The 144,179-nt window shown below is 40.9% G+C and overlaps 1 protein-coding gene across 2 annotated transcripts; it reads right to left on the reverse strand.

Annotated features, from left to right (window-relative positions):
- Positions 1-294: 294 nt before the first annotated feature.
- LOC126278153 (endoplasmic reticulum lectin 1) lies at positions 295-89,837 on the reverse strand. 2 transcript variants are annotated; one of them, XM_049978052.1, is made up of 10 exons: positions 89,462-89,837; positions 63,727-63,816; positions 46,568-46,651; positions 45,109-45,244; positions 40,862-41,120; positions 24,426-24,546; positions 15,675-15,728; positions 10,830-10,985; positions 2,654-2,893; positions 295-777 (listed from the first exon to the last, which is right to left on the reverse strand). In XM_049978052.1, the coding sequence occupies exons 1-10, from the start codon at positions 89,591-89,593 to the stop codon at positions 535-537; spliced, it is 1,515 nt and encodes a 504-aa protein (XP_049834009.1). In that variant the 5' UTR covers positions 89,594-89,837; the 3' UTR covers positions 295-534. The 2 variants fall into 2 exon arrangements, with proteins under 2 accessions (XP_049834009.1, XP_049834010.1); XM_049978053.1 differs by lacking the exon at positions 15,675-15,728 and having other exon boundaries at positions 89,462-89,740.
- Between the last annotated feature and the right edge of the window lie 54,342 nt (positions 89,838-144,179).

A 144,179-nucleotide genomic window follows, 5' to 3' on the forward strand; every position in this document is an offset into this window, starting at 1 on the left:
ACAACAGATAAGCACTAGGAACGTTGTTAAATTCACAGAATAGCTCTTACGAGGAGGAGATTGAGAAGAGAAGTTTCTTTTCATTGAATGTATTTCTTCATTATTACTTGCCTCATACTTACTGAACTGAAGATTCATAGCTATCATAACATGTAAATGAACTGATCCTTACTGAAACTGGAACAAGATGGTGTAAGTCATTTACATTTATAATTAATGTAAATGAACATGTGTATACAAGCAAGATGCACACTTTCTTTAAAGTTTTTGTAGCAGAAAATATAAAAAGCCAAGTATGATACACATGGACTTATAATATTCTGTTAATACTTTTCTTCTTTGTTTTATACACATATCAGAGACTTATAAGCTATTGAAAAATGTCACACAACCAGTTTTTACACAGAAGAATGACTAGTTTGTTGAAAATTCTGGACTGAATGGTCTTGGTATAACTGCCCAATTATTGCAATAATTCAAACAGTTTCTATCACAGTCTGAATATGGTCACAGCAGTAAGGAGAAACACTTGTGTTATTCATCTCCCTTAGGTTCCCCAGGCTCAGGCAGTTCGTCGTCATCTTCTGCTGACACAGTAACACCGTCTCCCGTATAGTCGAGAGGCAACTCAACTAAGCCATTCTCATCAACTTCGGAAAGAATGCTGCAGATCAGAGGAGACTCCACACCAAGCACGTACTCACAGGTCTTTGGCTCCAGTAAATACAGTGCAACAGCTCCCGGACTTGCACTGTTCTCTAAGCATTTTAGTTTTACCTACAACATAAATAATGTGTTTCAGTGTACAACAGCAATCTTAACATTGTTTGAATTTAGAGAAAAATAAATTCAATTTTATTGCAGGATGAGTTGCAATTGTGTACATTTCCTCACTAAACATAATTTCAACAACTTCTGCTGCAAACGTATTAACATGTTTCACAGTATTATTTTTAAAATGAGAGTCCATTTCAGATTTTTATCTAGAAGTCTGGAATCACGAAGTCTATTCATATATTACCAGTTTGAGAGATTACAGACAGTCCATCTTCAGAGCTTCACTTATAAAAGCAATTTGTAAATGTTCATTATTTAAACAAGTAATTCATTCATTCACTTGAGCTAAGCAGCCTAGATAAGTTGAAGTTCGTTTGACGTGTTGAGGTCTCTTACATCCAAAAAGTAGAAAGGTTACTTTGGAAAAGAGGGAGACAATTTTGTATGTAAAAACTATTTGAATAGACTTTACAATATCAGACAGAAAAATAGAAACCTATTATTGACACAGCAGTGCAGGTTGTGGGGGACAGTAGGTTATCATAGGTAGAGACCTGGATAATTTTTCGAGTTGGGAATGTTTTCTAAGGATAACTCTCATCTGCATAGTTCAAAAAAGGTAGTTGTGGAGGGAAGGATCCAAATGGCCCCCGTTGTGAAGCAGCCATTAAAATCAAGCATGTCACGTTCAGCTGCATTTATGCCGAAGAGTAGTGCACTTTGTTCTTGGTAGCTGTCTGGTGGCCATTCATTCTGGTGGACACCTGGTTGGTAGTAATACCAATATACAAAGCTATGCAAAGATTGCAGTGAGCTGGCAATGACATGTGGCTTTCACAGGTGGCTCTGCTCTTATGGGGTTGGGTGAGCTTGGAACAGGAATATGAAGTGCTGGGTGAATGGATTCGGCAGCTCTTGCATTTGCGTGTTCCACAGGGATATGAGTCCTATGGCAATAGACTGGAATTGGGAGTGTCATGGGAATGGACTAGGATGTTGCAGAGATTGAGTGGGCAGCAGAATATGACTTTAGCAAGGATGGAAGGAACTTTGGTAGGATGCCTCTCATTTCAAGACATTATGATACATAATCACAACCCTGGGTGAAGGTTATGATCAGTTGTTCCAGTCCGGGGTAGTATTGGATGATGTAGGGAGCGCTCCTTTGTAGCTGGTTCTCAAGGGCGCTGGGACGATTGGGAGTATGCGGGGATATGGCATGGGAAATCTGTTTGAGGATCAGATCTGAGGGTGATGCCTGTCTGTGAAGACCTTTGCGAGACCTTCAGCATATTGGGTAAGTTTCAGTCTGGCCAGATATAGCAGTCATATGTATACGAGGTGTACTTGCTCGTGGGAATGTGTGTGTATTTTCCTTTCTTTTCTGAAGAAAACTTCAGCTGAAAGCTTAGTGCATAATAATCTTTTCATTGTGCCTGTTTGCAATTCAATGTATCATCTTTAAGGTGAATAGCAATCAATCCTTTCTATGATTGCTGATATTTCAACCTAGACTTCCCACTACAACACATCAGTATGATTAACAGTAAGTAGCCCTCCACTGAATGGCACAAGTCTTCGCTTGTTCCGCAGGATGAGGGCTAATCTAAATGTTTCCTATGCCATTTACCAAATGCAAAAAGAATACTTAAAAAATCCATTGTAATCACTTCTTTTCATTAACTGATGTTCATCACACCTTTAACAGAGTTAAAGCGTAATTTTGAAACATTATTCACTATGAGGTGAAATAAAATTGACATCTTTCAAAGGAAAATCTCATAATTTACTAATTTAAGGAAAGTGTTGTGAAGCCCACAAACTCCACGAGTTACACTTCAGCTATAAAATCAAGCTGGAGACATGCATATCTCACCTCAGTTTGGCGGGCACGACCAGTTTTGTCACATACTGTTCCCCCAGTATACAAATGGGAAATATGTTTTCGCTGGCCAAGTGGTTTTGGTCTTTTGTGGGGGTTTCTGTACAACCAATTCACATGTGCTTCCTTGTTAAAGTATCCAAGGTTTACCACTGTTTTTGTACCATCTTTTTCTTCGTGAAACTGTTTCACACTTGCTCCATAGCAAAACTCATACTTCCACCAACCAGTACCCTGAAATGGTTTCATAAGACAAATGTATGTAATTTACAGTTATCATTAGTAATACGAAATTAAATTAACAATTATGTTACTGGAAATATACTGTTACAAGTCAAAACTCTCTTCTCAATTAAGACAGACACCAAAACTTAGAGAACGAAGGAAAGAACAAATGAATTTCATAACACAACCCTTTAAGTACTCCACAGGAATGCTCCCCCAGGTTTTGTAGAAGGAAAAACCTGAACAATTAAAATGAATTCTGTGATCCAGTAAATAGCACATAGCAAACATATTTATGCCAGCAGTAAATATCAGGGCAAGGAAAGCTTTTACTTACACAGTTTGTCACCTACCTCACGACACCTTACATTACTTCACAAACAGTTCAAAATATTAAAATGAGTTTTTCAGCAAATGGTAGTACACAAAGGAGCAAATATTTTCATGTCTTGTCCATTCCCTTTTCCTATCAATCAATATTCTGAAGCAAACAATGGAAAATCCAAGATGGAGTGTAACAATATTATGAAAAGGAAAGTTGCTACTCATCATATAGCAGAGATGCTGAGTCACAGATAGGCACACAAAAATGACTGTCACAAATAAAGCTTTCGACCAGTAAGGCCTTTGTCAAAAAATACACGACACACACACACACACACACACACACACACACACACACACACACACACACGACTGCAGTCTGCACACTAGATGGCTTCAGTTGCCTGAGACTGCAGTCGTGTGTGTGTGTGTGTTTCGGTGCCTTACTGGCTGAAAGCTTTATTTGTGACAGTCTTTTTGCTGTGCCTATCTGTGACTCGGCATCTCCACTATATGGTGAGTAGCAACTTCCCTTTTCATAATATTATGAAGCAGTTATGTAATTTTGAACTGAAATTAAACACTTTTTGAAAGTGTGTTACACCATGAAAAGAGAATACAGTGATATTGATATCAAATACCATTAAGAAAAGTATCTTGTTCCATACATTAGAACAACTGCTTCAGTATGTGGACTGACAAAAAAGTGAAGAGTATTAATCTACATCAAGATACACTACTTTCTTTGCGCACTATCAGGCTAAAAAATTTCAATATAAACTTATTATGAAATATTAGACGTGATATGAACTAGATAACCTACACTGCATAATTTAAGTCAGTGCTGTAAACATTATGAAAGTTCAAAAGGTCAACCAGATGGTCAATGTAACACACCGACCATCACAGATTTTAGGTGAAATTTTGTGTGATCATTCATACATTTTCCCTATGAACACTGGTAAAGTTTTACTTTCTCCATTCTAATACTTGCAGAGATTTATTCATTTGTCTGACTACACGATAATCATCTTATTTTTTGGGTCTATGGAACAAATTCATTTATCTAATATTGCAGCTACCAACAGCGGACACACAAATTTTCAACACAATATCTCCGCCAATATTTTCATGAAAGAAACAAAACCAGGCCATCAACTTGTACAACTTTATGTGCTCTCTTAAGTGGCATAATAAAAAGATTTCTTGAGAAGTTTAGCTTTTTATACCTCTGGACGTAGCAGTGGGATAAATCTAAAACTTTGCACTTATAATTTACCAACAAAAGATTTTAGAATATAAAATTTCATTCCCCTACTGCTTTCCAATAGTCTACAAACTAAGGACAAAGTTGATGACTTTCCTAAACATGCCAAAAATGGCTATTTTTGGCCAACTCTTAGGGAGGGGGAAAAAGAGAGACAGAGAGAGTTTTCTGCAAACGTTTTTAAACCACTTTCATTAGAAAGCCCATGTTCTAAACCAGCTAAACAACTGTATTTGGTTTTGCGATGCAAACATATAAGGCCCCAAAAAATAACAATGTGAAGCAGTCGGCTGAAAGAAGGATGCCAGATGGGGAGGGGGATTGTCGTTTCGCTTTCTATATCTCCAAAAGTAATGGTAGAATAAAACTGAAATTTTACACGTAATACCTTACCAATGTATGGTTTTAGTACATACAGTTTTATCCTCCTAGTGCTTTCCAATAGTCTACAAATTATGGGCAAAGTTAATGATTTTTCTAATAGTGCCAAAAATGGCTATTTTTGATCCACTTTAACAAAAAAGTCATCTGCAAACTCCTTTAAACCTTTTTCATTTGGAATATCATGTTCTAAACTACCCACATCACTATATTTGGTTTTGCAATGCATGCATAAAAAAAGGGGACAAAGTGGAGGTGCATTGAAAATGGGCCCATATTCTGTTGGTTTTTAAATTAAATCTGACATCTTTGATTATGTTCCACAATTGTTTGGTACTCTCTGTGGAAGATAATGCCAAAAGTTCTGGTGACTACAAAATGAGTTTGAGTCTGAAAAACTGCAAATAAGTAGTGTTTTTTGTATTTTTAAACATCTCTACAGCATTCAGCTCAACAGGACTCGTTATAAAAATTGAAATGGATTACGGAATTCAATAGAAATGATTTTAATCACCATTCTCTAAAATGTGTAACTGGTGCCTTTCTTACATGAAATTAGTCTGTTAAACAACCAGGAGTTTAACAGTACGATTGTACTTCAGCAGCTTTATAAAAATAAACAAACAGTAACTATTTAACTAATTTCATGTGGAAAATATCACAAGGTAAACATTACATAGAAAATCAAATATCAATAATTACTTTAGCAATCAGCTACACTTAGTTGTTTACTTCACTCTTGCGGAGCCTTATTCAAAGGATCTCCATTTTACTGTTGTGTTCTTCACAGCATAGTGAGTGGGTTCTTTTGACTGAGTGTAATTCTTATGTACTTCATAAGACCATGCGAGGCTTATAATCCGATAAATGTTTGTAATAATACTACTTGTGGTTATTATTTGCATAGCTATATACTTGTATTTTTGCTGACGGTTTTATTCTGGTGTTACACAACGTGCACAACTTCACTCAACTGCAATCTTAGCCAATAGTATTCTGCAATAATGTTTTTGTGATTAAGTAAAAATGGACACAGAAAGGAGCAGCTTGCCTTCCTGCTCAACTGGGCAAGGAGCTGAAGCATCAGGGGTCATGTAATTTTCCACAAAGTGGGAGGGCGGGTGGGGGGACGACGATTCTGGATTGAAATTGTCCACAGATTTTAGTGAGTGCAAACAAGTCCAAGTTTCTTAAGCAAAGCTAGACAATACATCCCAAGTTTGTCTACACCATGAAGCTCTCTTGGTGACTAAATGTGAGAGTTTACAAAAAGTGCTCTAATCCCTTGGGAAACAAAAGAGTCAGAATGTGAAGACACGAATTCGGACAGTTGATACTGAAACAGCACATAAGGCTTGTGCTCTGAAGAAGCAGCAGCTTGTACATAATATAAAACCAGGTCATTTGCAAGACTGCATTACATGAATATATCGATTGTTTTCATTGTTACAAATATTTGGAAGACATTTTATCAGCATCATCATTGCAGTCTGACGATGACTTTATACCAACTGAAGAGTTAAATACTATATTATTATCAGTTGGTATTTCACCTCTGAAACAAACTATAAGCACCCGAGATACGCCTCAGTACTTGAAGCAGAAAATTCAAAGGCCACAGAGTGTAAGTGAAAATCAAATTCCAAACGCTATGTGTGTAAATCAGTTAATTCAATAAGCCAGTAAAAGTACACAATGTGGAGGCTCTGCTGACTATGCACATTTGCTGATTGAATTGGAGGACAGGATGCAGAAATCTAATCATACAAAACAAACACAAATTTTAACCTTAGCTCCTGTAACGTGGACAATCAGAGAAACAGCAACATGTTTTGAAGTATCAGAAAGGACGGTAATGCATGCTTGAAAGCTGAAGGCAGAGAAGGGCATTCTATCACTTCCTGAAAATCAACAAGTAAACAATTACCAGCAGAAATCATTATAGCTTGCATGACATAAGACAGCGCTTCTGTGCATAGAGGCAGAGCAGCGAAGGGATGAGAACTGCGCATTCACGGCAGCAGGGGGCGGACAAACAAAGTCCATGTTGCCAAACTGCATTGCTGTGGACAACTGTCAGGCTCATTTGCCTATGGTACATCATATTATACATTCAAATCTCTGAGGGGAATAGTAAATTTTAAAACCAATTTCATTCAGTCGTCACGAGAGAAAGTGCTCCACAGATTTAATCCGAGTGACATCAGGGGGCGAGAACAGCTGATAGAGTTATATGAGGACGTGAAGTATAATTTTTCTCAACACGACAAGATCACTGAGACTGCTTGCAACAACTATCATTTATTGCGATGTCAACTGTATTGTAAGTAAAAATTTAATACACAACAGAATTAACTTCAAGCACAAACCGAAATCATTATATTTGCTTGACAACTGTTGCTACTCAATAGAATTTTTAAAAATGTGTAGAAGGATTGTGTGTGACTATCGTAAAAAGGGTCAGTAAGTTGTCATATTTTTCAAGGTTAACGGGCATTGTGAATGTAAACTAACTCGTTCGACATTACAGTGAGAAACTGGATTTATAATCCATTGAACAAGCAAACAATTAACCATCATCTGTGAATAACTCCAGGGAATGATGACTAATAACATCAAAAAAAGACTGATATCTTGACAAGTAACAGTTACTGTCATTTTAGGGCCTTATCCAATTCCTGCCTTGAAAATGACAGGGGTTTACATGTGTAAAATATCGGACTTTTGACGAATTTTGCCCAGCCACAATCCTCGCTTGTTATTAAATCATAAAATATGGTGGGAGAAGCTTAACTTCTCCTTGGGCAATATGTTGAACATTATAGCCTGCAAAATTCAAAGGATGCAAAGTCCTAGTCAGAAATGCTAGGAAGTTCTCATTATTATGTACACAACTGATATGTTGACAAACACATTTTTTAAACTACAAGTCCTTAACACTAAGAAATATTATTACTTTGTTCCAAAGTCTATATCGCAATACCACAGTCTCTTCTATTTGAATCTGTTCCCGAAAAACCTAATTGTAAATTTACGATGATACGTTCAGCACTTCCCTGTCAAATTGTTCTTTTCCTGAGTAGTGTGGCCAGTTTTCTCTACTGAACACCATGGTGGCATTTGTGGTTCATAGACGAAACTACCAAACCGAAAGAAACAACAAGGAACAACATTTGCAGGTCAAATATTCAACTGCGTCCTTGAAAATGTGATACAAGAATGGTGCAAACTGAAATCAGTCATCAAGATTGACCAACCAATTACTCTTGGCAGAGGAAAATTAACAGTAGCATTTGCAGGTGATCTAGTCATCTTAGCTCACGATGTTTCAACAGCCAAAAAACAGATTGAACTTCTGAAAGAAACTGCGCAAAAAGTCGGCCTGCAAGTGTCTTATGAAAAGACAGAATATATGACTTGCAACAACCAAGCACCAAAATTCATGGGGGCAAAATATGGCAAAATTAAATGAGTCCCACAAACGATTCAGGAAAATGGAATAGAAACAAAAGCCAACGAACTCAGATGCCAAAAGCTGGACACTGCTTATGGACTCAGTCAAAATATCTACAGTAAAAAAGTGTGTCTCCAAGCACACAAAACTACGGCATTACAATACGGCCATAATACCAGAATGTCTATATGGTTCAGAGACACTAACTTTAAACAGGAAAACAGACATATAAAACATCCAGAAAAAGGAACGGAAGATCATAAGAAAAATATTAGGCCCAAAACTTGTACATGAACAGTATTGGCTCAGAGGCAAACAGGAAATAAAACAATACTCTAATATTCACAGTGACATTAGAAAACACAGATTAAGGTTCTATGGACACATCATCAAAAGAATGAATCTGGACAGACATACAAAGCAAATAACTGAATTCTATGAAAACAGCAGTAAATCTAAAACAGACCCAATGAAATGGATTGGAGAAATTAAAACAGATCTGAAACTAGCAGGAATTACACCAGAGGATACCCAAGACAGGGAAATCTTCAGATCCAAAATTCACAAGTGGCAAGTTGACCAAGAGGAGAAACCAAAGATGAAGACTGGAACAATGTGGTCTCAAGAAAGAAAAGAAGTCCACAGCAAAAGAATGAAAGAAGTACGGGCACAAAGAAAGGCAAATGCATGCCACTAAGTACTTTACTTAGTTCTAATGGGCTCATTCACAATTAATAATAATAATAATAATAATAATAATAATAATAATAATGAAACAAGATGTCTCAGTCCAACTCACTGATAATGGTGGTGGTGTGTTGGGGCTTATGGGCGCTCAATGTCGAGGTCATCAGTGCCCTGACACACATTAAAAGGAACGAATGTGGACAGACCTAATAAAACTGAAGCACACACTCAAAGAAAGCAGGAAAAGAAGGAAAATGCTACATAAGAAAGTAAAACCTAAGGAAAGGGAAACATAGCAACAAGAATGCCACAGGAAATTGTCATTGGCTGGCCACTTACATAAAATATGGGCGAGCTTGTCACATTAATTAATTAATTAAAAATTAAAATCTTGTTAAAAACATTTGACATGGCACAGAACTTTAAAACTTTAACCGCATTCGCCCGAGTGTTGCCTAAAAGAGATGGCAGGTCTGCTGGCAAGTCAGCCGCGGCCCACTTGTCAGAAAATAAAACGCAATCCAATAAAATGTGGCGCACAGTGACCTGGATGCCGCAAGCATCACACATTGGAGGGTCCTCTTGCCGGAGCAGGAAGCCATGCGTCATACAGCTCTGGCCTATTTGAAGCCGAGTGAGGAGAACCTCGTCCTGTCAATGGGGCAGAAAGGAAGTACACCACACACTCGTTGTGGGCTTGACTATACGGAGCTTATTGTCAGTCACTTCCAGCCACTCATCCTCCCACCGACGCATGACTCGTAAGCTCAACAGCGAGGTGAGTGCGTGCAAGGGGATAGCACACTGAGATACTTGTGGATCAAGACACGCTTCCTTGGCTGCGAGATCTGCCCTTTCATTCCCAGCAATGCCGACATGCCCCAGAACCCAGCAGAAAGCTTCAACCTTCCCCAGTTGCTGTAGTCGGAGGAGGGCATCCTGGATGGTCTGGACTATTTTGTCTGCCGGATACAAACATTGTAATGAGTGAAGGGCACTGAGTGAATCGGAACAGACAAGAAATTTAGGAGAGGAAGAATGTCTCATCTGCTCCAGTGCACGCAAGATCGCAGACAATGATGATGATGTATATAAACTATTTTGACCACTTCTTGACACGCAGCAACACTGTTCAGAACAAAAAATGTAACGGTCTCTTTTCCTGTACTCTCCCAACTTTCCCTAATTCTCTGGAGGTACATGTCTGTAATCTTGCTACACGCTGAAATCCCTGAGCCACAGTACCATAGCACAGTGGTGAAGAAGAGAAAATAAAATGGGAAAGCCCATCTGCACTTCATCAATGGACTGCACTATGTTATTTTCGCTCCTCTACTGGTGCGCTACGGTACTGTGGCATGGGGATTTCAATGTGTAGCAGACTGCGAACGTCTACCTGCAAACAAATAATAATTAATTAAATAACTTTACTCTTTTTAGGTGATAGTTAAAACTTCATCACTACTACATCTACTGATAATGGATGGAGTTTATATTAGTAGTTTGTATCAGTTAGCTCTGAGGGACACTGATCAAAAGCTCAGCAACAATTTCAATATCATTTGTGTGTCTGTTGACGGTCTGTGCCTCAACAACACAGTGAGTGGGTTACCTTTACATTATCACTTACTGGTTCTCCACTCAGGACATTCCAGCATCACATCAAAACCATATGAATAATTTACACTGAAACAATTGGTAATTATCTTTCACTGCTTCATTATAGGATCATGGAAGTAAACAACCCCTACCAAGTTTCATAATTCAGTTTTAAAGCTACCTGTAACAAAACAGGTTTTTGATAAAATTTACTCTGAGAGAGTGGTACAAACCCCAGTAAGACAGTCCTTCCCTGCCAAAAAATTCATCACTGGTGACGTATCTCTAGACACTTGTGGTTCAGGAGGCTGTGGGCTTGCTGGTGCTTCCAGTTCGTCGATTGACATATCCATTGGATGTATTTCAACACGGACTCTTGTTTCTCCATCCTGTAAAACAACAACAATAACAAAGACACAATGAAAATCTGTTATGTAATGTGTGCTACACAAAGGACACGACTGTTATATGTGGGGGCACTGAATAACTCAAGAAAACCATGGCCACGACATTTTGCTATCTTCCACCTTTCGTATCATGGAAGATACAGCAGTCTTAAACAATAACTAAATAGGATATTGGTGAAGTAGCATAATAAGAACTTGCCCCCCTTCTAACAGCCGTGTACCGCAAGTCTGTAGAGGAACAGAAGGTTCCAAATTATTGGAAAAGAGCACAGGTAGTCCCAGTCTTCAAGAAGGGTCGTCGAGCAGATGCACAAAACTATAGACCTATATCTCTGACGTCAATCTGTTGTAGAATTTTAGAACATGTTTTTTGCTCGTGTATCATGTCGTTTCTGAAAACCCAGAATCTACTCTGTAGGAATTAACATGGGTTCCGGAAACAGTGATCGCGTGAGACCCAACTCGCTTTATTTGTTCATGAGACCCAGAAAATATTAGATACAGGCTCCCAGGTAGATGCTATTTTCCTTGACTTCCGGAAGGCGTTCGATACAGTTCCGCACTGTCACCTGATAAACAAAGTAAGAGCCTACACAATAACAGACCAGCTGTGTGGCTGGATTGAAGAGTTTTTAGCAAACAGAACACAGCATGTTGTTATCAATGGAGAGACGTCTACAGACATTAAAGTAACCTCTGGCGTGCCACAGGGGAGTGTTATGGGACCATTGCTTTTCACAATATATATAAATGACCTAGTAGATAGTGTCGGAAGTTCCATGCGGCTTTTCGCGGATGATGCTGTAGTATACAGAGAAGTTGCAGCATTAGAAAATTGTAGCGAAATGCAGGAAGATCTGCGGCGGATAGGCACTTGGTGCAGGGAGTGGCAACTGGCCCTTAACATAGATAAATGTAATGTATTGCGAATACATAGAAAGAAGGATCCTTTATTGTATGATTATATGATAGCGGAACAAACACTGGTAGCAGTTACTTCTGTAAAATATCTGGGAGTATGCGTGCTAAACGATTTGAAGTGGAATGATCATATTAAATTAATTGTTGGTAAGGCTGGTACCAGGTTGAGATTCATTGGGAGAGTCCTTAGAAAATGTAGTCCATCAACAAAGGAGGTGGCTTACAAAACACTCGTTCGACTTATACTTGAGTATTGTTCATCAGTGTGGGATCCGTACCAGATCGGGTTGACGGAGGAGATAGAGAAGATCCAAAGAAGAGCGGCGCATTTCGTCACAGGGTTATTTGGGAACCGTGATAGCGTTACGGAGATGTTTAACAAACTCAAGTGGCAGACTCTGCAAGAGAGGTGCTCTGCATCGCGGTGAGCTTGCTCGCCACGTTTCGAGAGGGTGCATTTCTGGATGAGGTATCGGATATATTCCTTCCCCCTACTTATACCTCCCAAGGAGATCACGAATGTAAAATTAGAGAGATTAGAGGGCGCACGGAGGCTTTCAGACAGTCGTTCTTCCCGCGAACCATACGCGACTGGAACAGGAAAGGGAGGTAATGACAGTGGCACATAAAGTGCCCTACGCCACACACAGTTGGGTGGCTTGCGGAGTATAAATGTAGATGTGGATGTAGAATGTCACTACATTTGTAATGTGTCTTTCGAATCGTACTCTCAAGCAAAGTTTGAGAGGAGAATGTTGATGACGATAAGCACTGAGATTGAGAGACTCGCATACCACCACTGGTCAAAATTTTCTTCTGTCTTCTTGTTGCTACCAGTGCCCCTACTGCTGTACCATTAATAATGTTTTTCTCGCTTCACTACCCCCCCCCCCCCCCCCAAGTATCACCCATTTCCACACTTCCAAACAAAGCTACATTTGAAAAAACTTTGTTTGATAGACCTATTATCGCATTTTATTCCTGTTGCAGACTCAGTATTTCAGTAAAGTCTTGGTAATCATTGAGCACAGAATAAGTATAATACTGAGTTACATTTGATATTCACAAAATGAAGTGGTTAAGTGAATGCGAGTAAAGGCAATAACTTTTGATGACCTGGCAATGAAAAATCAATATTCATCTGATAAAATAGTAACAAATGTGCCAAGTTCCCAGTAGAGACACAAACTCTTATGTGTTAAGCTATTTTTTATATGTTCTATGAAGTGTTCGTAGATTGGACCATATGCATACTTCAATCAATAGACCAATAGTGGAAAGATATTCACGGAAGTGAAACTTGTCAGAAAAAAAATGCAAGTACAGTATAAATACTGCACACAAAAATTAATATGTTCATATTTAATGTTAATTCTACAGATCCTAAGGGAAGTGGTCCTGAAGGACGTTCATATAATCTCACTTCAATAAATGAAAAATGAATAATAAATATTTTTCCTAGTGGCCCAGAAAAAGTCAACTGACTTTGTAGTTGCTAAAATATATTTTAAAAAACATCAAAAAGTAGAAAACAAGCAATGGAAAAACCTCAAAGGAATAACAACAGTATTATGAAATGGACAGATTGCTACTCACCATATAGAAGAGATGTTGAGTCGTGCACACATGCACAATAAAAACAATGCTAAAAATCTGAATCTTCAGCCGAAAGGCCTTCTTCTACAGTAGAAATACACATACATTCAAGCACAACTCACACATACATGACACATGACCACTGTCCCTGACCACTGAGGCCAGACTGTGAGCAACTGTGGGTGGTGAGGCTAAGGAAGAGGCTGGGGCTGGGAGGAGGAAGGATGGCACAGAAGGGGTGGGGAAGGGTGTAGTGCTGCTTGAGGCAGTATGCAGGGATAAGGTGGGGACAGGGTAGGGCTGCTAGGTGCAATGAGGAGGTTTTGAGGTGGGGGACAGAGAAGGAAGTGGAAAAGGAGGGAAGCAGAGGAGAGGAGAAACACTATTGGGTGCGTTGGTGGAACAGAAGGCTGTGTAATGCTGGAGTGGCAACAGAGAGGTGGGTGAAGGACAGGGGCTAGCCTCCCTGCCCCACTCTCCTCCTCACCCCCGTTACCCACACATTGAGTCTCCCGTCAAGCACAGTTGCTCACAGTCCAGCCTCAGTGACCAGAGACAGTGGTCATGTGTGTGTGTTTTGTGCTTGAATGAACATGTGCATGTGTTTTCTACTGTAGAAGGAGGTCTCCAGCCAAAAACTCAAATGTATAGTACTATTTTGGTTGAGCCTGTCTGTGACTCAGCATCTCCACTGTGTGTTTAGTAGCACTCTATCCTTTTTATAATACAGTTAAAAAATGAAAATGCTTCTCCAGCATACAAACAGTGTACTGCTCCTAAATAATTCAAACATATCGAAAACAAATAACTAACACAAGATAAATTTATCACCACAATTTTACCAATGTAATACCAAATAAAAGAACAAGGATATTACAGCACATTTACTGCACAGTAAAATCAAATTATCCAAATAGATGGCAGACAGCAGATGCAAAATTTCTAGAATCAGTGCAGCACCAAATAGCAAAAAATGCAAATAGAAACAAATTCATTACAAAGAAAGCAATGATGGAGTCCAATGTGAGCAACTAAATCAACAGAATACTCCTAACCAGATGGTAGATGCCTGAGAACAACACATTTACATTTTAATGGAATTAGATCTGTAGAACTTTATGGATAGTAAATGTTGACTAATCTACAAATAGATATTACTGAAAATTAGTTTCACTAGAGAAAAGTGCGAATCATAAATAAATGGACAGAACAAATGTGTGAGTTATCATTCACCAAACCTGGAATGGTAAACAATGAGAATCAGCCAGCTCTTAGGTCACAATAAGCAAAATAGCAATATTGGCATAAATGTAGTGAACAAAATTAATAACTGGGTACATTAACATCATTCCCGAATCTGAACAATGGAAAATTAATTAGTGTTGAGCTCTAAACAATGAGGCTGCTAAACAAAAGACAAGCTTGAAAATCAAAGTGCAGCAGATCTAACTCGGACCCAATGCAGCCATTTATTATAAAAAAACATAATACATAATTATAAGTTGTTCTGAGTCACAACTATTATATTACATCAAGTTTGACAATTTTAGACTTAGGGATAATGGATTTTATTGAATGAACTAACACAGTGTCTGCAACAACTGAAAGATAGCCACATAAATCCATTTTTAGAATACTTTACACGTTGCATGTGAGGCCTAGTCAACGAACTGTGTGTGTGTGTGTGTGTGTGTGTGTGTGTGTGTGTGTGTACAAAAAAGAGTGGAAGTGGGGCTAACTATAGTATCTGCAAGAACAGGGAGAGGGGAGTTGGGGTAGCAAAAAGAGATACATCAGCCTCCTCTCCCCTCCCTGGAAACTGGAGTACAGAGGCTTTATTCATAACAACATTTTCATACACTCGCAGAAGTTATTCCCTGTTATTAGCCAATAATATCATTACACTGGCTTAGTTCTTGTGGCACGTCTCGCATTCTGGCTGCCCCCCCCCCCCCCCCCCTCCGCAACCCCCACCCCCTAGATAAATTTCTGCAGACACTCGTAGGTTGATATGTATTACAGATATGTCCCAGGTCCACCACACAAAAATTGTAGGTTACTTGTGTATAAGCATATTTTATTTTTGAAAAGCAAAACATTTTTAAACCATCATAACAATCATTGAAAGTAAAAATAATTAACAAGAACACCAACCTGTCCTTCTCTGTCAAAGGAGAAAACTGCATAAAGTTGCTGCAGCTTTTCATCCTGTTAAAACAACGAAAATAATCACTAAAATAATAAAATAAATAAACAAAAAATCAAAAAAGTTGATGTAAGAAAGTGTCAAAATAAAATTAAAAACTTAATATAATGTAAATAAAATGAATGTTAACAATAACTGGGTTAACTTTATTATACTCTATCAAAAATTAGAGAGAGTTAGTTTGTGAAGTTAAAAAATGATGTCAATACAGCCGATGACAGAATTACTTCAGCTGTAATTCCAACAAGTCATGAAAACAAGGAAGTTTCTGTAAATTGTAAAATATGTCAGATATGCATCCAATTTCAGGAATGAACATCCTAACGTAAGGATTGGGGTTACAATAGGTCTTTTTGATAGGGGACTTTTTGCAAACTATGTTTTGAGTGTTACTTCTAATATGATGGGGTAATAAATAGTGGGCACTCTTCTTACAGAATTGATGACGTTGTCTTGAAAGACTTATCCATTGTATCTGGTTACGGGCACTTGCTTGGCACCATCCTATGCCAACCTATTCATGGGTCATCTAGAGGAAAACTTCCTAAACACCCAGAATCCTAAACACCTCACCTGGTTCAGATTCACTGCTGACATCTTTGCGATCTGGATCCAGGGTGAGGACACCCTGTCCACATTCCTCCAGAATCTCGACTACTTCTCCCCCATTTGCTTCGCTTGGTCTTACTCAACCCAACAAGCCCACCAACTATTTTTGACGAAGACCTTACTGGCCGAAAGTTTATTTGTGACAGTCTTTTTGTTGTGCCTAACTGTGACTCAACATCTTCGCTATTTGGTGAGTGGTAACTTTCCTTTTCATAATATTGTTACATTCCATCCTGGATTTTCCATTGTTTGATACAAACTAAGTGAAACAGACAATGGGGTAGCCTGGAGGACAACTGGATTTGTGAGTAGGTTATTGAACCACAGTGAAAAGAACTACCCTATGACTGAAAAGGAAACTCTTGGTATAGTTATTTGTTTGCAGGACATAGCCTATTGTGCACTCAGTGTCATCACACATAACTATTTTTAATACATAGCATTTTACTGAAAGTTGCATAACTGAAGGAGCTGTTCATATAACAATTTAACACCACGGGACTTGTAGTAACACGGTTCACGTTTCCGTCGCACTTCACATAGCGTAGACCGGGAGGGCACGGTCCGTGCTGCCTGAGTTGTTGTTCCGCTGGCAGAGGTTGCGGCCGAATTCTCGCGTGCCCTCTGGTGGACAGGACTCTACTTGCGACAACTACCGTCCGTGACACGCCGATGCCGACGTGCGCCTCCCGCGATCTTTCGGGTAGCTACTGCACTGCACTGCACTGCACTCCTCCTCCTCCTCCTCCTCCTCCTCCACCTCCTTCGGGGGAGGGGTGCAGCCACTGTGATCCACTGTGTTGGAAGGTGGAGCGTCATGATGCAGGAGCGATGACCTCCATGTCCATCGGAAGGCTGCAGTCGAGGGGATCGACCAACCCTCGAGCCGGAACCTTTGAATACAGCTGGAAGTGACCCAAACAAAGAGGTCCCCGTCGTTCCACCACCGGAGCCCGGGACAGGAAGGGAGACAAGCCGTCTAACTCCGGATCCTGGTCCACCTTGGGACGGGCGAGACCCAGTGGCAGGGACGATGGGGAAGGGACGACCACAGGTGAACCAGCCACCTGAGAAACTGGGCCTGCGAGGGGGGCCGGCTCGCACTAGGGCATCTCTAACAATGGCGATGCCGGTGCTGGAGCTACTGGAGGCTGCCAAGGCTGACAACCATCGCAGTGCGGCGGAGTCCCAGGGGGGAGGGCCGGTAGCGTCCCATGAGAAACCAACACACGTGCTGGCAGTGGGGAAGCCGGGGCCCGGGGGGTCGGAGGGTGGGAGCCCAAATGTGGACGTAGCTAATTTTGGTGACGATGTACCTCCTGGTCCCCCACCTGCAAGGTATAGAGCCGGCGGCCATTTCGGCACAGGACCACCGCCGGTATCCAACATGGACTGCGACCAAACCCACGTGCCCAGACCGACATACCCGGTGGAAAGCTGGGTACTCCGTTTTGCAAAGACTGGCAAGGACCAGGCCGGAGGAAGTGCAGCAGAGTCCTAGGTTGGCACCCGTGGAGGAGCTCTGCAGGGCTGCGTACTCCCATTGGTGAGGTCCGGTATGCCGTAAGGAAAAACATCAACGCCCCCTCTGCAGGAAATTCGTGCACACACTTTTTCCATCTGCGTCTCAAATGTGCACACCATGCGCTCGGCTTGCCCATTCAACTGTGGATGAAAGGAGGGAGAGCAAACGTGCCGAATACCGAAGCACCTACAAAAATCCTGGAAGGTCTGTGAAATAAACTGAGGTCCATTGTCCGAGACCAGGGTAACTGGCAGACCTCCCACAGAAAAAATTTTTGCTAGTGCCTGGATTGCAACTTCTGAAGTGGTTGAGGAGCAGCGAACCACATATGGGAATCGGGAATAAGCATCAATGACAATGAGCCAAAAGCCATTGAGAAACGTGCCCGCAATATCGATATGAACACGTTCCTGTGCCTGGGTTGCAGGCGGCCATGAAGAGAACACTGACGTGAGAGATGCCTGTTGGCTCGCACACTGGGAACAGGCGGCCACCAAGTGCTCAATTTCTTCGTCAATACTGGGCCAGTACACATGTCTGCAAGCCAAGGTTTTAGTACGGGAAACACCCCAGTGCCCCTCATGTAATAATGTGAGGACTTCCTTTTGCAAACTTGCAGGAACAACCATGTGAGGAGCTGTGTCATCGATAGCCAGAAGGAGAACTCCTTCCAAGATGGAGAGGTGGTCTCGTAGAACAAAATAATTACAAAGAGGGTCCGAGGCCCGGCCTGGAGGTCAGGATGACCACCCCTGCTGAATGAGGCGAACGACTTTCCGGAGATCCGGGTCAGCTGCCATTTCCCTGGCAACTCAAGAACTAGTGATCAGGGAGCCATCAACCGCCTAGGCGCGCTGTCCAGAACCGCGCGACTGCTGCGGTCGCAAGTTCAAATCCTGCCTCGGGCATGGATGCATGTGATGTCCTTAGGTTAGTTAGGTTTAAGTAGTTCTAAGTTCTACGGGACTGATGACCCATTTGAACCATCAACCGCTTGGCGGGACGCCACATCCAAATGAAAACACGTAATCTCCCCTCGATCAAACTTAGGATCTGGGCCCAACGGAAGACGGGAAAGAGCGTCTGCGTTGGCAAGCTGTCTGGTAGGGCAAAAATGAATGTCATAACGGTACTTAGAGAGGAACAAGGCCCAGCGCTGTAGTCTGTGGGCCGCCCTATCCGGAATCTGAAAGGCGGGGCCAAATAACGATATTAATGGCTTATGGTCAGTGATTAACTGAAACTTTGTGTCATACAAGAAAGGGTGAAACTTAGTAACAGCATAGACAATGGCCAAAGCCTCTTTTTCCACCTGGGAGTAAAGAGCCTGTGCGGGACTAAGAGTTTTAGACGCAAATGCCAGTGGCTGCTTGGAACCATCCACGTTGCGATGGGTCAAGACCACCCCCACCCCATACTGCAAAGCATCGGTAGCCAGGACCAACGGCTTATGGAGTCAAAACTAGCCAAACAAGGCGCTGACGAGAGAAGGCCCTTCAACGAGGTAAATGCTCACCCACATGCAGGCGACCAATCAAAAGGAACACCCTTGCACAGAAGGTGGTACAGGGGGGCAGGCGATGGTGGAAGCCCTGGGAATGAACTGGTGGTAATAGGCAATCTTGCCTAAAAAAGCTCATAACTCCTTCAGCGAAGCGAGCCGTGGAAGGTCGACGATACCTTAGACCAGACTTCCTAGCAGCTGGATGCCGTGCCGAGAGATGGTGTAGCCCACATACTCAGTGGACGGTTGGAAGAAATTTGACTTACACAGGTTGCAACGCAAGCCCATGGACCTGAATTTGAGAAAGAGGGTGCGAAGGTTGTGCAAGTGTTCATTCGTGCTGCGGCCTGTGACAATTATGTCGTCCAGGTAATTAATACAATGAGGGATAGTTGACGTGACTTGCTCAAGATAACGCTGGAATATCGCTGGTACACTGGATATTCCAAAAGCCAACCGCTGGTATTGGTAAAGGCCAAACAGAATGTTGATGACTGCCAGCCGTTTGGAGTCCTCATCAATTGGTATCTGAAGATAAGCCTCCGAAAGATCGATTTTCAAAAAATATTGGCCTCCTGCCACAGTGGAGAACAATTCATCAGCACGAGGCAAAGGATTGGGAATTAATGGTGGCCTTGAAATCGCCAAATAGACGTAATTTTCCCGAGAGTTTCCTGACAATAACGAGGGGCGAAGCCCACTCACTAGAAGAAATAGGAAGAACGACCCCGAGGGCTGTCAGCCGGTTGAGCTCTTTTACATGAGGACGGACATCCAGGGGGATCTGCCACGTGTGTAGAAAATGCGGGCGAGCAGACGCCTTCAATGTTAAGTGAGCTTCAAAGTCTGAGACATGCCCCATGCCCTCCTCAAAGATATCTGGGAAGTCAGAGATCAAAGATTCCAATGATCGATAGGGAATGTCTTTGGAGACCAACTGTATGGTTTCAGCGATAGAAAAACTGAAAGCTAGAAAGGCATCCAAGCCAAAAAGGTTAGCGGAGCTCGCATCACTGACAACAAAAGTAATAGGCCGAGTGATTGATTTGTAAGTCACGTCGGTAGTGAATTGATCCAGTAGGGGAATGAACTGTTTACCATAACCGCGTAGACACCGGTAAACTGGCGCCAACAGGGTCGCCCCAAGGATGGAGTAAGGTTGTGAATTCAACAAAGAAACTGCCGCGCCCGTATCTACTTGCAGTTGTAATCGGCGCGACCGAACAGACACCTCGATAAAGAGTGTGTGCTGATGCGTCAGGAGCCTGGCCCGATGAAACTTCCTGATTATCAATGTCCATGTCCTCTGCACCTGCTTCCTTCAATTCTTTTGAGACTGAGCGGCAAACTTTAGCAATGTGTCCTTTTTTATTACATTTGCGACAAACGGCCCAACGCTGGGGGCACTCTGACCGATCATGATGTATATAGCATGATGCACAGGACAGTAACAGGGGCTGGTGGATGGAACTCTGTTGACGCACCGTGTGGGAGCGGCCGTAACAGCCGGATTGCACCGCTCGCACATCGTCCAACCCAAATGCAGTGGACGCGGCCGTGCCGCACTGAACTGCCACGACGTCGCACCACGCTTCCAAACTGTTGACCTGCGGCGTGAGAGACTTCATACCATTGAGCAATGGACAGGACTTCCTCAAGGGAAGGATCTTCTAAATGCAGGGATCGTTGCCGGACCTCCCTATCAGGGGCCGAACGAACAACATGCGTGCGGCGGCAATAATATGAAGACAGCAATGAACACAATGCGTCAAAAGACAAGGACGAGTGTTCCTGCAACATTGCTAGCTGCCGCAAAACTTGGTACAGCAAGGGAGATATCAAAGACCAGAAAAGAGCACGACATACCTCCGCATCGGCAACATGAAATGCCTGGAAAGGTTGCTGAAGGCGATGTTCATATGCATCCCAATCCTCCGCCATCTTGTCATATGGGGGAAAGAGAGGAGGGAATGGTGCTGGACCAGACTGTGTGGAGAGCAACGCTGGAAGCACTTGTTTCATGGTAGCCATGAGCTCTGTCTGCTGCTCATCCAAAACCCTCACTAAAACCACCATGCCGTGGATAAGCTGCGAAACCGGAACAACAACGCAACACGCAAAAGAACAACCCTACCCGTTGCCAAATGTGTAGTAACACGGTTCACGTTTCCGTCGCACTTAACATAGCGTAGACCGGGAACTGTCTCCTAGACAGGCCCAATGTGAACAGACTGGGCACGGCCCGTGCTGTCTGAGTTGTTGTTGTTGTTCCGCCGGCACAGGTCGCGGCCGAATTCTCACGTGCCCTCTGGTGGACGGGACTCTACTTGCGGCAACTACCTTCCGTGACGCGCCGTGCCGATGTACGCCTCCCGCGATCTTTTGGGTGGCTACTGCAGGACTCGTGTGAAACTTTCACACTTTAAATAATGATAGTATCTGGAACAAGTGTAGTCACTGAGATAAGCATAGTTGTTGGAATGAAAACATCTTTAACAATGAGCCAAACAACGTGAAATAATAATCATGAATTTGTGATACATCTTTCTATAAACATTTCCATGTGTTCAAAAATGTGTTTTGCATTCTAGATGTTGGTCATCGTGGTTTCTGTGACACAACTTGATACATCTTTCTATAAACATTTCCACGTGTTCAAAAATGTGTTTTGTATTCTAGATGTTGGTCATGGTTCCTATGACACACGTAGATCAGAGGTTATAAGAAGGGACACGTAACTAGGCAAATATTTTCAACTATAGTGAACACGTTAGGCTATAGTAGTAACAGGTAAATTTTGATTCATGGCGACAATGACAAATATATTTATCATTTAAGAAAGTATATTCATTAGAAGGTCAACTTGTACAACAGGCAGAGTCTCTCTCGTATTTTAAAATTTTCCACAAATAGTTTTAGCGCAAAATTTCTTTGCAATGTCAGAAGCCAGTTAAAAAACCTTTCCAATGAAACCTCATTCATCCCTGTGTGATTAGAAAAAGGGATACTGACTTGAGGAAAAGTACACTGAAAAGCCAAAGAAACTGGTACATCTGCCTAATATCATGTAGGGCCCCCGCGAACACGCAGAAGTGTCGCAACATGACATAGCATGGACTCAACTAATGTCTGAAGTAGTGCTGGAGGGAAGTGACACCATGAATCCTGCAGGGCTGCCCAAAAAATCCGTAAGTAAGAGGGATGGAGATCTCTTCTCGAAAGCACATTGCAAGGCTTTCCAAATATGCTCAATAATGTTTATGTCTGGGGAATTTGGGGGCCAGCAGAAGTATTTAAACTCAGAAGAGCATTCCTGAAGCCACTCTGTAGCAATTCCCGACATGCGGGGTGTTGCATTGTCCTGCTGGAATAGTCCAAGCCCATCGGTATGCACAATGGACATGAATGGATGTGGGTGATCAGACAGAATGTTTATGCACGTGTCACCAGTCAGTCATATCTAGACATACCAGGGGTCCCATATCACTCCAACTGCACACCATTACAGAGACTCCACCAGCCTGAAGCTGACATGGATTCATGAGGTCATCTCCATACCCGTACATATCCATCCGCTTGATACAGTTTGAAATGAGACTCATCAGACCAGGCAACGTGCTTCCAATCATCATCAATCTAATGTCAGTGTTAACGCGCCAAGGCAAGGTGTAAAGTTTTGTGTAGTGCAGTCATCAATGGTACCTGAGGCCCTGCTCCAAAAACCCACATTGATGATGTTTCGTTGAATGGTTTGCATGATGACACCAATTGATGGCCCAGCATTGACACCTGCATCAAATTGCAAAAGGGTTGCACTTCTCTCACACTGAACGATTCTCTTCAGCTGTTGTTGGTCCCATTCTTGCAGGTTCTTTTTCCGAGCACAGCGATTTTGGACATTTGATGTTTTACCACATACCTAATGCTCATGGTACACTCATGAAATTTTTGTATGGGAAAATCCCCACTTCATCACTACCTCTGAGATGCTGTATCCCATCGCTCATCCGACTACAACACCATGTTCAAACCCACTTAAATCTTGATAACCTGCCATTGTAGCAGCAGTAACTGATCTAACAACTGTGCCAGACACTTGTTCAAAAATGGCTCTGAGCACCATGGGACTCAACTTCTAAGGTCATCAGTCCCCTAGAACTTAGAACTAGTTAAACCTAACTAACCTAAGGACATCACACACATCCATGCCTGAGGCAGGATTCGAATCTGCAACCGTAGCGGTCTCACAGTTCCAGACTGCAGCGCCTAGAACCGCACGGCCACTTCGGCCGGCCCAGACACTTGTTGTCTTATATATGCGTTGCCGGCCACAGTGCCGTATATTGCCTGTTTACATATCTCTGTATTTGAACACACATGCCTATACCAGTTTCTTTGGCGCTTCAGCTTATATACGACAATAATTCAACATGTACAGTGGGATGTGGACAAGGTGGAAATGAAAGATCTATGAGAATTGATAGATGAGATTCACTCAACTTTTTCCCTGAGGAGGGCTGAATATTAAAAGGACATTGAAGAGTCATGAATAATCCTAATATAAAGGTAAAATTTGCTATATGCAGGCATCTTATTCAACAAATTAGAATGTGGAGTCCTTTATTGGCATGTGTGCTATCTGCACCTGTTACGAACGCATATATTATTTCTCCAGGCAGCAAATGAAGAGGCATAACACACAAAGATACTAGAGGAAACCATTGTGCACAACATCGAGAATACCTATAACATCAAACCTGCAACTACCTCCTACCAACATGCTTCTTTCGACATGGTGTGATTCCAGTTAAATGAGCTACTACCAAAACATGCAATTCTGAAAGGGCACACAAGGCACAAGGGGGGGGGGGGGGGGGGGGGGGAGCGAAGTAAGCAAATTACTTGAAAAGTTGTGGCCTGCAGTGCTATAATTATGGTGAGTGCATGATTTAATGTGATCATGCATTTCTCTAATGAAAATATGGCACACTCATATTAGCAAACAAACAAACAAACACACAATCTAGTGTTTCATTAAGTGGGATTCTAGGTCAAACTTACTATAACTTTCTGGTGTCTAAATTTTATGCTCTCAGCTTCATGCATCATCAGGTCTTTAGGTTTGATGGGAGAACCTTCCACTGGGAGACAATTGATGACGTTTTCTCCAGAACGCTGTGGTCTGTAAGAAAGCAAAAGCGCATTTAGTAACTATATAACACAAATAATAAGCCTGTGTTTTTAAATGTCTATGGCCAGTTGCTAATAATTTTCGTTTCCCTCGTCCTCACAGAAGGTTGGTCCCCTTACACTGCAGTCTAATAATAACCTGCCTTTCCTCTCTAACCTTTCTAAAACTCACTCTCTTTCCTCTCTGAAAGCTAGGATATTCTTTTTGTTTTTTATGTGTGTGTATTGGCAACACAGAAATTTTGCCTCCTGATGGGAAGTACTGGGCTTGCAATCTGCCTCTGTAATTTTACAGTTCTCTGAAGTGGATTTTCTTTTGATTTAATTCAGTCACTAATCAATAAGGCAATGTTTTGCAACTTTGGAATGATTCTGATAACCTTGATTTTCAAGTGTCACTTAGAAGTTACATTACACATAGAAGCAAACATGCAACCATACTACAACTAAAATTACTAATTAAACTGTACAAGCTGCTTAACAACTCAAAAAAGGAAGAAGAAAAAGTTTTGATTATATAAACAACATTCAGACTGAAGTCTCACATTATTTTCATTTGTATTTATTGTTTTTATTTGTGAGCTTCATTTAAAAATAAGGATACAACAAAAATGAAATTGTTAATAATCATATAATTCTTGCATTTTGACACTATGTTTATTACTCACAAATTTGTCTTCATTGTTTAACCTAATGCTGATGTGTGAAATAATATTTGGCATCTATTTTCCATATGTCCACATCTTTGTTCTTCGATATGATGCTATAGAAACGGCTTACAACTAATTACTTTTCTTGTAACTGCTCCATAAATAATTCATGCATTTTCTCCAGTGAAGTCAAATATAGCGAAACACTTGTACCAGCCATCTCAATGTAGCTGCTGTCAGTTAATATTTTCTAGCCATCTGACCAGTATATTCACTTCATATTTCATTTTCTTACGAAATTTTACATTCTTAGAAGATGTTTCAGACAATTTTAAATTTGTACAATTGACTGAGGGGTACCACAAAAAAGAAATGTTTTCTTTTTCTTGCCTTGATAAAAAGGCGAGGTTGTCTATCGATGCTTCATCACTGTAGTTTCATATAGTGGTGCATTTGACATTCTTACTGATGTTGTCATCTCCCTTCTCAAATGGGTCAATGTCCCCCCAGGATTATACCCTTACTCTTCAATATTTCAGCCTTGAGCACAGATGTGAAAAATATTATTTGTTGTCACATTCCTCCCACCACTAAAGAATGATGCCATAAGCTTCATAACAATGTATCTGGAAAGGATTTGATTCCCTTGTCAAAGTTCATCATGTCTCAGATATGATCCATGGTTTACTGACCATGTACTGTGTAAATCTGCATCTGGCTTCAGCGAGAAAGTGCCGTTTGCCAGCCAGAAAGAAAGAAAGAAAGAAAGAAAAACCAAGAGTGGACAAAACTGCAATGAATGTACCTATGTCAGAAAGAAAAACATGCCACCTGTTGTTTCCAAGTTGTCTATGGAAACTTACATCTGCTTAGAGTTTTATATGTTTTAGCATTACGTCACCTGTAAAAATCATGTGCACACAAAAAATAATGTTCATTATGTAGAGAGATTTAATGGACCTTCTGAGTCCAAAATGACACTGTGTACAACTAATCCTAACATCATTTGGGAGCGAAGGCCAAGTGTGGAGGATGGGGTGGACAACAGAGGACCAATACCAACTTCTTCAAAATCTGATTGAAATATTCAAAGACGATACAAAACACTCAAGATCCTACACAGCATAACAAATAACCTTAGTGTTTGTTCCTAATGCCTCAAAGATATTATTCACAATCTCCTCCCTGATGACAATTACAAGACTGACTTCATAATTTTGCAGCTGGTTTTATGACTTCACTCAATGGCAAATGCAACAGACTGTCCAGGTGCAGCATGTTTTGCTGGAGCCCTCTAAGGTGACTAACATTAAACTATCTGCATTTTCTAGTACTCTAATGCTGGAAAATAATATTCCACACAAGTATTGTCAGATATCTAAACTGCAACATTTCAATGCAAAATTCTTATTAGATCTTCAGTTTATTGCTGTTGTTGTGATTTTCTACACAAATACTGATTTGATACAGCTCTCCATGCTTGTTGATACTGCACAAGCCTCTTCATATGTGCATAACGTCTGCAGTCTACATCCACTTAAATCTATTTACTGTAATCAGGGATTGGTCTCTCTACAATTTTTACCACCCCCTCCTCCAACTCCCTCGATTGCCAAATTGGCAGTTCTTCAACGTATCAGGAAGTATCCTATCAACCTATCCCTCATTTTAGCCAAATTGTGCCACAAATTTCTTTCTTTCCCCTCATTCGATCCAGTCCTGCATCTTCTCTAGCATTTTTCTGTAGGATCACTTTTCAGAAGTTTCGTTTCTCTTCTTGTCTGCACTGTTTATTGTCAACAATTTAATTCCATACACTCCTGCATTTCGATACATACGGTCAGAAAAGGTTCAATTTATATTCAACATTCACCAATTTTGCTTTTCAGAAAAGCTTTCTGTTCTACTGTCACTCAGCAATTGATGGACTTCGAAAAATATTATACGGCACTGAAAAAGGAAATAGCAAACACAAAACATACTGCACAGAATGAGTGGAAGGGGAGTAACCAGAAGTGAAACAGAGAGATTCATCAACTGATACTAAACGTGATGTGAAACCCCAAATAGCAGAACAGATTCACAGAACAATAATACCAAAAATAAAATTTGAAAATGATTCTACATTTCCTATGCCAATGAAAGGAAAACCACACAATATTGAATGAAAAATTCTTCCCACTCCATGGTGTACCTGGTACAGCAACCCCTGGGTAGTATTTCAAAAGAAAAACAGTTTTGGTTGCAGGGGAAACAATACTTTTATTCACATGGTTCATCCTTCTGGGGCATCATCAGAAAATTTGCATTCAACACATCTGTGGGGACTGCTGTGCATGCCTTACAAATGGGGGTCAGTTGAAAAGGTAAACTACACTTACAGGGTTTGAACCCATGTAGCACAATACGTACACTAAGCAATAACTAGTCACCCCACAAAACGAATGTTATGCATTTTGTATGAGAATTTGTAATTCTGATTGAAACAAGATACTGCTTAGTGTACAGATTATACTACATGATCTGAAAACCTCTAAGTGTGTTCCTACACCAGCACAGCTTTTCAGCTGATCCCTTTGTGTGTAAGGGGCACACAATGGTCTTCACATGCCAATAAAAGTATTGTTTCCCTTGTGACTGAGACTGTTTTTCTTTCAAAAACTTGGATGACCACACTGTCACTAAATATGGTAAGGTAAGTTTCTGGGAGAATGTAAATAATTGTATATATTTTAGACCTTGTACCTACACAAGGGCCTGTCCTTACTGACAGTGGAAATACAGAGAAAGGATTAGTGACCATGATCATCATCAAAGCAACAATAGTTACTAAAGTTAATAAATCCTCATCTACATACATACTCCAAAAGCCAATGTATGGTGCATGGCAGAGGGTACCTTGTACTTCTACTAGTCATTTCCTTGACTGTTCCATCTGCAAATAGAGCGAGGAAAAAATGACTGTCTGTAAGTCTCCATACAAGTCCTAATTTCTCTCATCTTATCTTCATGGTTCTTATGCGAAATGTATTTGGCAGCAATAGAATCATTCTGTAATTGACCTCAAATGCTAATTCTCTTAAATTTCCTCAACAGCAGCTCACAAATAGAACATCATCTTCCCTGCAGGAATTCCCATTTGAGTCCATGAAGCATTTCTGTAATACTCGTGTGCTGATCAAGCCTACTAGTAGCATATCTAGCAGCACATCCTTCCATCAACACGGCTAAAAGAGTTTTCATGCTGGTAAGAGCAGATAAGCTGTTGTTGGCATTACACTTAGATAATGGATGGGTATTGCCCGGTATGATCGAAGCATAGGAATTACGGGCAAAGTTTAAACTGATTGTAAATTGCCCTCTGGAGAAGTATGTATTGAGTTTGTTGATTAAGGATGAAAATATTCACGATGGCTTGATAACAAAATTCAGGAAATGCTGAGGAAACACAGGCTGTTCCATTCTCTATTCAATAAAGAACACAAAAATGATGACATGCAAAAGTTTGAAGAAATTTATGTATAAAAAGATTGATGCGCAAAAGCCTACAAAAACTAGCACCATCAAACTTTAGCGAAAGATCTTGTCAAAAACCTAAGAAAATTCTGGTTTGAAATAAATTCACAAAGAGGACTGAACACTTCTATTCAGTCATTCATCAACCTGTCTGGTGTGGCAATAGAAGACAGCAATCACAAAGATGAAGTTTTCAAAGTCATATTTAAAAAAAAATTATCATTCCTACGAGAGGATCATACAGATGTACCATCCGGATTTTGCAAAGCAAATTTATTCAAATTACCAACATTTAAAACTAAAAGCATTGTACTTACCAAAAGCAGAAACACCATAACTGTGGGAAGACAGCTTCTAAATAATTAGTAGGAATGACATCGTATAGATTCGTCGTTCCTTCTTGTTGGCAAATAAATCTTTCAACTCAGATGGAAAGGTTCAATTTTACACATGAATGACTTTTCATAGTATAGCATCCCTATGGAACTCAGTAATTCTTCTTTCATGGTGTTTCGTAGCAATGTTTTAATTTTCTTGAGCACGGGAACGCACCACTCAGATTCTGATGTCGAGACAGGAGTCATGGTTAGCAGTTTCAAAACTTTAAATAGTCTTGTTGACTGTGTCATGAAGTTCATCCTCTAGAATCACCGAAAGAAATGCAACTGCTCTCAACTCAGGGCTAGCATAGAAGACTTGAAGCTCACTCTTCAATCTCCGCCACCCCCCCCCCCCCCCCCCCCCCCCCCCAGAAATGTATATGTGTCTTTAATTTCAAAGTATTTGTCAGAAAAATCTGTGATGTATTTGTCCGACTGATTTACATCAAGCAAGTTGGCTGCAACGAAGCGTCCAGTGAACTGAAAACATAATTTTATTTCAGAAAGGACAACATCGCACACTTTCAAAGAATCTCGTTTTTTTCCCCCTGTCAAGAATTCATGGCTTCTTGGCAGGCATTGTTTTATTATTTTCAAACTCATCTCGTTAAGGATGGAGTCAATGTCATCTCCGATGTTTTGCATTACCGCTTCAATGTTCTTGTTGACTTGCATTGCTGTGGTCGGTTCGGTTATCTCCTTCTGAAGGTGATAAAAAGTATGTCTGCATGAGGCAGTATCTTATAGAAAAATGATAGCCAGAAAATGAATTCATTATCTTGCAGTCTTTGTTTGTATGAACCAGCTTTTTCAATAGTAGGAGATAGTTTTATGCTCTCACTTGTTTCAGTGATTTCCATAACAGTAATACGATTTTTTTCCTGTTTTCAAAAACACCTTTTACTGCTCACGAATGATAATTCCATCGCATCACACACACGGGCAAAGCTTATTTGAATAATTGATTTCTTGGCGAGTTAGGGGTAAAAAAGAAGTAGAAGAATTACCTGAAAGGAGTGAAAAAAAGATGCAAGCTTTGCAATTAACAGAGGCTGCTGTGGACATTATAACAGTGGATGTAGTTTGCATTTGGATATTTGTCTTTAATTTCTGATCCCCGTACGACTTTCCACTCTTAACGTTTGCACCATCGTAACTCTGAGCTATTAGTTATGCTCGATCATCGCCAATTAATGGTTCAGTTTCTTTCAGAATACTTTCAGCTACTGTATGAGCATTCTGACTTGCTGGATTAACAAAGTTCCAAAATCTTTCAGCAGATTTTCCCTCGACAACATAATGCAAAACAATAACCAACTGAAATCTGCAAGACATCTGTGATTTCAATCACAATTATTGCAACATAATTAGCATGTTTTATTTCTTTACGACCTTCATCATGGTACGCTTCCAATGTAAATTGCAGTAGTTTGTTCTGCAATGCCTTTGAACACTGATGCTTGAATGAGATAAACTTAAGCTCTTTACCCTGTTCTGCACCGAACTGAATTAGCTTGCGAAAAAAACCCTTATTTTGAGAGGCACCAGATTCATCGTGGCCCCTGAGAGCCAGCTCCAAAGCACCACAAACCGAATATAGTTTATAATTACATTCAATATATATCTATTCTTTTCTACAAGTTGAAACGTAACAGTCTAATTAAAACCCATTTAAAAACATAAATTTTAACCATAAACAGGAATTTCTGACATAGAGCTATATGGAAATATGTACCTGTGGAAAAGTTACAAAGAAAATAATTATGGAATCTTAATTACACTAAAGTGTAGAAGCTCTGTAAATGAAGGGAAAATTTTCCATGAAAGGAACCTCCAGTAATTAATAAAATACGAAAATTGATTGTTGTAAATTCGTATTCGAGAAGTTATACTCGAATAAAATAACAGACATGTACTAATATTGTAGGGTACTAGCTGTTCTGGAGCAAACATACATTCATATAAGTATTTTCAGTTTTTATATGTCAATTTTAATTGTTACAAAATGGAAAATCCAGGATGGAATGTAACAATACGAGAGAAAGAAAGTTGCTACTCACAATGTAGCGGATATGCCGAGCCAGGATAGGCACAATAAAAATTATTGTGTCTGTTGCAGCTCAGCAATTTTAATTGTTAATCAATCAAAAAATGATTCTAAACACTGCCGAGGACTGTTCGGGATTGTTACGAAAGTATAAATAGTTACAGCCATGTTGGCAAAGTGAATCAGTACTTTGTGTGTATTTGGACAGAAAACATGTAACTTGTTGGGCATAATTCATTTAATTATTGTAAGTGTGATACAACTTATTTCAGATTTGTCAAGATGCTTTTATTTATACTTTGAGACTGTAATAAATATTCAGACAAAACACTATACTGGATTAATGCTTTAAATAACTTTATAGTTATTTTTTTACAGTAGCTGTTTTCCTGGACTTTTGCTGCGACAGATTGCCAGCTACGATGAGTAAATTAATGCATAGTAAAGTTTTGTGAGTTGGAGGAGCTGGGATGCAGTGTAATTGTGTAAACTAATTTAGTATTTTGTTTCAGAGTTAATTCACTTGCTGAAATATTATTCCATTTTTTCGAAAACTGGACAACGAAGCCAGTGAATAACACTACAAAGAACTTAATTATACTTATGTGAAAACACAACTTGGAGTACTAACTGTAAGTACAAAAAGTTATTTGGATTTTTTTTCCATCTGCATTGTCATTATGGAGGATAACAGGGAGGTTAACAACAATAGGGAAGTTGACGATAATGGTGAGGTTAATGGAAACATGCAAACTAGGGTAGATATTACTGATAATAATGTAGTTAATTGAGACAATGAAATTGGAGAGGATAGTGATCACAGTAGTGTATGTTAACCCTTTCGTGGATTAGAATCAAATGTATCAGCCTTAGAGGGGTTAGTTCAGTTAATGGAAGAACAATGAACAGAAAATTTTTGTGGATTCAATCGATAAAAAATTAGACAACCATGGAACACAAATTCGTGAGACAAAGGAGAGTTTAGATAGATGCTGGGAATACCAAAAATGTGTTGACTATAGAAGGGGAAACTGTTAAAACAGGAATACCAAAAATTTGAAGAGGGGGCTAGATTCCATGGAAAATTTAGAAAAAGTTGCTACTGTTGAAGTGTTACAATTGAAAAAGCTCAACAAAGATTTCGTAAAGAAATTCACACAAACAGACCAAAATACACAAAATTTTACTAAAATCGCAAATGAGAATTTCGCAGAATTATAGAAGATGTAGGCACTTGCTTAGGTGAAATTTCGAGCTTCAAATCTAAATTTCAAGAAACTGAAGATTCCGTTGCTGTGAAATCTTTCTGTAGTTACAGTCCATTGTGGAACAACATTAACATAAAAACATTTTCAGGGGAGGGCAATATACATCTAGTTGATTTCATGTACCACATAAAAGACAACTTCAATGATAAAATGAGCATAATTTGAAAATTAAATTTTTTTAAAAAGTTTTTGAATGGGGAGGCTTTGTCATGGGCGAACCAGTCAATCAAACCCAAAATGTCGTTTAATGAGGTAGAACAAGTTTTCATGAACAAATTCTGGTCAGAAACTAAACAAGCCAGAATTAAGTCAGAATTTTTGAATGGGCCAAATTTCAAACTGGGTAGTGGACGCATGAAAATCTTTCATGAACAACTTTGGTGCATCTTGATAAACCACTGAACGAGATGATCCAGATAGATGCATTAAAATGTAGATTGCTGAACAGGGTACAGCGGAGCTGATGATACAATTGAACAATTTCTTGGATATAAAGATAAATTGGACTTAGCATGGGAGAGAAAAGACAGATGAAATGACAGACCTGATGATAGCATGAATAACAAAAACAGAGCTTTCAATGATCATTTTAATAGTAGGTTCAGAAATGACGACAGAAGAAATGGGGAGAGCAATGATAGGCAGAGGCCAGAGAACAGGAATTTCGAACCAAGAAATAGGCAGTGGGGGCAAAATCAGGGAAACAATAGTAACAATTTTGAAAATAGAAGAAATGGTCTGGTAAACTAAGACCTGCCTCTTTCGGAGTCTGGCGAAATGGGGCAAATAGACATGGGAATTACAATCAGGCACATTGTAGTAATTTTAGAAGGGGAAGGAGCAGAACAAATAGGAAATACCAAAATTTTGTACCCAGAATACAACCTGAAGTGAATAGAATGAAGTTTGATAGGGAATTTTGGGATTTTTTTTTTCTTCTGGAAACAAAGCTGAACAAAAACGTAAAAAATCTGAATTTGAATTAGAAGAAAAAACTTCGACAAATTTCTTTTACAGTAGTAATGCAGTGGTAGTTGTTGATAGTGATGAGAACAGATCTGATGAGTATGGTTTAGTGAGAACATTGAGTGACTGTGAAATGATTGAAAAAGCTGATACTAGTGCTGCATGTGTGGAAGCTGATGTTCATGTGCTTGGCAATGGAAATGAGAATGACAGAGCAATTTCAGATGATATTGCAGTAGATAATAGACAGGAAAATGAGGATGTGGTAGAAGAGAGTAGTCACAGTGTTGAGGTTGTTGAAGAAGTGTGTGAAGAGAGAAATGAGTTTGGCATTGAAAATAATTATTAAGTGTGATGATAATGCTTCTGATGAGAATGTTTCAGATGATGATGATGATGATGATGATGATATGTTACTTACAGAATTAGATGGGATGGTATATGTAGAGGTTAAAGTTGATGATTTGATGCTGAATGATTCTGGAAATTCTGGTGTGTGTTCGAGTAATGAGTTAGATACCAGTAGAGCAGTGCCTGATAGATTAATGTTACCAGTTGATGTTAGTGATGTTGTGTCTGAATGTGTTTGTGAAAATGGAAAAGAAGATCTAATTAGTGATAGAGTACTAAGTGTAGTCAATGACTATAGTAGCAAATGTCAATATGGTGATCAAAAAGCAAGGTCTCAAATGAAATTTGTCAAAGTGTGCACTTAGATGATAATATTGCTATGAAAAATTCGGGACAGTCTCCTGATAGTAATATGATTAGTGAACGTGTACAAGCAGTGGAGGAAGGGAATGTGTGTGTTGAAATCAGTAGCTTGCAGATAGATTTGAGGGACCTCTGCAAAAACAATTACAGTACCCAGTTACTGAAAGTACCACAAAACCAAATAAACAACCAGCAAATAGTAAACTTGTATTGAAGAATGTATACTCTATGCCACACAGACGTTTGTACACCTTGTTAAGACATGTTATGAATATTCTGACCCAATAATAATAAAAACAATAATTGAAAGAAAATCACAACTCCACTGCTTTTTGCATTTGCAAACACTGAGAAGTGAGAAATTGGATAACTTAAGACATTTGACACTAATACTGTAAAATATTTTTTGTAGTTTATATTCATATTTCTTTTGTGTGTGAATATTTGCATATTTTTTCCTATATTTTGTCTATTCATAGAGTTGGAGTTGAAAAGGGTATATTTGAACATTTGTGTATACTTTTACCTGGCATAGATTGGGGGTGGTTTGATTTTTGTGTAGGACCATTTGAATTTGTTGTAATTTGGACTTAGGAATGTGACACAGCTGAAATTGTGCAGACAACCTTAATCACCCATTTAGCATCATGACATTTGTTCTTTGATATTTGACACACCATTGGAAATTTATTTGTTGTTGTTGAAGGTGTGTTCTTCATTTATGCTGTGTTCTGCTATGGATTATTTTTCTGTGTGACCTAGTCGCACACATCTGATATGTTCTTCGCAGCTTTTAGATATACAGCGCTGTGTTTGCCCAATGTATTGTTTACCGCATTTGCATGGTATGCTGTATACTCCTGGTGTGTAGAGGTTCATTGCGCTTTTGGCAGAATGTAGGAGCTCCCTCGTCTTTGGTGGTGATTGGAGAATGGTTTTGATATTGTATTTGCCCAGAAGTCGTGCAATTTTGGCGAAGAGCAGGCCCACGTACGGAAGGAAAGCGAGTCGTTTGTCTTCATCATCATCATCATCATCATCATCATCTTCTTCTTCTTCTTCTTCTTCTGGGGTTCTCACTGCTTCCTCATTCCTTTTGAGCACCCTGTTGATCTGCCTTTCACCGCAGCCATTTTGGTGGAAGACTTCCCTCACGTGCTGCAACTCGGGTGGTAGGCTGTCTTTGTCGCAGATGGTGGGGAGTGGCGGACAGTGCCACCATACTATACCTCCCCCTCCCTTCCCCAGCCTCCTCCTCACCCAGTCACCACTCCCATCATGCACTGGTGCTGCAGTTCATAGTGTGGTCTCAGCTCTCTCAGACTGCATATGTGTGTGCAAGTTGCGTTTATGCGATTTTGTATATATGCATGTGTGTATGTGAGTCTACTGCTGACAAAGGCCTTAATGGCTGAAAGCTGTAACTGTGTGAATCTTTAAATAACTTTATATTTATTTTTTTACGGTAGCTATTTTCCAGGACTTTTACTGCGACAGATTGCCAGCTACGATGAGTAAATTAACACATAGTAACGTTTTAATGTTTGTTGTGGCTATCAACTGTTTGTCTATATTGTGAATCTAATTTCTGCTGAATATTGGTTTTGCCTAGAAATGAAAGACTAAGCATTCAAGTGTCACTTTGACATTTCATGTACTTTCATTTTGGACCATGTATGCCCAACATCAGTTACTCCAGTCTTATGCCAATGAACATCTCCCCCAAATAACACACAAGGAAAACAAAAGACAGCATTACTTTCTTCACATCCACAAATCCATTTCTTTTTTGGTAAATTTCTGGACTGAATTTAAGGCATCAATTTTTTTGTTTGCTACTACAGATCCAGATTTGGGAGTGGCCTACCTAGTGTTTTTTATCTGAGGGTCCTGTCACTAAGTGGCGTTTTTAATCACTCATTTACTTTGTTCATGTTTACTATTTTCACATTCAACAGAATTTTCCCTTACACATAACACTGTGCCGAGAGCTATGTATGGTCAATCACATGGCCTGACAATAACTGCAACGTGTTTGTTCAGAACTGTATCATACGAATGTAATGAGTATAAACAGAAATACTACACCGTTGTTTGGAAAACAGATGCTCAACAGGTGGTGAATATGTTAGTTTTTTTGTTCTATAGCAATAGCCTTGCTGTTGTGAAATATACCAATATTGAAATAATGCCTCTTAGTTTCAAAATATAAGGCCATACTTACATTCAAATTACATATAGCTATTTATAATGAGATTTAAGTGTATTATTTCTGTATTCAATTTAATTAAGCATTAATTAGCGTTTAGGGAAGCATTAGCATTAACTTGCTGAAAGATTGTAAACCTGGATTACAAGAAATTTGCGCCCCGATGTATTCTAACATGTTTGCTAGATGGCACATCATGCTTCTATAGGTCCTGCATTTTACTGCTCTCTGGCGGAAAGAACGTGAAGCTCTGAGTCAGACTAACTATGGCTCTACCTCCGCGATAAGAAGCATGTAGAAACCAACAGCTGAGCCTTTCTCACAGCCCTTATGAGGGCAGACGGTGCCAATCTGTAGTTGGTTCCAAGCTTCAGAAAACTACTGCGAGAGCATCAAAAAATACATACTCTGAAACAATGTTTTATGCGCAGTTCATATAGATTTTGCTTTCTTTCTTTCTTTTTTACACAAGTGCTGTCTTGGCACAGCAGCACTACCTCAGAAGCCATCCCTGGTTGCACATATTTTCGACATAATTTTTTTAACAGTAGGAAATTTGCCTGTCTTGTACATATTTAACGCAACTCACCTTGGAACATGGTTGTCAAAATCATCTAAATCCGTGACAGGTTTCTCACGATTGTGATGTTTTCCTAGTGATCTGAATACTGGGCTTCCACTTGTCTGGACAGATAAATTACCTTCTCTGCCAATCCAATGAACACTTCTCAAGCTGATGCCACTCGCTTCTGCTGTGCTTTCCTAAGAGCTGGCAACATCTGTGATAGGTCCACCGTTTTCTGTTTCATGCATGAAGAAAGTGTGTATCCCCTAAATTATGTCCCTCACTTCCTGATGGGGAATTTTTGCTTACCACCATCAGCCATGACAAATTGTAACAAACTGAATAAAAATTCACCGAATAACCGTCACAAACATGTTTAACACTCGCACTGCCCATGACATTCACAGTAGAGTACTAAGATAACTACTGAATGTTTATTGGGTGTTGGAGGATGATGTCATGTCAGATGCACAGAACGAGCCTAAACTCGGATCCAACTATAGTGGTGCACTGCTCAACACAATTATGCCAATTAAATATCTACGAACAATGTTGCAAAACCATATGAAATGCAACAAGTATGTAAGGCCTGTAGTAGGGAAGCTCAATGAACAACATCAGTTTATTGGAGAATTGTAGGGCTGTGTAGGTCATCTATAAAGGGGATCGCGTACAGAACATCAGAGTGAATCCATTCTTGAGCACTGCTCGAGGGTTTGGGATTCCCACCTGGTTGGATTGAAGAACACTTCCAACTGATTCAGAAAATGCTGCCAGATTTGCTACCGGTAGGATGGGCCAATATGCAAGTATTATGGAGATGCTTCGAGAACTCGAGCAGAGGACGCTGAATGGAAGACAATGCTTTTTCATGAAATACTGTTGAGAAAATTTAGAGAACCTGCATTTACGGCTGACTACTGAATCATGTAAAGACCACTAAGACAAGGTAAGAGAAATTAGGGCTCATAGAAAGGCAAACTGAGGTGTTACTGGATGGAGAAGTGATGGCTAGGGTCTCGTAAACCGACATACGGCAGGGAGAGTGGTGTGCTGACCACATGCCCCTCCATGTCTGCATCCAGTGGCGCCTGTGGGATGACACGGTGGCCGGTCGGTACCACTGGGCCTTCCAAGACCTGTTTTGAAGGAGTTTAGTATCTGCGAGTGGAAGAGGATAGGGAATGACTAGTAGTGGTACAAGGTACCCTTTGCCACACACCATACGTTGGCTTGTGGAGTATGTATGTAGATGTAGAACACACACACTTGTGTAGCTACATTGTGCAATGTGTGTTTAGCCGATGAAATGTAGAACTGTGTGTGTGTGTGTGTGTGTGTGTGTGTGTGTGTGTGTACTCTAGTTTGTTAAAAGGTTTGTCTGAACGGTAGCAAAGTTTTCATTCTTTTTTGTGTGCCTGTCTATGACTCAGCGCTTCCATTATTTGGTGTGTTGCCTCCTTTAATCCTAAATTATTTACACACTGACATTAAAGACAGAGCTCAGGAGGGTAGAGATGCATTAAAAAATTGTGCATGGTATTGTTGTAGCAATCATCCCAACCTTTGCCTGGAATAATTCTGCAAAATGTCGGGAAAGTGAAGAAGAGATCGGCTACGCATGAATCTAAGCTTCAGTCTTTATCTTAACTACTGCACCACCCTTTTTATCACATCAACTAGAATTCTGAATCAAATCCATTGGAGAACTACCACTACATGGCGACCCTAAAGTTAAATTACAATAAAACTGTCGTGTGTCACATTTACGGTGATAAATAGTCCAGGGTGCAATATACGTTTTCTCATATGTGAGAACGAATCACTACTCATCAAATAAAAAAGTTGCTACTAAGCAATGGACAGGAAAGTGGTGGTGTCAGTAGGCAAAAGTGTATGCGAATGTAAGGGTCGTGTGTGTGTGTGTGTGTGTGTGTGTGTGTGTGTGTGTGTGTGTGTGTTTTAGCTCTGGAAGCTAAACTATCTTCCATCATTAATATGCCCACAGTTAAGAGGGCTCTTCTATCATGTGGTTAGTCATATATCCTTGTATCCAGTTTGGAAGCTAAGCCAAAACCACATTTGCTATCATCTAGAAAGAAGAGTTTGTCAGGTATCATATTTTTCACAAAAGAAAGATGCCAACTCATTGTTTCCAGATATATGTATTCAACGTGAATAAGTTATTTTACATGCAAGAGGTGAAAGCAAGAAATGATGAGAAAATTATTTATTTTGTTTTATCTTTCGTAACTCAAAGTTTGGAAATTAAAATCTTGTTTCTTTCCTGATGGTACCAACAACAACCTACAATTGAGCAAAGAGGAACAGCAGCTTGAGTGAATAAGAGCACTCAACCTGGCCATTAGAAAGTCGTAGCAGTGCCACTAAGGCAAGAAAAACATCTGTGGTACACCAAACTTTTTCTTCTCATGAAAAGATCACTATGCTATGCTAAAGAATAAGAAATGATGTAGTCACCAATAAAACATAAAATGACAGCCATCTCGGAATGTAATAACTTATGAAAAACTAAAATACCTGTGAAACAGTATTTTTATTAATAGTAAAGAATTTCATATTCTGCATTTCTGAATCTACATTATAAACAACAGAAAGTGTTCTGTTTGCCATTCCAAGAAAAACTGTTTTGATTGCACTGCACTGTCATTATGAACAACATTTAAGTAATATACTAGTATACACACAGAAATCATACCAATCACAATAAGTCTTATGCCTCGTGACAGAAGCGGTACAAAACATAATTCACTATTTCTTTAACAGTCGAGATGAATCATACTCCTCAAATTATTCTAACAGGCAAAACTGCTTATAAGAGCCAACCAGTTGAATACACAACTGTGAATAGGAGCATATGTAAGAAGCAATCAAGAAGTAGCAAACCAAGATACACAGCCCTGCTTGTACAGTAACGGATACATTGTGTGACAAGCCAAAACATTACAAACTTCTCGATCGAGTATACTGTTGTCAGTTACACAGACACTATCAAGTCATATATTATGTTGATATAAGAATATTGTGATTTATAGTGTAGAAAATGCACGTGCTTATGTAACAGATTAGAAAGACTACTGATAGATATCTAAAGCCTGATAAATTGCTGGGACAAGTCACTCTGAGAGATGAAAGGAATGAGATGATTATGATGTGTGTTCTAACTGAATATAGTAAAACAGGTTGTGCAAGCACAAAGAAAAGATGTACTCACTTTGGTACCAATACAGCCACACTGAGGGGCAGTACAAAATTGGTCTTCTTGGGATTGGGTGGGAGGAGGGGGATGGGTAACTGAAATGGACAATGGGTCAGTCTTACTGGAGATAATATTAAGTACGCGAGTAACCTGCATTAGTTTGTTTCATGATGAAGGATAGATAACATATTTCACAGCACCATCAGAAATGTTCAATCAGTATTTCTGAAGGGAACACACAGTTTTGCAGTAATATTTGCATAAATTGGATGTAGAGCTCTGTGGACCAACAGCTCAACAACAGAACCTGAAACTTGTAGCTAGTACATTTTCCAGTATCAGTCTCACTGACCATTTGCCACACCTCTATCCTGGCCATTGATCTTATTTTTTTCTCCTATTTAAACAAGAGAAAAATGAGTTACAAGGGCTGGGGGGATGGGGAAGGAAAAACAGCAGGAGGAAAAAGGAATCAACATACTAAGTGAGGTTTAAGAATAAGGCAATAAACAGAGGACTGAACCTGTGGAAATGCAAGTGATGGAGAAGGAAACTGTATATCAATCTGAACCTAACCTACTTCAAGATCAGAATCATTTTGTGACCCAACAGCACACTCAATGAAAGTTGTTACAAGTAAGGAGAGTTTGTAAACATCAGACACACAACTGTTACGGCATAAGAGTGTGCTCATTATTCTAATAACACATTCCTATTGTAATATCTATAGTGCTTATCAATTACAGAACATAGAACTAATATCACAACTTACCTATAACCAGGGTGCTTGCACAGCAAAGGTGACAACACTATAACTTCGTATTCACATGTAGAAATCTCCTTCAAAGAAGTAATTTCATGTTTTGGATGGGCAAAACAAACATACAAAACTCTTGTCGTCCTTGGCTTCTGATTGAGATCACAAATGGTTCCATCCGTCATATTGATTTCCAAGTACGGCATGTTGACTCCCTCAATTCTCTTTGTTGGAATGGGTTGCTTCTCTTTAGCTTGTTTTTCCAGTTCATCAACTACAGAACACATGAACCAACATGGCAAACAATACTTTTAGACAAACTACTGACATATTGGTGTAAAGAACCATGCTATTAATCCCCAAACAAAATAAACTAAACTATACTTTTACTGCAAAAAGTCATAGCATTCAGTAGAAACGTTCCTTTTCCATAAAGCATTAATAAATGAAAAACTTAACGTAGTAAATAATTCTATGGTATGCAGAGATTTCTTCTTTGATGCTTCACTTTGCCTGTTATTGGAGAAGATGGGGTGGGTTGAGGTGGGAGACACTTCTGCCATTTAATGGAGATACTACAATAGATATTTCTTTACTTCTCGTTGCCTTTTGTTCCATTACTGATGATATATAAAAATTTCTTACTGGCACCAGTGTGCAGCACTATACTCACCTGTGACCATTTTTTTGAAGTAGAGGCAAATGGCACAGTAAATATGAGGGGCTGTGCTTCGGTAAACACCTACGATATTCATATACCGACCTTCGGTACATGAACGTTACCACAGCAATTGATGAGGTGCACGCCACTACAGGTGCATGTCCAAGTGATCCACATGTTGGGCACATTTCTTTACCTCCATAAGCTATTATTGAATGTCCAGATATTTGAGAACCACAGCAATAATTCGGTTACATGTCACAGACCTGTACTGTGAAATGGGTAAATCCCACTCCTAAGTATTCAGGTAATCTTGGACTGTTGAAGCTAAGAATTAAAGATGCTATTTTATTCCGATTCTCAGTTTACTTGTTTCATGATGCTGTGTCAAGCTGATACCCCTACTTCCCACAGCTCACTCAGCTCTGATGCTGGGATATTGTACATCAGGTCTTTGCCTGTTACAATATGTTTGCCAAAACTGAGTGTGCTGTGTGATTCTACTGCAATTGGGTATTCTTGTTAACATATTGTTCTGACAAGCACAATTATCAATTTCACTACTGTACACCAAACATTTCATGGGTTGCCTGGCTGAACACATGTTCTGTTAAGCAGTTCGACTTTTCCATAGAAAAGCCAATTATGTGCGAAACTGCTCAAGAACTCACTCACTTCAACCCCCCCCCCCCGTCCTTTCTTTAAGGATAATTATACTTTTTCCTTTTTGCCATCATTATTGCATGATTTATAATCTATGAAAGAACTAAAATAAATATGAATAACTGACCTTGAAAGCTTGGTCTTCTTTGATGTGTGTCACCGTTTAAGGTATATCAAACACAAATGCGCCAGTACAATTTTAAATAATGGCTTAAATGGCTGGTCTTCTGAGCCCAAAGTTTTTCTAAGTGGTTCTGAGCCCAAAGTTTTTCTAAGTGGCTGGTCCTCAAGTGTTAAGTTTTGAGTGAGAGTCAAATGTCCTGTGATTTAAGGACTTCATCACACATTCTCACACATAACGTAATTGATCTTGCCTAAAAGAAAATTTACTCTGCAATTCTTGTTGAGACCAGTTAGAAATGTAAACAGCTGTGACATAACGCTCACTAAAAGCACTCTGTTTTCCATAGTATTGCACAGTTTTTATCCTAAAGCCTTTGCCACATTTTGCTTTCGGCACATGCTCGTACGTATGCAGTGTATTTTGTTGTAAATTATACTTTTTCTCTGCAACTAAAGTTTTATTTTGGTATTATTCTCTATTTACGTTTTATTGTCGCAGTACTATTCTCCAGTAGTGGGTTAAAGTAAACTCATTCTTACCAGTCCCAATTATAAAAATTTTACTGAAAACTAAAACAATGACAAATCCCAGGAATTCTAAAAAAAAAAACTGTTGAGTTTTTCTCAGCCTTTTTCCGGATAGAAAAATTCACACATTTTCCCAGATTTTCCAATTGTCCTGGAGCCTATACACCATGTTCAACAGTCATCCATCCTATTGGCATGCAGTCCATCTTGAAGTAGATGTTGTGTTTAAACTAAAGATTTATATGTCAGTCACGATTTGGGCAATTATGGAAGGATGCCCCTTCCCTAAGACACACACAATGTTTCATTGTCCTGCCTAATTCTGGCCACTGAACATCCCTACAATCAGTTATAGAGAACTGGGTCACTCACCAGTCCTCAGCTCCAGGTCCCCACTCACTAGTCCTCAGCTCCAGGTCCCCGGGTTCATCAGGCCTATATTCGTCCACTGAGGGGGGTACATAGATAGTGGTGGCACTAATAGTAGTAGTTTTAATCATGGGTGGATCACATCTTCTACGATACTGGACATATGATGGATTAAAACCAATAAACATGTTTTATATATACAGATATTTACATGCTTTGAGGTCTAGTTTGACAAAGATGAGATCAGTAGTCGCTGCGGCCTTATAGCAAAAACCATACCAGTATTTTTCTAAATTATTTGAGGGAAACCTTGGAAAAGTTCTGTTGGAAGGTGGATGTATGAAGAGCTCTATCAGAGCAGATGGGCAGCGATTCAAGCCATCGTCCTCCTGAATACATGGCCAGTCTCTTAACAGTAGTACAACCTCGTTTGACGAGGACAGTTAGACTTGCACAAAGAAAATTGAAGTTGTACTACACAATCGGGAAGCCCTTTTTTCTTCAACCATGTGTTCATAAAAGAATGTTGAATCCCCTGGTGGACATCCAAGTATGTAAAAGGAACTTAAGAATATGAACAGATATCGGCATCAGTGAAGGAAAAGGAAAAGATGTCAATAAAGGAGGAAAAACTGAACATAACAGCAAAAAGGTATTTGGTATATGACAAAACTATGGTCAGGTATGCACGAAGAAGAGGACAGTACATATACAAGAGATCACTATTAACTTAACACCGCTGTGAAACGAAGAAGTATACCAAACGAAACAGTGTACACTGGAGACATAAGCAAGGAGACAGCTTTTCAAATACATTCATAGCCACTATAGTAGGTAAGAAGCAACAGAGGCAAGGTAAAGCATATAGGGCATAAAAAACTAAATGGATCTAGGTTAATACACAAATGAAAAATAATAGTGGACAAATGGATTAGAGTTAATGGAAAACAATGGCAAGATTAAAAAATATAAAAAATTTCAATAGTAAACTAACAACAATGTAGAAAAAGATAGATTGCAACTTATCATAAATATGACACGTTAAGTTGCTGACACTTACACATAAGCCTTCGGTCACAAACTTCGCAAGAAAAAGAAATAGAAACACACACCACTCACTCATTCATTCAAGCAAGTACACTTAATCCATATATGACTACCCACTCCAGCAGCTCAGACCAGAATGCAATTGTCATGCGGAATGGAAGCAGCACTCTGAAGGAGGCAAGGAAAGGATAACAGGGCACAGGTGGGAGGAGGGAGGAGCACTGTCTGGCAGAGTGTGTAGGGACTACACTGCCAACAGACACAATGTCAGGGGATTGTGGGACATGGTGGTTGGGAAAATGAAGTGAAAAAGAAGAGAAGCAGGGAACAAAAGGTGGATGCATTGGCAGAGGGTGGTGCACAAAGAAGGTGGGAGAAGAAAAGAGGAGAAGGTAATAGGAAGAGGGGGTGGAAACTACTGGGCGGAGAATGCGGGGACAGAATGTTATGGGAGTGGGACGATGTGTTGCAAGGATCGCTCATCTGCGCAGTTAAGAAAAGCTGGTGGTGGAGGGGGAGGATCCAGATGGCTTGGATAGTGAAGCAGCCATTGAAATCAAGCATGTTATGTTCAGCTGCATGTTGTGGCAAAGCATGATCTACTTTGCTCTTGGTCACAGTCTGGCAGTCGCTGTTCATCCTGGTGGAAAGCTGGTTGGTAGTCATAACTAAGATCCCATACAGCAAATGACAAACTGAATGATGATGAAGATGAAGAAGGAATATTTGGGTACTCCCCAGATTTATCTTAATAAAATCTTACAACCAGAGTGAAAAAAGGTATCATATACATGAAAGTCAATACATTGTTTTGGAATCTGTGTGTCTACACAAAATGGTAATGCTAAATAAACATCCCAGTTTCACTTACACAACTTGTGGTACTGTGCCATATTCCATCGACCTAGGTAAAATTCTTGATGTTTCACTCTCTTTCCTTCACGTTCTTCATGGAATTGACGGATGTATCTGCCATGACACAGCTCGTAAGTCCAGTATGATTCAAGCTTAAATAAAAAGCACATAAATAATATACTCATAGGGGAGTGCTTAAAAAATACGAAAGTATAATAGTAAAAAAATCAAAAGCAGGAATGAGAATAAAGAACAAAATGAAAGTAACAGATTGTATTCAATATGCAATCAACACTTTACCACCTTGCTGTAGCCTTGCTGGCAGGTGCCACTGTGTCTGATTGCTGCATATAGATTATCTAATTTGCAAGACACACACATCATATAATAAGTAAATCAGCAAAAATAATGCATTGTTAATCAAATCAGGGTGCATTCAATTTTATAAGCCAGCCCAACAATGTGTTGATACTTTAGTAACATTTTCATAAAATTTCAATGTTGTGTACTGTATGAATCACAGGTAATATAATCTTAATTCCTCTTAATCAATTAAAATAAACTGTCGTATTTTCACAAACATTTTACAGACAGTTTAAGTACCCTGGTGTATTAACTACTTCTGGACAGGATAAATAACACCTAGCCAATTATTGAATTATTGTGCCAGACAGTAGCAAATACTTTATAATACACAATTTTTAGTACTGGCACCGCCATGCGCAAAAGCATAATATTTGTATTCCAAGAGAACGGGGGACATCACATTCTAGGTGATGCATTTATGAGCTCGCATTAGGTTTCTCATGCATTTTGACTTTTTCAGTTTATTTCACATGCTAAGAAGCAATAAAATAGTGAATGCACAATATCACTGCTGTAAAAATAAACTCAGTAACTGTCAAACTCCACTAATGAAAACTTCTAGCAGATTAAAACTGTGTGTTGGAGTAGGCCTCGAACCTGGACCCTTGCCAGGAAGTTTCAAAACAGAGTATAGTCTACTATAGAGTGACAAATGCATTCTGGAAACAATCCCCTAGGCTTTGGCTATGTCATTTCTCTGCAATATCCTTTCTTCAATGAGTGTTAGTCCCACAAGTTGTGCAGGAGAACTTCTATGAAGTTCAGAAAGTAGTAGAGTGGTACTGGCAGAAGTAAGGCTGAGAGAGTGGGATAAAGAAGAGGGTTCTGAGTTTGAGTCCCAATCCAGTACATTGTTTTTACCTGCCACAAAAGTTTCAAAACAGCACACACTCCACTGGACAGTGAAAAGCTCTAGGTAATATTTGGAATCTGCTATCACCAGTTAGTGACAACAAAGATCTTGTGATTTATCTTCAGAGGTGATGCTACTAAATCAGACTTTACCTGCATGTTCTGTCAATATTTCCAGCTCACTTTAATACATTGCATTCACAATCAAATTCTCAATTCTAAATACATTTATTTTGTGATAATAAACTGTTGCTTACCCGATGCGAGCACGGTGCAGACGGTGGAAACACTGCTGACAGTAATTCAAGTGGATTTTGCCCATCATATGTTTCTACAGAGTCCTGTAAAAAAATAATAAGAGCTGCTGCACTGGTGACTAAAAATATACTTTTAACTCATTCTGAAAGCTGGATAAAATAATGGAATCAGTGTAATCCATGAAAGTGAATTAGAAGCCAGAAGTAAAAAACACAGCTCACAGCACCTGTCATGTTGCAGATAAAGTCTCAATCTCATCATTCGCTACTTCTTGTAGGTGTAATGGTTCATCACAAATGGCATCATTTAGTGTTGATGTTGTGTTCACATAACATTTTGTCATATCCTATCAGTTGGAACAGTAGCCTGCTTCTTTTATTTTATTTATTTAAAATGTAAGGAAAAGATAGATTGCTACTTACCATTATGATAACATGTTAAGTGCTGCCAGGGATGACGGTCATGTGTGTTTGAGGTGTGCTTGTTTGTGTGACCAAATGTGTGTGTGTTTTTTTCTGATGAAGGTTGTATCTGGAAGCTAATGTGTAAGTGTCTTTTAACTGTGCCTGTCTGCAACTTAACACGTCATGTTTATGTTAGGTAGCAATCTATCTTTTCCTTACATTGTAAGTAAAGTAAATAAAATAAAATTAAAAAAGTAAAAGCAGACTATTCACCAACTAAAAGACAGGACATGACAAAACTTCAAATGAACACACCGTCAACACTAAATGATGCCATTTGTGATGGACCATTACACCTACAAGAGGAACATACCAATATGATGGTAATTTCATCTGCAACATGACAGTTGCTGTGAGCTATGTTGTTATGTGTTATAGCTATCTTCACCATAACCAGCTCACAGCTCCTGAAGAGGAATAGGTCAGCTGCTGAAATACAGTGCAGAAAAATGGAATCAACAACTAAGAAGGCACACCATTAGCTGATCACAACAAGAAAACCAGAGAGATGACGCAAAAATATCTTTTGGGCAGAGCTTTAAACCATATAATAAACAAAAGTACGCAACATGAGAAGATTTGGAAGACAAACTACAGAAGAGTCTCTCTCTCTCTCTCTCTCTCTCTCTCTCTCTCTCTCTCTCTCTCTCCCCCCACTCAAAGCCAGTATACCAGTGTGGAGGTAAAGAAATCCAACTCTCCATTATTAATAATTATGGAAAGGATAGATTGCTACTCATCGTGAAGATGACATGTTGAGTCTGGCATGAACAGCCACAGATAGCAGTTGTATGTGTCTGCAGTGTGCTTGCTTTCGTGAATGTGTGAGTGTTTTTCTTTTCTGCTGAATACTCTGCCAAAAGCTTAATGTGCAATAGTCTTTTCGTTGTGCCTGTCAGCAACTCAACATGTCATCTTCACTGTGAGTAGCAATCCATCCCTTCAATATTTGTTGCTGTTCCAATGTGGACTTTACACTGTTTGATTCTTCATTATTAATGAGAGTCAATGTTCAGCACTTCCATTTAAAACTTAATTTCTCATGTATTTTAGGGCAAACCCCCCCTGTGTTCCTTCATCTGAATCATGGTGCATCTCAGTGGCCACCAATAGTGGTGCGAGGGAGGAGCAAACATAGGGAAAATTGTGGATCACAGACCATGGACAGTGTGTTTCTGCTCATTTATTGTTTAGACAGGAAAAGAGAAAGCACACGTAGAGCTGCACTACTGTAGCTAAGAGCATGACAAATGATGATCACTGTATAATATTGATAAGTTTGTTGTCAACAGAAGAATAAATCTGAAACCATATCCAACACAAATGCTAAAATTTGTCTGATGTAATTAGTTTTGGTGACATATTAAAAGTGCCAAAGTGTCACAAAAAACTGCTTAAGTATCAAAGCTAAACATATAATCCTTGTGCACTGAACCTGCTTCTATCCACCCCTCTGTGAGACAGCTTACAAATATATTTCTAAAGATTTCTTCCTATACCATAATGGTGCATCTAGCAATTGTCATGTTGGAAAACCACAGCATTACTTACTAATACAGCACTTAACATTTCGGACACTTCCTTCCACATAATTCAGGCTTTCCAACATACATGCAACAGGAAAACATGCCATTCAAGGTGTTCTGACTATAAACAGAGAAGTAAATGATCACACTAAATATAAAAAGAAACAGTTACCTCACACACCACAAATGAGGAAGCAGAAACTATTTCTGTGGTACTGAATATTGGCCTCAACTGTGATCTCCAACCAAATAATAAGACTGCTGATACTATGACATATAAAAATGTCTGTTCTAAAACTGGACCAAAGCAATCACACTGTAGATCAGAAGTAGACTATCAGCTACTTCCTTTCTTTTCTCTCTTTTTTGGTGTTTTTGATCCCTTTAACACTGGATCTAAATTCTTTTCTTCCACAGGTCAACCACACACCAGACATCGAATTGCTTAGATTTTATACCTGTGTTAAGATGAATGCATTATGATTCAATTTTCTGTGTGTGTTTGTACTGCCCTCGCATATCCCAGAGCATACACTAAATTAGCTCTTCAAAACCTTATCACTCTGGCACAGATACCTGTTAACTACCTCCACTCCCTCTGGAAAATACCTCTTTTCTACAAACCCAAATTCCTCTACAACTGAAAACCTTATTCTCTAATAACTATGCCGACACACAAAATGCCACTTTAAAAAGGTGCCTAACATTCCAACCTCATACTCTCTTCTTCAAATAGCAGTATCCACCAAGAAACACAGCATCACATTCAACCTCTGCATTGACCTCTCAGAGTTGCCAAACCCTAGCTTGATGACCTGCTGCAGCCCCAGACTCACATTATGGGAGCCACACAGACCCTGAACACGTTTCCCCAAAAGAACTCTCAGTCCCATAGATGAGTCGGTTCTTTCCAGAGATCAATTTTAACCCTACATAAAATTCAATTATGGCCTAACTGTTGAAGATCCACTTTTATTTGGCTTGTTCACATAATGGAAACATTTTCTAAATATTTTCCCAAGAGAACAGACTTAGACCAATGCCTACAACGAACCCTGCCTCACTCAGTTTGCACCTCTAAGTAACTGTGACCCTCTGCAAATCATCATCTTCCCTGGAGACAAAGGCTCCACAATTGTTTTCATAAAGAGGCTTCCAGTCAGCTGTTGGGAAAGTTTGCCTACAAGCTCTGCTTCAATCATCCTGTTCAAAAGACCAGGATGACCTCCAATTTCTTCTCAAATTCCTAAAAGCTATGTTCCAAGTCTGTTTCCTTCTTTATTCCCATCATCCTCCAAATTCGCACTTTCTACATATTATTTAGATCCCCAGCCCAGCAACCCAACACACCACATCATGGCTGGTTACTGTGAGTGCTCCACTGACAGAATCTCTACAGAACTGGAATCAGAGATCTAATGATGAAACACTATCTAAACGTGAACACAAGCCATCTACAGAAATTCTCTCTAGCCCTCAGACTACTTGAACCCCTCATTCACACCACTAATATATATATATATATATATATATATATATATATATATATATAAATAAAACAGAAAGAAACTTCCACATGGGAAAAATATATTAAAAATAAAGATTCCAAGACTTACCAAGCGGGAAGGCGCCGGCAGACAGGCACATGAACAAAACACACAAACACACACACAGAATTACAAGCTTTCGCAACTGGCAGTTGCTTCGTCAGGAAGGAAGGAAGGAGAGGGAAAAATGAAAGGGTGTGGGTTTTAAGGGAGAGGGTAAGGAGTCATTCCAATCCCGGGAGCGGAAAGACTTCCCTTAGGGGAAAAAAAAGGACAGGTATACACTCGCACACACACACACACATATCCATCCGCACATACACAGTGTATGTGCGGATGGATATGTGTGTGTGTGTGTGCGAGTGTATACCTGTCCTTTTTTTTCCCCTAAGGGAAGTCTTTCCGCTCCCGGGATTGGAATGACTCCTTACCCTCTCCCTTAAAACCCACACCCTTTCATTTTTCCCTCTCCTTCCTTCCTTCCTGACGAAGCAACTGCCAGTTGCGAAAGCTTGTAATTCTGTGTGTGTGTTTGTGTGTTTTGTTCATGTGCCTGTCTGCCGGCGCTTTCCCGCTTGGTATATATATATATATATCCCCAAGACTTACCAAGGGGGCAAGCGCCGGTAGACAGGCACAATAAAATAACACACAAACACACACACAAAATTTCTAGCTTTCGCAACCAACGGCTGCTTCTTCAGGAAAGAGGGAAGGAGAGGGAAAGACGAAAGGATGTGGGTTTTAAGGGAGAGGGTAAGGAGTCATTCCAATCCCAGGAGCGGAAAGACTTACCTTAGGGGGAAAAAGGATAGGTATATACTCGCGCGCCCACACACACACACACACACACACACACACACACACACACACACACACACATCCATCCATACAAATACAGGCACAAGCAGACATATTTAAAGGCCAACCGTCGGTTGCGAAAGCTAGAAATTCTGTGTGTGTGTTTTATTTAGTGTGCCTGTCTACCGGCGCTTTCCCGCTTGGTAAGTCTTGGAATCTTTGTTTTTAATATATTTTTCCCATGTGGAAGTTTCTTTCTATATCTGGTTCAACCCGGTTCATTGGATTACAGATGGTAACTTCCATCTCACTAATCACTCAATCACTCTACCAAAACCTCTGTTTACATTAGACCTATTAGTCACCAATATTTGCACTTTGACATATGCCGCCGATACCATGATACCACAGTAAAGAGTCCTATGTACAGCCTGGCCATCAGTAGACATCATGTATGCAATGACAAATAGTTTCTCATCCAATATGTTGCAGGCCTTGCTGAATCTGTCCTTCCCAACTCGTCAAAAAAGAGATTTTCCATATCTTATCTTTGTAAAACATCTAATACCTCAAGGGAATTTACTGACCAACCACAAAGGAGAGACCCTCCCTCCGTCACTCAATACATGACCTGGAATAACTGAAACATGTTTTCTGGAAGGATTTTGACTACTACTCATCACCTCCTAAAATGAGGAACATTCTTCCCGTGTCTTTCTCTCTACAATGTAACAGTCTTGTACTACTCTCAGGGCTGCCAACTACTGTTGTTTTAGTAATAGTTGCTGTTGTTGTGGTGTTCTGCAGTCCAAAGACTGGTTTGATGCAGCTCTTCATGCTACTCTATCATGTGCAAGCCTCTTCATACCTGAGTAACTACTGCACCCTACATCCTTCTGAATCTGCTTAGTGTATTCATCTCTTGGTCTCCTTCTACAATTTTATCCTCCATGCTTCCTAATACTAAACTGGTGATCCCTTGATGCCTCATATCATGTCCAACCTACTGATCTCTTCTTCTAGTCAAGTTGTGCCACAAATTCCTCTTCTCCCCAATTCTATTTAGTACCTCTTCATTAGTTACATGATCTACCCATCTAATCTTTAGCATTCTTTTGTGCCGCCACATTTCAAAAGCTTCTATTCTCTTCTTACCTACACTGTTTATCATCCATGTTTCTCTTCCATACATGGCTACACTCCATACAAATACTTTCACAAAAGACTTCCTGACACTTAAATCTATACTTGATTTAACAAATTTCACTTCTTCAGAAATGCCAGTCTACATTTTATATCCTCTCTACTTCTACCACTATCAGTTATTTTGCTGCCCAAATAGCAAAACTCATCTACTATTTTAAATGTCTAATTTCCTAATCTACACTCATTTTCATAAATTAAGGATAATTGCAGAATGTGGTGCCACACAACTTGGCACTACGCAAAACTGGCACTAATAGCACAGGCACATAGGGAACGCACACGACACAGATCTGCAAGTCCACGGTATTGGTGATAAGCTGAGAAAACCATCCCAAAACACATGTGCTACAAAACGCCACTGTTTCCTGTGCATGAACCCCGACAGCAATATGGAATATGATCACCATGCACACGTACACAGCTCGCACAGTGGGTTGGCATACTCTGAATCAGGTGGTCGAGCAGCTGCTGGGGTATAGCCTCCCATTCTTGCACCAGCACCTGTCGGAGCTCCTGAAGTGTCTTAGGGGTTTGAAGACGTGCAGCGATATGTCAACCAAGAGCATCCCAGATGTGCTCGATGGGGTTTAGGTCTGGGGAACAGACAGGCCACTCCATTCGCCTAATATCTTCCGTACGCCTCTACGATGGCAGATCGGTGGGGCCGTGCTTTATCGTCCATTTGTCCACCAGGGGGAAAGTGGGACTCACTGCACCCCTGAAAAGGCGGACATACTGGTGCAAAAGATGCCCCGATACACCTGATGTGTTACAGTTCCTCTGTCAAAGACATGTAGGGTGTACGTGCACCAATCATAATCCCACCCCATACCATCAAACCACGACCTCCATACTGGTCTCTTTCAAGGACATTAAGGGGTTGGTATCTGGTTCCTGGTTCATGCCAGATGAAAACCCAGCGAGAATCACTGTTCAGACTATATCTGGACTCGTCCGTGAACATAACCTGGGACCACTGTTCCAATGACCATGTACTGTGTTCTTGACACCAGGCTTCAAGGGTTCTCCTGTGACCAGGGGTCAGTGGAATGCACTTTGCAGGTCTCCAGGCGAATAAACCATGTCTGTTCAGTCACCTGTAGACTGTGTGTCTAGAGACAATTGTTCCAGTGGCTGTAGTAAGGTCCCAAGCAAGGCTACCTGCAGTACTCCCTGGCCGTCTGTGGGCACTGATGGTGAAATATCATTCTTCTTATGGTGTTGTACACTGTGGACGTCCCGTACTGTAGTGCCTGGACATGTTTCCTGTCTGCTGGAATTGTTGCCATAATCCTGAGATCACACTTTGTGGCACACGGAGGGCCCGTGCTATGACCTGCAGTGTTTGACCAGCCTCCAGTCACCCTAGTATTCTACCCCTCATAACGTCAACAATATGTGTTCTTTAAGCCATTTTCAACACACAGTCACCATTAGCACGTCTGAAAACGACACAGTCACCATTAGCATGTCTGAAAACATCTGCACACTTACTTGCTGCACCGTACTCTGACATGCACCAACAAACCTCTGTATATGTGGACTGCTGCCAGAACCACTGTGCATCGCATGGTCATACCCCGAGGTGATTTAAACCCGCAAACCGCCCACCAGAGCATTGTTTCACCACGTATCAGCATTATCCTTAATATATGAGCATAAGTGTAATTCCCTCAGCATCACCTGATTTAATGTGACTACATTCCATTATCCTCGTTTTGCTTTTGTGGATGTTCATCTTATATCCACCTTCCAAGACATTGTTCATTCCGTTCAACTGCTCTTCCAAGTCCTTCCAAGTCCTTTGTTGTCTCTGACAGAATTTTACAATGTCATCGGCAAACCTTAAGGTTTATATTTCTTCTCCCTGAATTTTAATTCCAACTTAAAAATTTTCTTTTGATTCCTTTACTGCTCAATGCAGATTGAAATCATCAGGGATAGGCTACAACCCTGTCTTACTCCCTTCCCTTTCATGCCCCTCAACTCTTACAACTTCCATCTGGTTTCTGTACAAATTGTAAATAGCCACCTTCAGAATTTGAAAGAGAGTATTTCAATCAACTTTGCCAAAAGCTTTCTCTAAGTCTACAAATGTTAAAAATGAAGGTCTGTCTTTCCTTAACCTATTCTCTAAGGTAAGTTGTAGGGTCAGTATCATCTCATGTTTTCCTATATTTCTATGGAATCCAAACTGATCTTCCCGAGGTCAGAATCTACCAGTTTTTCTATTTGTCTGTAAAGAATTGTTAATATTTTGCAACTGTGACTAATTTAACTAATAGTTCTTTGTAATTGGAATTAATGTATTCTTCTTGAAGTCTGAGGGTATTTCACCTGTCTCATACATCTTGCTCACCAGATGGAAGAGTTTGTCACGGCTGGCTCTCCCAAGGCAATCAGTATTCTAATGGATTCTTGTTTACTCCCAAGGCCTTGTTTTGACTTAGGTCTTTCAATGCTCTGTCAAATTCTTCACACAGTATCACATCTCCCATCTCATCTTCATCTACATACTCTTCCATTTCCATAATATTGCCCTTAAGTATATCGCCCTTGCATAGACCCTCGATATACTCCATTCACCTATCTACTCTCCCTTCTTTGCTTAGGACTGGTTTCCCATCTGAGCTCTTGATATTCGTACAGGTGGTTCTCTTTTCTCCAAAGGCCTCTTTAATTTTCCTGTAGGCAGTATCTATCTTACTCCTAGTGATATATTCTACACCCTTACATATGTCCTCTAGCCATCCCTGCTCAGCCATTTTGCACTTCCTGTCGATCTCATTTTTGAGACGTTTGTATTCCTTTTCGCCTGCTTCATTTACTGCTTTTTTTTTATTTTCTCCTTTCGCCAATTAAATTCAATACCTCTTGAGTTACCCAAGAATTTCTACTATCCCTCATCTTTTTACATACTGACAACAATTGTTTCCTTAAATAAAGTGTAATGACATTCTCAGTTACTGGATTTTTGCAGTAAATCTATTTCATCTCTTACTTGCTGGCATTCAATTTAGGTTAAAAACATATGCGTTTCTTAAATGTGAGAATATTTTCTCTACTGTAGTTTAAATGGAACTGTTACTCTGGGTTGTTATGGGGACACTCCACACCAAGTGGACCAGTGTGTCAAACCTGACCATGTTCAGTCTGAATGAAATTTTAAACAGAGGTTTCTTATAGAAAATATATATAAAAAAGGGCTCAAACTTCGAGCTCAAGGTAAAAATAGCACTAGTAGAAGTTGCACTCTGAGGGCTCCACGCAAACTTGATACGTAGATAACAATAACAATAATAATAATTTTGTGTGGCTCAATGGTGTGATGGAAGTCATTCTATTGGACACCACCAACAACTTTTGTGTTCCTAATTTACCTCCATTATCCAACTGGGGAAAGGGGACCCACCATTTTAAGTGGAAGCTGAACCATGGGTTGTTTGTGGTGACTCCTCAAATCATTCTTATCATTGAGAGGTGAAGGCTAGGTTAATACAAAGACTGAAAAATCTGTGGTCTGGCCGAGACTCAGTTGCGTGACCTCTCAGTTTACACGCATGTGCTTTCCTACTAGACCACCAGGTCCGTCATGTACCTACAGTATTACATAGGTGATATGTAGGCTTTGATGGAGTGAGTTCGTATCAAAATATGTAACATATACGGCTGTATCTTTTAATTCCATTAACTAAGAAGCTTAAATTATATTCTCTACAAAGTGACTGTAGACCTTAGTAGTTGATATAAAGTTCAACTTGATACCTCTAGCGATTCCTGAGAAAAAGGAGTCTCAACAGACAGACAGGCAACAAATGACAAAAAGATATTTTTTTAATGTGATGTAATTACAAATTAACTATGTTTAGAATTTTTTCCTTTGCTTGTACTACGAATCTTTGCTTCTCATCAAATTTCATGATTGTAGGTCAATGGGAAGTACCCTATAGGTTCTGATGAATGAGTTTGAGAGTATTGAAAAACAAGTTTGTGACATAAATGGCCATCTCTTTTGATTTTATTGACTTACACGCTTAAAATTTCCACTCCGCTAAGGGGCCATAGAACTTAGTATGTGACATAAATTTCAGCTTGATACATCTACCCATTTCTGATAAAAAGGGGCTTAACAATCAGATAGACAGACTACAAAGTGGTCCTATAAGGGTTCCAATTTTACGATTAATTACAGAACCCTATTAAAAAAAGCCATGGGTTTCTTTTTTCTGTCCACACCACTCCTTCCCCATCGACATCATGTGCAGCCTTCTTCCTCCACTACCCCCAACCATGATGTGCCCCCCCCCCCCCCTCTCTCTCTCTCTCTCTCTCTCTCTCCCTCTCCCTCCCTCCCTCCCCCCCTCCTTGTTCGTCACTTCCCACTTCTCCTCCCCTCTCCCTACCTCTTATATGCTCTATCCTTGGAACTTCTTGCGACTTGCTGTGCAGCTGCTGGAGTCATTGGTGGAAAGATCCACTTCCACACTAACCCGCTGTTCCCTCTTTACCTCATATGCCCTTCCCTATCTCCACCCCGCTTCCATCTGCCCAGGAAACTGCTACTGATAAACCACAGTCAGTATCGCCATGGTCACAGGTGTTGGCATTTGGGTTTCTGCATGGTCGTATGCCTGACTGTGTGTTGAAAGCTAATATAAATACTGTTTTCTGTTGTGTGTTTCTATGCACCACACCTCAATCAGCTATAGGTGATTGGTTAACTTTCCTTAATTTTACATATAAACTCCACTTTCAGAAAAAGCTGATATTAATTTCCAGGCTATGATAGACTGTCTTTTTTTTTATTAAATACGTAAGCCTTAAGTAAGTAATTGGTTTGTATTTTTCTAATGACTCTTGCAGACAATAGTTTCAAGGGAACCCAACTATTTGTCTGTTTCTCCGTCTATATTCTATACAACTTCATATCTAGATGCTATTACCTTCCAGGCAATTAATAAAAGTAAAAATTAGCCAATTTAATTAAAAAGAAAGTTTAGTGTTTAATAGCCCTTGATGCCATGAACAGCAGGCCAATATTAGATTCCATAATGGGAAGTAGCGAACTGATGGCAAATAACTGCAGTAACTTTCCTGTTCATCCAAATATAAATCCGATGTGCACAACACTGTGTCACTTCACTTGGTCCCACTTTATTTCAGCAGTAACACCCTGTTGCAGGCTTTGGCTCTTGACCTGCACAGACCAGCGATTGCTATATGAAATGCCTCACAGTGTAAACCACTTCATGGTCCCGGTACATGTCAAGAATCAACAGGAAGTGACAGCAGAGAGCTGTGGGGTTAACTGAGTCCTTAGGACCATGTGAAAGGTCCTGGCGAAACTTCAGCCTAGGCATACACCATGGAGGAATCATACAGAGGCATACAGGCATTCATTTTTCCCTCCTTCTGTTTGGGAGTGGAACAGGGGGAGAAGATGCTAGTTGCGGTACGAGGTACCCTCTGCCGCGCACCGTATGGTGGATTGCGGAGTATGTATGCAGATGTAGATGTAGATATGTACTTGAATGGACCTCAATTTTAGGTGGTAAAGGCAAGAACTCCAATTCAGACAGAAGAGATCGGATGCGAACCACAATCTTAAGCCCTGACCTGGGCCTTCAACACGGGAGATGAACTGCTGTGGATGGGAAAAGGAGACGGCAATTCAGATGGTGGTGATGGTGGTGGTGGTGGTGGTGGTGGTTAGTGTTTAACGTCCCGTCGACAACAAGGTAATTAGAGACAGAGCGCAAGCTCGGGTTAGGGAAGGATTGGGAAGGAAATCGGCCATGCCCTTTCAAAGGAACCATCCCAGCATTTGCCTGAAGCGATTTAGGGAAATCACGGAAAACCTAAATCAGGATGGCCGGAGAGGGGATTGAACTGTCGTCCTCCCGAATGCGAGTCCAGTGTGCTAACCACTGCGCAATTCAGATGCTCAGGAAATCTATGAAAGTGTGCAACGTAACTGGCGAGCAGTTGTGCACACCTGACCTTCAATGTAGGGACTCCGGCCTCCACCAGGATGCTGGTCATCAGACTCGTCCTAAAAGCTCCTGTTGCCAGTCTAACACCACAGTGGTGCTCTGGGTCGAGTAAACGCAATGCTGAGGGCGCCGCCAAACCATAACTCTCATAGTCAAGGCGGTATTGAACAAGGGCTCTGTAGAGCTGCAGCAGCGTAGAGTAATCTGCACCCCAGTTGGTGTTGCTCAGGCAGTGGAGGGCATTTAGGTGCTGCCAACACTTCCACTTCAGCTGAGGAAGCCACGTCAATTGGGTGTCAAAAACTAGTCCTAAGTATTGATATGTCTCCACTACAGTGAGTGGATCATCATTAAGATAAAATTTTGGTTCTGACTGGTATGATGCAGACAGAAGAGCATGACGCACAACTTAACAGTTGAAAATTGGAAGCTGTTTGATGGCTCCCTGTAGGTGCCACTTGCCAACACCAGTACTGGAGATGCAGTACGAATTGCAAAAGTCGTCTTTATACAGAGTAGGTGAGACCGACGAACCTACAGCTGCTGCTAGACTGTTAATGGCCACTAAAAATAGAGATACACTCAATACAGAGCCCTGCGACACCCCATTCTCCTGGATATGGGGGAAACTATGGGAGGTACCAACTTGGACACAGAAAGTACATAGTGATAGGAAATTTTGGATAAAAATAGGGAGCAGGCCCTGGAGGCCCCACTCATATAATGTGGCAAGGATATGATGCCGTCAGGTCGTGTCTTAAGCTTTTTGTAAATCAAAAAAGACGGCAACCAGGTGTTGGTGTCTGGAAAAGGCTGTTCGGATGCCAGACTTGAGGGAAACTAGATTATCAATGATAGAGCGACCCTGGCAGAAACCACCCTGGCATGGAGCCAGTAGGCCACATGACTCCAGCACCCAACACAACCGCTGACTTACCATATGTTCTTAAAGCTAACAATGAACATTGGTGATGGGCCGATAGCTACCCACATCAAACAGGTTTTTACTGGATTTGGGCACTGGAATGATGGTGCTCTCCTTCTGGAAAGAAGCCACTGCACCAGATCCAGTTGAAGGTGACAAGGAGATGTCGCTTGTAGTCCGACAAGAGATGTTTGACCATCTGACTGTGGATCTGATCTGGCCCAGGAGCTGTGTCGGGGCAATGTGCAAGGTCACTGAGGAGCTCCCACTCTGTAAATGGAGCATTATAGGGTTCACTGTGATGTTCAGTGAACGAGAGGGCTTTCCTTTCCATTGGTTGTTTGAGGGTGTGAAATGCTGGGGGGATAATTCTTTGATGCAGAGGCAAGAGCAGAGTGCTCAGTAAAGTGCTCGGCAATTGTGTTTGCGTCAGTAGATAACATGCCATTGATGTAAATGCCAGTAACACTTGTCGGTGTTTGGTGCCCACAAACACATCTGATCTTCGTCCAGACTTGGGAAGGTGACGTATGGCACCCAATGGTCGAGATGTACCTCTCCCAACACACCTGTTTCCATCTTTTTATAAGCTGGTGAATGCAAGCACGGAGCCATTTAAAAGCTATCAGGTGTTCTGGGGAAGGGTGCCAGTTATGTTCCTGCAGAGCTCGCTGACACTCTTTAATGACCTCAGCAATTTCCCGCAACTGCCAAGGTACAGATTTTCGCCGGGGGCTTCCTAAAGAACAAGTGATTGTGTTTTCTGCGGCAGAAATGATCGTTCTAGTGACCTGCTCAACTACCACATCAATGCTACCATGTGGGAGAGATTTAAGGGTGACAGCAGAGGTGAAAGCTTCCCAGTCTGCCTTGTTTTCCCATCTTGGTAGACGTCTGCAGGAATGGTGCTAGGGGAGTGACAGGAAGATGTGTAAGTGAGCTGTCCAGTGGACACTTGGGAGAGGTCAGGGGCTGCAGAGGGATAACTCAATGGCCGAGTAAGTGCCTTGAGGTCAAGTTGAGACAGTAAAGTTTTGACGTCTCTACCTCAGCCAGTCAGCACAGCGCCACCCTACAAGGAGTTATGGGTGTTCAACTCTCCCAAAAGTAGGAAAGGCTCAGGGAGTTTATGAATGAGTGGAGCCCATGCATTCAGGGGTACTGCACCATCTGGAGGAATACATACATTCCAGATAGTTATTTCCTGTGTTGCCCATATCCTGACAGTCACAGCTTCAAGAGGGATTTGAAGGGGCACAGGTTCACTGCATACCGAGTTCAGGAAATAGACACCAACTCCACGAGACACACTATTATAGTCGCTACTGCTCTTGTAATATCCCCTATAGCTGCAAAGGGTAGGTATCCACATTGCCGGGAACCAGGTTTCCTAGAGGGCAATGCAGAAAGCAGGTGTAAATCCATAGCTCAGCCAGGTGGTGGAAAAGAACCGCAGCAATTCCACTGGAGGATGACGTTGTTGTGAGGCTGGGAAGGCACGTCGCATGCAAGGAGGCAGGTTACTCCTCAGGGTCACCAGCTGCCACCAATTGAGTATTTGTATCCATCCTGTTGTGGATGAGGCATCAGTGAGACCCAGGTCCTCAGGGGATGCTGAGAGCTCCACCTCATCCGCAGGTGCAGAATTGGTGTGGAATTTTGGGGCCACCGGAGGGTTCCTTATCTTAGCAGACTTCTTTGTTTGCTTACCCTCTCAATTCTCTTTAGGCGCTTGCAGGGAGGACTTCTCTCAAGTAGCTTCAGGCAAGGAGGAAGACTGTGAAGCTCTTCCTTCAGCAGTTTTTGGCTCCTTTAGCCACTGGCGAGTGTACGCTGTAGCATTAGTGGAGCCCTTTGGAGGTGCCGAAGGGAGCTGTTGCTTATACGACTGGGGGGAGAGGACTGATGTCCCCTGTGTTTGGGGGGCCTTGCTCCCAAAGTAGGTACTCTGGGAGCTACAGAAGGAGATTTTTCCCCTACAACCAAGGAGGCAAATGTATTCTGGAGGCCCCAGAGACCCACTGTTCATGGCACAGAGTGTGTTACAACTGGTACTTGTGATGTTGATGGTAATGTAGCTGCCGCATATGTGGACGTCAACCGAATGGAGTGTAATGGTTCAAATTTACGGTTAGCCTCTTGGTAAGTCAACTGGTCCAGGGTCTTGTACTCAATGATTTTACGATCCTTTTGGAGTACTGTGCAGTCTGGCGAGCAGGGACAGTGCTGCTGTCCGCAGCTGATACAAAAAGTTGGAGGAGGCGCACAGAAAGTATGTGAATGCAGTAGACATCCGCAGTCTCGACATGTGGCATTGCAAGTGCAGCGGGAAGACATGTGCCCAAATTTCCAGCACTTAATCACCACATAGGGAGAGACATGTATGGTTTAACGTCACAGTGATAAACCATCACTCCGACCTTTTCAGGCAATGAACCATATTCAAAGGTCAAGATGAAGGCACTGGTAGCAACTCTGTTGTCTTTGGGTCCCCTGTAAACATGCCAGATGAAATGAACACCCCCGCCATTCTAGATTGGCATGGAGCTCATCGTCAGACTGCAAGAGAAGGTTGTGATGGAAAATAATGCCCTGGACCATGTTGAGCCTTTTATGGCGAGTGATGGAAACAGGAATATCATCCAGCCAGTCACAAGCGAGTAATGCCCAAGATTGAGCTGGGGATGCTGCCTGAATCAAGACTGCACCACTTCATCTTGGACAACGCTGTCAATTCCCCAAACTTATCCTCAAGACGTTCAGCAAAAATTGAGGCTTCATAGGTAGAAAGCAATCCCCATACATTCTGTTACTGACTAAATACCAAGGCGAATAAGGCTCTCTTCTTTCTGTAGGCTTATGTTCCTCCCATGGTGTAGCGAGGGAGGGAAATGATTTAGGGTCATATCTGTCAGCATTGTACTCAATCTTGCCCTTCTTAGAGACTGCTGGTGCCATGTGGTCACCACCAAGAGATGACTTCGTCTCCTTCATTGCGAGTCATCCGCCCTGATGCCACCCACTCCGATTCGGGGCTCTCCTCACAGGTGCCACTCAGCCACAGCACAGGCCACCTGGCATGATGGCCACTGCTGGGAGTCCTGATGCCTCAGGAAGACAGGCATCTACTCCTTAACATACATGGGGGTTTACAGCTCAGGAATCAGGAATGAAATCCCTGTGTAGTCAGGGGGCTACCACTAAATGGGTACATGACAGCCCCACCACATCGGACTGGCTACCACGCTGGATATTGGGCGCAGAGAACTCCAATACTGTCATGGTGGTGAAAGAGGACAGGAGACAACAGAAGAAGATGACATACCCTGGAAATTGTCCTTGTCCTATTAGTTGAAATGCAGGTGGAGATGCAAAACCATGACAAGAGGTTCAGGAGACCGAATCTATGGGCACTATGGATAACTCATGCACCACGTAAGGCGTCCTTCCTCATATGGCCCGCACTTCTGTAGAATTTATAAAGTGGAGGATCAAACCATAAAATGGGACCTGAACTTACAGAAACTGTGAGACTCCTTTTAGTCGCCTCTTATGACGGGCAGGGATACCTCAGGCCTATTCTAACCCCCAGACCTGCAGGGGGAAAGCTCTGTATTTCCCTGTCTCAATTTCTCTTTCACAAACTTTTTCAAATGGCTACTAAACTGATCAAGCACAAGAAGAGAACTCTTCTTCAATAAAGCACTCTGTTAATCCATAATTTCATACCACCAGGTGGTATTACAGAAAATTTTGGAATTGTTTTGTGCTTGAAAATGATCACTGAATTAAGTTTAGTACCACCAGCCACATTGAAAGAACAACTCTGTAGTGGATTTTTTCATGTCCAATTGTTTTTATAGTTACAGTTTTAGCACCTTTCATGGCAACAGTTCTGTTACTCGGCACATGCAATGTCAGAGAAGTTTTGTCCATATCCGCTATTTGGATTAGTTCCACACTGCTTTTCTTTCGATGTTGAACAATAAAATGATGGAAAGATAATATATGCTCTTCATACTGTTGTGGCATTTTCCGAGATATTTTGGTTTTGGCTTGCATGCTAAGACCATGACGCTTCGTAAACCTATAGCACCAACCAACTCCAGCCTTAAAAATTTGTTAAGTTCCACGGTAGCACTAGTTTACGAGCATGTATTTGAATCATTTTTGAATTAATTCCAATGCTATTTTGATGGTCTCAGTTCACTCTTCCATCTCCATGCCCCGTCTCAGTCACCACCAACCATCCTAGCCAATACCACTACTTGTGCCAGGAAGCCTGTAGTTCCGTAAGATAATAGTAAGTCCATGTGCATCTGGGGGAAAAGGAGGCAGAGCGGATTATAAACTATAAAGGAGAACTGTTACCACAATCTCAGCAGTAGAGCACACTTTCCTTTGCGCCATCTCCTGCTCAGCATCTTACATGTGGGTGAATAGCAGTCTGTCACTAAATATGCTTAATGTACTGTCAACAACTAATCATACAATATTATAGCCTATATTTTACTTATTAGTTATTGTTTCCATAATTGTCTATTCATGTGGTTTTTCATTCGTTCTAACATTTCAGGTACCCAGTTTAATTAATCATAAATTTTACTTTCTTTTCAGCAACGTTAAAAGCAACTGTTTTGCACTGATACAACAGTCAAGTAAAGTGTGTACTTATATCGTGCACATATTTCGTTACCTTTTCTTCCTCCTGAGATGACGGCAACAGGCATTTGTATCGCTCATTGTTTGCTGATGTGACAAAAAGGGGTTCAGCATCACCTATTTCCTAAAAAGAAAATACTGTATTAATAATTTTCTTATATCAAAACCAAACATCAGGATATATTAAAATTAAAAATTGGTATAAGGCACCTCAACTACCTAAATTAGCTGTGGTTACCATGAGCACCTGCTTTATTCAAGCTACAGAAAATCACAGTGTTGTAGAATTATGAAAGAGCACGATTGCCACTACCTTTAAATATTTCTAAAAACAAAATAAAATTGATTAGTATCATTCTGGTATTCTTTAACTATATTTTGGTCCTACTTTCTCCTCTTTACCATGCATACCTCTTAATGTCTTTCATTTCTCATAATGATTACAACTTCTGTCTTCTTTTTCTTTCGTCTACTTCATCAGCTTTTCTCCCATTGCTCAACATTTTAATCTCACACATTTACGAGGTTCAGACTTAAAGTTTTATGAGAGTAATGCAGACCTCCATGTTTTCTGCAAAATTTTCTACAGGTAATGGTCTATTCCAGGGATGAAGACCTTGTTGTGATGTCTAAATCTGGTGGATCATTATTTACTTAATGAAGTCTGAAGATGAAAAACATAGCAACCAGAAATGATAGCAGTTTAAGAAGACTAAAAAAAGGGGGAAAAGGGCAAACAGGGTGTAACATCAGCATGGAAACAACCCCAGCAGGAATGATCCCAGGGATAGTACCCTACCAGTTTTCACAGCACACCCTCTACAACCAGTCTACACTGATAGCAATGCATGATAAGCTACAACAGAGCTAAATAGTGGCAACATTTATTCTGTTTAAAATTTGGTGAGAAATGTTAAGACTTCCTCACAAACCATGGTCACTGCCAAGGTAGAGTGGCTTGCATGCCTCAATGACACATGTAGCCATACAGTAGGTGAAACACAACAGGGAGGGGAGGAGGGGGGGAGGTACCTGCGGAGAGTCAGACAAAAATATCATTTCTGAAGTGGGCATCAGTCTTTTCAATACTTGCAGGGGCTACAGTCTGGATAATTAACTGATCTGGGCTTGTAACATCAGACAATATGGCATTGCTGTGCTGGTACTGCGAATGACTAAACGAATGAGGGAACAGCTGTTATATTTCCAGATGACATGTAGCTCTACTGTATGGTTAAATACTGATGGCATCCTCTTGGGTAAAATATTTCAGGCGTAAAATATTTCCCCATTCAAATCTTTGGGCAGGAACTACATGGGAGAATTTCATCATTAGGGAAAACAAAACTTGCATAGCACGGATTCGTAGATCGTATAATTGGTAGCAGGTTATAAAATTTAAAAAGGGAAATCAATAGGTTGGAGTTATAATGGGAATTAGTGAAGATCAGTGGATTGATGAACAGGGCTTGTGGTCAGGCGAATACACAGTTATAATTACAAAATCAAATATGGGTAATGCAGGTGTAGGTCTAATAATGAATAAGAAAATAAAAATGAGGGTAAGCTACTATGATCAGAATAGTGAATGCATTATGATAGCCAGGACAGGCACAAAGCCAACACCCACCACAAAAGTAGGAATGTGTGTGCCAACTAGCTCCACAGAAGAAGAAGAGATGATGATAATATATGATGGTATAAAAAAAAAAATTATTCAAATAGGTAACATACCGGGAAATTTAATTGAGGTGGGGGAATGAAATTCAAGAGTAGGAAATGGAAAAGAAGGAAAACTAGTAGGAAAAAATGGACCGGGTGAAAGGAATGAAAAAGGAAGTCAACTGGTTGTTTTGCACAGAGCATAATTTAAAAATCATTAACATTTGGTTTAAGAATCATGAAATAAGGTTGTATACTTGGAAGAGACCTAGAGACATTGGAAGGTTTTAGTTTGATTATATAATGGTTGTACAGAGATTCTGGAACCAGATTTTAAACTATAAGACACATCCAGGGGGGAGATGTGGACTCTGACCATAATTTATTCATTATGAACTGTATATTAAGACTGAAGACATTGCAAAAAGGTAGGAAATTAAGGAGGTGGGTCCCGCATAAGTCAAAAGAACCAGAGTTTGTTGAGAATTTCAAGGGGCATATTAGGCAGTGATTGACTGAAAAAAAGGGGAAAGAATAGAATAGAAGACAAATGAATAGCTTTGAGAGATGAAACAAGCGAAGGTAGCAGAGGACCAAATAGATAGAAATCCTTGGATATCACATGATACATTGAATTTAATTGATGAAAGGAGGCAACATAAAAATACAGCAAGTGAAACATACAAACAGGAATACAGACATCTAAAATCTGAAATTGATAGAAAATGCAAAATTGCTTAGCAGGAATGGCAAGCTGACAGGCCTTTGATGAAAGGAGAAGCAGATATGTGAATATCAAAATCTCAGATGGAAAACAAGTAATAAGCAAGGGAATGAAAGCTGGAAGGTAGACGGAATATATAAAGTGGCTATACAAGAGAAGGTATTATTGCAGAAGGTGAAGTGGAAGGAGATGAAGTTGATGTGGAAGATATGACGCTGTGAAGAATTTGACAGAGCACTGAAACACCTACAGTCGAAACTACGGCCCTGGAGTAGATGACACCCCCTTAGCACTACAGATATCCCTGGGAGAGCCACTCACGACAAAAGTATTCCACTTGTGTGCAACATGTACGAGACAGGTAAGCTATTCTCAGACTTCAAGAAGAAAGTAATAATTCCAATTCCAAAGAAAGCAGGTGTTAACAGGTGAGAATATTTGAAAACATTGTTCTTGTGAAACACAACTAGCTCTTTATACATAAAAACTGTTGAGTGCTATTGATGAGGGATTTTAAATTGATTCCATATTTCTAGATTTCCAAAAGGCTAAGTTTAAACAAACCTCCTGGAGTAGATGACACCCCCTCAGCACTAAAGATATCTCTGGGAGAGCCAGTCATGACAAAAGTATCCACCCATGTGCAAAATGTACAAGACAGACAAAACATCCTCAGACTTAAAAAAAAGGTAATAATTCCAATTCCAAAGATAGCAGGTGCTGCAGGTGTGAATATTTGCAAACACTGTTTTTGTGAAATCAACTAGCTCTTTGCACTCATGAATGAGTACTACTGACAATTAATTTCAAATTGATTCCATATTTCTAGATTTCCAAAAGGCTTTTGATTTGTACCACACAAGCGAACTTACGGAGTATTGTCTCAGTTATGTGACTGGATTCATGATTTCCTTTCAGAGAGGTCCATTTGTAGTAATTGACAGAAAGTCATCGAGTAAAACATAAGTGATTTCTGGCATTCCCAAATGTAGTCTTATAGGCATTCTGCTGTTCCTTATCTATATAAATGATTTAGGAGACAATCCGGGCAGCCATCTTAGGTTGTTTGTGGATGATGCTTTTGCCTGTCATCTAGTAAACTCATCAGACGATCAAAACAAATTGCAAAGTGACTTAGGAAAGATATCTGAATGGTGAAAAATTGGCAATTGACCCTAAATAATGAAAAGTGTGAGGTCATTCACATGACTGCTAAAAGGATTCTACTGAACTTTGATTCCATGATAAATCAGTCAAATATAAAGGTCACAAATTCAGTTGAAAGCCTAGGAATTACTATCATGAAAAATTTAAATTGGAAAGAACACACAGAAAACTTAAAAATGTAACAGATCTACTAAAGAGACCACCTACAGTATGCTTGTCCGTCCTCTTTCGGTGTACTGCTGTGCAGTCTGGGATCCTTACCAGATAAGGTTAACGGAGTACATTGAGAAAGTTCAAAGACGAGCAGCATACTTTCTATTATCGTGGGATAGGGGAGAGAGTGTCACTGACATGATCCAGGATTTAGGGTGAACAACGTTAATAACAAAGGCATTTTTTATCACTGCAGAATTTTCTCATGAAAATTCAATCACCAACTTTCTCCACTGAACGCAAAAATATTTTACTGATGCCGACCTATGTAGTGAGAAACGATCATTGCAATAAAATAAGGAATGTCAGAGTTCACACTGAATGATATAGGTGTTCATTTTTTCTGCGTGCTGTTCAAGATTGGAATAAGAGATAATTATTGTGAAGGTGGTTTGATGAACCCTCTGCTAGGCACCTAAGTGTGATTTGCAGAGTAGACGTAGATTTAAATGTATTACCCAACTATGATTACAACAGGCCATGGTCGCAAAATGCTGACACAAATTTTTTACAGAAGAACGGAAAAAACTAGTAGTAGCTAACCTCAGGGAAGATCAGATTGGATGCTGGAGAAATGTAAAAGCATGTGACGCAATACTTATCTTAAGGCAAACCTAAATTTATAGCTGGAATACATTCTTTCGGGATTCTGAAGGTAGCAGGGGTAAAAATACACACAGAAATAGCTTATGTACAACTTGTACAGAAACCACATGGCAGTTATACGAATCGAACGGCATGAAAGGGGGCCACTGGTTGAGGAGGAGTTGAGTCAGGGTAGCAGACTATCCTCAATATTATCCAATCAGCACAATGTGCAAATAGTAAAGGAAACAAAAAATCAAAATGGAGAAAGAATTAATGTTCAGATGGCAGCAATAAAAACTTTGAGGTTTGCTGACAACACTGTAATTCTGTCAATAGAGTTGAATTAAAGCAATCGATGCTTAGGGAATTAGATTAGAAAATGAGGCACTGAAAGTAGCGGTCAGGTTTTACTGTTTGGGCAGTACAAGGACTAATGAAGGCTGACATAGGGTGGATATAAATGTTGACTGGCAATGGCAAGAATAGCGTTTCTCAAGAACAGAAATTTATTAACACTGAATGTCAATTTAGGTGATAAGAAGTCTTTTCATATGGTATTTGTCTGCAACTTAGTTTTGTACAGGAAGAAAACATGGATGATAAGCAGTTCAGAAAAGTACTCCTGAAGACTAGATGGGTAGGTTGCATAACGAATGAGAAAGAGTGAATAGAACTAGAGAGAAAAGTAGTTTGTGGCATAACTTGACTAAAAGAAGAGATCGGTTGATGGGGCACATCCTGATACATTAGTAAATCAATTTACTACTGGAGGCGAGTGTGTGGGATAAGAATCATATAGGGAGATCAAGAGATGAATACAGAAAGTGGGTTCAAATTGAAGTAGGTTGCAATAGTTATTCGGAGATGAAGAAACTTACACAGATACAGTAGTGAGAGCTGCATCAAATCATTCATCGGACTGAAGACCACAACAATAGTAACTAAATGATTTGCCAGGTTAAAAAATTACAAATGTATGTTACATTTGTCAATACTTGATGTGACTGAAAATTAACTAGATGTCCCTCATGATCAGTGCTGCACTGACATGTGCTGCCTCCATGTCCAACCCTGAAACCAATACGGAATTGTACATGGTATTGGACATTGCTGCAATATCTGCTTTCTCTTGAGAATTTATTATTTGGTCAGCATCTACCTCATAGCATCTGAGCATCAGGATGTAGGGAAACGTCCAAGTTCAGAACAATGAGAGGAGCACACTTACTGAATGGTGACTTAAAGTGGCCCATACTTTGTGCTACCTTTAATCACCCTCAGCGTACTGGGTGTTGTGGTAGCCTGTCATTACATACTCCCATACTTTCCAAATTTGATACTCCAACAGTGATCAAAGGTCAGTGTCCAATACTCCAAGTATTTCCTTAGCCGATTTTTTATAGTCATTTCCTGGTACAGCATTGTTGCTCAGTGTCTAGATGAATATGGTGGTGGTTATGGCACAACAGGAGCCAGTCATGTGCACTCATGAAATTAAAGTTATGCGACTGCTTACTACACTACAGTTGCATATGTGAAATACCAGTTTTTGGTTGTGTCACTGCAGTGGTGCCACTTTCTACTGTATCACTAAAAGTTAAAGTTGCTTCTACACAGTGGAGCTATTAGCTTTCCCCTACCACTAAATAGTAACATTTGACTGCTTCATTGTGACTGTATTTCAAAACACCGGCATTCTCCCCCAATTTTTTTAAAATAATTTCTCCTGTGGTATGTTTGATTTCAGTACATTTTCATTTTCTTACTGAAGAAATATAAAAACAATTGGTCATTAGTTATAGTTTTGCAGTTTTTCAAAATATATGAATAGCAACCTTGCTTATGGAACGAAACAAGCTTCTGGTATATATATTGCAGTTGGAGAAACTGAACACTGCTGGAACTAATGGACTGCCTGTGGGAAATAGCCACTGAGTGTGAAGCGATAGTTGTAAAGGCAAAAATTATAAGTTTTGAAAGGCCTACATTAGCGAATAAAATAAAAATTTAAAATCATGGAATTGTAGTGTATCTGCAAATGATATTTAAAAGTCATATGTCAGTTTGTTTTCCACAGCAGACAGCATTTACCTCTTTGAGTGTTGTTCATTTTACAGATTTGTTTGTTGCCCCCATTTTATTCTTGCATTAAATCCACTTTCAGATCCAAATTTGGCTTTCCTTTTCCTTGTATTTAATGCCTATCCCAATTATAATACCTTAACTTGCACAACAACATTAATACCCGCCTGAATCATCTCAGCTGATGCAACTATATAGAATTTGTGGTGATCCAAGTCAATGGTAGTTCATGGTGCCATTGCAGTTCACTACAAGCTGTGGAATTATTTTAGTTGCATAAGCGAAGAAATCAGAGATCAAAATTTTCTACTAGGGGCAACTCTGATCTACCACTCGTAGGCAGAAAATGGAGTCATTGCGCACCAGGAAGCATTTACCTATTATTGGCATGAAATGAAGTACCACAAGCCATTAAGTGCAGTGAATACGCTCCATACATTTGGAATGCGCTGTTCATGACCCACAACACCTGTGTGATTCCATCTTCAATCATACAGGTCATGTCAACTCATGGCCATGAATTTCTCAGGCAAAAATATATATTAGACCTCTATATCAAAAGTTTTAAGAAATAAAATATTTTCATTTTATCTTAATTTTTGTAAATGGCACAGTCCTTTGAAAAATGTGTACTTTGTAAATAGCTCTTAAAACAGGTAAAGAACAAACAAAATATAACTAATAAACCAAAAGTACTGGAGACCTGGCACATGCTTTGCATTAAAGCTTCCTCTCAGTGTGCTGAAATTTGGTTGACATCCGCACACTTGTGGATTTCCTTTAACTTACAAATTTAGACAAAAATATGAAATTTAAGTTAATTTTTCCACTTAATTTTTTTTTTTTTTTTTTTTTTTTTTGTGTAATTTGGAAGGTTACAGAACACTATCTTTTCCGTCATATTACCAGATGCTACTGATGTAATCATAAACAGTATCTTCTCTGATACAGCTATCTGTATTATGTAAATATTTATAACTAAAAATGTAAAAAAATATTTTTTTTGAGTTTTTACAAGTTATTTGCTTGAAAACCCCCCATAAAAAAACTTTTGAGAATCACACAAATATTGTTTGGTTAATACATTAGTAGTCAGTGCAAACACAATGGGCAATATTTTTCTGTATATGGTGTTAAAATATTTTTCAACATTCTGCATATTTCATATAACTGAATTTCTAGTGTAAAATATGCATGTTGGCAACACTGTTTCCAGTGCTCTTCTGTTTATAACAATTGAGTGAGAACTTGCACATTAACCATTCTGCATAGAGTTTTGTGTGTAGTTTGAAGTTTTTGTTGGATACAATGTCAGTGAGGAAACACAGTAATGAAAGAGTTTGGTGTGTGGACTATGTAAAAAAGACACAAGAAAGTGGTGTTTAAGGAAAGTTGTTGCAAATCTGTCAGGGCTATTGCAGAAATATCTCTATCCTCAAGTAATGGTATTAGCATCATGTCCATTGCACAGGAATTGGTACCCATAGTACAAGAAGAACTTTCGTGACAATTCACATGATCATTCACCCCACCCGAATGTGAAACTGAAGAAAACAATGCAGATGTTTATATTCCTGGGTGTGAAGTTCTAGATATGTTGTTGTTGTTGTTTGGTCTTCAGTCCTGAGACTGGTTTGATGCAGCTCTCCATGCTACTCTATCCTGTGCAAGCTTCTTCATTTCCCAGTAACTACTGCAACCTACATCCTTCTGAATCTGCTTAGTGTAGTCATCTCTTGGTCTCCCTCTACAATTTTTACCCTTAACGCTGCCCTCCAATACTAAATTGGTGATCCCTTGATGCCTCAGAACATGTCCTACCAACCGATCCCTTCTTCCAGTCAAGTTGTGCCACAAACTTCTCCTGTCCCCAATCCTATTCAATACCTCCTCATTAGTTTTGTGATCTACCCATCTAATCTTCAGCATTCTTCTCTAGCACCACATTTCGAAAGCTTCAATTCTCTTTTTGTCCAAACTGCTATATCCCCCTTAAATGTCCTGGAAAGGTAAGAAGCACTAGAAGAAAACAGTACATAAAAAGAAAAGTGGAAGAAATTGAAAGAAGTTTTACACAAGCAACATCTTCAAAACTTTGTGAAGTGTATAGCGTAGATGCACTTGGTGCAGACCCTGAAGATAGTGATATGTGCACAAAATGTGATGAGTGGTTTCAAAACCTAAATACTGCTATCTCAGCAGAATCTATACTGAGAAGGTACAGTTACTGATGCTGATACCAGGTAGCTACTCTAGGCAGCAAACACAATACATACCCACTTCCTCACATTATTTGATTTCAAAAGCTGATAAAATAAAAAATGAGTAAGGTATTTGGGCATGCCCAGATTATTACTGTGGGCATTCATTGCAAGATGATACGCTTAGTGTTGCTCTGGAATTTTACCTAAGTGATGACAAAGATAGCAGCAGACAAATTCCTAACGAGGCTGATGTTATCTCTGTTAGTGAAAATGCTGAAAAAGTTAAAAAGATATATGACAAGATCAACAAGAGAATCATATCTCCCATTGCAAAAGTAGAACCTGAATTTAAAAATTGGTCTCAGAGAATTATTCTCCTTGTGACCAAAATAGGCAAAATACCAGCCAGTGAAAGAAGTTTGCACATGTATTTACTGCACTAATTTGAAACTTATTTGTTTCGCCATAAGCAGTGTCACAGGAAAGAAGTACACAGAAATGCTTTTGTGTACATATCAAGAGCCGCACGATAAATGTTGGTTGCAGGAGTGTGCAATATGGTGCTGAAGTGATGACTGTTGAAGCATTACACCTTCAGGATACTGAAAATGACATAACCTATGTATGGTGGGAGGGAGGAAAATTGGTGAAGAAGACAGCAGAGCCAGAGAAGTTTGTAATGATGGAATAGCTCACTATCATATGCAGAGGATTCAGAGAAAGGCCATAGCAGAAGTAAAATCAGCCACATCCCAGAATACTGACACATTAGTTATTCAATTCAACTTAGCTGAGAACTGGTCTGTTGCTTTGCAGAATGAAATTCTAAGTTATCACTGGCACAGATCACGAGTATCTACATTCACATGTGTTACTCACTTCCTTGGAACAACACACTGGTTTGCTATGTCAGTGATGATCTCATTCATTACAGTGCACATGCATGCTACACTGTTGGCATGATAATTGATGACATAGCATCTAGAGGCTATGAATTTCCTAAACATATATATGTGACTGATGGTGCAGCATCTCATTTTAAAAATTGCTTTCAACTTTATGAGCTTGGTCAACACTGTACTACAGCAATTACGAAAAACATTTGATATTTTCAGCAACAGGTCATGGAAAAAGTGCACATGATGGGTAGGAGGTCTCTGTAAACGTCTTGTAACAAGATTTAATCTCCAGCATGAAGCTGTTGATGCTATGAGAGATGCTACTGTATTTGTACACACCATATCAACATTAGTAACAAATATGAAACTATTAATCCTACATTACAGTACATTAAGGGAATTCCATTTAAAAGACATAGAAGAATGGTCTGCTATGAAGCTTGCAGTAAGAATTCAATCAAGTCACTACTGGGTTGCAACGAGGAGTGGCACATACACTGCAAGAATGGTTCTCCACAAAATGCAGTGATCACAGTATACATTAAAAGACTTTGTAGTGAGCCACTTCTTTTCTTGTATATGTAACAATCTGTGGTTGATGGAACAGATAATAAGTGTCTCTCACAAGCTGCAAGATATAACCATCTCTTTTATGACACCTCATGGCCCTGCTAATGCTTTCAAATGGCCATCATCAAAAGGTCAGTGCGCAGTTCCCATTTCCCAAGTACTGCTTGGCTATACAAGTTCAATGAGAAGCAGAGGGGGAAAAAAAAAAAACTAACTCTTTTCAACAAAGCAGTATTGATTGTTACATTGTAGGCTATTTTAATTCATGGAAAGTCATGAAGAAGTAAAATCATGACAGAAGACAATAATAATTTGTGAATAATATTGTAAAAAGGAAAATGGGCATGAACAGTCTATATGTCATTTTTGTTATAAAATGCTTCACAAAACAATGTTGTAAAGTACCGTATGTACTTTGATTTTGAAATGCCAGTTTTGTATGACATTTATTTAGAATCAGTGATCACTTTGAATATTTATTTTCATCTTTTGTACAGACAAGTATTGCCCACTCAGATTGTACATTCACTAAGTACAATGAGCAACTCGTGTGCCATGAAATTTTTAGAACATTTAGGATGGGAGTTTTGGAGATAATAATTTCTAAATAACCATAAAATTTCAGATTCTTTCACCTTTATGTACAAATATTTTGACAGTTTAAGAAGTTCATGCATTAATGTCATAGCTGACAGTTAGCAGCCCTTCCACTTCAACATTTTTGACTATTCATATTTTCAAAACATAAATTTGAAATCCGCAAAAAGTTACAAATTTTTGTAGTTCATTTAAAAAAAATAAATAAATGAAAAAAGTTCAGAGGAGTGCATGTATTAATCACGTCTCATAGTATTCAAAAAAAGTATTTATTGAAAATAAATCCAGATCTCTATAACTTTTGGTTTCTTTACTACAATTTTTGAATTTGCCCTTTCGTTACAATGTTCTCACAAATACTCTCATTCAGAAAGGTCTGTAGCATTTTACAAAATTTTAAGAAAATCAAAATATTGTAGTTTTGGAGAAGTATCATGTGGAACTTCCAAAATTTTTTTCAGCAAATTTTGAAATAGCGATGTGACACATTCACTCTTGACCTGTACGATTTGAGATGAAATCACCCACCTTCAACCCACATACACAAAGGTACAGTGTACACAGTCATTAACTCTGAATCCATAGATGGCTCTATCATTTGGGTATTCATGGAGAACTGAGCGCAGCAAAACAGGTGTCAAAGAATAGTGGGCTCTTGCGTCTTCCTTAGAGCGACATAACAGACTCACACATGTCGCAGACTATGTTTTACACCATGGGGAAAAGACAATCTATATGCAGTTAAGTAGAGAGAGATGGAAGTCCAATATAGGCTGCCACAGAAACCCCACTCAAGTAGCACAGGTGGGATACGTTACGCCAGGTAGTGTCGTAAGTCCTTTGTAGATTTAAGAACACAGCAATCGTGTGCGCAGAGCATAAAGGCATCTGAGATGTGGATTCTAGATGTATTGGATGTCAGTAATATCACACGCTGTTTTGACAATGGGGGAGATGTTCCATGTTTCTAGCTATCAAAAGCCATTAGTTGACCACTCTTTCAAATAATTTACATACGCCTTTCATTAAGATGATTTGTCTGTTGTTTTTCAAGTTATGTGATCCTTTCCTTATATGAGCACAGGGATGACAAAACTCTAGCAAAATGAGGTGGGAAAATCTATATCTCACCAGGTACAATCAAAAATCATAAGTGTTTCTTCTCTACTGTGATTGCTAAGGTGTTTCAGCATTTGCATTTGGATTTCTGGGGATGTTTGTTCAGAGGCTCCCATTCTTTAAACGGAAACTATATGGTTCCAGGAACTTTGTGTGAAAAATAAGCTGTTTTATACATATAAGTAGAACATTATATAATGGAAATGGAAATTCCGGACCTTTCCCTTATTTTGCGTATTAGTATAACATTATTTGGTCACTTGTGTTTGTGACTATATACTGTTTTTGTAGTTTTCACAAATGTGTTAATTTCTTATTGCCAGGCCAACCAAACTAAGTTTTGGCTTTGATTTCTGATGTAAAGATGCTGTGGCATGTGAAATCGTATATGGGCCATGTACTTTAAAGTCAACATCTACACTCAGCAAACCTTTGTGAAGTGCACAGCAGAGGATATGTCCCATTGTAGCAGTTATTAGCATTTATTCCTGCTCCACTCACATATGATGTCCATGATTGTTTAAGTGCCTCTGTGTGAGGTGTAATTAACTAATTTTGTCCTCACGATCACCATGTGAGCAAATAAGTAGGGGGTTGTTGTATATTCCTAGAGTCATTATTTAAATCATGGTCTTGAAATTTTGTAAGTAGGCTTTCTCAAGATAATTTACGTCTATCTTCAAGAGACTGCCAGTTCGCTTTCTTCGGCATCTCTGTGACACTCTCTCAAGGGTCAAACAAACATGTAACCATTAGTGCTCCCCTTCTCTGTATATGTTCAATATCTAGTATTAGTAGTCCTATTTGGTATGGGTCCCACACATTTGAGCAATATACTGGGATGGATCACACAAGTGATTTGTAAATAATCTCCTTTGTAGACTGATTGCACTTCCCCAGTATTCTACCAATAAACCAGTCTGTCACCTGCTTTACCCATAACTGAGCCTATGTGCTCATTCCATTTCATATCCCTACAAAGTGTTACATCCAGGCTAGTTTTGGAGTTGGCTAATTCCAACAGTAACTCATTGATATTATAGCCATAGGGTACTATGTTTTTTTAATTTTGGTCGCCACACAAGATAAGGATTTTTGAAGCAAATCTGTTGCTCTTTTAGAATAAATTTCAATGCCAGAAAAGTTATTTGGGAAGTTGTTATTTGCATAAGGATGCTTTGTGTGCCAGCTGTGTGATGTACCCAGTCATAAATTCTGAAATCAATATGTTGATGAAAGAGCTGTGCGACATGTCAAGCATCATAACTTCCTGCTTGAGTGTGATATTCAATGTCAATAAGGGTACAACCAATGGTTTATGTAATGTTGTTGTGAGGAAGATTCATGACAATCGATTCGGGGGGGGGGGGGGGGGGGGGGGGGGGGGGAAGCTGGTTTGAAAAATCTACAGACAATCCTCAAAACCTTTTATTTGAGTTATTACTTTTTCTTTCACTCAGCTGTGCGGTTTTGCACCCATGAGCATGGAGTCAGTGATCATTTCATTAATGATTACTTGGGAAGGGGAATATTTAAGTTTTTAAATATTTCGTACTCCTTATCATTTATTTTGAAAAGAGTGCTTTCTATTTTTTAACTTAATTCTAGTTTTTAAGGTGTTTAGTGTAGCAAAATGGATCTTGGTTGGAAGGAGGTGGATTTTTTGTGTGGGTGGGGAGTGGGAGAGAGTGTTTATGTTGGAGTAGTAGTCTGGGAGATGCTACGTGGAGTGGGTATTTTACTTTGTCATTTTAATAACATCATAACCAAGTGTTGTTTGGTTTACATACTGAATGTTGTTTAAATTTTTGGTTTTTGGCTTCCACTAGCTAAGAGTTTTTGCATGATGGTTTCATTTGATCAGTATGTAAGTTAATGAGATGACATGTATATGCCAGATTGAAGTGACATAAAAATTTTATGAAGGTCGAGATTTGAGCCCAGGTCTCCTGCTCTCTAAGCAGATATGCTAACCACTTTGCACCATGGCACAGTAGCTTTGCACTACTGCATGAAATACCCTAGAATGCCTCCCTCCTCAATCTAAATTCTCATTCACACTTCAATCCACTTGACATTCCCCCTAACTCGAACAATATTGCAGAGACTCTCTAACTTTAATGTACTAGCACCTCAGCATCAAACGAAACATGGGATCCTGCCTGAAACCCAAACACAGGTGCTTTAAGGATACAGGGTACTTATAAATGGTGGAAAATCAAATTTTTTATGACTTTATTAAATTCTGTAGTCTTTCCTGATTACATCGATACATACATTATAAGGTTTCAAATGAAAAATGACCTATATATACCAAATTTTTAAGTTACGGTCACATATGCTGCCACGCCCTCTTTATTTCTGTTACAGAAATAAGTATTATTTTGAAAAGAGCTGTAAACTTTCTGCTTCCAGTGATTATACATATGATACATTGTGTATGTTGGTAACAGTGCAGGTTTCTAGTGTCTGTAAATGATTATCTTTGCCAGTATTTACTTTTGTTTCACTGAATTAGTATGTTCACATGTTACTGAATGTTTGTTGCCCAAGTGCTACATATATTTGTGGAAGTACATATCCTTTAGTGTGCAATAAATATGAACTATGCCATGCATCAAGAAATTCAATGAAAGGAAATTCTGTGGTAACCAGTTCACAAACAAAGCAAGCCATCCTGTTGAAAGTAACCTATGTATCAGTTCTTCAGGGAACAAACTCCCACATGGCACGCCTCCTCGTGATTCACACTTTTGTGCTAAGATTGACGCTGTTTGTAGTGGATTTGTTGTTGTTGAAGTGGGCATCTTACCTTCTTTAATAGAGGAAGTGGCGAAATATAAATACTGTGATTGTGTAGGCTGCCTGGAAATAACTGAACAACAAAGTAGCAGGAAGGGTTTAGCATCAAAATTAGTTGTCCTGTGTAGATCCTGCAATAAATCTACCTCAAAAATGACTTCGAGCATTGTGGATAATTCATATGACGTGAATCTGAAGTTAGTGAATGCAATGTGTGCAATAGGAAAAGGAAGAAGGGCTGCTCAAATGTTTTGTAGTTTGATGGACCTTCCTCCTCCTCCCAGTAGGTTCAGCGAGTACATAAAAATACTTTCAGGTGCCTTGACAGTTACATCTAAAGCATTTATGAAACATGCAGTAGAAGAAACTAAATATTAGTGGAACCAGGGACATTGCTGTTTTAGTTGATGGTACTGTCGAGGACATCGTTCTTTGAATGGTGTTTAAGTGCTACTTCTCTGGAGAATGGAAAAGCTGTTGATGTTGAGTGCTTATCTAAGTACTGCCACATCTGCTATGGTAACACTGAAGGGCATATTGAACATTAGTAATCTAAGAATTATGATGGTTACAGTGGAGGTATGGAGTGTGATGGAGCTCTAAAAATATAACGTTTATAATGTTAGATATACGAAGTACCTAGGCGATGAGGACTCTAAATTAATGAGTACAATGTTTATGGTGATACCTTGGTAACAAAACTGGAGTGTTGTGGACATGTGCAAAAGAGGATGGGTGCTAGATTGAGGAAGCTACAAAGATAAACGAAAGGAAAGTTGCTATCCTTACGAAAATCTCTGCCTGGTTGAGGCAGATTGACAGAAACTGAAATAGACCTCCTTCAGAGTCATTATGAACTGGCCATTAGATAAAATGTACCTCTGAATGATGTTACAGCAATGAGGAAAGCTGTATGGGCCACCTACTTTCAAAAGTTATCGACAGATGACCATCCTGTTCAAAGACTTTGCCTTAAAGGAGCAGATTCTTGGTGTGGTTACCCAAAAGCAAAAGAAAGTAGTCAAATATACCATCATAAGCATTCCCTTCCTGAGCCTGTTATGAAGGAAATAAAACCAACTTTTAGAGACCAGAGTGACCCTGTTTTGCTTAGTAAATGTCTTCATGGAGCACTCAGAATACAAATGAAAGTTTCAACCATTGCATATGGGAAATATTACTCAAGAATATTTATGTAAGACTAAATACATTAAAAGTTGGTGTACTAGATGCAGTGATATGTTTCAATGATGGAGTGATAAGAAGGTTGGAAGTCCTGAGAAATTTAGGCATAAAATGTGGCTCTAATATGGAAAATCATTTGCTTGCGTGTGACAGACGAGTGCATGAAGCTGAAAGATTCGCTCTCCAAGTTACCAAAGAAGCAATATGTGCTAAAAGGAATGCCAAGAGGAAGCTTGAAGATGAGGAAATGCTGCAGGATAAAACTATGCTTCAGGAATGTCCTGCGGCACAGTTTAATTGGACTCATATCTTCATTTGCAATTTCCTGCAAGTTGTATTTTTAAGAATTCAGTTACAAATATTCCCTAAAGTTAATAAAGCAGTGCTCTAACTTTTTTTCTGTAAATTGCAATGGTCCATAATTCTGCAGTAGACCTAAGCTTTATTGCAGAATCAATTAAATTATAAAAAACATTTTTATTAGGAAAAAATTACAAAAATTAAAATGTAAGATGTGATATTTTTTATCCTTTTAATATACATAATAGGTGGAATTAAATAACTCTAGTTCCTCAGCCATTATGTCATGCATATCTGGTAAAAATGTGGTCTCCTTCAAATGTATAACATTGGATTAAATGGTACCTCAATTTGAGGAAGCATTTTGGGAAAAAATGCAACAATTTCTTTGTAATTATTTTCAATAACCATAAGCAGGTTCAAAAATATTCAAAATACTTCCAATTCGTTTAGAAAGTGTGCTGCATTACTTTATATCAACAAAAAATCTGTAAAACATATTGTCTACATTATAAACAGTACTGAAAGAAATGTGTTGATTTTTACATAATATTGAGCCAGAAAAATATCGCATATTCCTAATCAAATTAAATGGTCCCAGAGATCTTTTCAAGTACCAAACATCTGCGGTCTATATAGCAGACTGAAGCAACAAATGAAAATTTGTACCACGGCCAGGAACAAGGCACTGGCGCAAATTTTCATTCACCACTTTGGTTTGCAGATATACCTCATAGCAATTTGAGACCTTGGAACCACATAATTTCATCTGATTAAAGCACCTATCCCTGGGTTTCAGGTAGGAGCCCCTGCTTTGTTTGACTCTGAGATACTATTCCAATACAGCTGGAGAAACTCTGCAATGTTGTTCCCCCAACTGGAACAACATGTGGACTAAGGAACGATGGGGAATTTGGATCGAAGAGGGAAGTATGCTTACGGTATTCTGAGCAGTTGTGCAAAACCACTGTGACAGGGCATGTAGTGGTTTGCGCATCTGTCTAATGAGCAGGAGACCTAAGTTCAAATCCTTGCAAACATAGATGTAAATGTAAACTGTTAAGAAATGGACACCAGATCAGAAAGTGGTGCATCATCAATCAAGGGTTGAGAGCAGTAGGCACAGAACGGGGCAGGCTCACCTCTTAGTAATCAATAATAGGGTTATGGCTATTAGTCCAGTCAAAATGCAGAAATACCTTGCAAAAGTTGGGTAGAAGAGTTTATTTTTTCAACTCGTTCATATGGTTGGAAATATTAGAAAACCAAATTTTGCCAACAAATTTTTGCTTGGGAAAACTTTCTGCAGTCAAAAAACTTGGAAAATTTCGGCCTTTTTTCCGTATTTTCAAAATATCTCAGCTTCATTTGCTCCTATCGCTTTAACGTCTGTTTTCTATTTTAAAGAGCACAAAATTCTCTATAAATTTGATTCTTGCCATTTTTTTCTACTCACAATATCTAAGGTGCTACAGCGCCTAAAAAAATACCAATTTTTCAAATTTTGAGCATAGGGGCAAGATACCTTATTTTTGAACACTATTTTTTCAGTTTCTGTTTGTGTAGTATAAATACATCATGTTATATGTCGGAATTTACCACCTCACTTTCAAGTATTCAATTTCTCTGTATGCAACATGAGTATTGCTGGGCACCCAACTATTGTGATTCTTACATCACCGCCTGAAGTTCACTATGGCCCACCTCAGCCATGGTATTTGTAAAACTATAAATATAAAAATACATCATTAAGAGACACACACATACACACAAAATAAATTGTCTCAGGAAACTGAACTATTATTAGATGCAATAGGCAACCTAATTAGGTAGGTAATTATTCTAGTGTATAAAAGCCATACAGTTACCATTAAAAATAAGTAGCTTTATTACAATTAAAATGCATTGTCAGTTACTAAAAAATGTTGACAGTTCTGGGTGTGTAATACTTGTAATATCGCACATTAGTGCACTTGAGACAGATATGAGCATCACTTCCAACGTTTTGATGGGCCAGGTTCCTCAGTGTCACCAGAAATACCTTGAGTTGCGGATTCAGGGTCTGCACCTAGAATTGATCCCAGGTTGACCTCTTCTTTAAACAGCGAGTCAGCCTCAGCAAGTTCATTGATTTCGTCAGCGGTTTCCTCAACATCCTCCATAACATCATCTTCACTGTCTTCATATAAAAATTTTGGCACGTTTCCACAGTTGACCCCAATAAATTTCTTGCAAATTGGAGAACATTTCAAAAACGCTTTTCTGCAGGAGCACACACTGCCACAGTTCAGCTTGCATGAGCATGAAACAATGTGAAGAAGTGGTTCAGGTGCTGGATCTTGGTTCATTATAACGGGTATTGGACCGTGGTCACTGTGATTCCAGCCCCATTTCTCAGGAGGTTTCCAGTTTACCATCCAACTTTGGACTTGTTAGTAAGTCCGCAACGAATGATGTTGTGCAGCATCTAGTGTAGGTGGCAACCGTGCAAGATTCAGTTTGCTTTTTGTGGCATACTTGGCGAATAGCTGGTACCGCAAATGGTATAGTGTGTGGGAAATGCTGACACCTCCACTAGGCAATGCGATAGTAACCTGTTCTGTTGCCGTTATTATTTCTTCACGGGTAGCATATGGTTTATTGAACGTGCAAAGCGCTGAGATTAGGTGTTCATTTTTCGCAACAATATTGCAGCACTTAATTTTTCCCTGACCAAAAAAAGCTAAAGGTGTGGGTGAACATAATATATTTACTGTCAAACTTGTAAGATGCAGTGAAAATCACTTGTCTTCTACATTTCCTCTTCCTGGCTGTAAGAAAAATAAGTTTTCAATGCCTTGCCCCAAACCAGTCTTGAGCACAAGCAGGTCATCTTCTCCTACAATGCCTAACACTTCCAAAATCTTTGGTTCTTGAAATCACAGATGTTACAATCATAACGTCAGCATCTTCTTGTGCCTGGTGCACTTCAACGCTACACTGCAGAAATTCCTTTTTAACAAGTGTGATCAAATGCATCTTGTTTCGTTCGTTGTACAAGAACTTAGCCTGAGGGACTTGGTTCACCATCTCTGATTCAACCACAACGTGAACCGAAGAATGTTTTTTGGAACTACGAATCCTCTCAGCATACCCAGGATACCCATCAAATACAATAGCAAGTTGAGATCCAAATTGACGTTGCAGGTAAGAAACATAGCTTTGGGCAACTGACTTGAAGCAAACATTTTGAGTCCAAGTCACTTTGTGGATAAGGTACCCTCCAACAAAATTTCGTTTGGCATATGGCAGTCTTAACTGCTTGATTAAAAAGTCATCAGAATTTCCTTTAGCACATAAGAAGCATTTCTCTTTGAACTTGAACTGACCTTTTTCCTGCGACCGATGTAGCACGCCTGATGGTTCCTGAGGATATCGAAGGCTAGCTGCTATCATTCTCTCATTAATGTACTTCTTATACCATGTTTCATGCACCATCACTTCACTGAGCATTTTTAAAAACCGAGTGTGAGCAGACTCCCTGCGTTTAGCACTACAATCGATAAGTGTGCTCAGTCCTTTCTTTTTCACATTGCATCCACCACTCACCACAGTTTTTTTTACAAATGAAACACAAATTCATGTCAGACATACTCATCTTCAGCACCACAACATATACTGAATGGAAGTGACTCCAAACTCTAGGACCCTTATTGTTGTGTGCTAATAGCTGTCAGCACGCTGTGAACAATCACTAGAGATAATTGCCTTCCACCCGCCAAAGAATAAATATGCTTTTGTCCGCTAAAGAATACTTCCTACTTACTTTTTCTTATAACTGATCATTAACGTCAACTGTAGAAAATGTATGGCACCTGCATGCAATCGTATTACATATTGTAACACAAATAAACTTCACGCAATCCGACGTGAATGTGTTCGTAGTTACTGAATATGATGCTGTTTGTCTTGGCCGCGCGCAGCAGAGTGAGTTGGTAAATTCCAATTAATAACATGATGAGTAATATGTTTATACCACACAAATAGAAACTGAAATAACAGTGTTAAAAAATTAGGTAATTTGCCACTTTGCTCGAAATTTGAAAAATTGGTATTTTTTCACGCGCTGTAGTGCCTTAGATATTGGGAGTAGAAAAAAAATGGTAAAAATCAAATTTGTAGAGAATTTTGTGTTCTTTAAAACAGAAAATAGACATCAAAGCGATAGGAGCAAATAAAACTGAGATACTTTGAAAAAACTGAAAAAAGTCCGTAATTTTCTAAGTTTTTTGACTGCGGAAAGTTTTCCCAAGAGAAATTTTGTTGGCAAAACTTTGTTTTCTAACCTTTCCACAATATGAATGAGATAAAAAAAACTTCTACCCCACCTTTGCAAGGTACAGCCTTTTTTTCCGACAGTTTCACTGGACTGTATGGCAAATAAGACTACGCTGAGCGCAGAACCCTCAGGCACACCATTCTCTTGAATAAAAGTGTTCACCAGAGCTGAGCCCATATGTTTCTTAAAAACATGATATTTAAAAAAATTCTAAGACAGAAATGGGCAGGTGAACCTAGAATCCCCACTCATACATAATACAGAGGATACCCATCTTCCAGCATGTCGTACGCCTCCTCCAAATCAAGAAACATGGACACAGTCTGAAGCTTCTGCAAAAAAACTGTTCACAATATGAGTTGATAAGATGACGAGAAGATCAACTGCTGAGCGCTGCTTATGGAATCCACACTGGACATTAGTGAGGAGATTCCTAGATGCAAGCCACTACACCAGCCGAACATTAATCACACATTCCATCATCTTGTAGATGCTGCTGAAGAGGGAAATTGGGCAGAAGCTGGAAGGAAGGCTTTTGTCATTACTAGACTTAGGTATGTGAATGATAATGGTCTCACACTAGTGACTGGGAAATGTGCCATCTGTACTGCATAAAAGGTATAAAACAAGGTGCTGAATGAAACATGTCTACCTGTCAGGAGAGCAATGTGTGAAGCCTTCAATGACTAACATAGCAGAATGTTGTCAAATGGTCTTTGAAAGAACCCACAGAACCTTTGGTCATATGCGAAGGCTGTTAGCGGCACCTAAGTTAGTGTCCAGTACCTAGTGAATGAGACAGGAACTGAAATTGAAGGTAGCAAAGCAAAAGCTGAAATGCCTAACTCCATTTTCAAATGTTCCTTTCCAAAGGAAAATCCAGGAGAATTGCACCAATTTAATCCTCATGCCACTGAAAAGATGAACAAAATAAATACTAGTGTCAGTGATGTTGAGAAACTGCTGAAGTTGTTAAAACTGAGCAAAGCCCCAGGGCCTAATGCAATCCCTCACCCAAAAAACCATGTCCAGTTCTTGGAAGTGATCCACAATAATACCATCCCATATCCCCAACATCGATTTACTGGGGAATCTTAGAACATATTCTGAGCTCAAATGCAATTGAGGTATCTTGAACAGAATAGCCTCCTCAATGCCAACCAATACATACTGGAACATCTGGATCATGGCAATTAGGTCAGTGTAGTATTTCTTGACTTCTGGAAAGTATTTGACACAGTACCGTTCCTATGCTTCTTGTCAAATGTATCATCATATGCGTTACCATGTGAAATTTGTAACTAGACTGAGGACTCTTTGGCAGAGAGGATGCAGTACGTTATCTTGGATGGAGAGTCATTGTCAGACGTAGCAGTAACTTTGCCAGGTGTGTCCCAGGGAAACATGTCTGGACCCTTGCTGTTCATGTTGTATATTAATGACCTTGTAGATAACATTAATGTAACATCAAGCTGTTTGGAGATGATGCACTTTATATAATGAAATACTATCTGACAGAAGCTGCATAGATATTCAGACAGATCTTGATAAGATTTAAAAGTGATGTAAAGATTGACACCTTGCTTTAAATGTTCATAAATGTAAAACTGAGCACTTCACAAAAAAAAAAAAAAAAAACAACATAGTATCCTATGACTATAATATCAGTTAGGCCTACTCAGTTGTAGGTAAAGCCGGTGGTAGACTTTCGTTTATTGGTAGAACACCGAGGAAGTGCAATCAGTCTATTAAGGAGTTTGCTTACAAATCAATTGTGTGACCGGTTCTAGAATATTGCTCAAGTGTGTCGGACCCATATCAAATAGTGCTAACAGGGGGTATTGAATGTACACAGAGGAGGTCAGCACAAAGGGTCACAGGTTTGTGTAATCTGTGGGAGTGTGTCACAGAGATACTGAAGGAACTGAACTGCAGACTTGAAGAGAGATTTAAACTATCCTGAGAAAGTCTATTAACAAAGTTTAATAATGACTCAAGGAATATACTAAAATCGCCTATGTATCGCTCACATATCGATCGTGAGGATAAGATTATAATAATTACTGCATGCACAGAGGCATTCAACCAGTCATTCTTCCTGCACTCCATACACGAATGGAAAGGGAAGAAAGCCTAATAACTGGTACAATGGACCACACCATCTACCATGCAGGTCATGTGGTTTGCAAAGTATAGATGTTGATATAAGTAATTATTCTTTTCTGCAGTATGACAACTGTGTCCATGTTTTATGCCTTTGATCCCAAGAAAAGAAACCCATATCTAAGAACTGAGTGAACATAGTAATATAATGGGACCGAAAGACATTAGCTGTTACATACTGATATATAACACTTTCCCCCTCCTCCTTCTGTGTGTCTCCATAGTGAAACTGTTTGTGTTGTGTTTTTGAATAAGAGATGGCAATGAGTATTAATGTCACTTTAACGCATACTGGAAAGCATCTGAAAATTACACTATGACTGGCTGACACACCAGATGAAATGTCATTAGTCTGGAATGGAAAACCCAACTACTTCTGTCTGATAACAAAGTATTGCCAGCAAACACTCTATGTTTTGGTGTTACGGGATATTCCATTTAAAGTAGGACACACAATATTTAAAAGTTTAAAATTTGGTACTTTTAATATATATAAAAGGCTGGACTTTTTACTGTATGACAACAATGGTTTGTGGGCCATTATTACTTTCCCTCCATAATTTGTAGCCATTTTTATAATGCTGTAGGGCCTATGTCTTTCATGTGATAAGAGTGTGAATTATTGGAGATTTTGGACCTTCATTTCAACTAAGTGGCAGGTACGAATTAGCATATCATTATTTATATTACTGTTACATACCCGGAGGTATTGTGTAAAGAGTATAACACTGAAGTAGGTAAATAATAGGCTGGGGTAAACAATATAATACAACAGCATGAACTTTCATGTGACATGAGTCACTTACACGTAATTAAGTGTTTATACCAAGACAGATATTAGAGATAACTTTATATTGTTCAGTAATTTACTTCTTAGTGTGAATGTGTAACTAGTATCACTACTAAAAATTTCCCAATTTTTACTAATATTGTAAAAACAGAAAATTAAATTTGTACCATGAGTCACACAATCTGAGTCACAGCTGTATTATTTTAAGATTAGAAGAAGAGGATGCCCTTAGCAGCAGCAGAAAGACGGAGTAGGAGGAGGGAAACACTAAAGAGTGAAGAAATATATGACGAATTTAAGAAGCAGCCTCTGGAAGAAGCTCTAAGAAGCCAGCAGAAAGAGAAACAAAAGTTTCTACAATTGAGTCATCATAAACAAGGACTGTTATTTGAAGAAAGAAGAGCTAAAAATAGGGAAAGAGCTAGAAAACACAGGCAACATAAGATGCAAGAGCAGCAACCTAGTAAAGCAAGTTTGTCACTGTATAAGTCACATCGTGCTCTGGATGAAGCCATGGCTCGAGTACTGCAATTGCTCACATTAGCAAGGTACTGTTAACTATACCTGAAAATGTGAAGGCAGTTTCAATCTGGTCAGATGGATCTGCCTCACAATTTAAAAACAAATATATTACTGGTACTGTGCCTCAATTTCAATCATGTCATAATGTGGAACTCTATTGGAACTTATTTGCTACATTCCATCGTAAAGGAGCCATAGATAGATGAAACTGGTGCAGTTGCAGAACGACTAGTGGGGAATGCTGTATCTACCTGAAATTCATAGAAGGTGATCCATCAACTTTCGCGCAGGTAGCTACAAGTACCACAACTATACAGGTTTTTCATGTGTCTATTGGTGAAATTCAAGGAATCAATGTGAAACTTAATCTGGCTCAAATGTTGTCTTCAGCACCATCAGTACCGAACATAAAAAGCATTCACTGCTTTCACTACTAGAAAGGAGTTCTACAAACATATCTGCTGTCTCCAAAGAATTCTGCTGCTGCAGATCACCGTACTGACAAAGGTAGCTATAGAAACTGTGAAAATTGTAGACTGGTACAAAGTAGAATATGACTGTAAACTCAATGCTGGAGAAGTGTGTGCAGTTTTTGGAAATTCTTACTTAATGAGTGCAGTAGTGTGTGCTGGTCACTATTGGAAATTGTCGGTAAAGTGTGATGAAATTATAAGGAAAATTAATGCAATTAATGTAGTCAGTGCAAAAGAATATTTTCAGTTCTCTGAACTTTAATTGAATTTATTGTTCATTTTCCCAGTTGTCATGCTCTTATAATTTTTCATACTGTATGCTCTTATAATTTTTCATACTGTTTGAAAAGTGAAATGTTAACGTTAAATTTATCTTATTTGGCACATACTGCCACATTTTTATTTCTCTGCCTGTAGGAAAAAAGTTTTTCCAACAAGAAGTAACATTGAGTCACGTGCCTTTTTCAATATATTACAATATTTCACAAGGTATAAATATTTTTAGAAATCTGCAACTGTTATTTGAACACCAACCTAATATGAATTTTCTGTGATAAAAACCAGATCCATCCATAGCTTGAGGACATTTTTGACCTGAAATGCACATTACCAATAGGACGTCTCAAATTTGTAACACAAGTCAAAACATAAATTACATTCTTGTTCTTTAATTTTAATGCTCCTTCCTGCTTAAGTAACACTTTAAGATCTTTGCCTGAATAACACAATTTGTAATGATGATTTACAAAAGAAAGTATGGGTTTATAGATTAATAACAAGTCAATATAATAAAACATTGATTTCAAAATGTAACGTGAGTCACCATGGAATCTCCCTTACGGAAAAAGTTTAAGTGGATTGATATTATCTATTTGTCACTTGCGACTGGTTTCCATTACAATAAAAACTGGCTACCTTCACATGCCATGACGGTGTTTTCACCTACAACACTGAAATGTATTACCGTCTACATATTCCCCTGTCGTATTCGTATATTACGGCAGCGCGAAAACATAAAAAAGGACAAAGCGCTAAGGCAATCCTCTAATGTCCGTTCTATACTTAGAAAATCACTTCTTAAGGATGAACCGCGGAGTGTAGATAATTCTTTAATATGACACTGTGGAATGTTAATTCTAACAGGAAGAGTCAGTTTCTGAGCGTTAGTAGGATATCAAAATTACATGAGGATTTCTAATTTCGTTGTCTACTGACGAGCAATGATAAGAAATGTACATAAATGCTCTCTCACAATTTTTTTCTGTTAAAACAACAAATCACGTTGTGTGCTACACTGTTAAATAAACGTGTTTCAACTGAAAATATACTCGACGAATAAAAAGAAAAGAAAATATAAGCATGTGTGTCATGATGTGGGTTGTATTACTTACCAATAGTTCAGTTTCGTCGTTTCCCGGCCAATTTATTCTGTAAAAAATGGAATCATCAAAGCCACTTTCAGCACATCCATAGTCTGAGGCGAGGAGATACAAAAGACATATCATTAAATGCCAAGAAATCATTTTGACAAATTCATAATTTCACAGCTCGCCTCGACAGCTGACTACACAGTTTACAAATCTACCGATACTTCACGTCACATAACTATGTTTTCACAACACGTCCCACCAATAAAACAGCAACACGTCAGAGATTATCAGTGACAAAGAAGCTTCTGGGCATTGGACACGTTTTGTATCGCTTTGTTTTCTAAAACAAGTGAGAAGTTGGTCATGCATCCCTTCACCATCGCTTTCGGAGCCCAGTAGAGTTTTCAGATGCATTGGGATATTTTCTACTTCTAAATTTTCAGTAAGACGTTAACTTAAAAACAGGTTTGAGGTGATGCCTAAGCGCGGGGTCAATTTCTAGTTGTTTTAAAGAAAGCGCTCACTTCAGAGATTTGAGGTAGCTGAAAATATGTTGCCCGCTCGAGGTGCCTCGTCTTTTGCGAGGGTTTGCTAGTCAGTTGAGAGCTCCAAAGCTAGGTAAGTGTTGGAGCCCCTTAGGGGAACTGCAGGAGGGAAGTCAACTTGGAATGTCATATACTGGAAGGGGAGAGAGGGAAGCGGGGCAGGTGTCTCATAGGAGAACTTGGTATAGCCGACTACAAATCGTGGTATAAATGTCAACTGCCAGCTGGATTCAGAGTCCATCTTCAGCTCCTACAGGAACCTGGCTCAACTAGTGGTGATTACTAACCTCGCACACAGCATCGTTCCCAGAATCTATAGCGATCATCTGCCATGGAGCTGGGAAGAGAGCTTAAGCCAGAGGCTCGACCGATTCTGTGATGACATTGATTATAGACTTCCCAAACTCCACTATCAAGTTAAGAGTATAGAACGCCCTTTAATAGGTGAAGGGTGAGGCGCGCACTGACAATCCAACAGAATTAGGTTTCAGAGAGGGTGGGACATTCCATTGCAGACATAAGACAGAAAATATTACTATCTAATTAGTTAACTACAGGAATATTCATGGAAAGGTCCCAGAAGTAGTCTCACTTATAAACAGAAATAGTCCACATATCGTATAGGGATGGAAAGCTGGATGAAACCAGATGTTTAAGAAACGACGTTTTTAAATCTGACTGAAATATGTGCTGCAAAACCGTGTGGGCGATGTTGTGGAGATTTCAGTTCAAGAGCGTAAAGAAATGTTAACAAAGAGGAAACACGCTCCTGTATATTAGATGCAAAAACAGATTCCTCACAGAAATCATTTGAGGGCATCAAATACGCTAATAACAGAGCTATCACCAGGGAAAAAAATGATGCATGAAAATTTCGAACTATGTTTCATTCTCTATACATAAATCAGAAACACTCATATGCAACAAGCAAAACAAGTAATGCCACCTTTAGTTAAGTTACAAGTAACACTGAGGCATCTACTAACTAAAGACACTCTTGCCTCCATAGTAGTATGCTAGCTACATACCTAAAAGCATAACTTCTAAGTTTTTGTGAGAAATACTGGCTGCTATTTGCAACACAACTAAGGTACATCTGAAAGTAAGACTTCCCTCAACAGTTTTGCTTTGTTTTTATTCTTGGCCAGTGTTCTCAGAGGTCATCGGTACTGTAAATATAATTATTGTTGTACTTAATATTGTAACCAAGTCCGCCTCGATAGCTGCATGGTAGCTCAGCGTGTTTGGTCAGAGGGTTAGTTGCTCTCTGTAATAAAAAAAACTGGGTGAACGGATCAGTGATGAATTTGAATGGATGTCATGTGATGACCGTCCCAAACAAATGCAATGAGCCACAACGAACAAAAATGAGAATTAAAAAATAAATATACAAATAAAAAATAAAAAAGTGGTCAGTACAATGGAATTCCATGCTAAGGGGCCTGGGTTCGATTCCCGGCGGGGTTGGAGATTTTCTCTGACTAGGGTCTGCGTGTTGTGCTGTCCTCCTCCTCATCATCATCATCTCATCCCCATCAACACGCAAGTCGCTGAAGTGGCGTCAACTGAAAAGACTTGCACCTGGCAACCAGTCTACCTAACGGGAGGCCCTAGGCACACGACATTTTATTTCATTTTTTCACTATAACCAAACTTTGTACCTTTGTGCAGAACATGTCATTATTCAGTGATTATGGCGAGAAGTACACTATTGTTTTTGTACCTGATTTTAACTCTTTCAGGACACAAATAAATTTTATTTTTCACTTTAGCCTTACACTTACAGTGAGATACTACAGAAAATATGTATTCCACTTATTCCAAATACCTTTAAAATATTGACAGCTCTGCAGTAATGTGACCCTCAGCAAGTCCATGCTCTGGGTTGCAAAACTTCTACGGTACATTGTGTTTCTGCTAAGGATATTGTGTTACTTGATATCCATCTCCAAGTGGGTGGGAGAGCAGATTCCTTCCCTCCTCCTCTGCAATCTCGAGTACAGAGATTTTATCCATTACAAAACTATCACACACTTCTAGAAGAGATTTCTCGTTATTCCGCTAAGCCTTTCGTTTACCCAATTGCATTACAGGCCTAATCACAGCTTCTCGAAACTGACCAATTCGTTTATACCAGAAATTGCAATTTTGGAATTTTAGATCCTTTCTCCACCCTTCCCCTCCCACCCTGGATAAATTTCTGCAGATGTTCATGTGTTCCTTTAATCTTGTTCGGTTAAAGATAATTGTTAAACACTAGAATGAACTTCCTATCACAAAGATTAAGAACATTCACTATTTCACAAAATTTTTTTGTATATAGTTGAAAGTGTAGCTAATTTTTTTGGGATTATGCTAACCATCCATTTACACAAGCAAACAATTCAGGACATCAGTTGTTGAATGGTCGAATGCAGAATAAGAGTGGATCTGGCTAGCAGCAGTTGCTTAGGCACTTGATTGGTGGTTGGGAGAAGTTGCATGAGGCCTTGTTCTTCTGCAGGTGTAACTCAGACATCTACCGTAACCTGAAGTTTCCTCCAAAATAACCGTTTTTCTGAGCACTTCAATAACACCTTTTTTTGCTTAAACTAATTTTAAATTTTATCAAATAACATCTTTTGTAAGGGGACATATCTCCCAGGCCATGTGACAGTTATGCAAATGGTGATTATTATCAACACAAGAAGGAAAAGAGAGAGAACAAGACATGTGTGCCAATTATTCATGTGGCGCCTTTTCTAACAAAGAGTCTGGCTGTGTATCAAAAATGGTAGTGTAGGGATTTTACTCCCACTAGTTGATGAATGCCATTCATTGGGAAATGTCCGGAAAGGTGGGCTGTGAGCTTCAGGACCCTATTCTGCACCTATTACAGGCTTTTCACAAAGTATTTTGTAGCGTAAATCCACAATGTAGTGGCGTACTCCGCACAGGCTGAACTACTGCGAGGTATATGTTGAAATTAAGCTGTAAAGAGAGCCTAGATGATGATGATGATGATGTTTGGTTTACTGGGTGTTCAACGGCGTGGTCATCAGTGCTCATACAGAGTCCTAATTTTTACACACTCCAATTTTTTTCACAGTCCAATCATGCCACTGTCATGAATGATGATGATGATGATGAAATGATGAGGACAACACAAACACCCAGTCTCCGGGCAGAGAAAATCCCCAACCCAGCTGGGAATCGAACACGGGACCCTGTGATCCAGAGGCGGCAATGCTAGCCACTACACCATGAGCTGTGTACGAGACAGACTAGACCTCAGGTTGAGGAGCACATACAGAAATTCGGAATCTACCTGTGCTTTTCCTCTCATGCAGTCGATGTGGGTCTCCCTTGTCAGGTGCTAGTCCAGAGTGAAGCCCAGGAAGCATATTGTCTTCACCCAGGAGACTAGAGGCCACCTGCAAATTTTTATGGTTTGAATCTTGGCGCCATTTAACAGCAGGTGCGGCATTGTCACCCACACAGTGAAAGTGCCACTTGCCCCTTGCAGGTGACGCCATATATGCACAACACTGTGTGTGTGTGTGTGTGAGTGTGTGTGTGAGTGTATTTGTGTGGAGTGCAGTGTCATATGCATTAATTTCTGCCTTAACTCATGCCATCACTGAGAGGTCAGGCTTCAACAGGACCAGAATGCTGCCCTGTGATACAACAGCCTCCATCTGATGTACCAAGGATATGCAAGATGACATATCTTCAGCACGATGGATATAGACTCTTGTATTTTGATATTCTAAAGATGAACAAAAACTTCTTCTTTGCATAAGGATTAATATTCTTCAGTGTTATTTAAAGAAATAACTATACCCCACGCTCATACACTCCTGGAAATTGAAATAAGAACACCGTGAATTCATTGTCCCAGGAAGGGGAAACTTTATTGACACATTCCTGGGGTCAGATACATCACATGATCACACTGACAGAACCACAGGCACATAGACACAGGCAACAGAGCATGCACAATGTCGGCACTAGTACAGTGTATATCCACCTTTCGCAGCAATGCAGGCTGCTATTCTCCCATGGAGACGATCGTAGAGATGCTGGATGTAGTCCTGTGGAACGGCTTGCCATGCCATTTCCACCTGCCGCCTTAGCTGGACCAGCGTTCGTGCTGGACATGCAGACCGCGTGAGATGACGATTCATCCAGTCCCAAACATGCTCAATGGGGGACAGATCCGGAGATCTTGCTGGCCAGGGTAGTTGACTTACACCTTCTAGAGCACGTTGGGTGGCACGGGATACATGCGGACGTGCATTGTCGTGTTGGAACAGCAAGTTCCCTTGCCGGTCTAGGAATGGTAGGACGATGGGTTCGATGACGGTTTGGATGTACCGTGCACTATTCAGTGTCCCCTTGATGATCACCAGAGGTGTACGGCCAGTGTAGGAGATCGCTCCCCACACCATGATGCCGGGTGTTGGCCCTATGTGCCTCGGTCGTATGCAGTCCTGATTGTGGCGCTCACCTGCACGGCGCCAAACACGCATATGACCATCATTGGCAACAAGGCAGAAGCGACTCTCATCGCTGAAGACGACACGTCTCCATTCGTCCCTCCATTCACGCCTGTCGCGACACCACTGGAGGTGGGCTCCACGATGTTGGGGCGTGAGCGGAAGACGGCCTAACGGTGTGCGGGACCGTAGCCCAGCTTCATGGAGACTGTTGCGAATGGTCCTCGCCGATACCCCAGGAGCAACAGTGTCCCTAATTTGTTGGGAAGTGGCGGTGCAGTCCCCTACAGCACTGCGTAGGATCCTACGGTCTTGGCGTGCATCTGTGCGTCGCTGCGATCCGGTCCCAGGTCGACGGGCACGTGCACCTTCCGCCGACCACTGGCGACAACATCGATGTACTGTGGAGACCTCACGCCCCATGTGTTGAGCAATTCGGCGGTACGTCCACCCGGCCTCCCGCATGCCCACTATACGCCGTCGCTCAAAGTCCGTCAACTGCACATACGGTTCACGTCCACGCTGTCGCGGCATGCTACCAGTGTTAAAGACTGCGATAGAGCTCCGTATGCCACGGCACACTGGCTGACACTGACGGCGGCGGTGCACAAATGCTGCGCAGCTAGCGCCATTCGACGGCCAACACCGCGGTTCCTGGTGTGTCCACTATGCCGTGCGTGTGATCATTGCTTGTACAGCTCTCTCGCAGTGTCCGGAGCAAGTATGGTGGGTCTGACACACCGGTGTCAATGTGTTCTTTTTTCCATTTCCAGGAGTGTATTTATGAATTAATTTTCTAAGCACAGGATGGATGGTAGAGGTTTGCTACAGTACTTTTTCTTCTTTTTTCCATTGTCTGTTTACACTATGGTAATATAATTTCCCATTCCAGATTAACGATGTTCGGTCTGATGTGTCAGACAGTCTGGGTCTGTGATACAACACCCAGATCTTATGTACCGGAGATATGCTACCTTGGGTAAGCACGAGGGATGTACATATGAACAGATAAGTCGGCAGTAGATTCATATATGGAAGTAGTACCCCCTGTACAAGGAGTCTGAACAGGAGGCCATCATATCAAAAGTCATCGATGGCTCAGGACACATCTGTCTGAAGAACTCTCAATGCTCGATTGCAGTCGTTGGTTTGTTGATGAGCTTCAGAAACTGGTAATGCTGAACTGCTCATCAAGGAGCAGTCATTTCGCTGAAGTACATTACATGTCGAAAATATATGGTAGGAGCTTGATAGGATGGTAGTTAGTAGGAGAATATGGGTCCTTCAAAAGGTTAGCAATAGGCACCACATCAACGTCTTTCCAGGAGGCTGGAAACTCCTCAATACAGGTTGGAAACTTATCATGACAGTAAGGCAGGAGGGTGTTCCACAATCCAGTTGGCTGACAGATGTGGTGATTGGGGGGAGGGGGGAGGAACACATGCAGGTTTTCGTTGTCTGAGGAAACATGACTTGATGAATAGTTATAGTCTAAAGAAAGTTCCCCTGCAGTTTTATCTTTTAAGTTAAATCTGTAAAGTTTTACATATTGAATAAGTGAGACCTAATTATATTTTAAGTAATTCGAAGGTCACCCAAATAAATCAACATGTCAAGTACCTCGGTACCTTAAGAATTAGATCTGTAGAATTGAAAATAACTTATATATACCACAGTGATATAAAAATATCTCTTTTATACAGACTGTAGCAACCTTTAGAAAATTTTCTAACCAATGGAAATATTACCAGTGGCCTGCCCCTTTTCTTCATTCTTCCGTCTATATATTTTCCACTGCTGGTCTGCACCTGTGGCAACTACATCAGATCACATGCTTGGCATGTATCAAGGAGTTTGCACACCCGCTGCATGGAGCACTGCCTAGTGCTTATACCTTGCCACAGCACGGAAGCTCCATGAATTCTGTGATTTAGCGGTTAAATATTCCATTGCTATTGACTAGTAAATAGTTTTTCCACTACCAATGAAGGAAATAAAAGTCCACACTCTCTCTCCTATTCGAGTTTGTTACAGAGAGTAGCTGGAAGCAATGTATGTTAACTCAGAGTAGCGAATTCTTTAATGCAATAGCTGCCATCCACCATCCACACGCCGAGCATGTCAAAATAAGACACAGCCTCGTATCTCTACGAGATTAGCGACACTGGTGACCCAACATGAGGAGATGTTGTGTTGTACAACAGATACATGACAGATAACGAAATACCTGTTACTTCAAGACTGGCAGTACCATTTCCACCGTTTTGGCTGAACAACCCAGCAACCTGGTTTGCGCTGATGGAGGCACGTTTTCTGTGTTCCGAAATAACGATAGATTCTACCAAATTTCACAAGTGGTTAGTCAGCTCGATCAGCAGTGGAGGTGCAGGATATTATAACAGTGCCACAGGAGACACATGCATACCTTAAACTGAAAGCTGAACTCGTACGTCGAACTCATACGCCTCAGAGGAAGAGAGAGTATGTGACAAGTGCTCACCCAGGAGGATAGACGCTACTTTGCACGCTCTGGAGGAGCAAGCTGCCAGCACAAGTCAAGCTCATAATCGCATCCCAAACTGAAATGCCCCTGGATGACGTGGCCGATATGACCGACAGAGCTCCTATCCTGACCCGATGGTAATGTGCAACTGTACTTCGACGGATGTAAGATCTGATTGCGACAAGTTGACAAAAAAAATTGTGGCACTGGAAAAGCAACTAAATGACGGCATGGTGAACAAAGTTGACTGCCACATTAAAGGTAGATATTGACGGAGGTCTCGGAGTCGTTCTGCATCCAACGTTCCTCGTTGTCACGACTCACAAGCAGCTGACATGTGCTGGTACCATCAGCAGATCGGTGGCCAAGCGCTTAAGTATAATCTTGAAAGGTCTCTGTTGGATTCCTTTCATGTTAATTTCTTAAATCTGTTGCCATTTACGGCACAAATTCCTCTTCTAAATTCACTGTGGTGTTTCTGACTATCTGGGAGGAGACTGAGCAGTGTTACTTTTCCACATAAACAAGAACGATCTGTCACACTACTACACTTTAAAACACAGTTTATATGCAATTCATGTCACACAGTCTCATACGGAACCTACATCCGCTTTCTTTTATGTACTGTATATGATAAGATACTGTCATCCCCCTTCCCTTCTGTGTGAGAGGATGAATGAGCAAATGTATTTCTAGTTGCATGCTTGAGGGTAGCAGACAAGCCTGTCTGCTAGAGAACAGTAGGACCAACGTCGGAACAGGTAGCTATGCTTTCTAAAAGCAAAGAGGTTTCTATCCTTAGTATGGTTCTGTCCATCCCTTGTCACGTTGGTATAGGAAGCTGCCCCTCTGGTCACTTCCGTTTTGTATCGGGAAGCACGCTCGGTAGGAGCGCAGGTCAGTCTGTCCGCGGCGAGCGTCTGAAGTGGTAAGATCTCCGGCTAAGCGCGTGTCTACTAAGTCCACAGGACAATAGATTTCTTAAGTTCAGCCTAACTGAAAATTTAATCAACTTTATTTCAGGTTTAGCTCTAAAATATCTAATGTTATCTTAAATTGCAACGCAGTGTATTTCGAGTGTGAACTTCAGAACATTTTACAGTAGTTGCTTTGTCACTACTTTGTGAGTAAAGTGGAACCAGGTGTTGATCAGTAACTCTAACTAAGATCATCAATCTTAAATGCGAATGTGCGTGAGATTATAACGTCTCGCCTTAACAATATTTTTCAATATAGCAACATTTCTTTATGTTCAACCCACGTGGGGTGTACTTCGTGGGACCAGTACCACGTGCTTATACAATTGTTTGACCCATCAGGTTAATAGTAAGACGATAGTAACCAGTTCGAGGTTTTTCCTTTGTAAACTGCTTTTCGATCTAATTTATTTTAAGCATCAAAATTATTGTGGAGTTACACTCTTTGTGTAAACCAAGTTGACCACGTGAAGCATGTGGCGTAATGATGAAAGTAGCTCTCAGCTATTCTTTTCGGGAAGATTTTACAGAGAGTAAGTATGAATTTAGTATACCAGTGTGTGGTAATTACATGACGGACAGGATTGCGCACAAACGTTACTTCTTTGGGTGAAAATTGAATCGGTTGGTTGTGGTTAATTTCCTCTTGCATATGTTTCAATGTTCTTTGTGTGTTATTTTATGAATGTAGCGTTGTATGCAGTCTCCCAATCTTGGCTCCCTATTTGATGTGTTCCGTAAGATTACAAACTCACATTTTCACAATCCTAAATAAGGCACCAGCTTAGTTGTGACTCAAGTTTAATATGCTGAAATTTCAATGATCAGTGTTAAGATAAATTTCCAAATATAAACTGATTTATTTCTTTTTATTTAAATTCTCTTTTTTATATATGTATCACCGGTTTTCGTATGACTATTAAAAGATTATAATTAAAGTTAGTCTGGTTGGAAATTTGGTAAGCTAGACTGGATACGTGGTGAAACACTGGCTCAGTAATGCAACGTTAACTTCCTCAGATAGCTCACAGCTTTTAACCCGCTTTTATTGTCTATCAGCACCGCTTTTACATAACAAATTAAAGCAACAACATTACAATCTGCCTTCCGAATATGTCAACCTTAAGCGCCAGGCAGATGTCGATGCATCTGATTGTTCCTCTGCCTGCCTGTTTATGATCGATCGCAATACAGGGAGCTAATTTTTGGTCGACACAGGATCGGACTTGAGTATTTAGCGAGAGAAAAACTGCATAAGTGCCGCCCAGCCACAAGCTTCAGACTGTCAGTGGCTAGCAACTCCTGGATCCAGATGTATGGCATGCAAAATTTGGAGGTAGATCTGAGATTGTGACATGCCTTAGCATGGAATTCATCGTCGTGGACGTGGCATAGCCGATAATCGAGGCGGATCTCCGAGGGCACCACCGCCTGCTGCCGGACAACGCCAATACCCACTTGCTGGACACTGTCACTGAGCAGTCTACAGTCAGATTCCGACCCAGCTGCGATGCCAGGGTCACCCAGGTTGTAGAGCACTCCAAACTACTCGACCAGTTTCCACTGCTCACAAGGTCTCCTGTAGTTCTGCAATAGATATGCCATGCGACAGACAATTATATTAACAATACAGCAGGCCTCTCCAGTGTCATGTAGACCTAGACAGCAGACCCTAGACAAATACACCATTGCAAAAGCGAAATTTGAAACCATGCTTGTTGAAGGCATCATTCACCCATCCAGCAGTGCATGGTTGTTACCCCTCCACCTCATACCCAAGAAGAATGGTGAGTGGCGGAGATGCGGTGATTACTGTGCCTTAAATGGAAGGGCCATCCCTAACATCCCTAACCGTTACCCTGAGCAGCATTTGAAAGACAACAACCAGAGTTTAAGCAGAAAACAAGACTTCAGCGTGCTTAGTCGTGCCAACACGTATACCCAGGTTCCTGTTGTTAAACAAGACATCCCTAAGCCGGCCATTATAACACCTTTTGGTCTATTTCAAAGTTCATTTATGACCGTTGGCCTGAGGAGCGCAGGCCAAACGTGACAGGGAATCATAGTTTCGGTGCTACGAGATTCACCGAATTGTTCTGCATGTTGTTGTTGTCTTCAGTCCTGAGACTGGTTTGATGCAGCTCTCCATGCTACTCTATCTTGTGCAAGCTCCTTCATCTCTCAGTACCTACTGCAACCTACATCCTTCTGAATCTGCTTAGTGTATTCATCTTTTGGTCTCCCTCTACGATTTTCACCCTCCACGCTGCCCTCCAATGCTAAATTTGTGATTCCTTGATGCCTCAGAACATGTCCTACCAACCGGTCCCTTCTTCTTGTCAAGTTGTGCCACAAACTCCTCTTCTTCCCAATTCTATTCAATACCTCCTCATTAGTTATGTGATCTACCCATCTAATCTTCAGCATTCTTCTGTAGCACCACATTTCGAAAGCTTCTATCCTCTTCTTGTCCAAACTATTTATCGTGCATGTTTCACTTCCATACATGGCTACACTCCATACAAATACTTTCTGAAATGACTTCCTGACACTTAAATCTATACTCGATGTTAACAAATTTCTCTTCTTCAGAAACGCTTTCTTTGCCATTGCCAGTCTACATTTTATATCCTCTCTACTTCGACCATCATCAGTTATTTTGTTCCCCAAATAGCAAAACTCCTTTACTACTTTAAGTGTCTCTTTTCCTAATGTAATTCCCTCAGCATCACCCGACGTAATTCGACTACATTCCATTATCCTCGTTTTGCTTTTGTTGATGTTCATCTTATATCCTCCTTTCAAGACACTGTCCATTCCGTTCAACTGCTCTTACAACTCCTTTGCTGTCTCCTACAGAATTACAATGTCATTGGCGAACCTCAACGTTTTTATTTCTTCTCCATGGACTTTAATACCTACTCTGAATTTTTCTTTTGTTTCCTTTACTGCTTGCTCAGTATACAGATTGAATAACATCGGGGAGAGGCTACAACCCTGTCTCACTCCCTTCCCAGCTCCTGCTTCCCTTTCATGCCCCTCGACTCTTATAACTGCCATCTGGTTTCTGTACAAATTGTAAATAGCCTTTCGCTCCCTGTATTTTACCCCTGTCACCTTTAGAATTTGAAAGAGAGTACTCCAGTCAACATTGTCAAAAGCTTTCTCTAAGTCTACAAATGCTAGAAATGTAGGTTTGCCTTTCCTTAATCTATTTTCTAAGATAAGTAGTAGGGTCAGTATTGCCTCACGTGTTCCAATATTTCTGCAGAATCCAAACTGATCTTCGCTTAGGTCGGCTTCTACCATTTTTTCCATTCGTCTGTAAAGAATTAGTGTTAGTATTTTACAGCTGTGACTTATTAAACTGATAGTTCGGTAATTTTCACATCTGTCAACACCTGCTTTCTTTGGGATTGGAATTATTATATTCTTCTTGAAGTCTGGGGGTATTTCGCCTGTCTCACACATCTTGGTCACCAGATGGTAGAGTTTTGTCAGGACTTTCTCTCCCAAGGTTGTCAGTAGTTCCAATGGAATGTTGTCTACTCTCGGGGCCTTGTTTCGACTCAGGTCTTTCAGTGCTCTGTCAAACTCTTCACGCAGTATCCTATCTCCCATTTCATCTTTATCTACATCCTCTTCCATTTCCATAATATTGTCGTCAAGTACATCACCCTTGTATAGACCCTCTATATACTCCTGCCATCTTTCTGCTTTCCCTTCTTTGCTTAGAACTGGGTTTCCACCTGTGCTCTTGATATTCATGCAAGTGGCTATCTGTTCTCCAAAGGTCTCTTTAATTTTCCTGTAGGCAGTATCTATCTTACCCCTAGTGAGATAAGACTCTACATCCTTACATTTGTCCTTTAGCCATGCCTGCTTAGCCATTTTGCACTTCCTGTCGATCTAATTTTTGAGGCGTTTGTATTCCTTTTTGCCTGCTTCATTTACTGCGTTTTATATTTTCTCCTTTCATCAATTAAATTCAATATTTCTTCTGTTACCCAAGGAGTTCTACTAGCCCTAGACATTTACGTACTAGGTCCTCTGCTGCTTTCACTACTTCATCCCTCAAAGCTACCCATTCTTCTTCTACTGTATTTCTTTCCCCCATAGCAATGGGGGAAAGAAATACAGTAGAAGAAGAATGGGTAGCCATATGCTCTTCCTGAGACTCTGTACAACCTCTGGTTTAGCCAGTTTATCTAGGTCCCATCTCCTTAAATTCCCACCTTTTTGCAGTTTCTCCAGTTTTAATCTACAGTTCATAACCAATAGATTGTAGTCAGAGTCCACATCTGCCCTTGGAAATGTCTTACAATTTAAAACCTGGTTCCTAAATCTCTGTCTTACCATTATATAATCTATCTGATATCCTTTAGTATCTCAAGGATTCTTCCATGTATACAACCGTCTTTTATGATTCTTGAACCAAGTGTTAGCTATGATTAAGTTATGCTTTGTACAAAATTCTACCAGACGGCTTCTTCTTTCATTTCTCTCCCCCATTCCATATTCACCTACTATGTTTCCTTCTCTCCCTTTTCATACTCTCGAATTCCAGTGACCCATGACTATTAAATTTTCATCTCTCTTCACTATCTGAATAATTTCTTTTATCTCATCATACATTTCTTCAATTTCTTCATCATCTGCAGAGATAGTTGGCATACAAACTTGTACTACTGTAGTAGACATGGGCTTCGTCTCTGTCTTGGCCACAATAATGCGTTCACTATGCTGTTGGTAGTAGCTTATCCACACTCCTATTTTTTTATTCATTATTAAACCTACTCCTGCATTACCCCTATTTGATTTTGTATTTATAACCCTGTATTCACCTGACCGTAAGTCTTGTTCCTCCTGCCACCGAACTTCACTAATTCCCACTATATCTAATTTCAACCTATCTATTTCCCTTTTTAAATTTTCTAACCTACCTGCCCGATTAAGGGATATGATGTTCCACTCTCCGATCCGTAGAACGCCAGTTTTCTGTTCTGCTTACTTAAACGATATCCTTGTCTTTTTAGAAACATCAGAGGAACACAAGCGTCATCTCTAGCAAGTCTTTGAGCTCCTGTCTATACACGGATCATCCTGAATGTTTCTGAGTATGTGTTTGACCACCCTGAAATAACTTTCTTGGGCCATGAAATTTCGTTGGAGGGATCACGCGTCTTAACAGAGGTCAAGGGAATACTAAATATTCCTTGTCCAGTAACAGCAAACGAACTAGGCAGATCTCTTGGCATCCTCAACTTTTACCACTACCACCCGCCGTGTGAAGCCAAACTGCAGCAGCTGCTCACAGGTCTGCTGGCCAGTCCAAACACAAAACGCAAAGCACTCATGCATTGGACATCAGTGATGATTGACATGCTTGAAGCTGTCAAAAATAACACTGGCGACTCTGCACTTCTCGCTCATCTGGCGGTACATGCGCCCTGGCACTAGTAGTGGATGCTATCCAGACAGCCATCGGGGCTGTGCTCCAACAATATGTAAACAAGACATGGCAACTAATCGCCTTTTTCTCACGAAAGCTAACGTCAGCGCAATATCGATGGAGCCCATATGACGTAGAATTGTTGCCCATTGACGTGGCAGTTAGATATTTCCATGCACAACTGGAGGCGAATGTGTTTACTATATATATGGACCATAAACCCATCACATACGCCTTCCACCAAAGCAATGACAAGTGCTCGCTGAGACAATGCAACCAACTTGAATTTGTAGCACAGTTTTCGATGGATATCTAGCGCATCTCATGGCTGAATAACGTTGTAGCTGACCACTTGTCACGAGTGAGTACCATCACAAAAACTGTTGACCTTCAAGCCAGTAGAGCTCCCAAAGGCAGTTTTCACAGCCTTCACGATCTCCCTCACCCAGGAACCAGGGCAACCTCTAAACTTATCTCCTCCCATTATGTATGGACCGTATTACAGAAGGATTGTTGGCAATGGGCTAGTGCAGGCTAGGCTGCCAACATAGTGAAGTTTCTTGCCACGTCCGTGCACCCATTGGGAACTTTCTGGAGACAACTGAAAGATTTGTCCATGCTGATATTAATGTCCTTGGACCGCTGCTGCCATCAGATGAGCAATGCTATTGTTAATAATCATAGACAGATTTCCACATTTGCAATCTCAGTGAACAACATCTCCACAGAGACGTTGGCAGCAGTGTTCGTGTCTCAGTGGGTTGCACATTATAATTGTCCAGTACACATTACTACCGACAGATGGGCGCCAGTTCCAGTTGGAGGTATTCTTACATCGCAGCAAGTTTTGTGGTGCAACCCACCATTCTACCATAAGCTACCACCCAGCCAGCAATGGTATGGTGGAACAATTACACAGGTATAAGATGACATTCATGTGTTATGACTCAAGTGGAACACAGCATTACCATTTGTCCTACTTGGTCTGCACGCAGTGCATAAGCCAGATCTTGATGTACCACTGGCAGAAATAGTATGTGGCAAGACACTGCTGCTGCTAGGGGAATTTGTCGATATACACGCTTTGACAGGCGATGATTCACATTTGCCAGATTTCATAGCGCAACTGAGGGAGCACATATCGCAAATTCGACCCTGACCAGCATCGTGTCACAGCTCAAAACCAACATTTGTGTAGAAGGAATTGTCTAACAGTATTGATGTCATGCTCCATAGAGATGGCGTCATATCAGCTTTCACACCTCCTTATACTGGCCCCCAACATGTCTTGGCGCATCATGACAAGATGTTGGACATTTTGATCTCCGGCAAACGACACAGTATTTCCATAGACCGCATAAAAACCTGAAGTTGTGTTGGAAGACTCACTCCTTACTCCCCAGCCATGTCACTTGTCTCCAGTGTCGTCTAAAAACGACTGGCCACTTCCCGTCTCTTTAAAGCCGCAGCCACTACGCCAAATGTGGTCGGGTCATCACGTACATTTTCCTTCAAGATTCTGAGCTGACGCTGAGCCTGGTGGACGGTGACAACACTCCGCTTCTCCGCAGGGGACTGGTGTGGCGACTATGTTAGAGGGCATACTGGCACACGGGATTAGCTGATCGCAGCCGAATGTCCAGGAGTTCATGCACCTACTGCTTTGAGCACTGTCTTGTGCTTATTCCTTGCTGCAGCATGGCTGCTCTGTGAATTCTGTGATTTTGCAAGTAATTATTCTGTTGTTGTTTACAAGCAGATGGTTCTTCCACTACCATTGGAGTAGATGGAGGCAACGTTTGTTAACTCAGAGGAGTGAACTGTTGAATGCAGCAACTGCCATCTGTAGTCTGCACGCCAAGCATATCAAAATAAATCGTGGCATCATACCTGTATACCTACGAGATTAGAGAATACGCTTTAATTATGTTCCTCTGTAGGTTGCTGTTGTGGATTTTTGTAATGAGTGAAAGACAGCAGTTATTGAGGACTTGCCCTCTTTCACTTTTGTTACCGTTATGGCATTTAATGAGCAGTTGTAAGTGCATGCCTCGGTGCACAGTTGCACTTGGGCAGAGTGTCTCCTGTCAGTAAAATACCTGGCTGAATTGACGTTTTGGACTGGATACCAGCATCACATGACTAGCTGCTGTACACCTCTGACAGCAATGACAGATTAGCAGCTGACACGGAATGCTGTGCTCGAGCGGAATATGACTGTACATATGTAGGCGTAGAATTCATTTACATTTCCTTGTTTTGGTCCCACAATTATCTATACGCACTAAACAAATTGGCAAGTGTTCTAAAATGGCTGACACCTACTAAAGGAAAAACATGGCACTAATTGCATTTCAGTTGTGCTTTAGAACTTCTGCCAAGAAGAAAGAAAGAGTGTGATTACTGCTTTTGTAACATAAGTGTGTGACCCTGTAGAAGTAGACAAAAGATCAAACAACAGCTAATATTCGTTGTAACATATGTGGTCATGTCAATTATCATTGCAGATTAAATAGCGAGAAATGCATTATGATATTGAAGCTTTTTGTGGTGGTGGTGGTGGTGGTTAGTGTTTAACGTCCCATCGACAACGAGGTCATTAAAGACGGAGCGCAAGCTCGGGTGAGGGAAGGATTTGGAAGGAAATCGGCCGTGCCCTTTCAAAGGAACCATCCCGGCATTTGCCTGAAACGATTTAGGGAAATCACGGAAAACCTATATCAGGATGGCCGGAGACGGGATGAACCGTCGTCCTCTCGAATGCGAGTCCAGTGTGCTAACCACTGGGCCACCTCACTCGGTAGCTTTTTGTGAAAAATTATTACAACAAGAGTATATAATGTCACTTGCACATTGAGGATTACTTTAAACATATTTATACAAATGGAAAATGTAAACAGCACCAGCTTGACCTGCATTTAAAATATGGATGTAATTTGGAAAAACAATTAAGAGCATTAATTATGTTCACTTTCTTTCCCACCTGAAATATGGTGTCCTATTCTGGGATAATTTGGCAGCAACTAAACGAGTTTCCAGAATACAAAAGCAGATCATTAGAATCCTAGGTAATTTCCTAGAATGTTTGCCTATCGAAGCCGCGGGCTCCAAACGATATATATCGAACGCTGAGTGTCACATTTCCGACAAAAATTAAACAATTTTCTACATTGCATAAGCATGGAATTAGATGCTTCCACGTGAGGCAATCGCCCAAAGAACCGTCTACAATACCAGATATCCCACTCACTACCGTTATAAATGGTTTGGGTTTTCCTAGCATCTCACTTTCACAACGCGCGCCACCAATGTTGCGTGATCACTTTAAAATCGTGCCTTTGATAGCTATCGTTCGGAGCCCGCGGCTTCGATAGGCAAATATTCTTGGAAATTACCGAATCCTAAACGACAGAAATCTAGAAACTCTCCTATAAGCCCCTATTTCATAATTTAGGTTTTCTATCTTTAATGTGTATTTACATTATGCACATCCTCGTTTCTTAAGATACAGTAATGCAATGGGCAAGAAATGACAGACTATTTAAACAGTGACAATGATCAGCATAACAACATTGTTGTTGTGGTCTTCAGCCCAAAGTCTGGTTTAATGTAGCTCTCCACAGTATTCTATCCAGTGCAAATCTTTTCATGTTTGAATAACTATTACTACATACATCATTTTGAACCTGCTTACTGTATTCACAATTTTAATAACATAAACTATGAAAAAATAAGTAAATGCAACTGGGAAACATACAACAGAAACAAGAACAAAGAGTAACAAAGAAAGCAAGCAAAATAAGAATAAACAAGCGACAGGCAAAGATAGCACATGTATGTAACTTCTTTCAGAATGATCTAACACACACTGCCAGTATTCTCTGAACCCTGGTGGGTATAGTCATGTGATTTCAATTTCTTGTTCAAAATGTCAGGGAATCCAGGCGTTTTACTGGCGTGAGACACTATGGTTGCACTAAGTAATTAGAGGTTAAGAGTGTGTTCTTCTGTTGACTAAGATTTTTATGATGTTTCTGTGTTGCCATTATGTGGGGAGGGACACAATGCACAGAGTGCACAATGCACTGGAGTGCCGCCTTAATGGGCCGAATTATGGGAAAGCAAAAGTTGCCGGCTGCTGGCAGAATGGCACAGAGCACAGGGGGATTGGTGGGCACTTTCACGTCATGGGAGAAGTTTGCACAAGGACTAGCATGGCGCCACAAAGAGTCACCAATGACCGGCAATCTCCTGCTGCTACCACAATGTGGCGTGTTGTTCCCAATGTCAGTTGATGTGCTTCTGTGTTATTTAGTTTGTATATCATATTCCACGCATATTTCTATTGTAATAAATCAATCATTTCAGTGAGTAGCCTTTCTCACTCGAACAGACCACATACCTTGTTCATTTTATAGTTTTTTGTGGATTATTTCATGTTAGCTACTGTTTTATCATAAGTTGCCGACTTTAGCTTCGCTACTAGGGCCAGAGTATATTAATATGTTTTCAGTTAGTCCTTTGCATACAGATTCAGGTAGTGTATCTTAAGAGTGGTTCTGAGTCAGGGGTTATTCCGGTGCAGAAATTAATCACAGGTAATTTCCACATTACTATACCATCATGGCATATTGTATTTGGAAACAGAGCGTTCAGAGACTTAAAGCTGTAAACAAGTTCAAGCCCTTACCAAATGGATGATTTTGCATTCTTCAGTGAGCATCGTTCTGTGTGACAGTGAACAAACAGCAAAGACTGTTATCTCGCCATCATATCGTATGTCATAAGTAGAGCAAAAAATCTTTAAACTAAAAAGCTTAGTGTAAGGTGAGCAGCATAGTAAGGAGATGGTATAGGCGAAAATGGAAAAAGCGACTAAAGTTTAAGTTGTAGGGTACAATGCTAACACAATTTTATGAAACCTAATGGTGTGGCTCGCTAAGTGGAAAAATGTCAAAAAACCACCTCCAAGGATGGAGATTCTTTCTTCAGTTGACCCTAGAATTTCTTTTCTGCTACTTATCATTTATTTCACCTTCCAACAATTTGTAAATGTGAATAATGTCAAGTTGCACCCTGATTTGGACTCCTCATCAAACTGTAGGTTCCCTTTTAACTTGGAGAGTAAAATTAGCTCAGAGGCCATAGGATGACAATGACGCCCCAGTTCTCTTAGGATCCTGCCTACCAATACGCTATGATATTCAAACCAACCTTCACATTGAGGGTAGCTTTTAATCTTGCTTACCCAATCATATTCATTGACTTCCATTTCCCTAACCAGTGAACTGGTCTCAACAAAATGGAAAAAAGATAAAATTCACTCGCAGTGGCACATATTGACTGCCAGTGAACAGCAGACTACAAGCAATGTAATGATTTCAACCTTGCAAAAGCGTTTTCAAGGATCTTGAAAGCCTGCACACCCTTCCCAACGCATTTAGTCCTTATTGGTTTGGTTGCTGGTGATAAAAATCAGTTTCAACTGAATTGAGATTTACATAATCACAAAACAAGCCACAAAAGTAATTTTGCCTCCTTGTCTTTGGTTCTGAATGGAGTTGTGTGCTCTTATGGGAAGATATTCGATAAGTTCCCATCAAATATAAAGCAAGAAATTGAGAACCCTTCCAATTCAAAAGAAAATTAAAACCATACATCATTATTATCTAATTCTATGAATCACCTGAATGTCTAAAGTCAAAATTTGTGATGATCTACCAGATCATTGGCAAGTTTTGGCATTAGGTATATGACAAGCAGTAATGTACTGTAAATATAACTGTATACACACATCTAAGCAACTGTTTTCTTTTAAAAATTCCCTTTTAATCAATTAAGTATCATGCTACCAATAACAGATCCACAGCAGCTGTTTGGTATAACTAAGGAAGCAGAAACTTTTTTTTAATATAGCAGCTTCCTTTCCAATTTACTTCATTAAATTCGACTGATATGAGCATTAAACAGTATAGTGAAAGTGTATTGTTATTATTCTATGCAGATTAGGTTTCTACGATTTTACTGTCTTTTTTTAACGTATACCTCGACTTGATCCACACCCCTTTAGGTTCTCCAGCTTGATAAGATCTATAGAACACTATGGATAGATGAATGAATGAACTGAAGAGAAATATGTATGTGGAATACACATACTTTGTCAGAAACTGAAGATGTGCTTGAAAGTGCTGTAACGTTACTCCCATGTAGGTTGATATCAGATAAGGTAAATTTGTTTGTGCAGCTGAACACTAGTAGCCAGAAACAGTGCAGGGAATTTGGATGGCAGTTGCTCACATGACTAGGGTGCAGAAGATGCACCAGAAATGACAGAGTTGAAGGCAGTCTGAAATATGGCTACTTAAAACTATTAGAAACTCAATAATAAATCACAGTTCCATAATAAAGTAAATCTGAATACATCTGTGATACCAGAAAATGAAGCACATCCAATGTACTAACGATATTTTCAATAACTTAAAAACTAAAACAGTCTATAGGTTACAGTTACTAAATATTTTCAGAAGAACCTTAGAATTAACAGTTTTAAGAAATGACTTACTAGATGACAGCATTGCACTATATCTGTCACCTCTCGAAGCTACATATCAGTATATATTAAATTATTATATATTTATATCCTTCAAATTAATCAAATGTTTCTCAGACTTTCGTATCCTCCATAATAACACAGAGACTGAATGCTGCATGAATACCCGATATCTTGTCATTCTTGTGTAAGTATTTAAGGAATATGTTGCTATTTCGCCATTAACTTTATTTGAATATGATTACAATCAGTATTTAAAAAATCTGTGTAATTTAAAATTGGTCAATTGCGTGTGTTACCTGATATGAACGTTGAAAAGAATGCCAAAAGACACTTCTATGAATTAGACATAAATAATTGTTTAAACAATATTTTACAACATTTCATTGTTGTGTAACATAAGCACACATATGAAAAAGTAGTGGTTTCTTTATTAATGAACTACACTCCTGGAAATGGAAAAAAGAACACATTGACACCGGTGTGTCAGACCCACCATACTTGCTCCGGACACTGCGAGAGGGCTGTACAAGCAATGATCACACTCACGGCACAGCGGACACACCAGGAACCGCGGTGTTGGCCGTCGAATGGCGCTAGCTGCGCAGCATTTATGCACCGCCGCCGTCAGTGTCAGCCAGTTTGCCATGGCATACGGAGCTCCATCGCAGTCTTTAACACTGGTAGCATGCCGTGACAGCGTGGACGTGAACCGTATGTGACGGACTTTGAGCGAGGGCGTATAGTGGGCATGCGGGAGGCCGGGTGGACGTACCGCCGAATTGCTCAACACGTGGGGCGTGAGGTCTCCACAGTACATCGATGTTGTCGCCAGTGGTCGGCGGAAGGTGCACGTGCCCGTCGACCTGGGACCGGACCGCAGTGACGCACGGATGCACGCCAAGACCGTAGGATCCTACGCAGTGCCGTAGGGGACCGCACCGCCACTTCCCACCAAATTAGGGACACTGTTGCTCCTGGGGTATCGGCGAGGACCATTCGCAACCGTCTCCATGAAGCTGGGCTACGGTCCCGCACACCGTTAGGCCGTCTTCCGCTCACGCCCCAACATCGTGCAGCCCACGTCCAGTGGTGTCGCGACAGGCGTGAATGGAGGGACGAATGGAGACGTGTCGTCTTCAGCGATGAGAGTCGCTTCTGCCTTGTTGCCAATGATGGTCATATGCGTGTTTGGCGCCGTGCAGGTGAGCGCCACAATCAGGACTGCATACGACCGAGGCACACAGGGCCAACACCCGGCATCATGGTGTGGGGAGCGATCTCCTACACTGGCCGTACACCTCTGGTGATCGTCAAGGGGACACTGAATAGTGCACGGTACATCCAAACCGTCATCGAACCCATCGTCCTACCATTCCTAGACCGGCAAGGGAACTTGCTGTTCCAACAGGACAATGCACGTCCGCATGTATCCCGTGCCACCCAACGTGCTCTAGAAGGTGTAAGTCAACTACCCTGGCCAGCAAGATCTCCGGATCTGTCCCCCATTGAGCATGTTTGGGACTGGATGAAGCGTCGTCTCGCGCGGTCTGCACGTCCAGCACGAACGCTGGTCCAACTGAGGCGCCAGGTGGAAATGGCATGGCAAGCCGTTCCACAGGACTACATCCAGCATCTCTACGATCGTCTCCATGGGAGAATAGCAGCCTGCATTGCTGCGAAAGGTGGATATACACTGTACTAGTCCTGACATTGTGGATGCTCTGTTGCCTGTGTCTATGTGCCTGTGGTTCTGTCAGTGTGATCATGTGATGTATCTGACCCCAGGAATGTGTCAATAAAGTTTCCCCTTCCTGGGACAATGAATTCACGGTGTTCTAATTTCAATTTCCAGGAGTGTACTTCGTCTTCTTTGTGCCATACATTTGCAGTGTGTCGGCTGCTCACAGGTGATGTTCCCTTGCTTCTTGAACCAGCTCTTTGAAGTTGGTGAAGCCAGTCCATGTCTTGATATTCTGTGATCATGATTGCTTCCTTCTACCTGGTGGGCGCTTTTCTTCTTTTCTGCCTTCTAGAAGTAATTGCAGACGTTCATATTTCTTTCCTCTCATAATAGGCTCCAGGTATGATGTCTTCCTTCTTTTACTTGTCCCCATTAGTTCTTTATCCACCCCAGCTCTACACAGCACTTCAGCATTGCTCACTTTCTCAATCAATGGTATTTTTAGTAATTGGTGCAAGTACCACATATCTGTTGCTTGTAACCTCTTTACAGAACCTGCTATAAGTGTGCAATTTTCTGCTCCATAGAGTAGGATGGGGATAACATATCATTGTACCACCCTTATTCTCAGATAGAGCAGCATGTCTGTGTATATCAGCACATTTCGTAGCTTTCGGAAAGTTTCTTTGGCGATCCCACAGCGAATGTTAATTTCCTCATCACAATCAAGTTTCGATCTTAGATATTTAAATTTGGTTACTTTCTCGACTTTACTACCATTAATGACTAGGGACTCGTTTTGACCAGGGGTTCTTTTAATTGACATTCATTTAATTTTCTCGGCATTTATTCTGACACCAAAATGCTGACCAGAGTTATCTGTTTCTGTAAGTATTTTCTGTCGCTTGGCTACAGCTGGTGCAAGGAAAGCTGTGTCATCAGCATACTGTTAGTTCCAGATCTTCATTCCATTTACCTTTATAGTAAATAATTCTGAGTCTTGACTGGATCAAAAAATCTTGTCCAGATGCAAATTGAACAGTAATGGGGGTAGTATACAGCCTTGGAGGACTCCTTTCAGTATTTACACAGATTCTGTCCAAAGATTAATGAAATAACTGTTATTTATAGTTATTTTAAATGGTCTTTGTGTGATTGAATGTTTATAATATTCCCTTTAATTAATTTTGTTCTAATATTTTATTTTAATGAAGAAACTGGTCAAATTAAGTCAATTCATGTCTGCAGACCTTAAGAACACTGTATTTTTGTTGGGAATGGAGAAGTATGCAGGGGCAGAAAACTTCTGGAGTCAAACAGAGACAGACATTTTTTGAACGGTGGGCTCAAGAGAGCGACTGAGTACACTTTATGTTGAGATCTGGAAGGGGGACAGACATGCCTCAGGTAACATGCTTGATTCAGTCATGTGGATGATTGATTCTTGGCCGTGAACAGCCACTAGAATACTTTAAGTCTTGAGGGAAATTCAACTTTCGAGAATTCTGAATGTGCTCCAATGTGGAATTTTAGCTTTTCCACTTGCATTGCAGAATTGTGGCTAGATGCAGTATGAGTGTCTGCTCAGTATCTTTTATGTGTTAATGTGTAAACTGTCATGTAGAACTCTGAATTATTCTGAGCTGACGAATATTTCATGTATTTGTGATCATCAAATGCATATGGATTTTCGTGCACCTTGATGACTATTTAGCATGAGGATTCTGCTATCATTTTTGTTATGCACTTAACGCAATTTCATTGCATTTAAAGAAGGTTATTTTTCTGTCTGTATTATAACTGGTAATCATAGGACCACTTTTAATTTGTTTGAGATTCTTGCCTGAATAAACATTATTCAATATAATTCTCTAGTGCCATCAACATCAATCTGAAACGTTATTATAGAACACTCCTATTAATTATTCATTAATGTTATAATATTGAGCCTTAGTGGATCATTTCACCTTCCCACTATCGATAGCGTCAAGCGGGCATCTCACCAGGTGGCACAGTCTAACAAGACAGTCACCGGCCGGTGTGGCTGAGCGGTTCTAGGCGCTTCAGTCTGGATCCGCGCGACCGCTACGGTCGCAGGTGTGAATCCTGCCTCGGGCATCGATGTGTGTGTTGTCTGTAGGTTAGTTAGGTTTAAGCAGTTCTATGTTGTAGGGGACTGAAGACCTCAGATGTTAAGTCCCATAGCGCTCAGAGCCATTTTAACCATTTGAACATGACAGTCGCGACACTCATTGCTGTAAAAGTTGTTACCGTTTGACAGATGGAGCGACACTAGCGCTCCAAGCGGCGATTAAGGTGAACATCAGACGCGTCGTAAGCGTAATGTTTGTTTTGCATCACTTTCCTACGTAATTTACGAAATATTCGAGTTATTTTCTTGCCTCCAAAGGTTTTTGTAGTATCAGAAGGCATATATGTTTCTAAAATAAGCGCAAGTATGGACAGAAACCATTAATCGATGGCAAGCTACAACACATTCTTGAAGATACACTTGTGACGTTGGATAGAATTGCAGCTTACTTCGTTGATATCAAAAGAATATAAACACACAGATTCACACGTAAGGGCCGCAAGAGCGTCGTCAAGGAGGTCTCTGAACAGTGCAGTGCAGACAGTTTATGTGTAATCTTCGTACAGTGTGGAGCTGGGGCCAGCGGTAGTGCTTGAAACAAAGGACACGTGGTGCGGATCGGCATGACGTCTTTTCCGGGTCGTGGTTCACTCTTCTTCTCCAGGTAGTAGGCAAAAGGGTTTGGTTCGCCTATGCTGTGCGTATCTGGTTGTTCAGGTTTGTGCATCGATTTCCCGCTCTGCAGGCTGTTTGAGACGATTTCGCGTTTATATTCACTGAGTTGTCATGCACGCCTTTATTATTTGACTCTATGTGGTTCTAGAACAAATTTATTGCTCTGTCAGCTCTGTGTGATTTTTGAAGTGACTTGTGTTAATTTGCGTTCCTTTGTGACGTATAAAATGTGGTGTCTTGTGTGATATCTGGTTGTTATGGCGATATGTGTTACCATGTAATGTGCCCAGCCTTCATGTATAATTAGATGAGGGGTGTATGAGTTTCCAGTTTTATAAAATTTTGCTTTTCGTTTTTAAATTGTTTTATGTGAAAGTACAAACTGTTTCTTAATTTTAATACTCATTCTCAGTATGTTTCAGAAGCTGGTATGCTCTCTGGCATTATTATTATCCAGTCCCTTAAGTTTTGTGTGTTATGACCTCCAGCTAATGCCAAGACCTTAGCGAGCTGTTATTTATATTCCTTCCTGGGAGAATTTACAGCTCCCTTTGATTAGTTCTCTTTTACATCTTACGTTTTTAGCGAGGCTGATTTCGTAGTTCATATGATCTTATCGAAAAGCTTCTATAAATGCAAAAAAAGTGTGTGAAGTCTTATAGGACTTAACTGCTAGGGTCATCAGTCCCTAAGCTGACACATTACTTAACCGAAACTATCCTAAGAACAAACACACACACACACACACACACACACACACACACATGCCTGAGGGAGGACTCGAAACTCCGCCGGGACCAGCGCACAGTCCATGACTGCAGCGCACCAGACCACTCGGCTAATCCCTCGCAGCTTTATAAATGCAATTGTGGTTAAAAAATAACTTTCGTCGTCTATAATTCAGTGAGAGATTAAGTTGCTGGGAGAGTGTTGTGTGTCGGCGGCTTCTTGCCATGTAGTCCTGGATTGCTAGCAGCTGTGTGGATGGCTCTCGAGCATTTCCTATCGCGGCTTGCTATTTGTTTGCAGTCGCATGTCCTGACAGTCTGTGCTCAAGTTGAATACCTTATGTTATCTGACTTGCACTGTAAATGAATTTTGCTGTCGCCTTTATGTGATTAATTGGTTTCTTTCAGGAAACTGTCACTTAAATGTTATTGTCCTGTCCAACAGATATTGTAATTTTGTTCTAAATTTTATTTGATATTATTTGGTGTACACTTTTTAGGCTGTAAAGGTGAACTGCTGGATCTTGTTAACTAGCTAATATTTATCCTTTGGGAGGGGAGGGGGTCTGCCTAATGTCTTGGTTTTGAGTATGCTTGCAGAACTTTATTTAGAGCTGAATTTAATTAATTTCCGGGTTCATTTAAAGCTTTTTAAATTTTTTAATGTTCGTTTTTTGTTATAGGGGACTAGTCCTTCCATCTCATTTACCTGATCCTGATAATTAATTATTTATTTCCAATTACAATCAATGCATGTACTTATTGCAAGATCACAGCTGCTGGTATTACTTTGCAGCAAATTAGCTACTAATCTATTAATCAGTGCCTCACGGTACTCATTTTTGCAGAACACTTCCTTCAGGTATTGGAGATCATCAGGGAGGCTTTCTTTACTGCAAATGACGTGCACTCTGTATACCAGGGCGCGGCTACCACTGTCTGCCATTGTGCTGGATGGTTGCAGCTCGTTGGTTGCAGGTACATTTCTGCTAGATAGAATGGATAAGCAGTTATTAACATCTCACTTAGATAGTGAATTAGCATCATTTAGTTCCAGTAAGATAGATGAAGAGGAATTACAGGCAAAATTTAAGCATGTTGTAACTCGTGGTCTGGAGAGTTATTGTGCCTAGTAAGTGGACAGAGAATGGAAAAGACCCACCAAGTTTTAATAACGAAATTCGGCGGATGCTGCGGAAGCAGAAGCTGTTCCACTCTAGTTCAAAAGGGGACGAACGAATGACAACAAGCGAAGGACAGTAGATGTTCGTGCATCTGTGAAAAGATCTATCTGTGAAGTATACATCAACTACCAACATCACACGCTAACAAAAGAGCCGGCAGAGAACCTGGGAAAATTCTGCTCGTATGTAAAATCACTAAGCTGGTCTAAGGCTTTCATTCAGTCCCTTGTCGCCCAGTGTGGTGTGGCAGTTGAAGACGTCTAAACGAAAGCCGAAGTTTTAAGTTCCACATTCAAGAAATCGCTCACACAGGAGAACAGTACAAACATATCGTCATTTGGTTATCGGACAGACTCTCGTATGGACGACAGAAGTAAGAATACCTAGCTTAGAGAAACAATTGAAAAATTTGAAAATAAATAAATCACCGGCTCCAAATGGAACCCCAGTTCGATTTTAAAAAGTATATTCGGTAGCATTGGCCTGTTACCTAGCTTGCAGTTATCGTGAGTCTCTCTCCCAACATAAAGTCTGAAGCGACTGGAAAAAACCGCAGGTGACTCCAGTATATGAGAAAGGAGAAGGAATGGACAAGCAAAATTACAGACAAATATCCCTAACAATGGTTCTCCGCAAAAACCGTGAACATATTCTCAGTTCGAATATAATAAACCTTCTTGAGACCGAGAAGCTTGTGTCCCACGAATCAGAATGGTTTTAGAAAGTATTGTCCGTGCGAAACTCAGCTTGCCCTTTCTCACACCATATGCTGAGAACTATGGATGAAAGGGCAACAGGCAGATGGCATATTTCTAGATTTCCAGAAATCATTTGACACGGTGCCCCTTGCAGGCTGTTAACAAAGGTACGAGCATATGGGATAAGTTCACAGATATGAAAGTGGCTCGAAGACTTCTTAAATACTAGAACCCAGTGTGTTGTCCTCGATGGCGAGTGTTCATCAGAGACAAGGGTATCGTCAGGAGTGCCACAGGGAAGTGTAATACTGCTGTTGTTCTCTATATACATAAATGATTTGGCAGACAGGGTGGGCAGCAATCTGCAGTTGTTTGCTGTTGATGCCATGGTGTATGGTAGGTGCCGAAGTTGAGTGACTGTAGGAAGATACAAGACAGATTAGACAAAATTTCCAGTTAGTGTGATGAATGGCAGCTAGTCCTAAATGTGGAAAAATGTTAGTTAATGTGGATGAGTATGAAGAACAAATCTGTAATGTTCGGATACAGTATTGCTAGTGTCCTGCTTAACACAATCAAGTCGTTTAAATATCTGGAAGTAACGTTGCAAAGCGATACGAGGTGGAACGAGCATGTGAAAACTGTGACACGGAAGGCGAATGGTCGACTTTGGTTTACAGGGAGAATTTTGGGAAACTGTGTTTCATCTTTGAAAGAGTCTGCACACATGACGACAGTGCAACCAATTCTTGGGATCCGTACTAGGTCGAAGGAAGAAATCGAAGCTATCCAGAAGTGGGCTGCTAGATTTGTTTAAAAAAATGGTTCTGAGGACTATGGGACTTAACTTCTGAGGTCATCAGTCCCCTAGAACTTAGAACTACTTAAACCTAAGGACACTACACACATCTGTTCCGAGACAGGATTCGAACCTGCAACCGTAGCGGTCGCGCGGTTCCAGACTGCAGCGCCTAGAACCGCTCAGCCACTTCGGCCCTGCATTTGGTACCAATAGGTTCGAACAACATGTAAGTGTACTGCTTCAGGAACTCAAATGGGAGTCCCCGGAGGAAAGGCGACGTTCTTTTCGAGAGACACTATTGAGAAAATGTAGAGAACCTGCATTTGAAGCTGACTGAGGAACGATTCTACTATAGCCAACGTACATCGCGTGTAAGGACCACTAAGATACGATAAGAGAATTTAGGGCTCATATTCAGGTGTACAGATAGTCGATTTTCTCTCGCTCTATTTGCGAGTAGAACAGGAGGGAAAAGACAAGTAATTGTATATGGCACCCTCCGCCACGCACCGTAAGGTGGCTTACGGAGTATCTCTTTGGATGTAGATATAGATCTAGGTACAGATCTGTGAGGGTTTTCTTCTTATATACTGAGTGGCCGTGTGCACTCTCTGCCTTCTTCTTCAATAGTGTGTCCAAGAAAGGGAGATAATCAGTCTCCTATATTTCCATAGTGAAGGCAGTGTGTTGATGGATGCTGTTAAGGTGGTCCAGGAACTCATCCAGTGCCTATCTGCCGTGCTTCCATACCACGAAAATGTTATTGACATAGAAGAAGAAGTTCTTGGGTTGCTGCCGAACAGTTTGAAGAGCCACCTCCTCAAAGTGTTACGTGTAGAGGTTTGCGATCCCTGGAGCCAGTGAAGGTCACAAGGCCACTCCATGTATCTGTTTATAAAACCCTCCGTTCCAATTGAAGTTTATGTATGTTCAAAACGTTTCACTGCTTGTGACTTGAAATGTTGAGACAGAGGTGTCAAGGTGTCTTGGAGAGGTACTTTCCTGAGCAGCGATGTAAAAATGGTTACAGTGAAGCACATATTAGTAGGGCATTCAAGAAGAGAAAAGATATAGCAAATAGGGAAGAGGAAGAAGACAAGACACTCTCTTTGCTTCTATGACTGTAACCGCTCTCAACCAAAACATCTAGTACTGACCACAGCTGGAGACAAAGAGTGGCTTGGCTCCATGAAAGATCCACCTAAACTGATTGAACCTGAGATTTACAATGTTGCCTTTGAATTTTGCCAACAATACATTGGGAAAACACAGCGTTGTATTTCGAAGCGCTGCGAGGAGCGCATCAGGAACATATATCTGGGACATACAGAGAAATCAACAATAACTGAGCATAGCGTCATGGAAAACCACATCTTTTAGTTACAGAAAACCAAGGTGTTATGTTGAGTAACAAACTACTGAGACAGCAACATAAAAGAATCATTTGAAAAGCGGATTGACGAGAGTCTTGTCAATAGCTATGAAGCGAGCTAACTGAGGGCAGCATGGAATCCTGTGTCACCGAGGTAATAGGACGAGAGCGCACCCATCAGCGTCGATCTTACAAGACGCAACTGGAATGCTCAGACAGAGACATTAACAGGCACCTACAACCCCCACCAGAACAATTTCATCCCTCCGTGCCCGCTGGCCGGACAGTACCCAGCTGCTAGTAGCCATGTAGTGCTACTGTTCACACAGCACTTACTTGCTTAAAAAAAAAAAAGTTCAAATGTGTGTGAAATCTTATGGGACTTAACTGCTAAGGTCATCAGTCCCTAAGCTTACACTACAGGAGGACTCGAACCTCCGCCGGGACCAGCCGCACAGTCCATGACTGCAGCGCCTCAGACCGCTCGGCTAATCCCAGGCGGCTTAATTGCTTCATTTTTGCCCTTCAAGTGACAGAGTGTGCACTTGTTGAAAAATCGGCGGTTGCCGACGACGGTACCTGGCTGCATTCCCACATGTTATTTTAACACTCTATATGCCAGGAGAACCTCAGGTCTCAAGATAAAATTAGTAGCTTGGATAAAGGCATTTCTACAGTGTAGATCACAAATGGCACGTTTGCATTCACACTGCACGTCTGCCTTACCAGTATATGGTATGGTGGGTCAGGCAGTAGTGAGCCATCTCAAGCTTGCGTCTAGGGCATTAATACTGCACACCAGGCTGCGAGGCCTCATATCTTGTAGAGGGTAGAAAATGGCCATCTAGAGCAATTTATTCAAGAAGGGAGGAGATTCTAAAATTACTACTTTTTTATATAATTTTTTCAGTGAGTTTGAAAGTGTCCCACACATCAAGACGATACAACAAAATTACTATTTTTTTTATATGGCTCATGCTGTGAATTTGAGAATGTGGCTTCACTCAACAATAAAATTTGACAGAAAGTATACAAATTTTAAGGGTCTAAAGAACTTCCGAATATCCACCCAACATATTGTTTGAGTGGTGGATTATGTTGATACAAGAAAGTATATTTCATTAGATTGTGCAAAGTAGATCTTCTAATACACCATCATGTTGAAATCACAATCGAGTTCAAATGCGAAATAAGGGTCGTCAATGAAGTACAACATTAGAACTGAAAGCACATTTACTACTGACACTAACATGTTGCCAGAACAGACCTGTCCTCCTGGATGGGGAGAGCAGCTATGTATACAATCTAGAATATTCTAGATTGCTGATATTTGCAAATACATCGAACATTTCAGAATATTCAAACATTACAAACATAAGATATTTCAAGAACCTTACAGAAATGATTAATGTCAATAACAGGCCATAATTGGTGGTTAGATTTGAGTTGACAACTCCACAACACACCAGCCAGTGACACTAACCACCATGCAACACTGCATGTACCACACCTCAAGCAATTTCTCTCTCCTGAATAAACAGTTACCCACTGTTTCAGAACTTCTCAGTAGAGACAATTACAGCACTTTGGATCTAGACCTAGTCAACAGTCCTCTGTATGGGGCACCAGCGGATCCTTGCGATCTGGCAGTATTGTCACATTCTCTTCACAATGATAAGCAACGAAGTCAGCTCCTCCCATCGAAGATTCGTGATTGTTGAGTGGGCTCTCGTGTTCCTTGAATCTCTCGTTGTCGATTTGCACCTCTCGATTGTAATAGGGCTTCATATAGAGGACATGGTCTTTGTCTCCTCGATGAAGGCCCATAATCCACAACTTTATATGTGACATCTGACAAAGGGCAAAGGATATAATATGGCTCAAAGGAGCACTTGAGCACCTGTCCCGATAGTCGCTTTTCTGCACAGCTGTAAAAATCCATACCAAGTCTCCTGAGCTGTATATTAGTGGACATCGATTGGCATTATAATGCTGTCACTCCTGGACATCCACCATCTGTACATGAGCCAGCTGCCTTGTTTCAATGTTCCCGGTGATAAATTTTTATTAATTTTGTAAGGGGTATTCTGACATGTTGACGTCATCAACAAAGGCATACTGAGACAGGCTCTATCTGAGTTTTGGAATACAGGTATTATGACATCAGAGACAGTACTGGTTCGGACCTGTGTGCTAGCCTACTTGACTGTACACCATTTAGTAGGAACGCTTGAGTCTTTATTTACACAAATACCTTTTTATAGAGGTCCCTTTCCAAAGTCAAGAGGTCCACCACAACACACTACTGCAGCCTCCCAGAATGTTGGCAGAGCTGTCATGTTGTCAACCACCAGGTTCGCTGCGCCCCCTAAGACACGAGACTCCAGCACCCAGCCCACTAGCCATCAGTGACAGCTCAGGACAGAGAGGGACAGCACACATGTACTACTGATTCGATAATCCAGTACTGCAGCGGGCACTTACGCGGTAGTCCTGAAGTCAATAAAATAACATGTTAAGCTGCAATGCTTGCAAAATTCATCACAAAAATAAACTGTGTGTGACATGTATGGCGGACATTTACCACCAATAACACACAGTTGTCAAACAAGCAACCTTATATGAACTATGTGTGCAGCATCAACATTTGAGAATGAAACACGCTGTAATAGGATGACCGTAGTGGGTGACGTGGTCAGGGTGGTAAGGCATGGCTGGGTAGAAGAAGGTGGCTGTTTTTAGTGATCTTCCTCTTTATTGTTGTTTCTTCCAATACATTTTCCGGTAGCTCGTCCCTACCGCTCGTGTCGTGGTGCTGATGCACTCAGCGCGGGGAACGCGATGCTATGCTCGGTCAGCGGCTGAGCAGGCAGTAGGAGGTTAACAGCATGAGGCCCAGCCTAGCCCGCCTCCTGCAAATGCGGCGGCTCGTGACGACGCCGGGAGTCTGTGCAGCAGCGGGCAATGCCCTCCACTGGCTGGTCCCCTGAGACAGCGTCACTGATGACAATGACGTAACAGCGGCCGAACGCCCAATCGGTCGAACCGAATGCCGACGCCCACCTCTGATGCCCTTAAATAGTGCAGACCGCTGCTGAATCCACCGGTTACGGGGCGGCGTGTTTATTAGAAGGTTCTCGATGAGTTGGCTAACGCACACCACGCCACACCATTTTTCCTAAAAATAACCCCTCGTACTCTACAACGCTGTTGCGAATAACAGACAATAACAAGCTAAATTCAGTAGTATAGTAGAACATAAATTCCTTGAAAGAGCAGCAGAGGTGCGTACGTAATCAGACGCAGCCACTATTTATTGTTTGTTCTGCCAACAAGGCCGGACTCTGTAGCATCACGAGGCTTGGAGTAATCGAGGAAAAGTGACCATTGAACACAGTCAGTGTACATATACACCATACGGGTGTCATGTGCTCCTGCATGATCAGCGCACTAACATATGTAAGGATAGAAACTTCCAGAAGGATGGGACTGTGTGCAAAAACGCCTATAAAAGGGCCACCCTTCCTTACAGGAAAGGTCTTTTGTTGCATAGTCGTCGGGAAGAGGATTGCGAGTGTCACTGTGTGGCACTGGTTGGATGAAGAACCCGATGTAGTTTACACTTAGGCCAGCAACGCCTCTGCACCATCAGACTTAGGCTCAGGGATGAATAGGAAGGCTTATAACCAAATGAAGACACTTAGTAGATAGACTTGCACGTTGGGCATGTGCCAGGGGGTGCTTCCAGTAATAGTAATTCTACATCCTGCGTTATGATATCCTTCTCGAATACCCTTGATTCCTATTGAGTTCCGTACTCTAACCTACTCAATACCCCACTTTTCAGTAAAACAACTGAAAAGCAGGTGGCCCACTAGCAGAAATTGTCCTCGACGAACCTTGTCGGTGAGTTCCATGACACGCATTCGTGCAGTCCTTCCTACTCCCTCTCAGGACTCGTCAGTGGTAGACTTTTCTGGTGCCAGGTGTGGGGTTAGTTATAGTACCGTTGGGTGGAGGAATCTGCTAAAAAGAGTACAGGAGTAGGCACAGGAGCGTCGCACCACAGCATCGTCGAGCGAGAGGGGCGGGGCAATGCGCCACCGCTGCAGCCTAGAGGCTTCACACTGCACCGACTGCGGGCAGAACACCGCCCCGCCACCGCTCATAAGTCTGATGGAGATAGGGAAAAATTATCAGAATTAATTGATAACTGTGCCAATGCCGGCCGGTGTGGCCGTGCGGTTCTAGGTGCTTCAGTCTGGAACCGCGTGACCGCTACGGTCGTAGGTTCGAATCCTGCCTTGGGTATGGATGTGTGAGATGTCCTTAGGATAGTTAGGTTTAATTATTCTAGGCGACTGATGACCTCAGAAGTTAAGTCACATAGTGCTCAGAGCCATTTGAACCATTTTTGAACTGTGCCAATGCATTTAATATAGTTGACCCTAATGCTAAGCAAGCATTTCCAAGATTTATTATTGGACAGATAATGGGTTCCACCCACAGTAAATTATTAGTTAGAGACCACACAGAAACTTGGTCCGACATGACGGCAGTTTTATTAGAAAACTACGAGAGTAAACTCACTATTGATTACTACGCATGTACTGTGTTCAGTAGTAGGCAAGGGAAAGAGGAAAGTGTGGCTCAATGGGGCTCTTGTGTAGACATCATGCAATTTCATTTCAGAGAAGCGATGAAGAGGGTTATGGAAGCTGGAGAGGTTGCAGGGAGCAGTGCTTTGATAGGGAAGCTAGGGCGAGCTATATTCATTCAGGGGTTATACGATGACAGGATCAAGACTGTAATACAGGCTCAAGGGGAAAGAATAACACTCCCGAAGCCATTGACTTAGCGGATACAGAAGAGTGCGCGACAACGTCCGAAAGAGATAAGCGCCAAGTAATAAATGTAAACTGGCCAGAGGAAAGGGCCACCATGAAGTGTTTCAGTTGTGGTAAGGAAGGGCACATAGCGCGAGAATGCTGGCGTAAATATAATGTCCGCAAGACAGACATTCCGCGGGAGGTTCCAGCTGTGGGCGTGATGCGTCAGTCCCATTACGCAACGTCAGGAATAATAAGAGCTGCTGACAGCACGGGAAAAAATGATTATATATGAGTAACGATGTAAAGAGCGCTGATACAAAACCATTAATAGATAGTGGTGCGCATATTAACCTTATAAAGGCCATGGTTCTAAGAGATGCTAGGCAGGCGGTTATAATAAAGAGTACCGTGAACGAAAAAATTAGTACAGAAGGTCCTGTGGCAGTATGTTTGAGTTCCAAGATAGGAACCGACCGGGTTACACAATTCCAAGCTGTAAATGATCGCACCGATTTACCATTTGACGGGCTGTTGGGACATAGTTCCTGGAAAAGAATAAAGCAGTATTGGATCATGGCCGTGGAAAAATGAGGGTGCAGGGCGAATGGGTTGGATTACGAGAAACATACGAAGAGGCAACCGCTGGTAAACTCGTCGTACAACGTGGCAGAGAAGGAGTGTCTGAGTAAGCGAGCTATGCAGAGGTGAGAAAATATTGTAAAGCGCCGGAAAAGACAGCCGCACGCTCAGAGACAAGAGCCGCTCCGCAAGCAGAACATAACAGCCTCTCCCAAGTTGATAATGAGGGCACAGACGAGAGTAAATACATGGCTCAACTAGCCAATAGACTGCCGCCCAAAGCGTCCCAAAATTTAGTACGAAACCCGGCAGAAATAAGCGCGAATGAACCGAATGCCAAACAAGAGGACCGAAAAAGCAAAGTACAGTCAATACAAGAGAGGGTGACATATTTCAAGCGCCAGAGGATTGGGCCAAAAGAAGAAAGATTTCAAAAAGTTCGAATAACGCGAGGACTAGAGACCGAAGCGGTAATCCCAAAACAAGAAATTAGACCAGGGGTATACCTGAAGCCACAGTGACTCTCCGAAGTGGAACGTGCATTACAAGTGTAACGAATACCACGGAACAAGGGGTCGAGTTTCCTGCATCGGAGGTGTTAGTAGAAAGAGTCTCACCCCTGAGCAGTTATAAAATGCGACGTATACCGCCGGAGAAGAAAGGAAGTAAGGAAAACCCGTCAGAGCTTCCTGAAAGAAAGTATGCATATCTCACACTTAAATCGGGAAGTGAGAGTAGTAATAGAAGAATGATGTGTTTCATTTACTGGTAGACATACTCACACACACTACCATAGTAAAGCATCAAATTCCATTGGTACATGAGGCTGAAGGCGAAATCATAAATCAGACGCCTTATCGAATTCCCCAAGTTCAGCAAGAAGCACTGCAGACATGAGGGAATGTTAGCTGAAGGCATAATTTCTCCAAGTACTAGCACGTGGAATTTTCCCCTCATATTACTGCCAAAGAACTCTGACGCATGTGGACGACAAAAGTGGCGAGTAGTTGCCGATTATCGGAAATTAAACGATATATCATTGAATATGGTTTACCCGTTGATCAGAATCGATGAAATACTAGATAGCGTAAGGTAAGCAAAGTATTTCTCAACACTATATCTTGCTAAGGTTTACACTCAAGTAATTATAGACGAAAAGGATCGGGAAAAGATGGCGTTTAGTACACCTACCAGCCACTTTGATTACAATAAGATAACGATGGGAGTATTGGGACAACGCCAATACGAGTCCACACTGCATTGTTGCCAGATGTATCCAAGATGGCGGCGATGACATCATCCAGGATGGTGGCCATGACATCATTCAAGATGGTGGGAAGTTTGAATTTTGGTGAGAAAGTGCCACGCCCCCCTTCCCCCGAAAAATGGCGTAAAGTTCAAATTCCAACAGGATAATGCACCACACCTCTATTATCTCTAATAAGCAAGGAAAATAGTCGAAGGTTATCTCACTTGGGCTACCTCTGCTAACCTAAGTCACCCTCCTACGAACTGGCGCCAAGTTTGAATTCCAACAGCACAATGAACCACACCCCTGTTATCTCTACTAAACAAGGAAAATCGCTAGAAGATACCTCACTTGGCCTACCTCCACTAACCTAAGTCAACCGATCGCCAATTCCTCCTACGACCTGGCACCAAGTTTGAATGTTGGTGAAAATACAGGTCACTTGAGGTTCCGCTGCTGGCGCGAAAGAAAATGTCTTTGTACTAACCTCAGTCGACTCCTCCACGTAAGGATTCGTCAGAAAAAAGGATTTCTCTTCATTATTTAACCAATTTCAAGCAGGTGTGTTTGCCACTGGGTGTGGACTCCAACTGGTTTAGTTCAGTTCGTCGCCACGAGAGGGCGCTACCATGACGTCCGGTGATGACCGCAAGTACTGTTATTCAAGATGGCTGCATACATTTTCTTCACCATATGCTCTAGGACACACATGGCCACTGCATGGTCCCAAGATTGTCTGCTCTCTCTTCTCTCTCTCTCTCTCTCGTATTCATAACAGCATACCCGTTCCATCAGCAGCCCGCAAGTTTTAATGTACCACTTCGATATTCAGTGAACAAATGTGAAATTTTTCCACTAGGGGCACAGTGTTCCTTCATGACGTAGCACACCCCACCGCTAGAAGGCTGCTCTCCTATTGACTGCTCCATTAGTCGCGTGACTCTACGTCATAAAACCTATATAAACCAAACCACAACCCAACCCACCCTCACTCTGCTCCTATACTTGGTTCAGTACGTGTGTGTGTCATCGCAGTATACTTTCATTCAATTTGAAGCGTACAGGCAGCACCAACAGCAGCGACAGTGCCAGTGGCAGCAGCAGCAAATGTACCTAGTAAGTACATTTTCAGTGTTCTCATATCTACATCCTTTAACTTAGTGTATGCATGTTATATCTGCTTTGGTCCGTTTTCTGTACATAATGTTTCGACCTTTAACAGATTTGTGTGTGTGTGTGTGTGTGTGTGTGTGTGTGTGTGTGTTTGTGTGTCTACGTGTTCTGTATCTCTATGTTATATCTGTTTTGGACCGCTGACTGCTGCACCCATTAAGTGATTGCGCTTCTTCTACAGAGATTTTCTTCCACACTCGATATTATACTCGGTCTTTTCCATCTTTCTAGATAACATCCCGCAAATGCTGGAAGAGCTTGATCAGCAGCTTGAGTTTGAGAAGGATCAAGCACAGCTCGAATATAAGTACATTTGTAATAATAACTTACTTCTTAAATCAAATAAATTCCTATAAGATATATACTCGTTTTTCAAGTGTCTAGATCGAGCTTTGTTAGACATATTCTTTTCTTTTCCTTCTAGATGATGATCATTCCACCCATAAGGAGGGGTGCACCAAGGACGGCATGCAAGGTGGGGGTGAAATGGCGGCCGCTGCAGACGCCAAATTATGGATCTTTTAGAGAAGGAGGTCGATCTGCCTGAGTGGGTAGGAGACCTGACTGAATGTGGCAATGAGTTGCTCAAACCATGGAGCCAAATCGGAGAAGGTGAATAGTTTTGAACATTATTTAGTCTTATTATTTATTGCTCTTTTAAATCTACATCATTGAACTTACATTTTCCTTATTAACATTACAGGTATATAATATGACGTTTGCCCTATACCTAGAGCAGTGGTTGTGGAGGTGGGTATCTGGGGCACACAGCCACAGAGACATGCTCCACCATGTGTAGCCCCCATCAGAGCTGTGCGAGAGGCAGCAGCAGAAGCCGAAGCGATTTCCGCAGCACCAACCCTGCCCATGGGCAATGCAATTGGCAGGAGAGGAAAAACAGCTGGTGCAACGGTCTCCCACCCCACCAGCCAGTAGCGGGAGTATCGCACCCCGGGGGCCATCGCCGCAGCCCAGTTGCTCCAGCAGGCAATCATCGCCTCTGCCTCCTCCTCATTAGCCAGCTCACCCCTGCCGTCAACACAAGGTTCATGTGCCTGTCAGCATACACCTCCCTGTAGACGATGCGCCATCGCCAGCCCCATCTTCGACCGGCTGGACCCCAAGTTGTAGTAACAACAGTAATAGTGATTATCCTGTGGCTAGTGGTAGTGCTCTCCCCCATCCTACTGATAGTGAATTGGATCAGAATAATGGTGTAATGAGCCCTTAGAATACTCAGCAGTTGCTAGGGCTTTTGAGGGGCGCATCTCTTTCACTAGGATTGACGATCCAGGAGGGATGTACCACGACCCTGTAGTATGTTTAGATGTGTGCCTCCCTGTCTTGGAGACTGAGCTCCTCAAAGGCCCAGAGGATCCGAAATTTAACGGCATTAAGTGCAGTGCAGTATTATGCTCCGAATTGAGTCACCCTCTTCCCCCCTAAACATCAAGGTGATGCGGAGACAACGACTCTGCACTATATGGGTTGCGTCAAAAAAATGTATACACACTTTGAAGCGTCATAGAAAATTTATTTCCAATTCTACAATGTTAAATTTCTGGAAATGGAAAGCCTAAAGACCAATTGGAAAAATAAATGTACTTTGCAAATGTGATTAATGTTCAAACTGGTGGCCTTCAGCATCAATACATTTCTGAGTACGAGTCACCACTGATTCTGTACATCGTACCAAAGTGTTCAATGACATTTCTGCGCACACCGCCTGAATCTCAATCCAAAGTGTGTCCAGGTTACGTGGTTTACGTTTGTGCATCTCATCTTTTACTGTGCCCCATAAGAAGAAATCCAACGGCGTGAGGTCTGGAGAGCGTGCAGGAAAATCGATTGGTCCCCTGCATCCTATCCACTGGCCTGGCACATTGTGATCCAGTCCCTACAATAGTGTGGCAGGGCGCCCTCTTGTTGGAAATAAAACTCATCGTCACCATATAATTCACGAGTGGCACAGAATATGGAGTCAGCAAGCATTGTTAGGTACGTTTCTCCAGTAACAGTACCTTCAAAGCAGAAAGGCCCAATGAGTCCCCTTTCAGACAAAACACACCACACATTTACACTAGGCAAATTCACAGACTTTTCAACTGTAATGTGAGGATTATCTTCAGCCCAGTACACACAATTGTGGCTATTGACAGTTCCATTGAGTTTGAATTGGGCTTCATCCGATCAAATTATGCTACCCATAAATCCCGGTTCAGTTCTCACCATCTTCTGAACCTATTCACAACATTCTAACCTTCGATCTGGATCGTCGTCACTTAGCTGTTGCATCAGCCTTGGAATGTACATATGAAACTTGTCTTTCTTCAGAATGCGTAGCACACTACTAGCACTTACATTACTCTCATGTGCCGCTTGCCTTGAAGATTTTTGAGGCGAATGCTGAAACAGTACCAAGACCGCAGTTTTGGAATCATCACTTGTAGCTGTATGAGGTCGCCCTGTTCGACCATTATGCACATCACACACTGTTCCATGAATTTCGAATTTGTGTCGTAGATGTGTAATTGTTAACCTTGAAGGTGGTTCTATGCCATACTCACTTCTTCACTGTCTTTGAACCGCAGCTACATTCTCAAACTTCCAGGACCACTTAATTTTCTGCTTCCGCGCTTCAAAGCTCAAACGCACGTGTGCCATGTTGCGGTTACTTCCTTGCCACTGCTGCCATCTGTTGAAGAAACATAACATTACTTTCTCACAGATATTTAACCTTGTAGAACGGGAATTAAATTGTCTATGACAGTTCAATGTGTGTATACATTTTTTTGACGCACCCTGTATATGAGGTGATAATGGCGTTATTTCTCGGAGCACATCCATTGCTGAGTGGTATCGAGAATCCAACTTGGGCGCTATTATGGCCCGATTATCCAAGATGGGAGTACGTGGGTACGCTATTGCGCTCAGCTGTATACCACTCCTCGACATTCATATACATGTCTATGATCCAATAAATGGAGAGTCCAGTTATATTAAACTCCCTATAGATATTGAGAAGAAGCATGTATGCATTAATGTCCAAAATACAAAAGATCAAGCTTGTTTTCCATGTTCAGTCCTGGCTTTTGAGAGAAATTACAATTACAAATATCATCCTGCGTGTCCGAGCAGTTACAAAGTCAATGGTATTACCAGACAGTGTAACTTTGATGACATAGAGTTCCCAGTAAAGATTCAGGACATACATAAGTTTGAGGCTCAGTATACCGGAATATCGGTTCACCTTTATGGGCTGGAGAAGAAGAAGAAGGACGAGTCAGATGAGCAAGACAAGCACACAGTAGTCGGTCTCCTCCATTTCTCAAAATTTGCAGGTGAGCGAGAGTTGCTTGTAAACATGCTGCTTTACTCTGAAGGTGATAATTGTCACTATGTCTTAATCAAAGACATGTCCCGACCCCTTTCCTCCCAACTAAATAAACATGATTAAAAAAACATATTTGTTTCAGATGTTTGAATTTTTTTCATCTGAAGAGTTATTAGCACTACGTCTATTAGGTGTGCTTCCAAGGACGCAGTGTGTGTGATTATGCCCATTGAGGAAAATAACTTCACTCAATTTCAAAATTATTAATTTTAAATTTGAATAATCAACAGCCTCCATTGCACCGTTTACCTAGAATTTACCTAGGTTTCAGTCGGGATAACCCAGCCTACTTTAGAATAACTGTAACTACCATTGGTCCATAGTGGACATAATCAAGCTAAAACTACAAATCCATAAATTATCGTCGGACTATAAAACTTATCTGGGACTGCCTCAGTCCCACTTCGCAATTGCGATGGGACACACATGAGTGCTCCAGTACATTATCTCATTCTGATTAGAGCAGTCTGTTACAATGATCGGTGAAAGCTCTTTGAATTGAGGTGGACCGCGTAGACACCCCCCTCTCTCTCTCCTTCAGCAATTTCATAGTAAGAATGGCAAAACCTTGCATGCATGGCATACGCTAGGTTGTCTACATTTTTATTCCACTGCAGATGTAGATTATAATATAGGCAGAGTTCTGAATCGAGGTACACATTGGCATTAGTTAATTTGCAGTTATCAAACACAGTGGAATCATGTGCTGTATTACCTCTTCTTTCAGTCTGAAACGCAAATATGATGAATTTTGGTGTCTCTAGATGGATAGATGATTGTGATCATGTTCTCCTCTTGAACTCTTTGAATCTAAGGGTTATTGTCTGTTGCACTCCGCACCAAAATGAGTTCTCGTTTAGTGTTCATGATAACCTGCCTCATGTCCTAAAAATATCCCATAAGCATTTTTAGCGGTATGCTTGCAGAAAATCGCTTCTACCCTTCAACTGCTCTATCCTCTGGCTCGTCTATGAACCATCCCGCATTTTGTAAACTATACGAATCTACTGGTGATGCCGTGACATATGTATTAAGGGTTGATGTTATGCCTACATTGCATGTACGGTCGATCTCAGAGCCATTGAGTTCATAGCGTATCTCTTGGGAAAGGAATTCTAAAGTGTTACGTGCCAGCTTGGATTCCACTATATTGCTGCTGTCAGTTTTCTTGTATGACCCCTTTAGATATATGAAACTCTTGCACAGAAGTGTGAGTGCATCTTGGTACTGGATGACAGTCTTGATTTCATCATTCTTGTTAAACCTGGTTGAAGTGTAATATTTATGAGAGAAGTATTACTGACATATAATTCTCTCATCATATTCTACTGGATTTGTTATACTGAGTGATGACGTCATTGCGCGGTTTCAGATCAACCGAGTTCACAGGTGTTATCACTGTGCTGTTCGGTAGCGAAGTGGCACGCTGTGGATTGCGTGCGCTTGTTTTATACTGTACACCCATCCTGTCTTAGATGTAATTGTACAATGACTTCCTCACCATGAAAGTCAACAAGTTGATTATTCTGGTCCACTATACGCAGCTCCAAATAGTCCAATGTCTGAGCTGTCACTGGAAGATATGTTGCATTGGCAGGGGTCTCAAAAATCTTATACCCTGTTGCAACTGAGGGGAAGAAGCCACAAATTGTGTGAATTAGACTATCTTTGAGAAAGGAGTTCGTTGAAATGTTTCACTCGATGCGTATTGTCCTAACTGAGAGTATATCCACTGTCTGATTCGACTTGCCAAATTTATTTGGATCCTTCTTCAAAATCTGTCTTTTTGTGAATCCCAGCAGGCGTGCTATTGAACCTTTCTGGTAAAAGTCAATCGTTGCATTTACAGTCCTTATTTCAGATTTAAGTGTATTGATGTTTGCACATAATTCAATATCTTTTCCAGACTGTTTTAAGATACCTGTGCACCCGGTTCTGTTTCCAGAATATATTTTTCACCATTAATATGGATATGTAGTTTATTGTTAGTCTCGGTGATATTCGGGATGCTGTTGTACGTCTCCAGTCCAATCAATGCAATACTCCATTGACCAGTGCTCAAATCGATTGATGGGAAGTAATTTGCACGCAGTACAGGTGATCGTCCTTTTAATGTCAAAGTGTACGGCATTGCATCTGAACCTCAACTCATGAATGAATGTTTAATCCTCCTCCTTATATAGTGTGCTTCTTCTTTGTGAACGTCAAGAGAAACATGATGCATAGATGTCCACAGAGGTGTGTATTAAAGTCCTGATAGCATCGATAATTGTAGAGAACATGTCTTCTGTTAGTGAAGTATTGTTGTAATTCTTCTGGTAGCTGCAGGTCACCAAATGAGTCGAAATAGTAGACGGTATCAGCTTCTTTCATAACGTATGCCACCCATGGGTGTCAGGGCCTCCAGCAACATCTAAATTCACAATACCGCATTTACCAGTTTTCCACAGAATCCTGCTATCTTGAATTTATCTCTAACAAACTTAAGAAGGTCTGTATTTGTGAATGGTCGATCCTGTAGGACCGCTAATGGTCTTTTTTTTAAATTTATGAATAGACCAAGCCGTGTCCTGTACGATTTCAAGTATAGTCCTTTTCCGATGGCTGCGGCTTCCATCATGTCTTCTCGCCTCTTCTAGCTGAGCTTGGGAGTTTTGCGCGTTCTGGACTGTTCGAGCAATAGCTGCAGCACCACCGGTGAGGGAACCTACCGCTGAGAGAGTGGAGAGGGCCGGGATGAAAAAAGGAATAAAACCGCCGGATGTCTTGGGTATTGGTAGAACACGAGGTTCTTTAACCGATCATCTTCTTCTTCAGGCATCTTTTCAATTGATAGCGTTTTTAGCTGCATACATCACTGTAAGGATACTGTTCTTCAAACAGCCCTTCTTCTTCTTGTTCTTCTTCATGTTTAGTGCGCAACGTGCAGCGTTCATAACTCGCTTGAAATTCATCACTCCTAAACCCAACTTGATTTTTCCATGCATGGTTTTATCAACTGCAAATGCTGCGATGCGTTGACCTATACCAGTATCCTTTCTTCTCCATATTGGCATAGCCTTATCAGCTAAAATCCTATCTCCAATGTGACGACTTGATAGATCTTTATTTATGCGTATGCAATATCGTGATCCATACACGCTTCGTCGAGCAGATTGACTCCCTTATCGCCTCGCTCCAGGCGTTTCTGAAGCTTTGTCCCAGGCCCACAGTAGTTATACCCAGGGATGTGTAGTTCCACATGTAGTTTGTCTACAACACCAACGCCTCCTCTAATGTGTCTCCTAGGGCACATGTTACGCCACTGTGGTGGTTGTGGGCAATGCACGTCCATTATACAGCAAATTGCCTACACTAGTCCAATTGCTTCGTGTAGCACGAAAACCAAGCCATTTGACTAGTGCCTTATTTCCCCGACGTCTTATGACTCTCACCACGATAAAAACATTTACTTCTGAGCTTTTCTGCATCTCCTCAGTGTAGAAGGAGCCCGCAGTTTCTTCACCTTTACTGTCCTTCAATACATAAGCTCTAGGATTCGTTCGTTGCACCTTTGAAACTGTAAATATCTCAGCTGATCAGTTCAGTAGGTATGATTTCTCAAATGCCGTCTTGTGTTTTGAGATACTCACCAAATCACCCAGTCCATTATCTCGAAAATCGATTGGTCTCATTTGTATTGTGCTATGTTTGGTACTATTATATTGAGCAATTATTTCTGGGAGGATATCTGTCCGTTTGTATGAGCTGCGAAGGTTAAAACGCATCCATATTCGACCTTTTATTGTTCTGTTCAGGTACTCCACGATACTCGCCTTCAGGTGAGTGAATGTTGAGTAGTGATGATTCCATACTGCTGCATCATCAGCATGTTATGCACTTAGAATCGTATTATCAGTGTGTAACAAGCAGTGTCTTTTACTTACATATTATTCATTTGTACACTAAATTCTCAGCTATGGCATTCTTTTTTGGGGAACAAATGCACAAAATATGAACACAATTTTCAAACTACAGAAAAGATCCATAAGAATAATAACCAAAAATACCAGTCAAGCTCATCGTAAAGATCCATTCAAAACACTGGGAATTTTAACTGCTCGATGTGAATACATTTACCATTCAGTTGAGCATATCAAAAATAACATTGGTAATTACTCCACAAACAGCTCTGTCCATGACTATGCAACAAGAAATAGACTCAACTTACATTTACTAAGAAAAAATAAACATAAAACTCAAAACAGCATTTTCTAGCAAGGAATAAAACTGTACAATAAATTACCAATAGAGATTAATGAAATTGAAACGATACACTTATTTAAAAAGGCAGCTAAAAAGTACCTGTTATGCAATACATTTTATACATTGAAAGATTACTTAGATAAAACAGAGTATGGGTTTGATAAAAAATGTTATACAAATAAATAATAATAATAATGATTATAAAACATCCAACATTCCACATAACACCTTCACTTTATGTATTTTCCTTCTTTTTTTCCTTTCTAGAAATACTTACCCTCAATCTATGCGTAACACGATACTAACACCTTTTCCTCTTACTGAGCTCAACGTCACACTCATTATGGGGGATGCTGACTCAGTTTTTCAGGATAGCAAATAGGAAATTGCTGAACAGAACGTGGCCCAGGGATCACCAGTGTGTGTGTGTGGGTGTGTGTGTGTGTGTGTGTGTGTGTGTGTGTGTGTGTGTGTATGTGTGTGTGTGTGTGTGTGTGTGTGTGTGTGTGTAGTGAGTGAAGTGTTATGAAACAACATGTGAATAGTGTGTGCAGTGACTGATAGTGAGATATGAGTGAACAGTGTGGCATTACATTATTTAATAAGTTATTTGTAAAAAAAAATTTGTATACCAGGAGTAAATCTAATGATTGTCTCTAACAAGAAGTCTGTAAATATATACACTCCTGGAAATTGAAATAAGAACACCGTGAATTCATTGTCCCAGGAAGGGGAAACTTTATTGACACGTTCCTGGGGTCAGATACATCACATGATCACACTGACAGAACCACAGGCACATAGACACAGGCTTCAGAGCATGCACAATGTCGGCACTAGTACAGTGTATATCCACCTTCCACAGCAATGCAGGCTGCTATTCTCCCATGGAGACGATCGTAGAGATGCTGGATGTAGTCCTGTGGAACGGCTTGCCATGCCATTTCCACATGGCGCATCAGTTGGACCAGCGTTCGTGCTGGACGTGCAGACCGCGTGAGACGGCGCTTCATCCAGTCCCAAACATGCTCAATGGGGGACAGATCCGGAGATCTTGCTGGCCAGGGTAGTTGACTTACACCTTCTAGAGCACGTTGGGTGCCACTGGATACATGCGGACGTGAATTGTCCTGTTGGAAGAGCAAGTTCCCTTGCCGGTCTAGGAATGGTAGAACGATGGGTTCGATGACGGTTTGGATGTACCGTGCACTATTCAGTGTCCCCTCGACGATCACCAGAGGTGTACGGCCAGTGTAGGAGATCGCTCCCCACACCATGATGCCGGGTATTGGCCCTGTGTGCCTCGGTCGTATGCAGTCCTGATTGTGGCGCTCACCTGCACGGCGCCAAACACGCATACGACCATCATTGGCACCAAGGCAGAAGCGACTCTCATCGCTGAAGACGACATGTCTCCATTCGTCCCTCCATTCACGCCTGTTGCGACACCACTGGAGGCGGGCTGCACGATGTTGGGGCGTGAGCGGAAGACGGCCTAACGGTGTGCGGGACCGTAGTCCAGCTTCATGGAGACGGTTGCGAATGGTCCTCGCCGATACCCCAGGAGCAACAGTGTCCCTAATTTGCTGGGAAGTGACAGTGCGGTCCCCTACGGCACTGCGTAGGATCCTACGGTCTTGGCGTGCATCCGTGCGTCGCTGCGGTCCGGTCCCAGGTCGACGGGCACGTGCACCTTCCGCCGACCACTGGCGACAACATCGATGTACTGTGGAGACCTCACGCCCCACGTGTTGAGCAATTCGGCGGTACGTCTACCCGGCCTCCCGCATGCCCACTATACGCCCTCGCTCAAAGTCCGTCAACTGCACATACGGTTCACGTCCACGCTGTCGCGGCATGCTACCAGTGTTAAAGACTGCGATGGAGCTCCGTATGCCACGGCAAACTGGCTGACACTGACGGCGGCGGTGCACAAATGCTGCGCAGCTAGCGCCATTCGACGGCCAACACCGCGGTTCCTGGTGTGTCCGTTGTGCCGTGCATGTGATCATTGCTTGTACAGCCCTCTCGCAGTGTCCGGAGCAAGTATGGTGGGTCTGACACACCGGAGTCAATGTGTTCTTTTTTTCTATTTCCAGGAGTGTATGTATACGAATTAGCTTACTTTAAATTGATCTAAACTCGAAAATACTTCGACATGTCCTTGTAAAAAGAGATCTATGGATGAATAAAGCTACTACTACTGCTACTACTACTACTACTACTACTACTACTACTATTACTACCACCATGGCTGCCACCATTGTTGTTACTTTCACCTTCAAGTATTGTCTTTATAATGGTTTTACATTTCTTATTGCTCAGGCTTTTCATGATCTTGTGTACACCAATCATGTGCAGTATTTCAAGGTACGTGTCCCTATCATTAACTGAATGATTTATGGTTTTTTTGTAGGTCTTAGGAAAATAAGATTCATTAAGCTATATTATATCTTCAGTTACAGTTGTGGGATGCGCACACAACATGTATGCTCTTCCCCTGCTAACGCTGAATGTTCTATCTATCTGACCTGGAGTAAGATGAATAATGAATTCAACAACTGCAACACTTTCGTTATCGTGTGTGTTTGGTTTAGCTGAGAGCTGTCGGAGAGATTCAGTAACCAGCTGAAAGGTCTCTCTTAATGTTTGCTGCTGATCCATATGCCCTAAGCTCAGCAGCCGTAATTTCCCATGAACTGCTTTACGCGCCTGAGTCACTTTGTGCTTCGTCGACATCTCGGTGTATACTGATCAGACATCTGTGCGGCGTAAGGCTTTATCTGTTCAGTCATTTTCATCCTCCTCTTACTATGATCTTGATCACCCTTCTCAACAACAAAGAAGTTTACATCTATTTTGCCCTGAGTAGCATCGACCTTTTCAGTTAAGTCGGTTACTTTCTTACTGACTTGAAATTAGCTCATTTAATGCATTCACAATTCTCAGAAGAGTCTGGTAATGCGTCTCTAGTTACCTGTGCATACCTGCAACTTTATGCGCCATGGCTTGGAGTCTCGCATCCAAGTACAAGCGAATGTTCTGTCTGTGTACACCCATTGTCTCGGGTTGCGATGTGGTTATACGCTCGAATTTGTCCATGGTGTAACATAGATTGATGTACTAACCTCTCCTACTGTGCTATATATGCAAAAGCTATTGAAAGGGTCGCCTGTAATTACCATCACTCAGTTTTCTTGTTTTATCAATAATGAGTAACCCATACTGTGAATGCTTCCAGCAAACTGCATATATCTTTACAAAATCATTGAACGACATGTTCATTCCGACATATGCTTAGTAAATGTGTTTTAAATTCAGGTTGTCTTGTTTGAAGGCTACAATGAGGTTTGGGTTATCCCTAACAAGCTGTTTGAGGATTCTGGAATATGTTTGACTTAGATAAAATAGAAAAAAATCGAATTCGGTCTAGGTTTTCCAAGGCAACATCGTCAAATATGAAGACTGTGTTTGACTTTGCTTTTTCATGCTATGGGATATCCCCATTTTCGTGAATGTTGTGTATGTAATACCATCTACACCGCGCTATATCTCTTGCAATAGACTTGGGTTGAAAGAGTGTTTTTGAGAATGTACAAACATGTTCAAATCGGACCCCATCTACAGTATTAGCAGAGTCACGAGGACATTAGTCTTCCCGCAATTGGATGGGCCTACAATAATTGCTCATATATTATCGGGAAGGAGAATTCCGATCTTCTTCTACTTCTTCAGTACTTCATTTGAATCTTCACAGAACCAGTCACCGACAACAAAGTCCTTGTGGCGAGAGTGCTATACCCAGCTCGCCATGATACTAAATGCTCCAGGTACACACATGTAGTTGGCCTATATATATAGAAAATACACTTGAAAGGGCAATAACAGTATGTGTGTGTAGCCAGTATAGTTCGATCAGTTAGCCGATCGAGCTATATTGACTACACAGAGAAAACAGCTATATATTTTAGTCATGAAGAGTAACATGATCATAATTGCACTAACTCGTAATGCATTGGAAAAAATAATTGTAATAATTTTAATTATAATGATAAAGTGGACTAAAATAAAAAACAAACATGGTTTGAGATTAGAAATATATTATTTATTTAAAAGTCGTACATTGGATGTAGTATTTCAGGACGATCATTAGAATATGTATGTATCTTCTTCGCACCTGTATAATATTTATCAAATAATGGTTTTTGGTGGGCAATAAATTCAGCGTGTATCTCACTCAAACCAATAGGTGACTCACAGTACTCTGGTTTTTGACACACGTATTTCATCTGTTTGTCTTTAGGTTTAGCGGTCATGTGCGAACAAAGGTGTTGCTTAAGATCGTCAAAATGTATACTATGCATACTTAGGGAGTTTACAACAACATTGTATGCATAGTCTATGCTAGGCAACCAACGAGTCAGTCTCTGCAGCGCAAGACATATGTCAGAGTCTAGATCGTATAATTTCATAACTGATGGATGTCCTAGATAAACACAGTTGTCACCACATTTCACACATCAGGCGCATACATCATACACCGTTGTAATAGAAAGTGTTGCATCAGTAAGGCGAATGTCTGGGCGAGAATGAGTTGGATAGTATACGGTGGTCATCTGCTGATTGATGTAGCACTCTGCACCACATATTTCATACTAATCGAACTTGGAAACTGGCACTTTAACACATCTGGATACATTTTCAATCTCCATTCTAGCATGCCACCCACAGACATGATGTGCCTCTATAGCAATGTTCACACGTTTGGACCCACTGGGAGTTAAATTGTATGTTGAGTTGAAAAGCGGGCTACACTCAACGTCTTCTTCTTATCTACAGTATCTGCACGCTGTGGGTACGCTATCACAGGAATGTTCTGCTGGAATGAGCCATAAGTTGGCGCCCAGTACTGATCTCCATCTTGTTGTTGTTTAACACTCCCAGTGGCAGCATTCAATGTGTCGTGTGCAGGTCATGTATCCTCATTACACAAGTTGATGAGTGGGATAGAGAGCAGCAACTTCTAGTCCTACTCCAACACATGGGCTATGTGGGCTACAGGATCCCACGGTGCTGCTACTGGTTCAGATGCGGCGGGGGCTGTTGCTGTAGGTCTCAATGAGATGGCAGGCGAGGCTGATGTAGGTTCGGACGTGTCAGCAGAGCTAGACACATTGGGGCTCGATCCTGTTGAACAAAGACTAGGAAACATTAGATATGGACCTATACATGAAAACTTTGAAAAATAGTAATAGTAATAAAGCTAAGTACAGAAAGAATAATATGATGTGTGATACTTGCTTTTCCATTTAATCCTGTTCTGTATGACTGTGTTGGAGTTCGACTGCTGTTGGCACTTCATAGTTCTTCACCTTCTTCTCCCACTGACTAACTGAACAAGACTGAGGCCCTGGAGCTGCTGAGCTTCACCTATATCTCCTACAATGACGTTATCCGATACTTAAATCCTATTGGCTCAAGTCAAACACGTGACTCGATTAAGGACTCCTATTGGCTTCCGCCATTTCCCCCACTCCAGAACGTCATCAGCTGACGTCATGACAGCACCATCTGGTGGTGGCGATATGAACTAGACCCACACAACGTGGTGTATGCAGTGTATACAGCCATCTTGAACAGTGATACTTGTGTCATCTCCTGACGTCAAGGTAGCGCTCTCTGGTGGCGACGATATGAATTAAGGCAGTTGGCCTCTGAACCTCTTGGTGGACACACTGGATGCCGCCATCTTGAATAACGGTACTCGCATCATCACTTGACGACATGAGAACGCCCTCTTGTGGTGACGATCTGAACTAAGCTAGGTGGAGTCCAGACCCAGTGGCAAACACATCTACGTGCAGTTGGTTAAATAATAAAGAGAAGTCTTTTTTCCTGACGAATCCATCGGTGGAAGAGTCGACTGAGGTTAGTACAACTGTCCTCACTTTCACACCAGCGGCGAAACCCCAAATGACCTATCTTCCCACCAAAATTCAGATTTGGTGTCAGTCCGTAGGAGGAATTGGCGGTCGGTAGACTTAGGTTAGTGGAGGTAGCCCAAGTGACATAACTTCCAACAATTTTCTTTGCTTAGTAGAGATAACAGTGGTGTGGTGCATTATCCTCCTTGAATTCAAACTTGGCGCCACTTCGTAGGAGGAAGTGGCGATCGGGTGACTTAGGTTAGCGGAGGTAGCCCAAGTGAGATATCTTCTCGTCGTTTTCTTTGCTTAGTAGAGATAATAGAGGTATGGTGCATTATCCTGTTGGAATTTGAACTTAGCGCCATTTTTCAAGGGGAGGGGTGTGTGGCACTTTCCCACTAAAATTCATACTTCCCGCCATCTTGAATGATGCCATGGCTGCCATCTTGGATTATGTCATCGCCCCGATCTTGGATACATCTTGCAACACTGCAGAGTGCACTCGTACCAGCGGTGTTCCAATATTGATGGGGCTGAATACGTCTCCAGCCATGTTACAACGACTAATGAATACAATGCTGACAATACTCAAATATCTAGATGTCGCTGTAGTAGTGGGTATGTCACTAGATGAGCACAATGCCCGACTCAAATAACTGTTTGACTATCTGCGAAAAGCAAAGCTGAAGTTGCAAGTTGACAAATGAGGAGTTTCTCCACACGGAAGTTACGTTTCTAGGACATGTATTACCGGCGGAGTGTTTGAAACCCGATCCCACCAAAGCAGTGGCGATAGAGAAGTGTCCTCAACCAAGGACAACTAAGGGGTTAAAGGCGCACATAGGAATGATCGGGTATTACTGACGATTCTTGAGCAATTTTAGTAAAATTGCAAAACCCCTACACGAGCTGCTGAAGAAAGGAGTTCCACATGTCTATGGTGTGGCCGAGGAAGAAGCATTTCAACAACTGAATGAGAAGTTAGTTAGTCCAACGATTCTACAGGACCCGGATTTTACTAAAGAATTTATGGTAATTACAGACACGAGCAAGTACGCACTGGGTGCGTACCTAAGCCAAGGTTCAATAGGAAAGGACTTGACAATCTCTTATAAATCACGTACGCTCAACAAGGCAGAGTTGAATTATAGTACGGTTGAACGAGAGTTGCTTGCTACAGTTTGAGCAGTTAAATATTTTCGACCTTCTCTATTCGGAAGTAAGTTCAAAATAATTATGGACCATAAACCACTGGTATGGTTGGGAAGTATTACGTATCCGTCTTAAAGAGTAATGGAATTTCGCTTGAAGTTGGAAAAATGCGATTATCACATCCTGTATAAGGAGGGTAAACAAAACCTCGTTGCAGATGCGTTGTCACGTATTCAAAGTGTGTTGGATGGCGGAGATAAGCATGAACAGACCGCGATCGTGAAGACGAGCACTGAGAGAAATAGCGGCGAGGTAACGGGGACAGTAGAGGCAAACAAAGTAGCAAGCCAGGGAGAGACAGCTGACGCGACCGAGATAAGCGGAGATGCAGCCCTGGTCGCCGCCGATAAATTGGCAATACTAAAGGAGAATGGGAAGAACATATGAGCCAATAAAGCAGTACTGTACATGGCCCGGTATGAAAGCCGAGGTAGAAAAATTCATAAGGATGTGTGAAAGTTGCCAGAAAAACAAGATAACACAGGCAAAGACTAAGCAGCCACTAGAGCTAACTCTGGCCCCCGAATTCATCTTTGAAAGATTGATTTAGTAGATCCATTACCAATTACTCAATCTGGAAACTGGTGTATTTTGACATTTCAGGATTCCCTCACGACGTCTGTAGTAGCTGAACCAATCGACCGGCAAGACGCAGATCCAGTCGTGCGTAAATTAGTGGAGAGCATAATTTTAAAGTTTGGAATCCTGACAGCTCTGTTGAATGTCATGGGAAGTAATTTCATGGGATATACTATGGAGAGAGTTTGTAACTTATTAAGGATAGAAAAGATCCAGTCAACAAAGTACCATTCTCAGTCCAATGCAGCATTAGAGCATACACATTGTACCCTGACCGAGATGCTAAGACATTACATTAATAAAGATCAAACCAATTGGGATGAATGGATTGCATTCGCAAGTTTTGTATGCAACACTACCCCTCAAAGTACCACGGTATACACCCCGTTCGAGCTGGATACAAAAGAAACCAGCAAACGTGACCTGCAATTATGAGGATTATGTGACTGAGGTCCGACAGCGGATGCAAATGTTACACCAGGATCCCCGAATGGCGACACAGTATCGTAAGGAGAAAAATAAGAATAATTAGGACAAGACGCAAAATCCGAAGGAATTTAAAAGATTGATCATGTATTGCTGTATGACGAGAGTGTGCGTAGGGCGAGGACCATTATGTGGTTGATGTGTAGGGACCTAACGTGATAAATAGGAAGAAAGGAACGAAATGTATAATAGTGCATGCCAACAGCCTAAAGGAATTTTACTAGGGGCAAATAAGAAAAATTTCTTACAGGGCCGTAATGTAAAAGAAGAGAGGATGCAGAAAATATAGAAGCAGAAGAGTGACAAGTACGTTTCTCTGGAAGATGTCAGGGATGAAGGCAATGTGGGTGACAGCCATTATCGGGAGTATCTTGCACACTGGCCTCGCGGGACGAGAGGTACCGCCGCAGGACGAACAAGTACAGAAATTCCAGTCTGCTTCAGGGATTTATTACGATAACCAGGGTATAGATAGCTCGTAAAGCACAACGTGGAGTGTTGTTAGCTATTTTAACTCCCTAGAGCTGAATGAAACGTTTGAGCAAACACAGATGCTCGCCAACAGAGCGATCGCACAATGCATAAATAAGTTGAATCAGGTGAAAATAAGCACCAGAGAGCACAAGAACGCACAGCAAACTGTAAAGTGGTATGTAAGCAAAATCACAGGATCCAAAGGCTTGATTGACCAGTTGGCCAGGCATGAACAAATGTGGACCAAAAGAGGAATATTAAACTTTATTGGAGAGAGAAGTAAAGTGTTGTTCGGTACATTAGATGAGGATGATGCAGTAGTCTTCAAAGCTAAAATAGACATGCTAGAAGAGCAACAGAGGGAGCTGTTGCGGCTGTCCAAAGAACAAGTAACAATAGTAAGAGCTTCTCTGACAGGGGTAAATCAAATGCTTAACATAGTAACCAAGAATACTCAGATAATTGCAGAAGGGGTAAGAAAACTGAGTATGGGAGTATGCATGTAGAGGAGTATGAGAATAGTATTCTGTTAGAGCCATGTTTAATCAATCCAGCACAAATAGTCAAGTACTTTGAGATAATAAAAGAGGAACTGAAAGACAAAAAATTTCCCGTTGAGCTCACCAAGGACGAAGGTTATCTGTAACTTTGTATATTGGATTCGGATATATTTCTAGCCAGTAATACGTTAAGCTATGTGTTAAATGTACCAATAGTGGATAGTAATGTATATACATTATATCGAATAAGGCCATTACCCATGGAGTATGATAAGGCAAAGAAGTTGTTCAAGAAAAACTATCTGATTATCAATTATGCAAAACGACAATATGTGCTACCACTGACCAA

Source organism: Schistocerca gregaria, chromosome 6 (assembly GCF_023897955.1).
Source record: "Schistocerca gregaria isolate iqSchGreg1 chromosome 6, iqSchGreg1.2, whole genome shotgun sequence".
NCBI lineage: Eukaryota > Metazoa > Arthropoda > Insecta > Orthoptera > Acrididae > Schistocerca > Schistocerca gregaria.

Bases quoted from the DNA above. Each gene is read 5' to 3' on its own strand.
- LOC126278153 (XM_049978052.1), bottom strand. From the start codon at position 89,593: ATGATTTCTTGGCATTTAATGATATGTCTTTTGTATCTCCTCGCCTCA. The intron at 46,652-63,726 runs GTAACGAAATAT...ATTTTTTTACAG, and splicing joins CATCTCAGGAGGAAGAAAAG to GACTCTGTAGAAACATATGA. The intron at 2,894-10,829 runs GTTTGTACCACT...AAACCATTTCAG, and splicing joins GGAAGGACTGTCTTACTGGG to GGTACTGGTTGGTGGAAGTA.